At 36.6% G+C, this 144,179-nt stretch overlaps 3 protein-coding genes across 4 annotated transcripts; 1 reads left to right on the top strand and 2 right to left on the bottom strand.

Moving 5' to 3' along the window:
* Positions 1-46,623: 46,623 nt before the first annotated feature.
* Positions 46,624-97,708, top strand: glra1 (glycine receptor, alpha 1). The gene is made up of 10 exons (XM_066716628.1): positions 46,624-47,593; positions 54,069-54,193; positions 62,818-62,856; positions 75,026-75,093; positions 78,229-78,452; positions 79,953-80,035; positions 81,003-81,140; positions 84,359-84,573; positions 86,119-86,265; positions 97,116-97,708. Exons 1-10 carry the CDS (start codon positions 47,538-47,540, stop codon positions 97,401-97,403), a joined length of 1,383 nt encoding a protein of 460 aa, XP_066572725.1. The 5' UTR covers positions 46,624-47,537; the 3' UTR covers positions 97,404-97,708.
* Positions 97,709-107,237: 9,529 nt separating this feature from the next.
* On the bottom strand, positions 107,238-114,323 carry g3bp1 (GTPase activating protein (SH3 domain) binding protein 1). Of its 2 annotated transcripts, none has more exons than XM_066716626.1 (12): positions 114,166-114,323; positions 112,207-112,323; positions 111,905-111,986; positions 111,573-111,746; positions 111,029-111,119; positions 110,593-110,728; positions 110,056-110,251; positions 109,673-109,774; positions 108,967-109,081; positions 108,589-108,714; positions 108,351-108,460; positions 107,238-108,189 (listed from the first exon to the last, which is right to left on the bottom strand). In XM_066716626.1, the coding sequence occupies exons 2-12, from the start codon at positions 112,299-112,301 to the stop codon at positions 107,947-107,949; spliced, it is 1,470 nt and encodes a 489-aa protein (XP_066572723.1). In that variant the 5' UTR covers positions 112,302-112,323; positions 114,166-114,323; the 3' UTR covers positions 107,238-107,946. The 2 variants fall into 2 exon arrangements, with proteins under 2 accessions (XP_066572723.1, XP_066572724.1); XM_066716627.1 differs by having other exon boundaries at positions 110,635-110,728.
* A 6,720-nt stretch (positions 114,324-121,043) lies between these two features.
* On the bottom strand, positions 121,044-137,174 carry sparc (secreted protein, acidic, cysteine-rich (osteonectin)). The gene is made up of 10 exons (XM_066716625.1): positions 137,045-137,174; positions 127,756-127,825; positions 127,284-127,310; positions 126,096-126,183; positions 125,561-125,682; positions 125,038-125,158; positions 123,689-123,822; positions 123,362-123,510; positions 123,074-123,222; positions 121,044-122,594 (listed from the first exon to the last, which is right to left on the bottom strand). The coding sequence occupies exons 2-10, from the start codon at positions 127,810-127,812 to the stop codon at positions 122,566-122,568; spliced, it is 876 nt and encodes a 291-aa protein (XP_066572722.1). The 5' UTR covers positions 127,813-127,825; positions 137,045-137,174; the 3' UTR covers positions 121,044-122,565.
* Positions 137,175-144,179: the final 7,005 nt, after the last annotated feature.

Genomic DNA, 144,179 nt, shown 5'->3' with positions numbered 1-144,179 from the left:
GATTGTATGTGACAAAACAACAGTTACGACACAATGCACTTGCAACACAGTCTCTCCATATATGTGACGTATCCAAAAGATTCCTTTTTGTATATATGCATGACTTGTGTTTATCTAAAAAATGTCCCATTGGATTGCCTAAATGTCTGAATTCTGCCAAAAATCTGAAAAGTCTTATGTCTGGAGACTTTTAGTACATTTTGAACAGATTTTTTTAATATACCCATTGGTAAGAAAAATACTAGATATGGGATACTTTCTTCGTACATGGATAAGTAGGTTAGCCGGCTAAGTTTCAGAATAACTTGGCATAAAGATTTTCCATTCTCTGAAGCGAGCTTAAAGTTCAACCAACTATGTTACCATAGCAACATGTCCAGCATCTTAAACCTGCTCCCTGGCAGGTTAACTTGAAGTGAGCCGGCTAAGAGTCTGAATATATTTAATCATGTCCAATGACATGCAGCAGACACACCCACAACGATGATGGCAGATACAGTAGGGGAGGAGCGATCTTAATAAGGCAAGCTTTTTGGCGAGAATTAATTAATAGAGATTAAAGATTCTTTAAATCATACAAATTATTATTTATTTAAGCTTTACAGGTTTGGTCACCAAGGAATGATTTATCAAGATGATTACTTAGGACTAGTGATGGCTCCATACCACTTTTTCTTTTCCGATCCGATACCGATACCTCAACCTTTACTATCTGCCAATACCGATACAGATCCGATATTTTTGTTTACTACTAAGCTGTTAATATACCATATGTATGGATACAATGTGAAACAAATTCTCTATTTCCTTAATGGAAAAAATACAAAGCCCACAGCAACGTGACTTATGCAATAATGCTGCTTCTTTTTATTTAGTGAAACTCTTTTAAATGAAAAACAAATATTTAAGCAGCATTTAAACATTCAAAATGAATACTGAAATATCACCGAAAGTACAACTGTGCAAAATTCAAATCGCAACATTTAGTTTATATATATATATATAAAATTCTAGTGTGTCATACACTGGATTAAAAGACTGGATTAAAAGATGACAATATAAATAACTCAAACCTCAATATATATATATAAAAATAAAAGCATTTCCAGTAAAATATATATATATATATATTTTCAATGTAGAATGTAACTTAACATTAACGTAAATAACATCTCCAGTGTTAGTCCTAAGTCATACATTTAAGTTTTCACTTAAAGATCTTTAATTTGTTTTAATTTATTTTTAATTCAATAGCCTAATTATTTAGCAATGTGAGCTGCACCGAAAATGCCTTAACATTAGTGTCCTTGTGGCAATGTTTTCTGTCTTTTGTGTTTGTCTTTTAGGTGGGTTAACATACCAGCTGTGGTAGTTTAATTGCACTGCACATTATACACTTAACAGTGTTTCCGTGTCTGTGAGGAAGCCATTGGTCGCGTTCTTGTAGCGCAGATTTCCGCAGATGTGCGCAGATCTGCAGAATTCCACCGATTGTGCGTATATGGAATTTGTGCAACTATTATCATCCTAGAACACTTTGATCCAGGTCATTAAAAAGTCAGTAATTAAGACTATGAAAAGTCATTAAAAGTAATTATTTTTCCACATCCTTAACCTGCAGGAACCTTGCTCTAATGTGACTGTTATGCCCTCTATGCCCTCTATGTCACTGAGGTTTCCTGAGGGCAAAACAAAAAAATAATGTCGCTATTATTTAACATGATTATTTTATTCCAGGCACCACCGAGTGGCTCCAGCGCAGTGCAGGCTTTGTGGAGAATGCACACTGTAGCCACACTGCGGTGCCTGGAATAAAATAATCATCTTAAATAATAGTGACAGTTCTGGGTGGTGAAATACACTTTTTATGACAACAAACCGATGGTTCTTTCAGAAAAATAGGGTGATGGGTCCAATCGAACGTGCCTAAAATGTTATTTTTTAATGATTTTCTTGACTTTTCTGATTTCACCATTGAATCTCAGGAAAGCAGCTCCAGAGTTAGGACCTTGGTGATGTCACATATGGACTTGCCTTATCCCAGCAAAGTCTTGTGTTCCATTGATTATCAAAGAATATTGTATAACAGGCAAAGATTTTATTTCCTGTGCTATTTTTTAGAGTCACTTAAAATCTGAAGCATTTCATTTTGGATCTTGGGACTTGTGAAATCCTGCTTCCTTTCAAGCCATAAGGACAGTGTGGGATCATTTTCTGCCTTGTACTGCAGTAGCTTTTTAAAGTTTCCTGCATTCTCCTCATGGCCATTGACCGCATTTCCTTACATTGACAAATACTGTATAGCACCAACTATCTTTAAAAGGTTTTCATTGGCTTCTTCTTGCTGATTCTTTTGTGCATTAGATAATGTTGTAGTGATTGGTTGAGCTTTGTATATGTGTATATGTGGTCACTGCATGTTTATGGCTTAACAACAAACATTTCCTCACAACACTACATGTTTATAAACAACAAACATTTCCGCCCAATAGTAGTTGAATGCCTAGGTGTGGGGTTAACAGTATAAAATCAAACCAAAGACCAGATACTTTAAATACAAAAGCTGGTACTTTACTGAAGTTAAACAAAAACAATATATGCAATAGTTATTCAAACCAATGAACAATCCTGCACATAACAGAAAGGTAAGTAGGACTCACTTTCCCCTTTTTCAGGCTCTTTCACCTAGGTTAGAAATAGTTTAGTTCAGAAAATCCATCCGGGTTGGAAGGTCTATTATGTTGTTCACGAGCAACTATCTTATTTTAGGTTAATAGGTTGAGCCTATTTTGGTTTTGTTATTTTCTTTTTTTATTAGTTATTAGTTATTGGTTATTAGTTCTCTATTAGCATTCACAGATGCAATCATTACAAGCAAAAGTTCAACGAAATGTGTTGAAACTCACCAAACCCATTGCGGTTTATTTAGATATGGTTGTCATCAATTGCTAACCAGGTAGGTATTATTTTCCAAGTTCTAAATCCATACATAAAAGTATTTTGTTCGCTAATTCCTCTGCTTCTCTCCTCCGCTCTCAGCTCTGTTAGGAGCTTCTGCTATATTACCTAGGGCAACCAATCTCATAAAGGGGAAACGTCATTACAATTTCTTGTATTCTTAACTATTTCCATTAAATTATTGTCAGACCATTTGAACTGACTCTTAATTTATTAAATGTATACATTTTAGTATACATTTAATTAATTAAGAGTCAGTTCAAATGATCTGACAATAATTTAATGAAGGGTTCTTTGTGGACCTTCTCCAGTCTCAGGTCTCACAACATACACTGGAATGATTCCCACCTGTCAGCTAACTTATGTTTGCCCCTTAGGCGAACATTTCTGACCAAGACCCTATCGCCTTCTCTCAGAGTGGAATCAACAACACACTTATCAAATCTCGCTTTATTGTGGTCTGCCATTTTCTTTGCATTTTCTGCAGCAACTCTGTAGCTTGTTTCGAGATGGGATTTCAGGTTCTGAACGTACTGGGAATGTGATCCTGGTTGATGGTGGACTGGTAAGCCAAAGGTTAGGTCGACTGGCAACCTAGGCTGTCGTCCAAATATTAACTCATAAGGGGTAAAACCAGTCGCCTCGTTCTTAGTACAGTTATAGGCGTGTACCAATGGCCTGACATAATCATGCCAGCGACTCTTCTTCTGGTTCTCGAGGGTTCCCAGCATGTTAAGTAGGGTCCTGTTGAAATGCTCAACGGGGTTCCCTCTTGGGTGATAAGGGGTGGTCCTTATTTTCTGTGTACCAATAAGTTCACACAGTTCTTTTATCGTTCGAGACTCAAAGTTATGACCTTGATCACTATGGGATGCCATTGTGGATGAGGAAGTGGTCCTATAAGCACTTAGCTACTGTTCAAGCCTTTTGGTTCGGGGTAGGGACAGCCACTGCATACTTTGTAAAGTGGTCTTTAATGACCAGAATATCTTTGGTGTTACTTGAGTCTGGTTCTACAGTGAGAAAACCCATACAAACAAGCTCAAGTGGTCTTGTAGCTGTGATCTTAACGAGCGGTGCAGCTTTCTCAGGTAAGGATGTACGCCGTATGCAGCGATTACAAGTTTTAATCTTGCTTTGTGCGTCAGCCGACATTTTGGGCCAATAGAACCGTCCTCTGACAAGGTCTAAGGTACGCTCTATGCCCATGTGGCCAATGTCATCATGCAGGCACTTCTAGACCAGGGGTCTCAGCTCTGTTGGTAGTACGAGCTGGTAAGATATCCGCTCACCCTCTTGTCATTTTTGGTATAATATATCATCCAATAGCTCTAGCCGGGTTCCATTCCCTTAACATTAGGCGGAGTTCAGAGTGCTCCTTCCTCACAGATGGTGGAGGTTTTTCTCCGGACTCCATCTGGTTAATCACTTCTCGGATACTGGCATCAGCTCTTTGTCTTTCCATCAGCTCAGCAGCTGTGAAATGGGGGATGACGGATAAGCCACCAAGCTGATCTTCATCTCTGAAGCTTGCTGGTATAACTCTTGGGTGATGAGCAAGTGACATGACTAAGGTGGTGCTAGGCAATGTCCCTGCAGGCTCACCGTCAACAATGTAATGGACCAAGTGTTTCTCACAGATGGCTTTGACTGTGTTCAGGTTCAGACAAGTGCCTTTGTGCAAATTGCCTTATCCTTTCCATCTCTTTTTGTGATGTGAAGTCAGTGTGGTCTGGACAGTCCATCTGCATCCTGGTTTTGCTTTCCTTCTCTGTATTGCAGTTGAAGGTTGAACATTGACAGAACAGCTAGCCATCTGTAGCTTGTAGCATCAAGCCTAGCAGAAGTAAGGATATGGGTTAATGGGTTGCTGTCAGTGACAGCAAGGAATGGACTTCCATACAAAAAGTCCTGGAATTTCTCTGTTACTGCCCATTTAAGGGCAAGGAATTCCAATTTGTGAGCTGGGTACCTGACTTCACACTGTGATAAGCCACGGCTTGCGTAAGCGATGACACGACTCTGTCCTTGCTGTTCCTGGTATAGGGCAGTACCTAACCCCACAGTGTTACAGTGATCTCTCTGTATGTAGACTTGTCGATAACAGTTTCAAATGCCACTTGGCACTTCATTGTCCATCTATTACCGAAGGCATCTTTAGGGTTGTGGTATTTCTCTTTTGGTGTTACTGTGCTTCCGCAGCGGCGGGTACCCAGCAGTGAGTGCATTAAGGGGTTTCACAATCTTTGAGTAGTCTTTTATAAACGCAAAATCCCAAGAAGGTTCTCGGCTCCTTCAGGTTGTTTGGTTTTGGACAGATTTCAAGGGTGTGTGTCTTTTCAGGGTCTGTTTCAATACCTTTCTCAGACACAATGTGGCAGAGATACTTGACAGATGTCTGGAAAAACTTACATTTGTCAGGAGATAATTTCAGGCCGTACTCCCTCGATCTGTTGAGCACATTTAGCAGCCTTTCCTCATGTTCTTCCAGTGTCGGAGAGAAGACTATCAAGTCATCCATGAAAACAAGGGCTTGTTTCAAATTTTGTTCTCCCATACAACTCTCCATAAGCCTTTGGAACATGCTAGGGGCATTGTAAATCCCCTGTGGCATCCTGTTAAATTTGAAGAACCCAAGTGGGCAGACAAATCCAGTTTTGTGTTTGACTCACTCCTCTATCTCAATCTGGTAAAAGACAGACTTGAGATCCAATACAGAAAACCACTTTGATCCGTTCAATGCTGAGAAAGACTCCTCTAAATTTGGTAAGGCATATGAATCCCTTACTGTTTGGAGGTTGAGCTTTCTATAGTCTATGCAGAGTCTGACGTCACCATTCTTTTTTCTAACGACTACGATCAGTGAAGAGAAAGAGGACTCTGACTCACGGATAATTTCAGCGTCAAGGAGTTCTTGGAGGTGCTTACGCACAGCTGCGATGTCCCGTGGATGTATAGGTTTTCCTTTGTGCTTGAATGGTGTTTTGTCACTGAGCTTTATTTGATGTTTTATTTTGTCAGTGCGCCCAAAGTCGAGGTCATGCTGTGCGAACACATCTGGCATGGAGTTCAGTTTCCCAGTTATCCGTTCTTTCCATTCATTGGGTATTGTAGAGTTAACAAAGTCAAAGTTGTTCTTTGGTTTTTGGTCAGGTTTAGTTGGAGTGTCTGAGTTGCTAGTGGTGATGGGCTTAACACTTTGAATAGCATTCACTTCAGCTATCACACTCTTCCGAGAAATGGTTATTTCATGGTCCGATTCATTCTTGAGGATCACTGGTATGCAGCTAGGCAGTTTGGGTGGGAGGCTCACTAGGCCGTTTGTGATCATTAAGCCACCTGGTGGGGAAAAGTGTTTTGGTGGTTCAACCACTACCCACTTTCCAGCATTTGGTGTTCTGCACTTGACTGATCCATCCACTACTTTGGTTTGACCGGGGCCAATGATCTCAGGGTCTTTGCTGAACAGTCTTACAACCTCAAGGCTGGAGTTTACTTCCTGTCTCTGTCTCATTTCAAGAGTTTTAAGGACAACTCTGTATCCATAGGACAATGACTGGAAGTTCTGAGGTGTGGCATTTGAGTACTGCTCATAAAGGACGTCTAGAGTGTTGGTACCTATTAAAACTGATGACAATCAAGGCTAGGGTGGGCACTTCAATATCCAGGCCAAGGGAACCCCTGGGGAATGTGATATTTACTTAAACATACCCCAAGTAGGGGACATCTTGGCCATTAGCGGCTTCCACTTCAAGTAAGTTGTTCAGAGGCTCGATAGGTAAGTGTGACAGGTTCTGCTTGTAGAATGAATTTGGAATTGTTATCACTTGTGAACCTGTGTGTAACAAGCAATTACAGTATTTCTCTGCTATAGTCACTTGTGCAGTGGTTTTAGCTCCAATAAGCCCTTTTGGTAAGGTTACTGCCTGTTGTTTTGAGTGTGAGCATGCTTTGGTTTGGGACACTTTGCCTGTGTTTCAGCCCCCATTTGCCGCTCAATAGTGACTGACGTTAGTTTAACTGCTCAGATGTTGAGGAACCAGTTTTAATTTCCCATTCCAATTGTTTTCCTCTTAACAGTTTCCTTTTTGAGGCTACGAGAGAGGGGGTGTGTTCAGGTCAGCTATTTGTCTTTTCAGGTCTTGTATTTCAGATTTAGACTCGTGTCTTTCTGGTGCACATAGGCACCATGGAAGTGTGAGGACACCTTCTGCTTCGAAGCACCAAAGTACTGCTTCATGTGACATACTTTGGAGTTACGTTTGTCCTCTTCAGTGTGAAGCAGCAACAGGAGTTCTGCGAAGGTAGGTGGGCTGTGTTTCTTTTGTTCTAGCTTTAGTTCGGATATCATGGTGTTATCCCAACAGCCTCTGCAAAATTGTTTTAGAAGCTGGCTGTCCAGATCAGTTGCATTTACACTGCCTCTTCTTAGAGTGGTGTTCAGCAACACTTGCAGTTGTTGAAGATAGGCTGAGGGTTTCTCGCCACAGTTTTGCAGTGTGATAAGAAATTTGGCATAAAGGTAATCTCCATCTTCAACTGTGCCAAAGGCTGAATCTAGAATGTCCAAATACAGCGATGGGGATGAGTAAGTTGTTAAGTGCTTCACTATGTCAACGGCAGGTGACAGAAGGCTCTCAAGTATTCTTCGTGATTTGTATAGATCCGATTGTTGTGCGTCTTTCAGTAAGAAGTCTGCATTAGAATGCCATGTCTCATAATCCACTTCATTGTTTGGACAGGCACTGCATCCAGAGAAGGGTCAGAGCCTCAAAGAAATATGTGCTTGTGTTGTAGAGTCTTCATGCTTAACGATATGCTCGACGACGACTTTCTGCAGTTCAGATGGATAGAGATCAGTAAGGCTCAGAATGGGCTGTGTCTTTTCTTTGGGTGGTCGTTGAGATGGTGCTGGATCAAATTCAGGGATATGAACATGTTGTCGGGGAAGAGCACTGGGCTGAGGGCTCATCTGTGCTACGGCCTCAGAAGCATGTCTTCGAATATCATCCAAGTTCATTTCTGTGTCTTCCTCTTGGTTCCCCGAATCTTCTTGGTCAACAGTCTCACTGATGCGAGAGAGCTCTTCTCTCAGCACATCCGCAAAGTCCTTGCCCCTCTGCTTTGCAATCTCCTTCAACTCTGTGAGATACATTTGTGTGTATATGCTTGCTAAGGCCCCAATATGTAATGTTTGTCTGAGTTTTGCTGACAAGCTTGTATGGCAATAGAGATGAGAGTGACTGTAGGGCTATGCATATGTATACTCTACAATAATCTGTAGGTCTAATTCAGATTGGGGCAATTCTACTGGAATTTTCCTTTGAATAGAGCCATACTCCTTTAGGAAGTCGTACAGTTCATTGTCAGTTTCTGTGTCTGTTAAGCCACTAACTAGGAGTGAGTTAGAAATCTTAACACCTGATGTCTGAATTACCTTCATCAATGGAAACACTGTTATTTGGTCTCTGGTTGCTGGTTCTATATCCGTTTTAGGCTACTCCTGGCTGGCTCGCAAATTTGTAGCACTTGTATCCACCATTACCATACTATTTATGCTACTGGACCAGTTCTAGGTTCAACTGGAGTTGGGTTAACAGTATAAAATCAAACCAAAGACCAGATACTTTAAATACAAAAACTGGTACTTTACTGAAGTTAAACAAAAACAATATATGCAATAGTTATTCAAACCAATGAACAACCCTGCAGGTAACAGAAAGGTAAGTAGGACTCACTTTCCCCTTTGTCAGGCTTTTTCACCTAGGTTAGAAATAGTTTATTTAAGAAAATCCATCTGGGTTGGATGGTCTTGTTATTTTGGTTTTGTTATTTTCTTGGGTTAACCCTTTTTTCATTCCCTTCCATTCACAGGTAAGACAACAAGTTCACACTTTCCAAGTTAAAGTAAAGTGAAACACTGTCATAACTCATATCATTGAGAATCATGAAACAAAGGACAGTATAAAACATATGACACTTCAATTCAGTTCAAGTTCAGTTCCAGTTATGTGTCCCAATTCAGTTGAATTCAAAAATCCCAACACTCCTACCGCTCTGGCAACGAGTTTATCAACAGTCCAACCATATGCAGCGGATCCTCCCACTGGTGCGATTAAGGCGAGTTCTTGTCTTTAAAACGCAGTCCATGGTGTTGGCTCGCTATTCTTGTATGTCGTGTGCGTGTGTCGTCTCCCGGCATACCATGGACGAATTTCCAACAGGAACAAAAAACCTGACCTGTACAACAGGTCATAAAGGAAATAAATCATTCTATCATTATAAATTAATTAAATAAAGTTTTACAATTACTGTGAATCGTGACAATACTGTTATGTTGTTCAACCAGGCTCAAAGGTGACGGAGCAGCACTTTGATCTCACAACTCCGTCTTTTACATGTAATAAAACTTAAATAAAACCTCTTCCCACTAACACAGTGTACATTGACATTTGGTTTCAGTTAAAAATATGAACTGCTAAACAGTTTGTATTTATGGCTTTCTCCACACAATCAGCTATGTTATTACAAGCAATCAGTTATGCAATCATTACAAGCAAAAGTTCAACGAAATGAGTTGAAACTCACCAAACCCATTGCGGTTTATTTAGATATGGTTGTCATGAATTGCTAACCAGGTAGGTATTATTTTCCAAGTTCTAAATCAACTCTTCATAAAAGTATTTTGTTCGCTTATTCCTCTGCTCTGTTCGGAGCTTCCACTATATTACCTAGGGCAACCAATCTCTTAAAGGGGAAACATCATTACAATTTCTTAAAGGCATACTTTTAACTATTCCCATTCAATTATTGTCAGACCGTTTTAACTGACTCTTAATGAATTAAATGTATTCATTTTAACAAATTAAACTTATTTGCGCATTTTAATAAATTATTTACACCTATTCATATAATATTTTATTGTGGGTTACATTATGAGTAAAGTATGACATGGATTCTAAGATATTACTTATTTTTGGATGTGGAATGGATTTTGGAAGCGGACAAAATTCAAAAAAGAGACGAGGATTAACATGAACAGTCACATCGGCCCCATTTGAAATTAAATTGTAAACCTACCAACGTAAACATGCCAATTAAACAGTGGGGGAGACATGTCCCCCTATCCCCCCTGGGAATTGTGCCCCTGAGTGGATACATTTCAGAGTTGCTCTTGGTCTTAAGCTATCCTAAATAGTCCTGCATCTTCAAGTGAATTCTGAAGAGATAATCAATTATAGGTCACAATCTATAAAGGTTGCAAATTTCACTGGTGAATGTGTTGTTCATCACTGTATTTGTTCAACAAACAAATTCAACAAATTGCTTGAGATTTAAACCCTTTGGGAGGTGTATCTTCTAGGTTCATGTTTTATTACTTTTTTCTTATTTGTTTAACTCTAGGTAATTGTATTTTGATGTTTAGACATGCTATACATGTTGCCTTTCCTCAGATTAGGAATTATTGTTGGTTAGAGCTGAGATTAAGTAAAGGCAAAGTTATTTAAGTGGAAATGCATTTACACTGTATTGCTGTACTACAAATTACATTTTCAAAATGCATTTGTGCATTACGTGTTGGTATTCACTTGGCATGTCTTGTTCAAAACAATAAATAAAATACAACAAACACAAATGTATAGCACATAGTGTCTAATACTAGGGTCTCGATTAAATATAAAATGTGAATGCGAACAGTTGTGGGAGAGTCGCAGAAGGGAATATCACAGAACAGCTTCTAGCTGTATCAAATCTAAAACATCAGGACCTGAGAACAGGGAGGAGACTTGTGTTGCTGGTGTGGTTTCTGAAACGGGCAGGCAGCATGAAAGACACCACAAGCCAATCACATATGGAGGGAGACTACTGTCAAAAAGATTTGGATTCATATAAACAGTGTGTACTTGTAATTAGATACAAATAAAACATACAAGTACAAATCACAAACAGTTACGAATACACATAAAAAATATGAGTATGACCATAGACAGGAGGGAGATAACTGTCAAAAAGATTTGTATACATAAACAATAATATGTACATGTAATTGCATATACAAAGAAAAAATACAAATCACAAAAAGTTACAAGTACAAATCAAAAATACAAGTAAAACTTGAAAGAAGTTCCAAGTAAAAGTTACAAAACGTTACCAGTACAAATCAAAATTACAAATTGGAAAGAGGATGAAGTCACTGTCAAAAATATGTCACATAGATCAATGAGGATTTAACAGTGCATGCGTTCAGCTTCGGAACACCGACCTTGTGACATGCTGATGCTAATGCTTTTTTATTTGTATTTTTTCTCTAAATAAGTCAATGCCAATCTCGTCAAAGTTTTTTTTAAGGAATCCCATACAAAATAATAGTTGTTGACGCACACGATACAGATGTGTGATTTATTTATTTAGCAGACACTTATTACTTATTGTAATTGATTAAGCTTATGTGGAGGCTATCCAGGAAACAATACTAACACTGAATTTGTGAAAAACAGTTTGTTATGGATCCCAGCTTGTTGTTGGCATTTTCATAATACTAAATTATAATACATGTTTTAGTTGTCATTAAGTTCCGCCACGTTAGTTACAACCACAAAGCAACTGCGACTGTATACTATATTTCATACTGATATGCTAACACACATGGCAACACAGGACAGATTTAAGCACAAACAAGTGCATTTAATAATGGAACTGCAAGTTAATTCTCATGCAGAGAAATAATAATGGAAAATATCTGGGATACTTTATTGTCAATATTAATCAAGATGATACAAATAACATACACATCTGTTATTTTTGTAGATGTTGCTCAAAAATGAAAGGCAACTAGATGTAATTGCAACAGATTCACACTTTTGTTTAGTGATGTAATTGTTTTACAAATGTAATTTTTCAGAATGTCCCGGTTTCTGCTTTTTAAAATGTGGTCAGCTATCATGTAGAAATCTTCCAGACGTTGTAGAAATTTTAAGATAAAAAAATTAAATTACAAAAAACAAAAATTACAAATTACAAACTAACCTACAAGAACAAATACAGAAAAATTGGATGCATAAAGATTATTACACCGACTCTTAAATATTGATTGTAAAATATAATAAAGGTATTTTGCAGTCAACGTGGTGTAATATATTCATCCAATTTAAAATGATGTTGTTGGTATTTTTTATTCAATTTATTTGACTGTATTCCATGATAATAATTTTAAGTTTCTTCAAAGTTTTTGCAAGTTCTCTACGTGAGAAAATGAAATTTCCTATAAATATTTCAGAAAATGTGGTGAAATGTTCAGTTTGTGTGCCCTGCACATGCGCATTATTATAGCGTTGCTTTACAATTAGCATAAAGCATTGTCATTTTTATGAGATTGGCATTGACTTATTAAGAGAGAAAAAAATCAGCATTTGCATTTGCATGAGCATTCACATGTCACAACACGGTGTTCCATAGCTGAACACATGGGCTGTTAAATCCTCATCGATTGTTCCACAATCTCTGCTTGTGACCTTTGTGGCGTATTTTTTACAGTGATTTCATGCTTTTTCCAATTCGTAATTTTGATCTGCACTTTTTACAAGTCATACTCATAACTTCTTGAGAGTTATACCCTTTCTTATTTGCACTTGTATTTTTGATTCGTACTCGTAATTTTAGGGGATTTGTACTCGTATTTTTGATTTGTATCTACAATTACAATTACAAATTATTTTTTACGCATATAAGTCTTTTTGACAGTAATCTCCCTTCTGTCTATGTCGTACTCATATTTTGAATGTGTATTCATAATTGTTTGTTAGTTGTACTTGTTTTTTTAATTGTATTCATATTTTTGATTTGTACTTGTAATTGTTTGTGATATGTACTTATTTTTTATTTGTATCTGTAATTACAGGTATACACTGTTTTATGGATTCATATCTTTTAGACAGTTATCACCCTCCATAATCACATGATTTGTTGATTGAAGCCGCAATTGCTTACCAAATGCTTATTACCCACCGGGTAATAGCAAATTACAAAACTATGTGTCATAATAGTGGTTAAATGTATGATTAGAAGAAAGTAGCACACTGTGTCCAATTGTGTAATTTTCTTTTGCGTGTTTCGAAGTTTTGATTTAATTCCAGCTGTGGACATGGTATTGTAAACAAATTAATTAAACAAATTAGGCCTAATGAACAAATACGTAAAAACAAAACCGAAACACACACTGACACATTTCTGATCAAAAACAATATAAAATGACATTAAAAACAATGTATTTGCTCAATACACAAACAATAGGCAACATTGCGTTTGTATGGATGTTGGGCGCAAAGTCTAATGTTACTCATGTGTACATCTTATTGCAGTTACTGTAAGCAATAAGTAATAATTTCCACTGAACACACAGAGCCGCAGAGGCATGTGAATAAACCGATGAAGCACCACCTATGCAAACCTATGCTGAATGGGCATTCTTTACATCTTGGCATAACCGCAAGAGGCTTTTAGACCACTTCAAAACTGTCTAAAACCAGATGAGATGCGAGTCCTCTTTTAGGTTGTTTTCTTGAGAGTATTTTCTTGATTTAATACAGTGAAAATGTGACCACTCCCACTGTATTGTTTGGTGGGATTAAATACAACTTTACTCAGCCACTAATAGCAAACTACAAAGCTGTACATCATGGTGGTTACATAAAAAAATTGAAGAAAGTAGCTTCTTACTAAAAAGGAAAAGGAAACACAGTTTTGTAGTTTTCTATTAGCGAGTGGGTCAAAGTTGTATTTCATTCCCTGGCTCAAATCACTTTAGATTTATTAGCACAGAAGCAGTGTGATATTCACTCTTTTCCACCTTCTCCTCCCTCCTTGCCCCCCCTCCCCCTCCTCCTCCCTCATCTCTCACTGCTGATGATTTCGCCTCCTTCTTCTCCTCCAAGATTGCAGACATCCGCAGTCTCTTCAATACTCCACCCTGTCTCCCTACTCCCCTTCCTCTCAAAGACTCTCGAGCGGGCGGTACACCGTCAGCTCTCTGACTTTCTGTCCCAACACTCACTCCTTGATCCTCTGCAATCCGGCTTCCGCACAGCTCACTCCACTGAAACGGCTCTCCTGGCTGTCACTGACTCCCTCAACCATGCTCGGGCAGTCTCCCTCTCCTTCGTCCTCATCCTCCTTGACCTCTCCGCAGCATTTGACACCGTTGATCACTCCATCCTCCTCTCCTGCCTTGTTGACCTTGGGATCTCTGGGACTGCTCTCACCTGGTTCTCCTCCTACCTCAGTGACCGGTCCTACCAAGTGACATGGAGAGGCTCCTCATCCACCCCCCAACCTCTCCTCACAGGCATTCCCCAAGGCTCCGTCCTGGGCCCGCACTTGTTCTCTCTCTACACTCGCTCCCTGGGCCCCCTCATCGCTTCCCATGGTTTCTCCTACCACTTCTACGCTGATGATGCCCCGATCTTCCTGTCTTTTCCCTCTTCTGACCCTCTCATCCCCTCTCGCATCTCATCCTGCTTGTCTGCTATTTCCGCCTGGATGCACTCGCACTACTTCAAGCTCAACCTTTCCAAATCGGATCGCCTCTTTTTTCCCCCACTCTTCCTCACCTTCTGCTGACCTCCCCATCTCGATCCCCTTGGAATTCACCACACTCTCTCCTTCTTCTTCCGCTAAAAATCTAGGAGTCACCCTCGATCCTGCACTCTCCTACACCCAGCACATCACCAAGCTGACAAGCACCTGTAGATTCTTCCTGAGCAACATACGCCGGATCCGTCCCTTCCTCACTGACTACTCGACTCAGCTGCTCGTCCAGTCACTGGTCCTCTCCCGCCTGGACTACTGCAACTCCCTCCTGGCTGGCCTGCCTGCATCTACTACCCGCCGCTCCAGCTCATCCAGAACTCTGCGGTTCGTCTGGTATTCTCTCTGCCACGATTCGCACACGCTACTCCACTTCTCTGCTCCCTCCACTGGCTCCCGATACCGGCACGCATTCAGTTCAAGACATTAACCCTCATCTACCGCTGTCTCGACCACACTGCACCAAGCTACCTTCAGACTCCATACATCCCCTCCAGACCACTGCGCTCCTCCAGTGCCAGAAGACTAACTCTGCCTCCTCTCCACTCTCCTTCCTCCAGAGCTGCTCCTTCTCATCCCTGGCCCCTAAGTGGTGGAACGACCTGCCCACTGAAGTCAAAACAGCAGAGTCCTTGACCTCATTCCGGCGCTTACTCAAGATGCATCTCTTCCGACAGCACTTGTAATATTAGTCCTCTATCCCTGCTAGATAGCACTTCACAGTTTTATTACGCTTCTCGCGTTCTTGATTGTTTTCCTCCTTGCTCCCTTTCCCGTAACCCTTGTCTGTGATCCTACATCTTGACAGCACTTAGCTTTCACCGTCCAGGATGTAGGAAGTCACTTACTGTACTTGTGTAGATTGTAAATTGGAATTTGTAAAATGTATTATTTTGAATTGTTATGTTTTAGCTAAATTGATTGATTGCCTTGTACTTAACTGTATTTTTGCACTTATGTTGTAAGTTGCCCTGGATAAGGGCGTCTGCCAAGAAATAAAAATAATAATAATAATAATTCACAGATATGCCGCTAATGCCTCTGCGAGTGACTCACAGCATGAATATTTTTTATTTAATCGTGCCCTTAATACAGCTAGATACTGCACTGCAATATTCCCTCCCGCAACTCTCATGCAAGCCCATTACATATTTATTCCTGCTAAGTAACTAATACAAACTCCCATCAAGTACTGAGTTAATCATTTTGGATTTGGGGGTTTGTCAAAGTTTGGATTTGGTTAAGGCCGAAGTGAGACATTGTGGCACCAAATCCATTTTTAACGTTAATGTCTATTGATGAATCCTAATTAAATGTGGGCCAAGAGAGAAACACATATTTTAGGCAGCCGTTTAACCTTTGCCAAATGACTCTTGAACATACAGAAAAATATCTAACATTATTGTTTGTGATAATCTACAAGACCTCCACATCACATGCTATAAACTCAGTTTATTATTTCTGTACAAAGTGGATTTAAGGCGCATATTTCCAAAAAGGGCATGTCAAATCCTTTTGTGACCTTCCACCGATATGGATTGTAAAGGGAAGATGGGACCAGAGCAGCCACAGTAATCTCTCCTGCTCACGCACCTGAGTACTTGATTGAAGAACATATATTTCAGAATGCTACTAAGAGCTAAATTGTGTATTAATACTCTTCAACGTAGCCTCCCTGCTAAGGCAAATAAATGATCTACACAGGAGTCAACAATGTATAATGAGAAGGGAATAACTAGTCTGTTTATCATCGTATTACAAAATAATTAGATACTGTAAGTGATAGTCATTTATTTTAGTATGTGGATGCATAAGTTATGTGTGTGTGTGTGTGTATATGTATATATGTGTGTGTGTGTGTATTTCCTAGTCATTCCAAGAATTATATTTCTCTGTTTGAACTGTGTCCAATGCTCATACACTCTCATATCTTACACACTTCACAGTTACTAGGTTCCTAACCAAAGTCCTTGCCTTAGGACCAATTCACTTCTAATATCCTCTCTTTAGCAAACACCTGTAGACAATGTAAGAATCTTCTTCACCATACAAGTGGCACAAATTGTTGAAGTAATAGGACGTTTTAAGTTGAGCATAAGAACAGATTACATTTTACTTTAGCAATGAACTAAAATGGAAATGAGTCTAACTGAGTGACTAATGAGTAACTCTGGGAAAAGCACTAGTAAAATAACATTAAGGCTAATTGTTTATTCAAATATCTTTACTCATCAGTTTTAAACATAAAGAAGAATATGTATGACTTAATTATTACATTATTAGGCAGAGAACTTTTAGCCAGTAAGCAAACTGAATATTGTACCTTAATTATGTTTAACAAATATTTTAATTTTCTTTACTATTTTAATTAAACATGACTCCAATTAAGGCTTAATGATAGTGTCAATTCTCAAAGTCATTAATTGTACATCATTTGTTTGTGCATGCTTAATACTTCCCCACCAATAGATTTGTGGGATAAAATTGGTACTGAGCGCCTTATTGATCTGATTTTAGCCACCAGGCCTGCCTTTCATTTTCTTATTTTCAGTTCCCATAAAAGTGCTAAAGGACTCACAAAGGACAGTGGTAGCTTCTGAAATTGCAGATAGTTAATAACCATGCTTTTGAAAATAACAAGAAGGGAGGTTGGCAATAGAGTTTTCTGCTACTATTGTATCCCTTAACTGGTCTCAAGTGATACCGCCAAACTATTACTTGTCCAAGGGAACATTGTTTGCAGTTGATCCCCCTAGAGCTCGTCAATACATATTAAAAAGGCCACATTTACAAAAGTGTTTTGTTTAACAGAATGAGCGCTGAAATGAAACTGTAGTGCTAATTGCAGCTTCAGCTAATTTTCTGGATGTTATGACAAAAAAAAGCTCCCAAAGACTAGGTAGACCGAATTGGAATGAGAAGAGAGACTTTGGGATCTAACTACACATATTTGTTTTTCCAAGTTCATGCTTAGCATTGCAAAATTAAGTAAAGAGCTGATTCAAAATTCCATTAATTATCTTCTACCTAAAACATTATGGACCAAAAGCATTGTTAAGGAAGGCAATTCCATTTAAGAGAGTAAATGAGTGAAATGTCACGTATTTCCAGCTGTGAAAACAAACAAAAACAAATCAAATTGAAGGAACCAAATACTATTTTGTTCCACAATTTCAGGGTGAATGCTGATAATAAACTGATATATACTACAGTATATAAAATACGTATTAATCATTGAATAGTATGTTATGTTACCTACAAAACAATATAAAATCAATATAAATATGTATCAGTTAGCATTATACACATATTAAATACCTACTGGGGAGAGGTGAATCAGAAAACAATTTATTTTAATATATTTATTTTAAGCATGCAACCCTAAAATCATCACTTCTGAAAACTGCTGTTTGTTTTTGAATTAGAATTTCAAAATGTTCTCAGACCTTGGGAAAAGTGGGAAAACCGAATTACTTTAAAGATCTAATAAATTATTTACAGTATTAAACTCATATTTATTCTTCATCTATTATCTAAAATACCTCCCTTAGGTACTCAGAGTTTACAATTCAGAGTTTATTAAAAACAATATATACATATATATACTACAAGTTTAATAAAGCTGCTAAAGTGCAGCAAGTAATACTTATACATTTGTGATTCCTCAAAAAATTAGAGGAACGCAATGCACCATTATTATTATTATTATTATTATTATTAATTATTATTATTATTATTATTATTATTATTATTAATAATAATAATAATAATAATATGTATTATTTAGTAATAGTAGCAGCAGTTGCTTATGAAACTGTTAATGCAATTCATTAGTTTTTAAAAATAGGGTTAGGTTCTTACACTACAAAATAAATGGTACTGGTAGTGTTGTCATTTCCTGACAACATCAGAATGCTGCTCAGAATCCTCATTGTTTGCCATTTCAGCATGTCCATACAGGCCTCCAAAACACTCTGATTTACAAGGAGATCTGTAGCATCTGTCATTAATAGCTGCTAACTAGTCAGCAAAAAAAAAAAAAAAGGTTCCTGTATCAACCACTCAATTCACTGATTTTAGTGCCTGTGACAGCACTCAATGTGCATGTATTCAGGGGCATAAGCCATTATAATTGAAAATGCGGTGTCGGAGGAAGATAGCTAATGTTACAGTTGGTTTGTTTTGTAAATCGTCAGCAAAACCTTCATGGCAAACCCTTAGTGGCATTACATGAACATAGTACTTATTATGACACTTTCCCCAAAACTCTTTTCACGGTACTGCTTAGAAAATTGTATCATTATAAACATTAGTTTCTAATCATTATTAATTTGTAAATTGATTTTTAAGAAACGTGCTTAGCCACATCTCTATATTTCCACAACAAGGAGAGCAAGCTCACTTTTTTCTACATGTACATACTGTATGTATAACCAGAATTCCAAAGTGTCAATGTTGCCAACACCCTTTGAATATGTACAGGAAAAATCTATGATAGAAATACTTTTATCACACACACATATGTAGTATGTGCATATATATTTATATATAGTACAGAACATATAATATACAGTGCATACATATACTAGTACAGAAGGAAGGCAGGCACCCATAATGCAGTGCTGTATTGTGAAGCATGTAGAACAAAAGCAAACACATAAAGCTGAAAACAAATCTCTGTAAACCTATGTTCAAAGCCAGCAAATTACATATATATATATATATATATATCACGTTTTGTGGTCTTAGCTCAGTCCCTAGTGGCTGTGGGCGAACATCAGAGAGCCATTGCACAATTAGACAAAATTTACCATCATTGCCTTAAAGAGCTGTGAGCCAGAAGCACAAAGACTGAATTAGCCACTCACTCCAGGCGCATTGTCAGAGCCACAACGCGAGGACGTGACCTCCACGTCTCTGGACTCCCGTACTGAAATGAGGATGTGCCTATATAGAATGTAGCAATAATGATTCTGTATTTTAGAAAACACATTGGGGATCTGCATTCTAGGTTTGCTGTTTTAAAATAGCAAATGCAGCTGAGCTGTCCAAATAAATATATCTACATGATGTACCTATTTTAAAACCTTGCAACTTGTATTCTTCTGAAATATATTAATGTGTTTATTATACAAAGTGGTGTAAAAGACAAGCTGATTAAATCACAAATTGTCAGGTATGTATATTTTGGGAAACAACTTGGATATTATTATTATTATTATTATTATTATTATTATTATAAACCTATTAAAACCGTTTTTGCATCTGCTGTTTTCCTGAAGTATGTCACATGAATACATCTGTAATGAAACTGCTTATGAAATATTTGTGAATATATTGTGAATTTAATAATCTCACACCAAGCATCAAAATAAAAACATTATTTTATTGAATTTGCAATGCTCTAATCTTTTTATTTTATCTTATTATTTTAATATGATTTTGGGTGAACACACTTAAAATGTGCACATTCAGTATCATGGATATGCATTCAAAGCTTTGAATACATTTCTGTGATAGAATAAAATGTGTAATTTCAAAGCACTTTATTTATATGAGTATCCAGGGCACGACAGTATTCATTCATGCCTTTATTGAGGCAGGATGGAGAGGAGATAATCTGCATTTGCATTAAAGCTATGCATTGGCAACTTTCTACCTGGGAAATAGGATCACAGCATTAATGCTGATTTTTAGTATTTGGCACTATGTAACAGTTCATTGCTATAAAAATTAAACTGCTTTAAACTACACAGTGCACTCTGTATTAAAAATGACATGTAACGTATAGGGTGCTTACATTCTTCCCTTGAGCAATTTAAATGCCATTCATTTTAATTCATGTAATCTAATCTGAAAATGACAAGTTGTTTTTTTTCTGCCCCTATGGAATCTCTTAACACACACCTAGTAACATTTTCTCATGCATATAGTAAAAAGTACTTCCGGGTTTAATACTTCTAAATATTTGTAAAATTACAATCAGATGAAATATTTATGAATCCAATAATTTACTTTCCAAATCCAAATAATTCTGATTATAAAGAGCAAGGTCATATACAAATCTTATTGAGAATTGTCTGTCATGCAGTCTCTACATTATGTGCCAGTTTTTCATCAATATTTTATTCTAATATAGAATAACAGAGCACAATTTATGATATCTGATTGTTGATCGAAATATTACTCTAGTCACTCTTTTAGTCAAGTCTCCATATATGCATGAACTTTTCTGACATACACCTTGAAGGAGAAAGAAAATAGAAATCCAGTAAGAATTGTTGCCTTACAGCATTCAATGAACAATGTAATAAAACTATTGTGTACTTTATGTCAATTTTTGGTAACAGTGCCCCCAAAAAGACAAAAACTTTCTTCAGCTGGCAGTCTAGGCAGAACATAATAAAAACAAGAGAAGAAAATCCAATGTATGAACTGTCTTATACTTGTCTGAGTCTGAGAGAAATGGCAAAGGCTAGAAATTAAATGCCGGGGACCTGGTGGAGGTTTCGGTGTGCATAAAAAGGGATATGTCAGAAGGAAATATCAGGGGTGAAAATCCTTTTTGCACCACTGATTTACAATGTTTCAGCACTATTATACTATATATAAACATGTGAAGAAGTGTTTCTGTGAATTAACATTTCCATTGATAAGAAATGTGTTATGAATTGAATATAGTCACAGCTCTGATAGGTCTGTTAAATAGTAGCCCTCTGGAATGTACAGAAGCCAAGGTTTCTAGGTTTTTCATGTTAAACACATTTTGTATTTTGCTTGTTCAATCAGTCTCTCTTAAACAAGCCAAAATAAATAAGCATTTCAGTTACTCATGGTACAAAAATATATCCACGAGGCTTTCTTTGTCCTTGAAGACTGAAGAAAAAATAATAATAATAACAAAGCCCTGGAAGGTCATACAACAAATTCATTTTAGATGCTTCTCCAGGACGATGTAATACAGTATCACCACCCCAGGGCTCAGTGTACATCTCTTTTCTCCTTTTCAATCCCCAGCCTGGAAAGCCCACATTTTAATGTGAACAATAATAGCAATTCTTAATGCAACTGCAAAGTCAATTAGCAGTCCTCCACAAATCCTCTGCATTCTCTGTAAATATTGGGCAATTATTTCAATGTTGAATTCTAGCATAGCCATTAATCCATTTGAAAATATAATATGCATTTATGATGGAGTAACATTACTTGAAAGTCCATATTATTTTTAAATATTTTTTTTAATATCACAGCACTACAAAAGATCCGTGCTTATTTATTTATTTGATAGTAATGTATGCTTTGGTAATATTAATGTAAACCATAGTTTAATTCAGAACCTTTTTGTTCAGTTAAATAGCATGATTCAACTAGATTGCTTTTTTCTTCTCTCAGTGGATACAGAAGCAGGTTTTTATTTATGGTGTCTCCCTGGAGTCAGCAGCTATTGATTGTTTTCAATCTTTCCCATGGACAGTTGCTTGTACAATTTTCTACTACACTCAGCTGCAAAAATAATGGGAGTATAGATGCCTGAGATGATCAAGGGGTAATTTAGAGATGTGCAAAGCCCTTGATATTGATAAGAGGGTCTCCGCATAGCTGTTCAGTAAATTGAATTAATCTTGGGTGCAATATATCAGCATGCATCATGACCTGAGAAACAATAACTCTTCATCGTGCAGCCACATTAAGGGCAAGAGAAAGGGCACAACACATTTATTTTATTTTATTTTTGATCATCAGCTTTATACATTGTACAGATTCCTAGAACTACTGTACAGCTTCCAGATAAATTATATACATAGCAAACATATTATTATTAATAATAATACAGATACTAAGCTGTGTAAGTTTCACAGGTTCAGTTAAAATGAAATTGTGTATATCAAGTCAAGATGACAATGGTGCAACTCTCACAAGAGTATAATTCTGGAACAAGACAATTTAGACATCAGGTCCGACAAGGGCTTAGGATATCGAATTTAAATCCTATGAGACATACTGCATGGAAACATTCCAAGAAAAATAAGAGTGCATGTCCTTTTGCAGGTCATGTCAATAATATAATAGTCTGCTGGGTGGCTTTCCAAACAATGGCTCCTGCAAGCTATGCCTGAAACAGACTGGTCTCCAGTATAAAATTCAATGAAGGCTGAAAAAATCTAATAAAATAAACTGCCGCTGAGCCATCTGCCTCCCTGACAGAAAACTGCATTTACATTTAAATAAGTACATAGAGAGAGAACTGGTGTAGTTGCAATGATCCAATTGACAGTGTTACATTGAGTGTATTATGCAAATAAAATATTGTGTATAGTGTTATCTTCCTCCAATCTGAGCTTCTCCACTTTTGTTTTATTATTATTTTAAATAGGTTCACAAGAGCTATAATATTCCTGCATTCATTTTCCTTTTCATATCTCCATAACTTATACGACACTTGCAGCTAATTCAGTGTCCCCACTGTGAGCCAGGTGACATGCAGTCTCAGTTACTGTGTGGCCTTCAGTTCCAGAAACTCTAAAAGCTCTAGAAGCTCTACCATTTGCACAATTCTAGCAGAAAACGGAGAGACCGGGAGAGAGAATATCTTCATGGCACAGGTGCAATAAAGAATATGGTGGCAGGGACAATGTGAATGCCACAGTGATGTCCCAATTTCAAGAGTAGAAATTCTTTTGGACATTTTTTTCTTTTTCTGTTGTTTGTGCTGTGTGGATTTGGGTTCTCGAACTCTTGAATCTTGCTCTGGTGCCATATAATACATAAACACTAATTTTGCCATGGAAATTATTTATGGAACTCCTTTCCTTTTGTTTTATTCTTTATCACAGACTCATTGCAATATTGTAAAATGTTCTTTGACAATTGTAATTCTCACTTTTTTTTTTAAATCTTTAATTCTATGAAAAAATCAAAATAAAAGTGTTCTCTGTCCTTCAGATCTTGTTCTTATGATTCCTAGAGAATGTCTTGACCTTTCTCCAGCACCACTAGCACCACAAGAAGTGTATAATTAATAACCACAAGGTGGTTCGTATGGAAAATGCAGAGGAATCCATCATCCTCACTACTACTATTGATGTGAATGTCAAGACCAGTGAGCCACAATCATCTTCCAGAAGAAAGGGAGGGATGCAGAACAAAGCACTCAGTATAATTAGTAAAGAACCTCTGCCCAGCTGGGAGGGGGCACTGGTGATGCTCTTATGATTTTATTCATTTTCTAAAAATGACCACAACGTCATACAAAATTACATACACACATCCTTTGGTTCTATTCTTAGGTTCGGATGAAGAAAAAGAAGGAACATTTTTGGTCAGCAAACAGTCAATTTTCTGATTTACAGTTCAGTGTCAGACCATTTTGTTAAACATTAGTTGTAATAAATTATTAAGGACTGAAAGAATCCTATAAAGTTTTACAATACAGAAGGAGAAAATAAAAGTCATTATTTTAAAAACAGTTCCTGAAGACAGAATACTATATCACCCTGATAACCCTGCCCCTGGTGTGGGCCAATTTCCACAGGTGAAGCAGTGTAATAAGTTAATCATCCTGAGTGGTATCCCACTCATGATGCAGCATTTGTTCTGTGCTGGGAGGGGTGTCTTCTAAGATCTACCATACATACGATCAGGAAGAGTGAAGAGAAATCATGCTAGAATAAAAGTGTAAAGTCTTCTGCCCCTGTAGGTGCTACATTTTCCCAAGTACCTAGAGGAATCCATTCATGGAATATATATATATATATATATATATATATATATATATATATATATATATATTGAATGTGTAGATCAGTGAGCCATTTAAAAAAAAAAGACTCTGTAGTTTATACAAACATGTTCTCCAATGAGGGTGAAAGTGCTATGGATTCAAGTGAGTTTCATGCAAGTAAAGGCTGGTTTGCCAAATTTACATGACACTTGAACCTGCATAACCTGAAGCTACAAGGTGAATCTGGCCCAGCCGATAGTGAAGCAGCTGTATGATTCAAGCTGTGGTTCCATCATTTCATTTAGAAAAATTGATATGCTCCTTAATAAGTGTTTGATGCTGATGAGACAGAAACCCTTTATTAGAAGATGAGCAAGAGGACCAAGGAGCAGAAGGTAGCACCCAGGTTCAAGGCTATTAAGGATAAGCTCACTTTGCTTTTTTGTGGGACCATGTTGCAAATGCAAGCCCTTTTTAGCTTACCAAACTCACAAACCCACATGCATTAAAAGGCAAATATAACCAACATTTGCCTATGTTTGGTGTTCTTCTAATAAAAAGGCTTGGGCTTGCTATACAATGACATTAAAGAATATCTGGTGAAGAAGACCCTCAACGTGAAGGATCTACCGGTTCTGGATAATGCTCCTGGCCATGACCCTGACGCACTGCAATTCAACCTTCCTAATGTTGAGATATTATTTTGACCTCCCAGTATCACATCTATCCTGCAACCGGTGTACCAAGGAGTAATGTAGAAATTCAAGTCTTATTACACAAGAAGTGTCTACAGAAATGTAACCCAAGGTTACAAAGAGACAACGAACAACGAGCTTGAAGCACTGATAGCCTGCTGTGAAACTGATAGTGATGAAGATGCTGAAGATAAACAACCTGCTAAACCCATCCGCACAGTGATGGCGGTGCCTGAGATCCACTGCCAAGGCCGACAAGCTTGCAGAGATGGCTGTGGACATGGATCCCATAATGGAGAGAAGCAGATAAGTGAAGGTACAATAACCAAACCCTTGCTTTTAGAGGCTGTGTTTCATGAAAGTTATCATAAGACACTGCAGTTAGTAAACAAAATATCAGAGTTAATGCTCAAACCCAACAGATGGCACTGACACTCCTTTAACACATTTTGACAGCCAAACACCCTGACTTCCTATTTTGAGCTGAAGCACATGGAAACCGAAGGTAAGACTTTTAATAATATAGTTAGAGTGTTGGTGATTTTTAATAGGTAAGCTTAGGCTGTTGCGTGTATGAATTATATGTCTGACACCTTGAAAGATATGTGCAAATATATTAATGCATCTCCACAGATATACTGTACAGGTTCATCTTGAAAGTCTAGTGATTCTATTGAGGGAAAAAGTGGCCTGAAGCAATACAACCCTAAAAAATCAAATAAGTGGGACTGCAAGATGTTTGGCCTGGCTGGAGTGAGTGGCATTGCCTACGATTTAGAATTTTACACAGGAAAAAAGAACATCCAGCCCATTTGCCATCTGTTGGCGCCAGTGGAGAAACAATACCACAAAATCAAAACTACCAGCTGTACGTTGATAACTGCTTCTGCAGCCCTGATCTGCAAATTACACTGGCAAAAATGGACATCCAGAGTTTGGGCACAGTTCAGCTGAAGCGTGTCCCAAACAAGAGAATGCCCACAGATTTGGAAATGAAGGGATCATTCATTGAAAAGACTGCAACTGCAGGTCAGTGTGAACTCAAGCTGGTAAAATGGCAGGACAACAGGTCTGTCCACCTGCTCAGCAGCTTTGTAGAGGCAAATCCCAGCACCAATATTAAAAGGTGTAACAAGAAAACAAACCAGCTGATGGAAGTGAAATGTCAGGGTGGACCACATTGTTAGGATTTACAACAAGTGGACTTGCTAGTTTCCATATTTGTCCTTTAACGCACTAAAATACCTTCCAAGAAGAAATATATGCAGATCTTTTTCAACATGATGGACTTGTGCTCTGTGGTGGCATGGCTGATTTTCCCACAGTGCCAGTGATGACTAAGGTGTCAGCCGAAAGCAGAAAGGTTCACCATCAAGACTGACATTACCAAATCCTTGGGAAGAATGGGCAAAATGAAAAAGAGGGGGAGACCAGGTTAGCTTGAAGTACCCAACAAAAGGAGAAGGCAGTCATCTGTAGCCAATGAAGATTGTATGAAGACAAACTCAATCACTGGCCAGTCTTCCATGAGAATGCAAATATGGAGCTTGCCAAAAGCTGATAACAGTGCTTTGCAAAAAAATATAGTGTATTTCTGTGCCTGGTAGCAGAGCAAAACTGATTTTTTGGATTTCACAAATGGTATCATAAAGATAGACTACATTTTAATATGTGTTTACAAATATTTTAGAACCATTGTTACAATCTTTTCTTAAATTGATTGTTTCCATAATTGTGTGGAGATACATCAATACATTTTTTTATAAAAAAATTTTTTTTAAATATGAGTTCAGATTTATGTTCAAAGAACCTAAATGATCAAATACTAACATTATAAAAACATTCTGGTGTTTTTTTTTTATAGTGCGAACCATAGAAGTTAAATTACCTTATAGCACCCTTCAGGGAAATCTTGAAAGATTTGTGGAGGAAAGCCAAACAGATGTAAATAACTGACTTTATGAAGCCTAAATCACCCAATATAACTCCCTCTAATCCCAAACCATCGACTGATACATCTGTTTCATTGGAGGGTGAGACAGAATTTTCCAATGATCCTGAAGGTGATCCATCGGCCTTAAACCAACCCCTCAGCCTCCAAATCTATCATCAGCAGCAGCGCCATCACTATCATCGGAAGACTTAATCTTTACTTTTGTTTATGAACTGTATTGGATTTTTTCTTATATGAAAATTGAAATTCAAAATGTATATATATGAATGTCATGTTCATGATTTTGTATTTTTAGTTCACATGTATTTAGTTCATAAGTATTTATCAGAGACTTCACACGTATCCTTCACACGTATTCACAGATGTATCCTTATTAATCCCAGAAGGTTCTATGATCCTCCAACACAGATTCAGCTAACACGGCAACCCCCGCGTGGGAGGAGGGCCCACTGTATGTATCATCATCATCAACAACATCAGCCTATATCAATCTACTGCTGGATGAAGGCCTTACAAAGATGTTTCCACTTACTTCGATATTGTACACCTGCAAAGTTGATTAATTTCTCTTTCCATCTTTTATGTGGTCCTCATCAAAGTCCTTTTTCAACTCTTGGGATCCATTTGATAGCTTCCTTTGTCCACCTTTGATCTGTTCTTCTTGCAATGTGTCCGGCCCATTGCCATTTTGACATTTTCACTCTTTCGATGATGTCACATATTTTAGTTTGTTCTCATACATACACCAGTTTCAATATGAGGAGAGAAGGCATAATACAACATTGCATACTGTCCACCATAAATCCTTAATTGCAATATATAATGTTTAGCTATACAATTTAAGCTATATCACAACAACCAAGGCACTGATGACTTGGAGTTGCAATAAATGTTTCACATTTATTAGTCACATTTCAAGTTCACACAGGAATCATTGTGAAGTTAGTGCATGTCAGAAGCAGCTCTCCTTTTCCATTTCGGCAAGCACCATAGAGGGTACGTAAAGGACACTGCACTGAAAAATGGTCCCCCAGAGACACCCACTAAACTATTTCTGTGAACAGGTTCATAATAAAGGATTACAAGATTAATGGAAACTAAGATTGCATTGGACTATGTATTAGTCCGGTTTGCTACAAGTTTTAATCAACAGAGAGTAGTAAACAGTGAAAAACTGATATAAAGAATGAAAAAATACATTAATTACTAAAGCAGACGAGTCTCCTCAAAAGACACTGTACATCCCCTTGGAGCTCTGCTTTGTCTTGCAATCCTTTTTAGATTTAACAATACATTCATAAAATAAATAAATTAAAATCGATGCAGCTGTTCTTGACCTTTATGTATCTAATGCACACACAATTGCAGTTGAGGATCATCTTTTGGGTTTTTTTCAGATTGGACTCCAAGGCAATATGACGTTACCAGACAGAAAAACAAGCAGTACATCGTTGTTTGTTGCTATGGAGGGACAAGAGTCCAGCTCTCTGTAATTGTCACGTGATCTTGGCTGTCACACATAGGCAACAAAGTGGCGATGTGTGCAGAAACATTTGAGCGGTGGTGTTTTCTAGTAAACTGGTGAAACACCCTCAAAAACAGCATAACACTGTCAATTTACCTTGTTCTTATTACATCTCTATATAGCTCTGACAGGAATAACAATATATTTAAGGGATTTCCAGGTTGCTTGTTTTTTTTCTGACATTTTTGTTCCTTGGGATGTCTTTATACCCCAGATACTTTTCCCTGAGGTTCTATGAATGTGTTACAGTGCATCAGCATCTCCTATAAAAAATTGAACTTACCTGTTGTGAATCTTTTAATCCCTGTGTGAATTTCTCAGTGTTGTAGCTGGCTTTTGATATGATGTAAAGGTTATTTGCCTGGACGTTAGTTTTGAGGACAGGATGGAAAACAGAGCTAAATAATTGATGCGTTTGTAAGTATGCATGGCTATGCATGTGAAGCAAGAGATGTCAAGTTGGATGACATAAGATACTGGTATCTGTCAGGAAATATTATATTTCTAGTTAATTGTTTACAGAACATAAGCAAAAGCATTTTCCCTCTGGCAATAACTACCTGTTTTTTTGGTCCTTGAGCATTTGTCTGGTGTCTCTGATTTGGATCAATAGGACAAAAATACAAGGTAAGCAGATTATATTAAATTGATCACTGAAATGAACCAATAACTGGCTTGTTAGGACTGGGCAACAAAATGATGTTTACCAAGTTTAACTTCATCATTGTTTACTTGTAGTGCTATTTACCAAAACAGAGTAAATAATTGCAAATAATGGACCCCTACTAAACCAGCCATGAATCAAATGGCTCTTTATGATTAATTCATGTTAAGTATAGGAAATTAAAGAATTTGTCAAGAATTACTTCATGCAGAATTATGCATTTGTTTATCTATAGATGAAAGGGAAATAATATTAGGTGTTACAGAGAACAAAATGTATTTCTCAGAATAGTTTCAGAAAAGATAGCAACCACTAGTATTTAGAATAATTTAGACTGTATTATTGTTATACCCAGCAGTGTCTATTGTAATCAAAGTAAATTTTGCAAATCACAGCTTTAATTCTACATCTACCTCAGTCTCTCCACTTCCTGTTTTATGCATCTGCTCATAATGCACTTTGGGAAAACAGCTGGGTTTTAGCTTACATGGAACAATATAGATAATAAATACAATATGTACATAAACTGTGTTCTTCTCATCTTTGAAAGGTTCTGTGACATTGCAGCTTTCATTTATCATTCTAAATGTATCCTTCGTGGAAACACCTATGGCCCTGATAAACTCAAAATCTTTACCCCCACACCAAATGCAAATTCCAAACTTGTCACTTGAAGGCAGATTTTTTTTTTTTTTTACCACAGGCGTTTAATAAGTTGCAGTGGGTGGAAGGTGGATGGGTCAGTCAGAAGTTTGATTTAATCTGAGTCTATGTCAGGATATAACTTGGCAAAATATGTTGTTGTTGGGGTTTTTTGGTCAAACAGTACAAAAAATAGATTGGGATTGGTAGAAATAGAAATGACATTATTAAAAGCGACGAATACGAGAGTAACACATCTAACTTGCACAGCCTTGGCTGAACATAAAGCCTTGAACCAATTGTGAGGAAAGCATTGGGTTCTTGCCTCATATCTACAAACCTGCTGCAGATTTACAGCAACAAATCATTGCCTGCCCAGCATGATATTTAACACACTGATAACAAATTAAATTAGTTAATTTATTTAATTAAGCATTGCACTTTTTAACCGGAGGGAGAATGTTTTCTCTGAAAAAGCCCGTCTCCTGTGATTGATTTAGCACACATTTCCCACCACGCAAGCTCCTGAGCTTCTTTCAGCAGACACAGTTCTCTGGGGCCCTTCAGATCTGTTTGATAGCGTTTAGAAGGACAAGCAAACGCTGGCTCACGCTGACCTGCGCAATTATCACCCTGACAGAGAGGTAATGACAGGATCCCTATTCACTTAGGCAGCAAAACCCGATAACTACTGTAAGTTCCTTTTATCTGCTACAACAGGACATATCCATCTTTTTCATGCCAATTTAAAAAAATGTAGGGAAAAGAAAAAAAAAACATAAATCACATATGGGTGGCCAATTAATTTTTTCTGTTTATATCTTTTAATCGGTTGAACCTGTTTCAAATTCCAATTATGGATAAAGTGATGGTTCAAATATGTCACTCCCTTTTATTCTATATCATAAAAAATCTGTATTACAGGAAAACATGATTTCCATGCTATTTGAGTGCACGATCCAGCCCGTACATCCAAAAGGTGTACATTTTCAAGAATAACATGCTTATGTTATTTAAGACCCATCTCATTACAAATCTTGAAAGGGATCCAGTGATTTTGTTGGTTTGGGATAGTAAAGGGCAAAACCCATCTACTTTTTTAATAGAATTAGAAGACAGGGGTCACCTTTGATAATATGATTCACTCTTACTTAGTTGATACAAAAAACAGACTTAAAAAAAAAAATCCAAATCCCATTTACTAAATGTTTCCTCCTGGAATCAAAAGATCAATCAACCTCATACCTAACAAATATGAGGAAAACAAAAGTGGAAATTATTCTTCTCTTCTTTTTGTGGTTGTTTTCTTGTTGATTTGGATATAGGAAAAGTCAAGTGTTTTGGGATGTGTGAAAAGTAGAAAGCCTTGAGGCAGAAATGTAGACCCATAGTAAATCAAGAGTTAGCATGATGTGATTAGCTTTACTTTATAATAGCCAAAACAGCACAATGACTGATTTAATCTGGCTCAAAGACAAGAACCCATGTAAGACTGTGGGTCAAGTCACACTTTAATTAAAGCAGTGCAGCCTGAACATTTGTCAGCACTGATCAAACATACGGGCAAAATTAAGGTCAATAAGCTTTAGTTTTTCGTGCACACATTTAACACAGAGCAGGTCTGTATAGGTCATTTATAACTTAAGAGATGCAGTGATAGTCACTAATTTCAGAAACAAAAATGACAAATAACTAAACAATATATACTTAAACAAACATCCTTTAAACAAAAAGCTAAAGCAGTTTGTCCTCATGCCCACCTGGACACCCCTCCTACATTATTTATTCAGACACTAAAACAATAGGTTACAAATGCAACCCCAGTTATCTGAGAGAGAATACTACCCAAAGGGGGGTGGGACATCTCTCATTATCTCTGCCGCTGGCCGCTGTGCACTGTCGCTCAGCAGACCCCTTCTGCCTGTTTGAAGTAATACAGCACACAGCTCCTATGTGCTGCACCACCATACCTAGGCATGCTTACTGCTTATGTCCCTACCTGCTTAATCTGTCTGTTTCTCAATGAAATCATAGAGATCTGATGGAAAATCTGAAAAATGAATAATTTCTTTTCATTAAAAGGACACTCTTCTACACTGTAAACAGGCGATAAAGACCAATGAGTAATTAACAAGCCAGTTAGTGTGCTGTTGCATAAACCTTTATTGAAAATTAAGAAAAAAAATTGCTAGTTGTCTTAATAAATTGCCCATCCATACCATAATTTAAGCCTAGTGTGTCCTAACAAGGGTTATAATTGACTAACAGCTGGTTTCACAGACCAAGATATGCTCTATTGTTGTAAAATAACATTAGGTAGTCTAAGATTAGTGGTAATCACAGACTGTGAAAACAGATGTGAATCTTTCTATGAAGTCACACAAATCTAAATTTGCCAGCACAAAGAACGTTCCTTTATTTATAAATGTATTTATTTAAAACTTGAAACTACTGCACCTGAAGCAGTTTTTTTCCATATGGTGATGATACCCCAACCAATTGCTATCTAAATTAATACAAAAGGGTAAAATAAAGTCCCAGAATGTATTGTAAGAAAATATAAGAAAAAGAACATGGAAAATGCATGACTATATTATTTTTGTTGTTGTTTAAACGTTGTTTACTTTGAACATATGTTATGTAAATTACACTATTCAAAATAGTGTGGACAAAAATATTGCAACAGAATTGTATCAGTGTTATAAGCCTTAGAGGCTATTAATTGAAATTAAAATGTTTGTCTCCTGCAATGTTGCAAAAATTCCAAGACTTTGTTTGCAATCTTGATTCTTGGAGCAAGAAATGTATAAATATTTCAGATAAATAAATAATAACAAACAAAGCTGAGATTCAGTTGCCACAACCAAGAATTATCATACATTTCTGAAATGTTTATTTTATCTTTCCTAAAATAAACATTGGCTTGTTGAACAAACATTGAACTGAAGGCATAAGCTAATTCATTCAGACACTTATTTTCCTCAAGCGAGGAGCCACATAACAGAAGACATTATCCTGGTCCGGAATGCTAAATAAAATGCTTTGTTTTTCAATAATGACTCCCAGATAAGCCAGGACGATTTTATGAAATATATAAACCACAAGCAACTCTCTGTTTTTATGGAACCCTGTGGCTGAGGGATAATCGTATTTAGATCAAAGAAACAGATATGGGACAAGCAATTGAGCAAGGATGTTCACATCATAACAAACATATTTGGTCCAATGTGATGTTTTATTATTTTATGTAGTTTCAACAAATTCAAATATTTGATTACAATGGCATTGTTTTGTCCCCTATTGAGTATCTTTCTATTTATCTATCTATCTGTCTATCGATCGATCAATTTATCTAAGGTGTTTGTAACTAATCTGTACAGTACATATTACTATTGACCAAAAAGTTTCGTAAGCCCATTGAAGAGGTCAGTATTGACTCTCTCTCTCTCTCTCTCTCTCTCCCTCTCTCTCTCTCTCTCTCTCTCTCTCTCTCTCTCTCTCTCTCATATATATACATTATGGATCATTAAAAATCCCTGATAATTTATACATTCCCTACTGTTAAGGAGCAAGTTTAATTGTGCCTTTTTTAAAACCTATAATCCAGCCTGACTCCCCACATGTATAAGTCATCTCTTTTTCATACTGCAGTTCAGATTAGAGGTCATCTGTCTTACTGACAGCTAACAGGTATTAGCGGGGCTGCTGGGAATAAGGAAGCTCTGTTAGTTAGGAGGAAGTACACAAAACTCTCATCACAATTTAAATTGGTGTGTAATATTTCATTGTTTGACATTCATTTATAGCCTTCATTCACCTAAAAGTGATGTGTAGCTACTAAGGTGAAGCACATATGTTTATGTAACAACTAAGAATTATGTATGATGCCACACTTTCTAAACAATCATGGTTATATATCCCTAAAAGCTGCATTTTCTATCAATCTTCACACAGCGGTTTATGTGTAAATAGCTCAGGTGTCACATTTATAAAACATTTTGAAAATAAATAAAGCAGTAGTGCCAATTGGTGCCAACTTATACTGTTACATAGTAGTGTGCCAGGCTTTCCTGCAACCCTTCTTGAAATGGCATAATCTTTTTGTATTATTCTGATTTATTTACTTTAGAATGACAATAACATATTTGAAGTTATGCTTCATATACTGAAATTGGGTCATTTGTGTTTCATATGGGTGAGCTGTTTACCTGACCTATAGTGCTAACCACTCTGAAATGGGCTGAGGTTTTAATCTTACAGGGTTAAAGATTAATATAGGTTATACGACTGTGAAAATGAAACTGAAAGGATTAAATTGTCCCAGTAGAGAGGTAGATTTAGGCGGACTAGAGAAATGACCCTAAGTCACAGTAGCTGTCCTTCTCCTGATGTCTACCTTTTATTCACCAAGTTTTAAGAACTATCTCTTATTTTCAGTAGTGCTACCATTATAAATCTCTACACACTGCAGTAGCTGCTGATGAACGACAATGGAATAACAAGGATTCAAATTAAAACCATAGAGACGTAACATAGTTCTATTCTGTTGTTATAATAAAGACCCTTCAATTATACACACACACAGATATACCTACGGCAGGTCATTTTAATTTAAAGTGTTAAAGAAAAAGGATTTATTTTTCACTCCAAAAGTCATTAGACAGTGTGAATAAGAACCAAATTAGTCATGTAACTATAGGCTTAGATTAATAACCCAACCAGAGGAGATGAATGTTTCTGATTTAACACTGATGTGTGGTAATACGGTGGACAATGCAATTAACAAAGGCAGCCTCCAAAGAAATCTCATGAATACTAAAATATGTTTACCCAGCAGTTAGCAGTTTCGTCCATTTTTTCCTCGCATTTAAATGCTCACTTATCCATTGCTGGTATTCATGGGTGAAACCCCTACCCAGCACCACTCTTGGCAGTCTTATTCACTTACTTCATTGTATAAACTGTATGCATGATAGAGCACTGTAAACAGATTGTTTGCAGTAAGTGATTAATATGACCCAAAGTGCTAGACACTAAAGGGTCATCTCATCTGAACATGTACCATGTTCTGGAAGCCTGTATACTCAACTTAATAATCACCATTTTCCTAATGCTCATTTTATTTGTCTCCCATCAGCTATTTCTTGAAGGCAAAAATAACAAAACGCTTAGGGCTGGTTTCACAGACCTTGATTAGCACTAGTCTAGGACTACTCAACCTAAAATAACATTGAATAGTCCATGATTAGTGCTGATGAGGGTCTGTGAAAGCAGCCCTTTATGTTATATGTTTAGATTGGTTTAGATACATAATTGGACTCTGCATTAAAAATATGCCATTTTCCACATGTTTGTCTGTTTGTTTGTATTCATTCCATGTATCTGTCTGTACTCTAAAAAACAATAGCCCCTACAGTGATACCAAATAACACATCTGAACAAGAAAAGAACATCAGTACTTTCCCATTTGTGTCTCTCATTCATTACATTCAGTTATTTTACTTTGAATTGTACAATTGACAGTTGAGCTACTGACCTCAAATACAACTATCAATGTATCAATATCAAAAACAGACAATGTAACTAAACTGCCCTCTGCCATAGTAGACACCTTGTATAGTCCCAGAGGTTTCTAATCAAGAATTCCCCAGAACTAGGTCACAGACAATGCCTGTGACTTAAATTTGCTTCGATTGACTATTTGAGGAGATTTTAGAATATTCTGTGATTGCGTGCTACAATAAAGTTGCTTAAGCCTATTAAATGAAAAATGTAGAAAGTTCTATTATTGCAGACCACAATAAAGAAGATGAAATAAGCCTATTACACAGCTTCTAGAATATTCAATTATCAAATATTACAATAAAATGCAGAAAATGCAGTAAGCTCCTATATGTTTCTATTGCAAATACATTATTTTTTCATAAAGAAAAGCTCAATGCAGTGGTTACAGTTTGTTTAAGACCATCACAATTTGCTTTGAGATCCATACATCAAGTGACATTGTATCAATATTTGGTACTTTGAACTATTTCAAATTATCTGGATTATCTGTACCCTCGTCACACATCTCCTAAACACAATTTAAGTTAATACATTTGGGAAAGAACAAATCAGTTATTTTCAATTCTTAGATTGTCCTGTGTCTCAGAGGTTTTGTCGTGCCTGTGCGATAGAAGTATACAATCTATCAAATATGGTTTACTGCCTTGTGTGCACGCTCCTAGCAGGTAGAACAGATTCAGACCTTTAGTCCTTTAGTCACAGTGTATTGAATCTTCAGCCAAGATATATTTGATGAGTATATTTGTAACATATTAACATTCCACCAAAAATAGCTGCTAATGCAAGGGTGTAGCCTGGACACAGCTATTTATCAGATTCTGTAAATTAAGTGGATTGCTAAGTGTGGTCTCCTGTCTCAATATCGGGGAATATAGCTTTTAATCTGATTGCCAGTAAGGTAGCTATGCCATCATTCAGGCAGGAGGGTGCGGGGAGAGGGAAGGGGTCATGTAAAAGACAAAAGCATTAATGTGTCAATGCTAAACAAGTTGTGAAGGTCAAGGGGAGGTATACAGTGATGTGAATTGTGCCTTCACTAATAAATAACAGCATAGGGTCCCTCTCCATTAGAAATCCCATCTTCTCAGGGCAAAGGGGTATCTTGAAAACTCCATGGCTTAAGTAATGTTTGCATGTTTAGCCCTCATTTGTATGACATATCATTGCAGGTGTGCTGAGGTGCCTTCTCTGTTGATCTCTGGCGTTGTTCATTATTCAGCCAACTCCTGCTTTATGTAGATGTTGCATTCCAGACACAATGTTTAAGATGTCTGAATAGCTGTTTAAAGGGAGATGTTTGTCAATAGAAAGCAGAAGACAGAATTACAGTCTTTTCTCCTTTGGCCCTATGTGTATGTACTTTCATCATTTAACTACTCCTTAACGGAAACTGCCAAAATAAATACACATTAAGAATGCCCTAAGCCAACATGTATAACTTAAGTCCTTCTCACATGGTTTTCACACAGTTCACTACAGAAAATCCGCTCAATGATAATAATAAAATAAAACTAGTAAATGGAGATGCACAAATGCTGTTTGCGAAAAGCTGACATTGTTCAGATGCATTTGTTTGCTGAATATGAGCTAAAAAAATCAAAAACAAGTTCGCCCTCCATTTTCACCTTGACACAAGAGGTCATTTTGTAGAGGACAGTTGTGTTATCTTATCTTCGAGTGTTTAACTCCATGTACCATGGCACATTAAAATCAGCTCTCAATCAAGGTTTTATTCTGGATCTTATTTGGCAGATCTTTCATTCTTGCTCTTTTCCTAGGATGTAAGAACTGAAAGCAATGGAGTCATTCAAACTTCCCTTAGAACACATTTAAAATCTAGTAATTAGTAGTAAAGCCACATTGTGTTTCACTGACATCAATTGTCTCTGATCCTTCAGTACTTATATCATTTCCATGTTAAATCTTTACTCAAACATTCCTTCATTAATTTAAAACCTTTAAATCATAGATAGCAATACACACCACATAATACTTAATAAATACAAAGTTGGTCTAGATAGTCCCCTACTGAAAAGGCCATTGAGTATTTATTCACCCTCTAACTGCTCAGAATAAATTGTCTAATTTTATCATCGAGCCTCTTTAAAAGTAATGTGACATTTGTATGACAGGATTAGTCTTCACATTTACAGATGATTAGTAAATGTAAATGACAGATGAATACTGATACGTACACATCTACACATAAAGAACCTGTTTAATACCAAAAAAATATATAATTTCCATTATGTGTCATATTCAGTAATACTACCTTGTAAAAGTGTTCCCTTTCAAATTACCCACGACACTTTTCCCCTGTGACAAATTCTACATAAGAAATAACATCCCCACTGTCTGCAATCGAACCTACAATGCCTGACTTGCATCACTGTTTCTTAACCACTATACCAGCAGAGACACAAGCTCTAATTTGAAACTTGTTTTAACTGTCCTAAGTAGTTGTATATTAGTTGACTGAATTCTTAGACTTAGTCTCAAATAAATGTATAAATTAAGCAAAACAAAATAAAAAAATAATAATAAAGATGTGTATATACATATATATTTTTATATACGTAAAGCCTGGCAAGAACGTACGTATCAGTAAAGTGCATCAGGTCCCACCCTCCTGGCCTGCGAGAGCCGAAGTTGCCGTCTCACAGCCACCATAGCCATCAGACACCATAGCCGCACATTATATATAGCAAGCAGGGGAGGGCTGCTTGAGTGACAGTGTACAATGGCCTATTGGCAGCTTTGTTAGACAACTTCCATTCTCAGATCCCATGGTAACAACATAGGCCCCTCAACCCTTTAGGTAGTATCAGCTCGACAGATAACACTCAGTGTTAGTGTTCAGCAGTATTCATGTGCTTTTAGACTGTCTAACTGCACCCTCGTTTCCCCTTCTCCTTCACCTCAGCCTGCCATCCTGAAAGGCATTAAGAGTTTTCAAGGTGTTTTAAATAAATATCCCACATGTGCGTTTATTTATTGATGGTGAGTTTTTTTTCATGCATATACTCAACATTTACTGATAGATTTATAAGCTCTCTGTAAGAGTAAGGATGAGATCAAGTTTTGTTAGCATAGTCTTAAAAGTAAAAGTCCCTGGTTTGTATTTTGCCATATAACTTAAGATGCCTAGAAGAATAAGTGCATGCATATGAAGTCAACCATCCAAAGTTACCAATTTCAAGGTGGTTCCGAAGTTAATGGCCTGGTAAAGATCTTAGCCATTGCTAATGCTGTGCAGATAACTTGTCAGATTACAGCAACGCATAGAGAAGAGAACTGTTATGACTTTCAACATTTGTGTTAGGTATTTCTTGGCTTGTTTAATGAGAGGTCACATAGAGAAAATCAAGTCACATAAACTATTCAACAACTCTGAAACACTATGAAATATATTAATGCATTTGCTGCTGGATTACATTTTGTGTTTTTGCTTTCTTCTTTCATATTTAAGTGATTCAAGTTTAAGATGTTCTCATTGGGTTCCATTAACGGCAACCTTTGCAGAACAACACGTCCGCAGAAGTGTTACTCTCCCCATTAATCTCTTTTTATAGACAAAGTTGTTCATTCAAATTCTCTTCTTATCCCAGTAATAAAAAACTGAGCCCCCTGAGCATCATCTAAAGTCAGTCAGTTGCTCTCTCTCCACCTTTATCTTCAAAGTTTGTGGGGTGATTATTCTTTAGTAGTCTTGCTGCTATATATATTTTTTTGTTATTATCATTACTTCAAGAATGTGTAAACATTTTTTAATTAATATAAGCTTTGGTAAGGAAGCTGTGTACTGTACAGTAAACACTTTAAAACACGAAAGCCGATAAAAGCATATTAAACACAGAGATTAAGAACAAAATAAAGTATGCAGTTGATACCTAATATAGAAAGCCATGCAATGAATGCAGGCGAATAATAATCTCTAACCAATTATGGCTACTTATCTAAAACGGGTAATCCAAACATAATATAAACAAGAGCATTTCTGAAAATATCTGAGGCCAGCAAACAATTCATAATTCATACCAATAAAAAACACCTATACCAGTCATCATTTCCTTTGATTTCAATAATTATGCATATTATTTAACCTCTTCAGCTGACATTAAAAAATGGGAGTTTCCTTTTTCCTTTTTTTGTATCGCAGTTATGCCAAAACCACGCCCCGTTTCTGCTTGGGGTGTGTTCTATCCTAATAGATCCATGTCATTGGTGAACAGCTTGAGGACGCTACTGGTGCACAAAGACACTGTACGGCGCATTCCTCATGTGCAGAGATGCTATTGGCTAACCAATGAATCTTCATATTACACTGCTCAAAAAAATTAAGGGAACACTTAAATCACACATCGGATCTCGATGAACTAAATATATTAAAGATCAAAATCTTTACTGTACATTGTGTAATTCGTTGAGAACCAAATGATGTAACAATGGTCAAATGAAACCAAAATCACCAACCAATTGAGGGCCGGATTCTTGTGTGAATTTCATCACGGCAACTCATAATGTGACTCAGTAGTGTGTATGGCCCCCACGTGCCTGTATGCACAAGTCTGGGCATGCTCCTGATGAGACGGCGGATGGTGTCCTGGGGAATCTCCTCCCAGACCTGGATCAGGGCATCAGTAAGCTCCTAGACAGTCTGTGGCGCTATTTGGCGGCGTCGGATGCACATACATAACGTCCCAAAGGCTCTCAATTGGATTCAGGTCTGGGGAACATGAGGGCCAGTCAGTGGCATCAATGCCTTCGTCATCCAGGAACTGCCTACACACTCTGGCCATATGAGGCTGGGCATTGTCCTGCACCAGGAGGAACCCAGAGTCCACTGCACCAGCGTAAGGTCTGATGATGGGTCTGAGGATGTCATCCCGGTACCTAACAGCAGTCAGGGTACCATTGGCTAGCACGTGGAGGTCTGTGCGGCCCTCCAAGGATATGCCTCCCCAGACCATCACTGACCCACTGCCAAACCGGTCATGCTGGATGATGTTGCTGGCAGCATAACGTTCACCATGGCGTCTCCAGACTCTTTCACATCTGTCACATGTCAGTGTTATCCTGCTCTCATCTGTGAAGAGAACAGGGCGCCAATGGTGGACCTGCCAATTCTGGTGTTCTCTGGTGAATGCCAATCGAGCTGCATGGTGCTGGGCTGTGAGCACAGGTCCCACTAGTGGACATTGGGCCCTCATGCCACCCTCATGGAGTCTGTTTCTGACAGTTTGGTCAGAAACATGCACACCAGTAGCCCACTGGAGGTCATTTTGAAGGGCTCTGGCAGTGCTCCTCCTGTTCCTTCTCACACAAAGGAGCAGATACCAGTCCTGCTGCTGGGTTGAAGTAGAGAGCAATTGTCTGTGGCCACCACCTGCAAAACCATTCCCTTTTTGGGGGTTGTCTTGCTGTTGCCTCTCCAGTGCACCTGTTGTCACTTTCATTTGCACCAAAACAGGTGACATTGATTCACAATCGCTTAGGCTTCCTAACTGGACAGATTGATATTCCTGAAGTTTAATTGACTTATTATACTGCTATACTGTGATGATTACGTGTTCCCTTTTGAGCAGTGTATATATTGGCTACAAACTGGTGTCAATCTCACGAACACCACAGCCAGTTTGTTTGTGTCACATGATGCCATGTCAGACGCTTACAGTTCCCTCAAATTCGATTGGATTTCTTTGCAAATTAGCTTGTTTTGTTTAGAACACCCTAATGATTAATCAATATATATATCAAACACAGAGAAGTTCAGATCCAATTATATAAAATAGTTTTGTATTAGACCACTGTAAAGAGAGTATTTACTTCCTGACATTTTGAGCTCTGTCCTGGCATGTGTTGCTTCTACCAAAACGTGGATGGTCTTGTTTTCATCAGTAGACTGTCTGGTTCCAGAATTTGTCAAAGTTGTCAATATTTTCTGAGGTTTTTATTACTACTCAGACCAAGTTTCCCCCAACACATTAGATAATGATTGATACCATTAGAAAGCTGAGAGTCTCAGCTTTCATGGGATACAAAACACGACAGTGAAGAGTACACTTCATATTAAACAGAAACGTTTTAGAGGTTAAGGTACTCACATTAGTTATTTATCATAGACATTTTTAAACAACTAATCCCCTGCATGAATACTGAGTTGAACAATTGATAAATAAATAAACAGACAAAAAACAAATAATAACAATCATTATTATTATTAATTGTGTAAATGGTGTTGCTATGATTAAAAAGCATAGTCTGGTTGCTAAATATTATTTTTTTAATTAATGAAATCATGCTTCTCAGATGGAGCTGAATGTAGACTTGACTGTAAACCAAACTGAGAGGAGTGCATAGAGATTGCAGTGAGACCAGCAGAGTCTCCCAATGAGAACTCTCAGTGGGTTAGTCTCAAATTACTTTGCTCTTACTAATTACAGCTGAACATTGTATTGAACCACAGTGTGGGTGTGATGCTGATGAGCTGAAAAACACACAGTTCCTAAACAGTCAGAGGAGTCAAAATTATGCAGAAGGGGGTGCAAAGGACAGACATGGTTTATTAAATGCACCTTCATGCATTGAGTCCAGTTTGACCTAATGTTGAATTAAAGCAAGTTGAATTTACTATTATAGTAAAATAAATCAAGACATTAAGAGTGACTTCATTATTTAGCTAGAGAAAATGTTTGATTTTCACCAGCCAAGGTGAATTTGACTGACTTGACCAATATTGTTCAGAACAGTCTTTTGCGCAGTGATAAAACACCTCCATGGATATATACAAGATATATTATTGTAACCTTCATTGTACAGTACAGCTAACAGAGGACAATGTTCATTCACCCCATGCATTATATTATTTATCAAACAAAAAATCAAACAAAACAATGGAGAGAGACTGAACAATTCTGGATTTAGTCATGTTGTGACATTGTCACATTTCATAAGAATTCAATAAGTAATGACTTGTTATTAATTTGTATTTGCATGTCACAGTAGTTTTTAAAAGTGACTAGACAGAATCATGAATGTTACATTGTTTATATCGCCTATATTTACGGCAGTGTTTGCTTTAGTGGGCAAAGTTTAAAGACTCCTTTCCCTGTTGTCTGTAGCGAAAGTCAAACATAAGCTGTTAAATCTCTTAAATCTTATGATGAATTATTGATTATCGCTGGGACAGAAAACAATGTTGAGCCTGCATCCTAGTAAGCATGGTACTAGCTCCTGACATTTCTCTGGAGGTACAAGAGCAAGCAGAGCTTACGAAGGTTACTGATGCTTGAAACAGCCAAAGGGAGAGAGAGAGAGAGAGGGGGGGGAGAGAGAAAGAGAGAGAGAGAGAGAGAGAGAGAGAGAGAGAGAGAGGAAACAGAGGGGGTGGTAGAGAATGCCTGTTAAAGTATTAGGAAAACAACAGGCACTATGATATTCTTCACTGAACTGATATTATCCCGTGGAGATAGAGGTACGGCAGACAGTTTAAGAATTCCTCAAATAAAAAGGGTTTCTGTGGGCTTGCAATGCCAGGAGAGCTTTGTACAGTACTGCTATTAGTAGACTTTTTCATTTTCTTGCAATAATGTAATGAGTAAGGAGAAAAAAAAATCATATGTAATTCATTGAAATCATCAGAGCTGAACTGGACCAAAAATGTAGGCCCTGGGGTATTTTATTAATTTATTTATGTTATTGTTGTTTGTTTTTTTGAAGTGTTAGATTTATTATGATATTTAATTACTGAGACTAAGCATTTTCTGTTCAACATAGTCATCAAAACATGCAACATTGAAAAGGCCCACAAGACTGTAGTTTTCATAAACAAATTATATGTATCCTTGTCCACAAGATAACATCCTATATGATTATCATTTCTTCTACAATTGAATTCATGAACCTGGGCCATGAAGAGGGAATAGTAGCAAAACTGAATGACAGAGAATCATGTTGGCATTGGGATTTTTTTTTTACAATATACAATACAAACGTTTGCTTTCTACCATGCATTCAACCTTTTGATATACCAGCGCTTACATTATTTATTTGTAGGCAAACATTTTGTGGAAAGTACTAGAGTAATGTGTTTGTTATAAACACCACAGTTTTCTGAAATCCCCATATATTCTAGTGAACAGCATCGTTACTTGTTTGTATGTCCGTATAATGTGCAGTATCTCTGAGGAAGGGATTATGGTTATACCATATGTGGTAAAAAGTGATCGCTTTAGTAGAAGAGTCATGGATGTCAGTTCTTTCTGTTAAGAAATGCTGTGGATAAAAATGACAGCTCATGGGTCGGTTATCGTCATTACCTTCTGTTCAGCGTTAATATGTGTGGCTTGCTGAACTTGGTGCCTCAAGTGTTTTCTGTATTCTGGATGAATATAGTACTCATCACAGGTGTCTCCATTCAGCCTGAATGATCACCTTTAGCTTCCATCCAGCCCTAAACCCATGACAGAGGAACTTCTTTAGAGTTGCCAGGATCATATAGTCTTGGGGATTACAGTTAAGGCAGGCTGATGGTAAGTTATAAGCAGGAGTAAATCTGCAAATTTCTCTTTGAATGCTTAGCCATGTCTATGCACAGGGGGGCTAAATTCCCCGAAAAATCCTTGTAATCCCTTCTCCTCAGCTAAAAACACTAATACATTTAATGCATATGGACCAGATAAGTGCATGGCCCAGTGCATTTGCAGCATATATTTAGGTAAGTAATATGTAATGTTTCCAATACAGTGAGAAGCTACTATTTCAATCAATACTCAATAGCATTCATAAATTGATATAGACTCAAGAGCCATTATATTATTTTCAAAGAAATCGCTGTAAACTAAATCTCCATCCCAAAAATCTGTCATTATATTTATTTTGCAGCATGTAATTGCATTTAGCACAGAGAAAACATCAGTTTATATTATATTCCTAGACATTTCCTTTATTGAGGTGGATTTAAGTAATTTCTGTGTGACCTAAAGGGAGAGGCAGCTCCCAGTAAAATGTTGACCCATCTTTATTTTATTTTCACAGAAAGTTAGTCATGACAGATACTCTTTTGCATATTTTAAAATGGAGAAAGCAGAGATGTCTGCTGGGTGAAAAACATACGAATGGCTCTCAGGGTACAGAGTTATAAACCTAGCGCATCAAGCTGACACTGTGAAACAACTGTGTGAAAATTAATACAGCAATGTGTGAATTAAGGACAACAGAACTGGAGTTTAAGGACACGCTACCTTGCAGCAAATGTTACATTCCTTTCCTTATAATAAATTAGTGTTTTGGTCTTACAGGTTTGGGATTAATTTTACTTTCAAGAGGTAGACATAGATGTAATCTTATTTTTGTGAACAAATGGGTGCTTGGATTAAGAAACCTGTAAAATGTATAGTTATTTGGAACTCTTGGCAAATAAATTAGCATGTGAATCTTATTAATGTAATTATTATTATTATTATTATTATTATTATTATTATTATTATTATTATTATTATTATTATTATTGTTGATGATGATGATGTTACATCATCCTCTTCTTCTCCTCTGATTGAACAATGTTAAACAATACTACAGATGAAGGAAACATTTACCCCCAATGATATTTCCTGTCACGTGTATTTTCAGTATGAAGGCAGGTTAATTGTATATAGAAATATTGTGATGCATTTAACACCACATTGAATATTCAGAAAGGTCCAAGTGACCCTCAGGTAAAAGTGCACATTCATTAGTGTGTGACCTTTTGTAAGACACACAGCTTCCTCTGTATGACATCTGCCATTTCAAATAAACAATATTAACCATTTAAAATGCAGTGCAATTGTTTTCAAAAATGCAATGTGCTGAGGCATTTTAATGAATGGTAGCACATGTATGCTCTCATCCAAGTGGTTAGTAGACTGTAAAGTCTAATGTGTCCTTTTTAATCTATATTCCAGTAAGTAAGCATTAATCACAATATGGACTTTTGACTATTGGATATGCAATATGTAAGGTGTTAAATGTCTTAAATAGTTAATGTGAGATATGTAGTAAAACTCCTGTACAGAGCACAATATTGATTCATTTTTTTGCAATCCTGTATCTAAAGTATTGCATAGAAATTGATCCCAGTACATTTTCTAAGGGGTGTGTTTTGGTGGTGGGAGCCTGGGGAATAATTGTGTATAGTGATTGTCTTCATACATATATACCTACCATCCAGATTACCTTTACATATCACTGTAATCAAACAGAATTATTGTTATAATAGTTGTATTTTCATCATATTTTTAAAGCATAACCATGATACTATATTTCAATCACTTTAGATTCCAGGTGCATAATATTTTATTGCAAATGCTTAACATGGAAAATAATACTAGGAATACATATAGGCCTATTATTTTGTAGGTTACTGTATCTGTAAATGCTGAACTGAAGTTAAGCATTTCTTAAATAAGATAATACTTCATTACTCGACAGTATGGTTCAATTATATAATTTATTTAATTATTTCCCAATTCCTTCATTAATATTAAAGCATATCTGCCGACCCACTACTAATAATATGTCCGGAAAACAACATATTATGAGGTATTGCTTGCCACTTAAGCACAAAGATCTTTTTTTAAAAAAAAGGATAATAAATAGATAGACACCGCACGTTCAAGTGGGCAATTTGGAAAGCAGCACTAATGAAACTGCAGTGCAGTGAGAGTTGCCTTACAAGATCACACCGCCTGTAAAGCAAATAAATAATTTATCTCAGAGTTAGCAATGAATCTCTGGTTGAAGTGAGACATATGCTCTCTAACCCTCTTGTTCATTGCGTTTGTCCAGTGTGCTAAGCTGAAGGAAATGACCATTGTGGGTCGTGCACAGGCGGACCCATCACACACAAAGGTGCAAACTTCTTTCAAAACGGAATGTTACAGTGATTTGAAAGATACTACTACTACTACTACTACTACTACTACTACTAATAATAATAATAATAATAATAATAATAGTAATAATGATTATAATAATAACAACAAAAACAACAACGTATTTACATATACATTGGATTCCTTAAGGACTGTCTATAACTGCGTAGTTAGGTTACACATTTTAACACCTGTTTAAATACTTCAAAAATCGATTAAAATACTGCATCTTCAACACCTTCATACACAGCAAAAAGGGGGGGGAAGGGATTCAGTGACTGACAAGAGCTTTCTCCAATGGAAATGCCTAAAAGCTGTCTGTGTGCCATGCAGGCCAATGGCAGCGGGACGGGGGCGTGTGTTGAGAGGAGAAGTGCTTTTTGAGTTTAGTAAATGACTGCAGTAGGAAATACAGGGGGACTGATTCCTTTACACCAGGGTTGTATTCGCTATGGAAGAAGCTCGCTGCAACGAGAGCCTGACGAAAAAAAGTGGCTTCATCATGAGGATCCGAAAGCCATGAAATCCGAGCCGAGCTGCGTCTCCCAAACTCTCCCAGACCATGGGACTCTCTCCTTGCAGCAATAACCATCCACTCTGGGGAAATAACAACCTAGACATCAAGCCTACCTGCAATACAACATCAGCCAACTACAGCTTGGTACCTATAACTATGTGTGGCTTGACGGCAATATCGCTCCTCTTTGGGATTTAAATGAATGCAAACATTTGACAAACATATGTGTATGTGTGTATGCATTTATACAAGCAAGTTATGACATCAAGGATTTGATTAATGTAGGCATAGCGTCCAGCGGGGAGACGTGTTTTAAAATTGACATTGCAACGCCGCGTAGTTGCGAGTAAGACAAAAATAATTAAAACAAAAAAAAAAAAATCAATGAAGCAGCATTTACAGCAACCCTTTGCAAGTAAGCCCGAAGATTCAGAACTGCGGATTGCACAGAAAAAAATCTGGAAAATAAGGGTTTTTAACGAGTGCTGTGCCGAAAGTCTTGAAGCCAATAGCCTAACAAGGGTGCATTAAAACCCAGTGCTGTGCCGCTGTCCACGGTCCTGAAACGATCCTTCTAAACAAGGTTTACAAATCCATGTCCAGTGTCCCGAGCAGAGCGTCCCCGGGACTGTGCAGCACTCGCCTTTGTGGTCCAGATAAGCTGGTGGTTTTAATACGGTATAACATTTGGGAATCTGAAAGGAGAAAAGGAAGATTTGCTCACCTTGGGAAGTGCGGAATCCACACAGGGATCCTTTAGTCACACAGTAACTCACTTGATTCCTCCAACACCGGCAACAATGTACCGACTAAACGCACTGGGGATCTATCTGTGGGAAACGATAGTATTTTTCAGGTAAGTGTTTATGTTGTGATAAAGTGCGAGAGATGCGGTGTGTAAAAAGAAATATAAATGCATTAAAGAATATATAGATATAGATATATACATACACAATAAATAACCTTTCACATGTTCTTTAAATCCTCGGATTATATATTATGTCTATATATATATATATATATATATATATATATATATATATATATATATATATATATATATATATATATATATATATATATATACACACACAAATCAGTTATATTTAATTTAGTTATATATAAAAATATATTTTTAAATCAGTTTAAAAAACAAAACACGTCAGTATGAACCAACAATTGCACAAATGGTTTATCTGAATCTGTGTTTTAACATTTCATAATTGTCATTACGATTTGCTGCACAAGGAATGCAATTAGTTGCATTAAATCACTGACTGCATTGCTGAAATCAGCAGCCTGCCTGAGATTGAGCAAACAGCGACAACTAGTGGTCACTGCAGGGCAAGATTGCTTTAGCACTTTAGGACTGCACTGGGATCAACAGGCCTGCTTTAAATAATAATAATAATAATAATAATAATAATAATAATAATTAGTATTATTAGTTTATTATTATTATTATTATTATTATTAGTAGTAGTAGTAGTAGTAGTAGTAGTAGTATTGTTATTCATGTTTTTATATTCTAAAATAAGTGATGTAATATACGTGTATAATTATTCAAAAGTTGAGTACATAGTTTCACATAGTACCAGTCATTCTGTGTAGTTTGAATAATAATAATAATAATAATAATAATAATAATAATAATAATAATAAATGAATCGTACAGTAGTTGGTAAATATATATTGCCACGTCCATTAAATGAAACATTTATGTGATATGTATACGTTTTCTGAAATCTAATCATCCTTAACATGTCATATTTATATATTACTTAATATTTTTTCCTGTGGTGATTCTTGGATGTTGTTTATTTTATATATATTTGTTGATGACAAATTAATCAAATACATGGTTCTACGTGAATTGCATACACGTGGAATTCTGGGAAATACAATTACGTTTTGTATTCTTTGGATAAGAAAAAACTTTAATTAGTTTCAGATTACAGGTAAGAGCTAATTAATCAAGGTTTATTTTTTGTTGTTTCGTGGTATCTTTGTTTTATAGACAAGATTTAATTTATTTGAATGGTTCCTCTACCTCTCTCTATAAAAAAAAAATGAAAAAGGTTTTAAAAGGTGGGATTCTACTTATTTATTTATTACTTTGTATACATTCAATTATATTTCTAATAAGCAGATATGTTTACTAGCAGATTACAGAAACCTGCGTCATGTTTTTAAGCAGTAGAAAATGTACTGAATAAAAAAGGAAAGGTACTGAGTCTTTTAATCAATGGTTGTTATTTTCTTTCAATTTGAGTTGGCGGTAATTATTTTGTATTCTGGGCACACCGTTCAGTTAATGAACTTGGATCAGGATATTGCACCGTGTTAGTTCTCGGTGCTGAACTCTGCACAATTCTCCTTAATTGATATCTCTTCTCCAATCTCATCCTAGACCCGGACCTCATTTTACATGCAAATGTATAACCAGACATTGATCACTTTGTCAATGTGAATGCAGCTGATGAATACAGATTGTATACAAACCTCCACTGTATCTGAAATATGCTATTTATTAATTATATACACACATATATACATATGTCATTGTATTAAGGAGGCACCACAGTGTGTCTGTGTATTGACCTGAGGGAGACAGACATTCCAGCACATAAATCGATGGCTGCTTAGATAGATATATAGATAGATAGATATCATACATACATACAGAGAGAGATAAATACTATATATATATATATATATCTGTCTGAGTGTATACTTTAAAAAAACGGGTATATTTAAGTATTGATAATTTGAATTTATGAGTACTTACAGTTCCATTTAAATTACAGTGGGATCTGCATGTTTGTATATATATGTTCTTATTTTATTTGACTTTGTTTAATTGTGTTTTATTGTTTTGTATCTTATATTAATTTGCTTGGTTCAGTTTTGACAGCCATGGGCAAATCAGCTTGGCACTCTTTTCAAAATGTTAAGACAAATTTAAAACATTCAGTGGTCTATTATGTTGTGCTGCATTATTCGTTATTTTGTGTGTGTTATATGCTGATAATCGTAATGTTTAAAGATTATAATCTGCAGTGCAAAGAAGGCTATACGAAGCCTATTTATATTCTTCTTCTTGCCCATTGCCTTCTTTGTCATAATCAATGTAAAACATGTTCATTTTCAGGACAGGAAATGTAGCTCAAGAAGGCCGTACATTTGTCAAGATGCTTCAGAGATTTGGTATTTCCCGGGTTGAATCACTGACCTTCTTATTTTTCATGAGAAAATTGGAGAAAGAGTATAGCAGCACTCCCTTTGCTTAGTCAATGTAGTTATCAAAACAAAAATAAAATGTTCACAATGTCAGAAGTATGTAAGTAAGTAAAGTATGCATTTTTATTTTTCCATTTAATTTATTAGTTAAACAAAAAAAACGCAATTTCTACATACTTTAAATTATTATTATTATTATTATTATTATTATTATTATTATTATATAAACCACACATATTAATTTCCGTTTTATTTCATCTGCCAGAGATTTACAGGCACTGCCAATACAATGCAATCATTCCCAGGACTCTTATGCTTTAGTATTGAAAGAGACTTTGTGGTGGATGTGCTATGCCAGTCAACGTGTATGAACAGGTTCTAAAGTTTGGCAACATAATGAGACAAATCCAAATATTTTGGCAAGCTGAAATCAGTCTATAGTTGTCGTCCTTGTTGACCATCAAGTTTTGACCACGCTGTGACTGTGACTGTGTCTTCAAACTCATACCTTGAGAATCTAGTGGCCTAGTGGTGACAGAGCTGATAAAGTTAGTTGGCCAATTGGAACGACAGTATTGTGAAAACTCTGTACCCTGCAGCAGTGCAATTTGGCACACATACAAACGTGGAACATATTCCCACAGACAACAGCAGAACACACCAGAGGGCGGCTAAATGTGACCACCATTTGTGTCCAGGAAGCCTTGCATGCATTGGGAGGACATGGTACACAGCTGCTTGAGAATATTCAGTGTTCAGGAGGTGAGGATAATCTCGGATGGCATGCTCCCAATGGTTCCCAATGGCACCATTTGTATGTATACCAAGTTTGAATGGGCCAATTAACCTTATAAGCTATAAGCGCCCTGTACAATGTAGCATTCTGTAGGTATATATATATATATATATATATATATATATATATATATATAAACAACTATTTGTCTCACCACTCTAAGTTTCATGACAAGCATAATACAAAACAATTTTAAATAATATTAAACCAAGGCTTTATACAAATTACAAAAAAAAGTTAAGCTGTTAAGCCAGTCCACAGACTCTCCTCAGTCTACCTTGATATGTTTAGATATTTAATCAAAGCAAAACATTATTAGAAGATTATTATTTTATTCCAGCTAAACATATGCAAGACAATCGGACAAGCAAAAAAACTGAAAAAGAGAAGAAAAAGATAAATGAACAAGGCACCAGTTATAGGAAAAGTATTTTATCTCTCCACTGCTGAAATCAGTTGTAGGCAGGTTCATTTACAGCAGCTGATGAATGATAATACATTATTGATCAGGGCAGTGCAAGATGGATTGCTGTACAAATAAATCAGGTTATTCCTAATGATCTTTTCTGATTCTCTGCAGTGTTGCGACGTGTGTGAATATGGTGGATTTTTTTATCTAGTTGAAGCTGCTAATTGTTTTTAGCCCGAATGTGGATGTTTTCAACAATTTGAGTGTTATGGCAAAACAGAACATCATGCAAGTTTGAAACAGCCTAATAGATTAAAGTACAACTAAAACAATGCTTATATATGTAATATGCCACATGTACTCAATGGTTTCATGTGTCATTAGCAGTGGTATTCATATCTGCAAGTCTTTTGGTTGTGGATTGACAATTATTTAATTATAAATGAATGCAACATTAATGCTAGAATAAATAGAGATAGATAGAAGCATATATAGTAAACATAGGACATATACTTGTATAACTAATTAATAAAACCAAGGAAAGAAATGCCCAGCCTTTGCAAGGATTACAGTTAATCAATTAAATTGTATTTGCTTATTTATTTGTTTGTTTATTTTATTCATTTTGTTTCTTAGTTTTCCCCCCCTTGTGTCTTAAAATACATTCTGAGTTTATCAGTGGTGTAAAAGCTAAAAGTTGTTAAATTGATCTAGAGTTACCAGCATAATCTACAAATTAGGTCTCAGGTTGCATCCTGAAATGTGTTTTAATGCTTTTGATCTATTTTGCTTGAAAGAGGTGCAGGACCACGGAAACATGCATCTTTTGGTTTGTAAAGGAAAAGTCTGAAGTAAATGTGTAAACTTGAAGATATCCTATTAAATTAAGAGATATTTTAAAAGGTCTTCTTGATGTCTTCATTAGTATTAATGGTAGTGATATTAATATATTACATCAATATATGAATACAATATTTAGCATGTTATTACCTAAGGAATACTGCATAGACTTGTTTCAGTTGAATGAAATTCCATCAAATCAATCAGACTTTATTTTTTTACAATGGCTTTCCCTGTAGGCACTACTAAGAACTTCACAAAGTCGGGTTACAAATGGGTAAAGTTAGTATGCTGTATGAGTCAATCCCTCCCGAAGTATAAATCTGACATTTTCTGAAGCTGTGACAAATATAAAAGAACAAAACATTAGTCATAGTCTTAGAAGGTGTTACAATATTTTGCGACATTTTGGCCTTTGCAGCATCCAGGAGGATTTAACTCATAGATTAAAAAAATCAACTGAATCACTCCTAAGTACAACCCTGTTTGCTCAAGGTATTGCATGGTTTAAGAGATGTATTTTCCTTGAGGAGCACTTGTGCATTTATTGGGTTACAAGTCAGGTAATTTAATTGAAAAATCAATTTCAGAGGCATTTTGACAGACCTTAAATGTATGTTATTATATAACCCTTACAAAACATACCAGTAAAGTATCAAATACATAATTTGTACTTAACCTTGTTATCATTTTCCTTTGATCTTTGCATTGCTAGCACTTGTATTATTTAAGGTGACCAAGAGAAATCACAATTAAAAAACAAATCAAACCACCCCCCCAGAAAATAAAATCTTCAACGCTCCTGAATGTTTTAATGCCCTGTGTGATGTCATAACGTACTGATAGTGATGTAGGATAATAATTTGGGTTTTGAGGGAACCCACCCAAAACCAGACACAAGCCTAGGGTGAATACACATCACTATTCATAAACAAAATAGCAAACACACATAGTGCATGCATAACAATAATGTGCAAATAACAACACTACCACTCCCACCCACCAGTTTGATCACTTTGCAGTAGAACATTTCCATTAGCCTTTGAGACCTCGTTTACATGTAAAATAAATTGGCAGTCCATATTAGTGTCTGTGAGACATTAGTATATGTAGGCAAGAAAAAAAATGGTGGAGGACCCACTTTAACATAAAGCAAGTTTTGTGTCAGAATGTCCATGATATTAAATGAGTTTAATACTTAAGTCATTATTTATGCCATGCATACATATATTTTCCTATTAAATTGGTTTGTCCTTCAATTATAGATGCACCGTATACCTTAATTGTACCACCTACTGTGACTTTGCAGGATGTTTTGTCTACATTTAAGGGATGCAGAATCATAGACCCTTGCCAACCTTCCCTGGTCCTATTTCCCAGACTGTTATTTTCAACATAATGAGGTGGTGAAACAGCATCACCAATAAATTGGCATCACCAGTCTTAGAGGTAACATTAGGCTCTACGAAAGCATATCATTATAAGACCCTCTTGCGGTAATACAAGTCTAGGTTTTCTGTTGACATTATTACATTTACTAGCTTGTGAACAGAAGGCTATCTGGAGCACACTGTAGTAAGAGGCACTTACTACAGATTTGTACAGTACAATGTAATGTTATGGCTCACAATCACGATTTCTGAGCCTCTTTACTGGAATAGACAGATAGACAATTGTTTCTGTATACTAATCAATAAAGAACATGTTCAATAACATGCATGAAATAACTCCTTCATGGCTTCAGAACTGCAAACCTGCCTGCGTATACATTACACTGGGTGAAGGCCAATACTTAATTTAAAGCTTTGTTAATGTTGTTGAAAGGGACTAAACTGTCACTCTTTGAACCCAAACAACAAAGTCTGCTTGACTTAAGCTGCTTAAACCCTTCATGCTAGGATCGCCACACACCACTGCACACTCAGAGGCCAGATGCTGTAATTAGAAGCACAACTAATCTGGCAATCATTTACTGCAAACAGATTCTGTTTGCTCTTAAAGTTTCGCATTTATGCTTATGTGTTTTTGTCTCCCTTTTCTCTCAAGTTTGGCAGCCTCAAAGGAAGCCGCAGCTCGAAAAGTTACCACCCCAATGCCCCCTTCGGAATTCTTGGATAAACTCATGGGCAAAGTGTCTGGGTATGATGCCAGAATCAGACCCAATTTTAAAGGTAAGACTAACCACAAAGACACCATTGGATACCAAAGCAGAAATGTAGCCAATCTTGCCCTGCAGTTCATTAGCCTATATGCATTCCTTGAGACTTGAATATGATTTAGGACAGTTAAGTCAAATTACTTTCTTTCATTCTATCTTTTAAGCGCAAAGCATGAAGTGGATCTATAATAAAATTCAAATTAAAAAAGTCACGGCCACGTGCCTGAAATGAGGAACAACATGAACAATATTCTGTAGAATGAGGTTTATATTAATAAAGGTTTCAGCATGGCAAGGGCATAGGTATAAACCTCAATGGATGATGATACTGAATACTGGGAATGACCACTGCTGTATTTCTGCAGCCCCTGGTAATCCTCCTGAATTGCATCGAAGATTTCCCTGTGGTTATTCTGGAATGATCATAACAAACAAGTCTTTTATGTAACCAACGAGATTCACCCTGGTTCAGTAAAACATTGCAATAAATTCCAGTTGACTTTTATGCAAAACTATACGCACATATATACAATTCATAAACATGTTTATTATACATGGACTTGTACCTTAAATTGTAGCTTCATCATACACGCATCCATGAATGCATTCATTATTTATTTTGAATTTTTTTATAGAGCATAAGTCTCATTCATAATGGTACAGATTGGCTACATTACTGTCAGAACCTTAACTCAATATCCAAAATGTTTGTCTTGTGGATAACAAGGTTTACATAAAAAAAAAAAAAAAAAAAACACTGTCAATCCAAACAACACAGTTTATCAGGAAAAAAAAATAATGTCAATTATTTTTTTCCTTTTGAAATGTGTCAGAGGTTTAAATGGGACTGAGTTTGATTTTTTTGTTCCGCTTGAAAAAAGTCAAAATGATTTTTTTTTTTTCTAGAGTGGCAACCCTCCAAGATAGATAGAGAATGTAATTCAAGTACAAATTCGATGGAAAGACTTGTTGAAGGAATGAACAAAATATAAGAATGCTGGTAAATTAGACAAAAAAGACAAATTGAAGGTTGTTGAGCAAACATCTTTTTGACTGATGGGTGAACCAGTGATTGAGCCTCACAAATCCAAACATGCAAAACCCAACTGAATTAAACTATGAGAGGTAGCTGCTGTTGCTTTTGAATTTAAAGTGGTTGTTTGTTTTCTGTTCAGGTTTTTTAATGGAAATTTAAAAGACATACACAAAACAACAAGCAAACAAACCAAAAATTGAATCAAATGATGTGAGATCCAAAGAAGTGGCATTTCACATTTTATTGTTCTCTTGCTTGAAGTTGTTAACAGCACCTAAAATTATAATTTCTGGTTTTGAATTTGATACATCTTATATTTTCTGTACAATGTCACAAAGCTGGTGGTTTATAACACCCAGACAGAAAAGTCTAAAATATGAAGGTTATTAATTCTTGTCAGGTCAGCCGTGGTGCCGCAGTTCGATACATAGATTCTTTCAGCCGTGATGCGCAGCAAAAGAAAACAAGCATCATATTAATACAATCTACATTCAGACAAGGTTTTTGCTACTTGTAGGAAGATGCAGGAAACTGAACCGTAGATGACTCCAGCAAGCTTGTAATGGCCTCAGTGTGATCTATGAAATAATGGAGGGTTGCTGATAATGAACACCATTTAAATTGACGTACGGTTTCTTACAGCTCCGACCGTGGCGGAGCACACCTCGTCAAATTAGCACCAGTGTTGCTAATTTGGTGATGCAGCAACAGGGAAAGAAAGAACGAAAGAAAATGCCTGAAGCTAAGAATGTGCCAGCATGGGAAGAAATTACACTGATCATCACTAAATGTGGGGACCCTTCATAACTCACTATGCAGTATTTCATTTACAATAAATAAACAGAGTGGCATTACGTGGACACCCCATGGAGTGATTAATTACTATAGAACTAATCCAGATTTCAAAATCTTTTCAGTAGTGTATATATGTATATTGATAGATAACTCAATAACTGTTTACAGAGTAAGATCACTTTTTTTTTTTTGGAAGGTTAAAATACAACCACCGTGTACATGTGTGTGCGATAGGAATAGCTTTAACAAAGCTCCTGGACACATTGTGCAATTAGTACAACTGATGTATTATTCTTGTTTTGACAGTCCATTTGAGGTAACAGAAAGGCATACAATTGTGTCTTCTGGGCTCACAATTTGAACAGAGGGTTGCTCTTCACAAGTTGGACAGCTAGGTACCGTTTAGATGGGGCCTGAAGTCATTCATGGTGTGGAGTGCAGCTGTGACTTCAGTCTCCCCTTCTTTAACCTTGTCAGGGAACATCAGTGTGACACTGAAAAGTACTAAAACTGACAGCCATGAGGTGTTGACAATTTCTTCATCTCGTGCTCAAAAATATTGCTAACATGGGTTGCTTCCTTTGATGCCTGTTTTCACAATTCAGTGCTGTTTTAAGGCTGCCACAGTGCATTACAGTGATGATCAGTGTAAAGCTTTAGACAAGAATGATTTTGTCACCTTGGCTATGAATGGTTTTAAGACAAGTTCATTTGTAAATATACAGTGTGCTGCAGTATATTTACCATTTGCTTTCTGGATGTTATGTATTTGTCTGTTTATTCCTTTGCTTTTCTTCTTCATTCATATGTTAACCTATATAAATGAAAAATGATACGCTGATGGGATTTGATGTTTATTTGCAGTTATCACCAAGTGATTAATGTGCAATGCACAGAATGCTGTGTTTATACAAATGACAATGGACAAACTCCACAGTAAGATGTCTGTAGTTTGCTTACCTTAAAACTTGGTGTTACATTAGAGACATTTGTTATTTTTTTACAGTTTTGTGAATGTAGGAATCCTAGCTGTAATAATCAGAACATCAAAGCTTCTTACTGGGAGAAAATGGGTATTGTAATAACACTTTGGAGATTCAAAAACACACTTCTCTCACAAAGATATAAGACATTGTCATTTACTGTATTTTAGCCCTTTTAGGCTGTTGCATCCAAAATATGGACATATTTTTCCTCATATTGTTTTTATCATTGGAAATATATAATCCCTAGAGTCTAGTCATGCAGTTCTTTTGAAAAGTGGAGCTGAAAATACTTTGGAAGGCCAATCGTGTTTCTCTGTTGTGAAAGTAAGTAAATAAATAAATCTGTGAAACAAGCTATAAGGAGAGAAAGACATTTGGTTTTATGAGCTGATAATAATATTTATTTGTAATTCATTATTAGAAAATCATAGTCAACTATGCATTTTTTCATATAAATAAGTATTCTACTCCAGTCTACTGAAAATCACTATCTTTTTTTTCTTCTTCTTTTTCAAAATACCCCAAAAAATACCTGTCCTGAAACAATAGAGCCACTGAACGTGGGAAGAGGCGCATTAGTATATTGTTTTTGACATGTTTATGGTCAGGAGTCATGGTAAGGAGAATAAGCTTCAATATGGAAATTTGGGATCCACCTAGGACCCATACAACCACCGCTACTGTTTGCTGGAAGAGGGCTGAGCTGTAGAGTGATGTGGCTGTAGAAGGACTCGGTTTGACATTCTTCTAACGTGTACACTTGTGACGGCCTTCCCGTAATCCAGTTAGTGCTGTGTGTTAGAGCGAGTGTTTAAAAATGACTCCTCCCAGGAAGCTTGTCAAAAAAAGACCTTCATAATATGAGAATAAAGCAACAAGTTGTCACATGACCAGAAGTAATCCTTTAAGACAATGTCAGAAATGTTTAGCTTTATGTGGTCCTTTCACTCTTCTAATACTGATACCTTGAGGTTTACAATGGCTCTGAAGGCAGGACTGATTGGAGAACAGAAACACTGTTCTCATTCCACTCTTATTGAAAGAAAGATAACATCATTAGACATGAGAAAGCTGAGGACTTATTGATTAGTGTCACACTAGATGGCTTTCCACTGGGAGCACTGGCTGTTTCTTCCTTTAGCGCAATGGAAAATGGCATTTCACCATATACAGGGTTTGCTTTTTCTCCTGTTATTATATATTATCATCAGTGCTTTTGGGTACACAAACCTGCAATCATACACCTATGAACCAAAACACAGTTGTTTAAATGGGGGGCCACACTAGCACAGAAGTTTGTGCAGTAAATCGCTCCACAGATGACTTCAGCTTTAACTCGAATTAAAACAATGCCGTAAAAGAAAGCTGATCATCTTTAATGCTCAAAATATTGTGCTAGTTGTAATTTGGAGCTCAATAAGGAAAGCTCAGGGTGTCCACTGTACCAGCTGACATTGACACAAGCCGACATCTCCCCATCATGCGCTGTTGTCAGTGTTTGGACACATGTCTGCACTTGTCATCCCGTATGCTTTGACTATAGAAGTGAATAAATTAAGCACAAGCAGTTTTGTCATTTAAGCTGCCTGGTCCAGAACCTTACTTGGAATGAAAGAAGTAAGTCAGCATATTAACTGAAGCTGTGTGCTCAATAACAGATTTGTATCCATTTTGGAGTTTTGCATATGTATTCATTAAACATTATTGACATTAAGTTTGTATCCTGAAGTACTGATGCATTTTTCGATCTTTAGCTTAATCAAGTTTGGTTTACAATGCATCTTTATGCCAATTTTTTAAAATGTTTTAATTTCCTTTAACCATCCATCTCCTCTGTGCTTTTAATTCGGTGTGGAGGTCTTTGGAGAGTCTAAATCCTATACAGTCACATTCCTGCAACCCAATGTTCTCGATTACCGGAAGCCAAGACCAAGCCACCCTGCGTAAAAATGCATTTATTGGTTGGTTTTAGATTGATTTCCTTGGATAATGTTTGATACATTGCCTTAACTTGTAAAGAAAGCTCAGATGTGTGCTTTAGCTCACTTTATTATCTGCATGATTCGGCACTAATAAAATAGTATTTCGTTTTATAAATGTAGACTATATGTATAGTGAACTGCTGAAAGTGAAGCACAGGAAGATTTTAAGGCAAAGGAATGCTGGTGCTATGATTTGTCCTTTTACATTATAGAGTCTGTAAACTTTGTTCCCTGGAGTGCAGGATGAGTCTAATAGTCCTAGAGATTGCAGGTTCTATCTTGGGCTGTTTTATTCCCCTAGCCGTAGCTGGGAATTCCCAATGGCAGTGCAAATTTGTCCAAGCACTGCCAGGATTAAGTAGGAATTTGTCAGAAAGATGCACCTAGCCTCTACAGGATAGTGTCCTAGCATGTGCAGGGGCCTCTGGGAGAGGACAGTATGACACTGTAAGCTATATCTACTTCCCACTTGACATGTAAGCTCTGCTGTGTCAATTTGGGAAGTGAAGTGCGAAAAGCAGAGCAGTTTGCTTGACAACACATCTTAGGTGATGCACACATGTGATATGAGTTCTCTGAGGGCTGTGCTGGGAGGCAACTGGCCAGTTTAATGGAATAATAATTGGCAATTCCATAACTAAAGGAGGGGAAGATAAGTGAGTGAGTCGGCCATATGCCCTTCACCTCGTGACGGCAACAGCTTCCCATACGCAGAAGACAGAGGAGATTGCCTCAAATGCTTTTGTAAATATTCAGTTTCAGAGAATGTAATTCTTCATAGGTAGTGGTGTTTATGGATCACATTCTAGGTTGTTCAGCACCTAGAAATTGTTCCATGTGTAACATTGTTGGAAGTGTTGCGGTAGACTGCATAGCTTTCCTTGATATATAAAATCAGCTGACTAAGGCTTGAATTGTATTGCACTTTGTATTTCACTGTTTGGAAGCCGGGCAGGGTATGCTGTGAATAAAACTTTAATTTACCTATCGTGGATGTAAAGTGGATTGATTTTAAGGATTTGTCCTAATTGGCTATCAATAAGATAATGGCCGAGGAAGAACAGAGCTTAAATTGTGAGATAAAATCTAGTGTCAATTGAAATCATATCTGTCGATTCATTTCACAAAGAATGAGATGTGTTGTAAAGTTTCTAGCTCATGTCACAAAATCCCAGAAAATAAGAATGGAGGATAATTTCTTGTAGATCTGACTGATTGATTGACATATTTCAGACTTGATCAGTTTAGCCAAAGAAGTGTTGAACTCTTGAGTATTTGTTGTGCAAGCTTATGCATATTATGATCATAAGTAAATACCAAAGTGTAAAATATTGTAATGGATCTTGCTCAGTATACAGTTTACTACAGTTTATGTGTTGATATACAATACATGTGTTTCAAACCAGAACCAAAACATGTTTATGTGATATATCATGCATTTTGGATGTTGATGTTGCATTGAATGTGTAAGCGTTTCTGATGCTCAATAGATTTGATTCTATCAGGAGAAAAAAGTGCATAAGCAATCAAATGTATCCTTTTTATTTGTAGCATCCTTTCTTGTTTGTTATTTTTTGAACTTTTAATTAAGATAGATACGAGTTTCTCCACAGTTCCTCACAGGAGACCATTTAAGAAATGTTCTGTAGCTGACCAGAACCCTAAATCAAATTAGGTTCACCCTAATATAATTATTCTTAACTACCCTACTCATCCTTGTATCTAATCTGTTTTGTGTCAAATACATTATTAACACTCTTTCTTTTGTATTTGATTATAAAAGCACAGGTATTTATACAACATTAATAGGAAAGTCTATGAAATATCTGAATTGAAATATGGTCCATAAAAAACATTACTGAAGACCATTAAAGGATAGAAGACACAAATTGAAAAACCCAATATAAGAGTTTCTGCCATTTTACCATGCAGTCACTCAAAATAAGATATGGCTTTGTATATAATTCTCTGAATGTAACCTCTGACAACCTCCAAGAATACTATTGCACATCCCTAATCAGAACCATGGTATTTACAAAGTCAGGCCATTTGTCAAAACTGACAGTGTGTTACTATGATCTTCTGTGGATTTATCAATTTGCTTATTTGAATTAAAGGTTAAAAATCATCAAACAAATACTTTAACTCCAAAAGCTTGTTTCACTTTACATACCGTTTTAGTCATGATAAAAACATTTCCGAAATATGAGGACAAAAATAATTTAGGTATTTTCTGTTTAGAATTGTGAAATCCATTGCAGCTGTTGTCAATTTAATGCAATTTAAGTCAATTTAACAGAATCGTATGTTGCTATACAGAATTAAGTATAAACCATTTATATTACTTACACTTAATATTTGCTTTTGCTTTTTGTGCTAACATGATACTCACTTTGTTGCTAAAGTAATGATTTTAGAAATAGTGTAATTAATGATTCCTACAAAAAATAAAAATAAGATGCAATATATTAAGCCTTAAATGTAAACTATGAAATTGTTACATAAGAATACATAGCACACCTAAATAAAATGTACACTTTGTAAATGTGACCTGCTTTTAGTATTTTAGTCTCATAGATCTTTGATGCTTTATATATTTAACCCATATTAGAGTTTTTAAAGCAAGAATTCATGAATGTTATGTACTGTACTACCTGACAAAAAACAAACAAAACCTTTTCCTTAAAAACAAATCAGAAACTACAATAAAACTACAACCGATTTAAATGTAATTACTGTCTTTGTATGTAAATAGAGAATATGTATTTTAAATTGAAAAAGGTAAAAAAAAGTAAGATGTTTCATATTATTTTGTCAGCATATTTGTAAAATAGACATCAAGTGGTTAGATCATCATAGTGTTCACAGAATTTTGTTTCAAATTATAGGAAGACAACATTCCCCTCTCATGATCTAGTAATAAGTAATTGGATTTTACATTTACACTAACTTGTTAAACAATCAGATGCTTATTAGTTTAGAGTCATATATAGATGAAGAAAAAAAGTCAATTTCAGCAATTCAATTCTGCATCATTCTCCAAGCAATTTCCTTTTATCATATTTGTAGTCACCAAGTTTTATCTTTTCAATTATATCACTTCATGCTCTGCGATTTTGGGAGCTCACCGTTCCCATGTCCTTTGTATGCACAGTGACCAAAACAGTTTCTCTATCTCTGCAACCCAATTGGCAAACATTTAACTTGAATTTATTGAAGAAAAGAAGTGTATCATTTTCTGGGATTTCTTTTGAATATTTAATACATTTGTTGTTTTTTCCTGAGCAATTGAAAATTTGAGGGGCATGTCACACACCTGCCAGTTGTCAAAACTTGAGAGAAAAAGTCACGCTTCCGGGCTCTTTCCACGCATCTTGCATTTTTGAAATGATGTCACGCATATTTAAGTGCAGCCAGATTGATATGTAGTCTTTGCATATATGATGTATTGCATTATGCTCACCTACCTTCTGCCCATTTTCTGCAACCCCATGAACAAATCTGCATCGCAATGCCTCCCCCACCCCCCTCTTAAACTTTCATTTACCAGTGTGCATTGCCTCCCTTTCCTGCCCGCTGTAGCATTTCTGAAAAGAATAACAACGTGCATCCTTCCCTTGACCCCCCGCCCGCTATTGCCTACCGTATGTTATAGCCCTTGATCCGCCCTGCCACACAGTTTTGCCAGGTATAATGTTAAAGAATTTAGCCATGCTTTAAAATACAAAAAAACAAAAACAAAAACAAGATGATGTGTTTCCGCTTCAAGAATGTATTCACCAGATAAATACTTGCTATTAGAATATGATGTGTTTAATCCTAATCTTTTCTTTATTAGACCCACAGAGCTCCAAATCAGAAGCTTCTCACAAGAAAGGTACTTTCTTTTTCATTTATAATGGAATGTGCTAGTAAATTGGTGCAGCGGGGAGCCCAGTCTGATTAAGGGAAAAAAGAAAAAGGCTGGAAGAAATTAACACTTTGGCTGATAGCCTTAGAGTTTATTAGCTCATAGGAGGGATTCAATTATACCTTTCTCACTCAAGGAATAAGCAGGGAATGGTGCAGGTTACTATGTGTCTGTGTGTTTAGCATTTAATTTAATCTACAGCATTAATGTCTACAGAAATATGAATGGTTTTCAGGCCTAAGTGTATGCATTAAATCCAATGTACCAGGTGTTTGCTTTAAGCAGGAAAGATTAATTAAGGTAGAAGAAAGGAAAGAAGAATGCATTCTGGCTTGGTGAAGATATGCGTCTTTACACTGTCAGCATTTTTGTTCGCCTGAGACTTACACACACACACACACACGCACACACGCACACACATTTATTTATAAGCCACTGGATACATTTTTATATTTATTCATTTCAAAGCATTATTTGCATTTTAGTCACTAATACTTCTCACTTGAGTCTGCTGAATGAGATTTTAAATGTATTTGCCAAGAAAAGGAAAGTTCCAACGGAACAAACTGTACCTTCAAAACTCAGTCATAAAGCCTGTCAAAAATTAAAACCAATTCAGTAGTGAATGTCTCAACACCTGCTAGCAGAGTTTCTTTTGATGGCTGAGAGCTCTCAGTGTTGCCTGAGCTAATAGCCACATTGCAGATCCACTCAAGTGAGGAATTATAATAAGAAAAGTGAATTTAATTGTTTTTTATCTGCAAATGTGTTACTTGACAAATATTAACAAAACAAATAAACAAACCAAAAAAAAAGAGTTCCTACCATTATACAAAAACACAAATAATATAAATATTATTACTATTATTATTATTAATAATAATAGTAATAATAATAATAATGATGATAGGATTATGATTTTAACATTTCTGTTTGTAACCAGACACTTTATTAGGTACATCTTTCCTTTCAATGACATCACATGTTCAGACTATGCTATTTAAAGCAGGTAGGCAGGTAGCTAGGGATTCTGTGTGTGTGCAATTCAGAGGGAAAATCTGCAAGACAAAAGATTTAAGTGACTTTGAATTGGGCATGGTAGTTAGCACCAACACACCGCTATGAGTATGTCAGCAACCACAACCCAGTTGGGGTTTTCACGAACAACAGTGTCAAGGGTGTATCGAGAATGATCCACCACCCAAAAAACATCCAGCCCACAGCGGTCCTGTGGTTGGAAACAGCTTGTTGATGAAAGAGGCCGACAGAGGCTGACACGCCTTGTACAGAGTAACGGACGGGCTCCAGTCAGTCAAAAAAACAGCTGAGCACAACAGGGGTGCCGAAAGAGGCGTATCAGAGCGCACAACTTGTCGTACCTTGTCACGGATGGGGTATGACAGATGATAACCTAACCAAGTCCTACCCGTTGTGGCACCCATTGGGTCCCTTGATAAGACTGGAGCAACATTAGCATGCCACAGGATATCTGAACATCATTGCCGATCAGGTGCATTCTTCCATGGTAGCAGTGTATCCTTCTTTGAATGGGTTCTTTAAGCAGGATAATGTTCCAGGAATTGTCCAGGAATGGTTCATGATTGTGACAGTGAATTCCGCTCACTACAGTGGCCTGCCCTGTCACCAGATTAAACAAGCTATTTGGAGTAGAGATCCACCAGAAAACAACTTGAAACAGCTGTGGGAAACAATGAAGTTGACATGGGCCAGCATTCCTGCGGAGTGCTTTCGACACCGACACGTTCATACCGCAAATAATTCAGGCTGTTCTGAGGGTAAAACTGGGAAAAACTCACTACTAGGTTTGTGTACCTAATAGAGTGGCTACTCTTGTCTTGGACAATAATGGGTTTCATTCTATTAAAATGTCGACCAAGGATGTTGATGATTAATACCATCTTGAGTGTCTTTCAAGTAGTATGATCTTAAACCCGTGAGTGATAAGGACTCAAAGCAATAACCCCCAACAGCAGCGTATAATATATATAAGTGCACGGTTTCTTGTCAATAGAATGTGTTTTCCAGTAAGTTTTATTACATTGAATATCTGTGTTTATACTGTATACATCCCTTGCTACTAAAAAGAGCTGCCCTCTATTAAAACAATTGTATCTGCTGGTCAGAATACGTAATAAAAGACGTAAATCAAAAGATAGATAAATCAAACATATTTTTCCATTAACAAGCATCCCTGTTTAATGTTCAGAATGACATAGCAAATAAAAATGAAATCAGTTTAACAAAGCATAGGATCAATACATATATTTTAATAATAATGAACTGTAAGTAAAAAAAATTAAAGACGTTGCAGATATCCGTTAATGTATTATCTTTCTGTTATGCTTCCTTATACATGGTTTTCAGAGGGACATCTTATATGGCAAAAGTCTAAATTAATTTTCAGATCTTCACATTTAATATAAATTGTATATAAATTCCATGCAATTTTCGACTGATTTTACTGATTTCTTTACAACTGTTGTATTAACTATAGAAATGTTAGCGTACTGTCCGGTTAATATGGCAGCTGTTATGTATTCATAGATTCCACAGACAGATTAGCTAGTTGCCAAGCAGTTGTTTCTAAAGTTTGACAAAGTTCTCTTTGTCCAATCACAGAAATCATACCATGGATGGAAAGCCTCATTCTCATTGTGTCTCTCACCTGAGAGGGACTTTGAGCCACTGAGTGGAACAGATGATTCATGCTTTACCTTCAAGGCATTTCTTTCCCTTGAACTCTTGCAATACCGGCAGATGGCAAGAGATGATTTTTGTCTTTTTGTAGCTCTTGGTAAAATACATTTTTCCTTTTGATTTTGTTTGGCTAACCACAACCTATAGCCCAGAGTAATACAGAAATTGTAAAATCTTTCAGAAAAAGTGTCCTTCAGAATATTTTGCAGGAGGTGCTTTAATATCACACCATTTTTTCGATCTTCCAAAAACAAAGTATGCAAGTGTCGGTTCAGTAGTGGGATGGCGAACCTCTAAGTAAAATTAGGTTGCTACTGAAAGTGCTGTGGTGGACAAGTAAGTAACACCCTTATCTCTGGATAAGACATAAATAAATCAGTGACCCAGTATTGTGACAAGGGACTCTGTGTTGTAGGAGTTCCTAGTATATAGTAAAAGGTCCTGACTATTTTTGATCATTTAAGTCCCCAAAGCACTATTTACAAGAGTAGACTCTTGCAAGAGAAAACCTAAAATCCCAGTCTGATTTACTTAAATCATTTTCTGATTGCCTTATTGGTTATATAGTGGCCTGCTGATGCAGAATGCCAGAACCAAGTACATGAAGGGATCCCCCCACAAACACTTGTATATCATTTTGAATTAAAATATCTATTATTATTATTATTATTATTATTATTATTATTATTATTATTATTATTATTATATAGCAGCTAGCCAAATGTGAATAAGCATCACTTTCTATAAAGACAGAGGTGTTCAATTTCAGAAACTCAAAATCTAATATGATAATTATGCTTTTTTAAATGGTAATTTGTCTTTTTCTCTGCTTATACAGAATTTTAATTGAAAAGGAAAACGAGGAAAAAGAAACTCAATTTCCTTTTCGATCTTCAGTGATTTTGAGCTTCACACTGTTCTGTGAAACTCAAGCAGCGATTTCTCTCCAGCGAGACACCACCCCCCCCCCCAGTTCCAGATGAAAGATCTATCTGTGCTGTCGGATTATACACTTAATCACTGCAGTCAAGTCTGCCGTTTGGCCAGTAGCAAGCTGAATGGTCAGTTTCCAAAAGCACTCCTTCAGCAAAACACACAGGTCAAACAACATGATTTAGGTAGTCTTGGTGCTTGTTTCAGCACTTGTTGTAAATTTTGATTAGAGCAGTATTATTTGGATTCATTAAGCAACATACGCTAGATGCCTTGCACAACGGGAGTATAGATTTGATGAATGTGGAGCCAGGAGAAATTGTCAGTCAGAGCCTTTAGTGCTTTCAGATGAGGATTCGTGGGATCGTGCTGATGAGTTTTTCTTGATGCGTCCCCGGCAGGCTTCTCAACCTTTACACAGCAATGAACTTTAAAAAAATAATCGCCCTTGGCATGTTCACTGAGAAAATTACATACAAAAGAAGCCTTACTGCTCTGCTTTAGGTTACATGACTGTATCTAACATTAAAACCAAACAGCAAGCTTTCCAGTAAAAGACTTAAGGAAACAAGTTACTGTTTCATTACAAAGTTAGGGATTCATTGTTTTACATATAAGCATCATCTAAGCATTGCTAATGAGAGAAGCTTACAAATTGAATCATGTCCGTAAATAATTTTCTTGTCTTGTCAGTGACTCAGAACCAATGCGCTCATTTATAGTCTTAATGTTGACTAACTGTTCTTTGTCTGCTGTTGACAAGTCATCACATTTGGTTCCTGCAACAGTGTTGATTTCACAGTACTTTTAGTGGTATTTCTCCAGACTTCTGCTGTAGCCAGAACTTTCACAAGAATAATGCAAATATAGACATCAGCTTCTGGTAAATAGAAATGCATCAAAAAATAAATAAGATACAAATCGACATTAGGCAAGTCAGTATGCACATATGTCCTAAATGATGAGGATCATGACAATAAAAAAAGAAAGGAAGGTTCCACTAAAACTATCTCTGAACAATCAAAACAAAATGTGTTTGATTATATGAAAATAGACATACACATTAGGAAGTGTCTGATGATGTTCATGGACAGCTGACAGAAAATAAAATAAGAGCAGTCTGTGGCAAAGACCATATGAAAGGAATCCCAGTCCCAGCTGGAGCCATCTGACAACATAAAGGAAGGTGGGGGGGCGGGAAACGCTCAAGCTTGCGAATCAAAACCCAGCATAAGACAGACTAAAAAGCAAAATCAAGCAATTTGGTTGTTTTATCAAGCACATTTTCACAGTGAAAACCATTCTACGGAAAGCCAAATTAACGCCAAGAGAAATATGGGAAAATGGTGATAATCATGAGAAGAAGATTGTGAAATTTTAATAATAACGTGACTTTCATGATGGGGGTTGATGTTATTTTAAATATATATATATATATATATATATATATATATATATATATATAATTTTTATCTCAGTAGAAAGACCAAGAGGTTGATGAGAAATAATTGTGTGGTCTGAGAATTTATATCATGGTATTTCACAAATGTGGTTGATTTAAAAAAAAAAAATGTTTTGGAATCACCATTTATTATTGTGTATTTAACCCCCCCTCCCCCCAGCTTCCAAATGCCCAAAAAGTTAATGCATAAGCTTGTTGCCATGACTCCCAGCACCTTCAACAGTGGAGGGTAAGGAGGTACAACCAGGTTCCTCCAATCCTGGCCATCCTCGAAGCCCTGCCAATTTAACACACCCCATCTCCGCAAATCGGCTAATCGGGCAATCGGCTAATGACATGAGCTGGGATCGAACCTCAGCTCATAGGGCTCAGTCTGCACTTTTACCGACTGAACCATGAGCACGTTTTGGATCCAATCAACAGTGCGGTATTAAATGGTCAACAGAAACAGGATGCTCTTTGAGCTTTTTGAAATGTACAAGCATTCCGAATTGTGTCTCCTCGACCCATTTTTTATTAAGATGCCAGGGCTCTTAAAGCAAATTTACACCAATTTGTCTGTAATGATCATCAAAGCGTAAATGACTGGCATTAGTTTAAAATCTTGAAAATATAAAGTGCAATGTTCATACCGGGGCATGAATTCCACGGCTGCAGTTTAATGTCTTCTCACTGCTAATGAAACTACTGCCTCCAGGATTTGCACATGCCCATGGAAAAAATAAATAAAGAAAGAAGGACAGAGAGAAAGGAACAGAATGCACTATTAATAGGCTGTTATGTTTGCTGGATGGCTAAATGGAGAGATACACTTGGGTCAACTCATTATTAAACATTCAGATATAAGGAAATTTTTGTCAGCCACATACCATTAGATATATGAAACTACTATGGGGCATATTTGTTTTTCATTCTGATTCCAAAATGTGCAGAGCTTATTTCTCCTAACGGTACTGGGGTTATTTTTCATTCTTTTTAATTGGAGTTTGGGAGAGTGACTTGCTGGGCTTTTTACAGACGTGGAACAGCAGCATACACAAATACATGGTGCTGTGGTTTCAAGTAAATAAGCGTTTATGAACCAGTTTTCATTAATGGAATTCACCCTGCTTCATTTCACAATGTCACAATGCTACATGGAGAGAAACAACATATGTGTGTCATCCATATATACAAAAACCATTTCGTAGGCACTCATTAGGCACTTTATTATGTGAAAGCATGTCTTTAAATTCCCTGGAACCAAACTGCAGTCACTGTTACCTTTTCCCCCAAGTTATTTGCTCTGGACCTTGTATTGATCAATGTCTTTCTCGAGTCACAGTCCTCCAATGCTGTCATGTTCTCCTATCAGTCACCAATAGCCTGAGGGGCAGGAAGAGAGCTTGGTAATTTAAGGGGCTGCCATTACGTATAGACGTATGACACTGGCATCTCGGTGGCTCAGACTGCGGCTGTCAGTGGATGCGGCTGTTGTGTCTATTCACGCAACCAGTATCATACCCTGGTTGAATTTTAATAGAGTTCACCTTACAGTTAAAGTTGTAAGTTATTGCATGTTATTGTGATTTCAAATTCAGATATTATCACAGTTGACATGTGACCTAAAACCAAATGGCAGAGGAAGTGCTTCATAAATTATTATTATTTTTGTAAAGGTTTTGCTGAGGTGCTCCACGCTATTTGTTTTTGTTGGAATGAAGCTCAACCTAGAATTTTGCTCCACTGGTAAAGGCACGTTGATCTGTTTTGAATAGATTAAATTAAATTTTGTTTTATAATCTATTAATCTCTGTTTTTGATCCGACTAATTTCTTTGTCAAACGGGTATATGAATAACTGGGTCCATTTTTCTTCTCCATTTGCTTGTCAGCTCTGGTTACTGTTCCAGATGTACACGCGTGACAGAAATAGACTTGTCCACCTCTTGTCAGTACACCGCAAATGAGTGTATTTTGTAGGTCTCTGTATTGCTAAGGCCCACGTTCGTTCATGACTGAGAGCTCAGAGCAATGACCGTATTCCCCAGCAGCAGCAGCCCCGTTTTGGTTATGAACTGGAAGGTTAGTATTCGTTACATCTTATATGCACCTACAGAATGTGCAGTCATTGTATGCTGACATGAGCATTACATCAGCACAGTGAGTGGCTGTAAAGGCTTAATGTTCTGCTCTTCCACTTACAGTGATTGCAGTCCCTAAAGGAATGATCAAAGCTATTGACCCTTGCAGACCATTTGCCTTTTTTTTTCATTTTTTAGTTTTCACTCAAATACATTCATTTTGTGAAGCCTGTGTTGCTGGATGTTTAGCTGTCTGCACACTGCAGTTAATTCTAGTGGAATCTTTTCAATAAGACATAATATTTAATAATAATAACATTGCTACAATTATTATTTATAATATTTATTATGTATGTATCTATATTATTTTTGGCAGATGGAGGGCTATTGATGAATATAATATGGTAACATTTTACAATAAAGTACCGTAATTCCTCATGAATTAATATATGAATACCATAAGATTTAAACATCAATACATCATGACCATCAGCTGAGTTCTGAACCCAAACCCTGACCCTGTTATATATGTGATTAACATAAGAACTCAGATGAAGTGCATATTCATGTGTTTATCCCGTGGTATTCACATATTCATTAATGAGGAATTACGTTACCTTATTGTAAAGTGTGACCTATAATGTTGACGGTTCTACAATTCATTACATTTTGATTTGTATCGTAGAAATTCAGAATGAACACCTGCTGTTACTCAACTCAACTGTTACTTACACTTAAATGCACAGATTCATCTGGAGGCTGCTGTATATGTACAACATATTTGCACAACTTTTGCATTCTCGGCAAAGGGATGAGTGTTGAACGAAATGCCTTTGTTGTAAAATGATAATTTATACAGGATAATCTTAGTCACTTTTGTCCTTGAAGGTCACCATGAAATCCTTGCAGTATACATTTCAGCCTCAATTCTTTGTTAACGGCTTGACACAGAGAATTGTAGTTCATTTGTACAGAGAGGTTTCGTCAAATCAAATGAAACGCAAAATGAGATGAAAGATCTTTGAACCTTGCGAATGTGATTTGTGTGCTCGGATTGCTTTCCTGGTCGTTTGCAATCATGTCCACGTTTAGGCAAATTAGTGCTGCAGTGCGCAGGAGAACTGGCGTCACTGCTGTGCCCAATAAATAGAGGACTTGGGGATCTAATGTTGGCCATCCATCATCATTCACTAGTTTGTAATTCATCAAAAAAAGAAAAGAAAGGAAATAGGTTTTGCTGATGAAGCATGATAGCTATTCCAGACTACGGATTAAAAAATAAAAACCTGCAGTTTAGGAATCCGAAGGGTTAACGGTTGCCATACCCCTTCACCCCTGCTTGTAGGTGTAAAATTAATTTTACTTCTCTGTGCATGTGTGGAATATATATCAGTGCAATAAAAGGAGAAACGACTTTGGCATCGCCTTATAGATACCGACAGAATGGCATAAATATTTAATGCCTGAGAGTCATTGTAGTTGTGCTGAAGGCAGCTGCATTGTAAATGTATTCAATATAATTTAATTTCTGATTTATTTCATGGAATTCTGCCCCCCGCCCCCTCCCCACCCCCACCCCCTCCCCACCCCCACCCCCTCCCCTTCTCCAGGCTACATCTCGGGCCCTCTGTTTCACAATAAATCAATTTCCACTTCACATTAAAACAGAGAGTCATTAGAATGCACCAGTTGGAGGAGTTGGATATTGAATCGTAAACAGAAACAGAATGCAAATAATAAAGTGCAGGGCACTGGGGGAATGGGGGCTGTGATACCTGGGCTATTGCTCAGTGTTGATCTTGCACCAGAGGTATAGAACGCTAAACTGTGTGTAAAACTGCAGTGCAGTGTTTATTTTATTTAAAATTTATATTGCGAATTCTCTGACACAGAGATAATGCATTTTAAGCAATTGCAGTTTTTACAGCACCACAATAAAGCCCTTAAAACACAGACACACACACACATATATATATATATATATATATATATATATATATATATATATATATATATACATGTGTGTGTGTTATTAATTTATCCATTATCAATTAACTTGTGGATTAGGTTCTGAAATATTAAGCCTATCAATCATATTCATTTCAGTACTTAAATGTGTGTATGCTGACCACATGAACTCATGAAATAAGCATACATCCTAATGCAAATGAATGTGTTATATATTGTAGACAACTTAATAAGGTACCATATGCAATTAATAAAATAAGGTATTAATAGTACATTTACACATAGGCGAAAAAATACTGTTTTTGCATACCAGTGATTTTAACATCTGGAGACCCGAAATTCAGCTTTAACAAAAATGAAAGTATGAAAAATCTGTCAACAGATGTATCAAGTTGAATATTGGTGGTATGTCTGTATGTCTAGTGTTACTTGTTTCTATGTTTACTGCACTGTAAAACGTGAAAAGTGTGTATTTTGATTAAATTGACTGATTCTATTGTCTATTAGAAAACTAATATTTTTGTGTAGACGTTTAAAACATATATATATATATATATATATATACAGATATAATGTAGACCTCACCATAGGGAAATAAAATTCCCTGCAGAGTCTATAAATAAAATGAGATTGGTATCACCGCACTGGTGCTTCTGAAAACCCAATTACTACCTTCTGGATGGCTTAAGCAGTAACAAGTCAAACCCGAACATATTAGATCAATGTATTCTCCGGCAATAGACATAGCTGAACAATTAAGATATTATTTGAGAAGACAGACTGATGTATTTATAACGGAGAAATGTCCCCTTTGAAACCCTCCACATCCTTTACGATGGTTTTGTTGTCTGGCGCTGGGCTGTGTGGCGTAAACACAAAAGTGAACTGATTTTCATGTGATGAGTCACCCTGCGACGGCAGCTAATGAGCTCTGTCGTTTTCCTTTTTTTTCTGTTTTATTATAGCAAAAATGCGAAGTGAGCCGCAGTGGGCGAGAGGACATTCGATTTCCCTTGTTTTGCGTCACACACTGCAAGGAATGTCAGTAAAAGACAAATTATGATATTAATTTAGCCTCTGAAGGAAGCAGCCTTAAAATAATAGAAACAAAGCAATGCTGGGAGTCCCATTCGTGTATTGAAAAGATTTGGATAGCTGCTATCTCTATATTTTCTTTCCCTTCTATTCTTTACATTCTTTACAGATGTGAAATAGCCTGAGCAATTTGTCTCCGTAATCATAATTGTCTGGTCAATATGTTATTACATTAAAAATAAACATTTTTAAATGTATTTAAATCCCTGCCAGACCATTTTATTTGGAATTTTGCAGCGAAACAAAAATCTATGAAAAGAACAGCTGCAGGGACAGGGGGTCCTTTTTAATGTTTTCTCTTCTTGTCTTACTTCACTGAAACTCAAGTGTCTTCTTAATATAGAGAAATTGTCTGAGTATGTGTACAGTATATATGAACCATTACTTTTTCAAATAAATGTCACATTCGTTGTGTCTTTCAGGTATTGAAATATGTATTTTATACAGGCATTGAAATTACATTTTTCATGGCCTGCTAACTCTCTGAACAGCGCAGTTTTTGCTATTATTGTAAAATAGCTCCGTTTGGTTTATGTTGCTGAATTTTGTTTCTCGGTGCCGTCTAATAGAATCTTGCATGACTGATTTTGCTTCTCTGTGACTGTCACCAGAAGCTTTCTGTTCTGTACTATTGTGAGCAAGTGGCCAAGTTCTACTTATTCAGCACCTTTACGTGATCTCATCCTGCAGTAACAATGGAGAGGTATGCACTGCACTTAATCAAGAATACCCAGTAGGATTGAGCTATTTTCAATACGTATACAAGGTGCAGCCCCAGAATCCGAACTTCTCTGCGTAGAAAACCTTCCATCTCAAGCTCAAGCACAGAGCATCGATATTCCTGTAAAGAAACGAGTCATGACTTGTGGGATTCAGAAATTGGTTTCTTTTTCGTGCTCAACATGTTATTTTAATTAAGAACGAGGTGATTTTGAGATTAAATACGCATGTCCACTGTAACTACTTTTTCAAACTCCAGCTCATTTCCCCTATTATGGAATGTTTTTTTTCAGATGTTTAACTGTAATTAAGCAACACAGAATTCCATGGGTTCTTCTCATACGGTAAAAAACAAAAACAAACACACACACAAAGAAACAATAAATAATGACTGTCTCCATTACTAATGCACAGCTACAATAAAACTATATCGAATATTGTTGTCATTAAATCTGTTCTCATTCTTTTGCAGAATCAAGTTGTAATAAGAATTCAGTGTTTTAGTTCTTATCGATGTCATCGGGGCGGCTTTTGATCTTGATCAGCGGTTTGGTTTCAAACTAGTCATATGGTATTTTTGCTACTATTGGTACAATATTTTGTGACAAGGACCGCCGGGTAAATGGAATGACCCCATGCTTCTCAGATTTCATTCAAAGTCGTTTTGCTGTTGTTGTTGTTTTTGCATTGACATTTTGCAGTTGCACCAACAGCATTATAATATATGGAAGTTATACAAATGGACAGATATCTTACCCTCCATCCTTGCTTTTAACCTTGAGAGTCATTCATCTAACAGTTGGCTAGAAAGTGCCTGTGAAGATTGTAATGATACCGCTGTTCAATGAAGCTTTTCCACTGTTTTGAAGACATTTCCCAGTTTCTCGCTATGCTGTGAACAAATACTAAGACCAGTCGTTTTCAAGCAATATGGATGGACTGTGCAAATCTGATGAGACTAATGAAAAAGGATTGTGTCATATGTAAATGCAATAGAACTGAAACAACTGTTTTGCATTTGATCACCTGAACTGCAAGATCTGGAGATTTATTTGTATGTTTTCCAACAACTTAAAAAAACTTTTTTCTAGGGCAACATAGACTTATAGTGTTGCACAAGCCTCCAAATGAGGTTCAACAGTTTTATACATTTTTGTTCATTTTGTGTGTTTTCGCAGGTCCCCCTGTCAATGTCACGTGCAACATCTTTATCAACAGTTTTGGATCCATTGCAGAAACCACGATGGTGAGTCCATTCTAATAATCGATTCGGAGTGTGTGGTGGATGTGCAGAGGTTAAAGACTTGAACCCTGAAAAAGCCTTGATTTAAATCCCTATTACAGTTAGAGCTCCTTATTATCACTTTTGGTCAATAGGTAACACGCTCAAGGTCTTCTCTAGATGATTGAACGGGAGGTTGAGTAACTTGAAAAAAATTATGAAAAAAGTATTTTTATATTTCCATTGGTGCAGATACAGTGTAGATCAGTTGATTGTTTTATTCTCCATGTCTTTACTGTCTTAGGCACACTGGTGGCAAAGGCTAAAAGAAGGGGAGTAGGCGGTTTTCTAATTGTTGCATGTGTTTCTAGCAGAACAAACAAACTGAAATGCAATGGAATGGAATGAACCAGTGCAATTAAGACAGGCTTGTCAAAATAAGCTCCTCGCTTTAAAAGCAATTGAGTTTCATAGTTTTATGCAGAGTTGTGACTTATAAATTAATTTAAATTCTTACTTGTTTCCCTGCAGATTCCATTTCCCACAATTCACATGAGATTATATGCATTTGTCCTTAGTTAATGAACTGTATCTCACATTATTTAACAGTATCAAAAGACTTTTAAGACATTTAAGACCTAGGGTGGTATAGGACCAGTGATATTACTCTTCATTTAGTATGTGTGTATTTGTACTTCCCATACAGTGTCTTCTTAGGAAAATGTAAAAGATAATCCTTAATTTTCGATGACTAAAAGGTTCAAAGCAATTTAAAGAAATGGAGAGATTCAGTTCTAATTATTTATTTGAGTCTTTTGTTAATAGACACACGTTTGCCTACTTTCTGTGAAAACTAGCAGAATTTGTAAGAAGTGATGAAAGTAAAAACAAAAACAGAACAGCTAGGACTTGTCCAAGTGAAAAGGCAGCCATATGATATCCCTAATGACACCGACTCAAGAGCAAGTTTAATACTACAACACAAACGAAGATGAAAGGAGGGCCCCAGACATGCCAAGCCTTCATGCTACGGATCAACAGAGCTGTCTGAAAACTGCTGCATCCTACAGAATTACTTCATGCAGCACAAATGCCACATTTTCCACTCTTTTTCCCCGCTACAACTAGTGGAATTGATCCGAGTTGGTAGTGTTCTCATTCACTCTGGAACAAGAGAAGGGGGAAAAAGGAAATCGATAAATCCTTCGTTTTTATAGGGCTGTTGAGGAGCACGGCTAGGGACAATGTTTCGGCGAACAAAGATTTAACAGTCTCACTACACTGTTGGGACTGAGCAATCCCCCTGGCCTTCTGCTGTCCTAATTGTTTACCTTGTTTTAAAGGTATGAGGCCCAGGAGAGTAGAAAGCAGCTATTTAATTAGCTTGCTGGTCCTTCATTTCCCTGAGGACGGGCGAGAGCTAAAGCATAAATCCTAGACTCAGAGGGAGAAAATTAGCAGCCTTGTCATTTGTCACCAGAGTTAGTCTCTCCCGTCACAAGAGCTGCAAACTTTTCAAATCCATCGCAGTCAGGAGCAGTTTTGGCCTTTGGCATGAATCACATTATGAGCCGTTGTTATCAATCCATCTCTTTGTCGTGGAAATTGGAGCAAAGAATGTGAATGTATGTGTCGCCAGGTTTTGATAAATATTTCACATTGACTCATCCATAATTTGTAAGAAAGCCTAGAAAACTATTTATAATGGCTTGTTAGGTACATGTTTTACCTGCAACCTGCAAGAGAAACAAAAGTTTAAGCAATGAATGTGTATGTTTCTGAAAATGGGACGTTCCCAAATATCCTTTTGCTCTAGTACTCATTCATAGGCCCCTGACTGTACCTGGAACCATATCTCAAATGCAGCGTGGTTAGACAAAATGGGATACCTTTACAATTAAAAATTGAAAACTCTTAAGGAAATTAATAAAAACAATGAATTGTGACTTGCTACACAGCTATATATAGCCACAGTGTTGACTCTGATTTCTGCACGTACATTAGGAAATCTAAAACCATTCTATTGGGACCTAACTTAGCTACTAATGGTCTTGAACTCCAAAAACACTCAGTGGAATTTGAGTTCCTAAAGTACATTTCATGGTTTCAATTTTGAGTTTAGCAGGCTAATAATATCTCAACATGAAATGCGATGATAAGACTTGGGTATCGACCATCTACCATTTTTCATGTATGGTTTGAAAACGTGTGTAACCAAGTAATTGCAAAGCGGTGTCGCTGTGTGTTTCTTCAGTCACCATGTGGTAATAAAATCCATGGGTCATTATCAGTAATAGTCCTAAAGTTACAAATAGATGCCTGCCTTGAATCGGAAATGACTTGAATGCTTTGTCCAAAGTATATTTCTCTTGTGAACCTTAGGAATACTATCTGAATATTTTGAGATTAATGAGATCAACAAAGTACAGCTTGTCTCCTGGTAATTGTCAGAGGCATGATTAGATGATAATGTGGTTGATAGCCATCATTAAGGTCACCTCGTCCATTTTCAGCCGTTCAATTAATTCTGCTGTTCAGTTAAAAAAGGAGATCTTTTAAATAGTGTTCAACATTGTCCATACAGTGATGTGATCTTTATCAGAAGATGAAATTATCTTATATACATATTCCTCAGAATAGTTTTAATAATTTACATGGCAGGGATTCATATATCAACGCAGTTAGCCAGTCACAACGTGCTTGTCACTTTTTGGTTCAGCTGTCTGGAGAACATGTCTGGCTCTTTTCTAAACTGTGTTGTAATGCACAACATATATAATTAAGAAGTGATGACTCAAATATAGCAAAAGTAACTAACTGAATTGAGTAACCCTTATTGGACTAACATATTATTTTAGTCTATGTCAGATGATTTATGATTAGATATTTTTCATATATGTAAATTAGCATTTTTTTGTTTATTTAAATATAATATAATTTAGCCTGTAATCCATATAGTAATTGATATGTTCAAAATTCACGGTGAGGTTAATTTCCATAAATGTGTGGACTACAGATTAAAACATTTGAAATATATTCCCTATATTTAACATTTTTGAATTTTGGTAGATGAAAAATATACGGATCATACATTGTGTACCATTAGGGAACCCTTTCCAAACTAACTGTCTTGTCCCATTGTTTTGTTCATCATTTCAGGATTACAGGGTCAATATTTTCCTGAGACAGCAGTGGAATGACCCCCGATTGGCCTATAGTGAATACCCAGATGACTCTCTTGACCTGGACCCCTCTATGTTGGACTCCATTTGGAAACCAGACTTGTTTTTTGCCAATGAGAAAGGAGCCAATTTCCATGAGGTGACTACAGACAACAAGCTGCTACGGATTTCTAAAAATGGAAATGTTCTTTACAGTATTAGGTAAGTTCCCGTTATTAGATAGACCCTGAAATAAACAGAGAAGTGTTCAGAGACCATTTCTACTCTAATGGGTAAAAAACTGAAAATATGCTTTTTTGTTTATCAAAATTAAATACATAAAGAACACAAATATAAAATGACCAATTGAAAAATACTATCAGTCTCATATAATCTTCAGAATGTTCCTCAGCTGAGGTTTCTCATTAGTAGAGTGTACATTTGTTGAATAAATATTAGTTTGGTGGCTTTTCAATTTCTTTCCAGCAGTGTTTCAATCACAAAATATATACAATGATAAAAGTAGTCAAAGCAATTTAAAGAATCTGCTCACTTGGCTATGTTTACTTTACATTTCCACTGGCTATGAATCCTAAACCTACCCAGATATATAAATAAATCCAAACCAGTTGTGATCTCTTTAAAATTCTTTCTGCGCCGCCTAGTGAAGTTTTAAGAAGAAAATAAAAAAATAAGTGCTTCATTCTCTGCGCTTGATAGTATCGCATAAACCCCATAGATCAGTTTTCTCTTTTCCATGAACTGCCATTAAAATCGAGCCCGGCACACTCCGCGGTGTGATCGAAAATTGCTTATAAATCACAACGTTATCTGACCAAAGCAGATTGATGCTATCACTGCCCTGCATGTAAGTGAAATTGAACCAGTCCGGCTGAGCATCCCCTTTGTTTCAGAATCGTGATAGTCTGTCTGCTATTTTTTTTTTTTTAAGAAAAGCAGAAAAATAAATAATTAATCTGTCGTCTAATAACAGCAATTATAAACTGATAGTAAGAGATGGCATTATTGAGCTTTTAATCTATTTAATCTTTTTTTCAGTATTATACCTACATGCAATGAAGAGTGTAATTATGTAAATACTAGATTGCGGTCATCATGAGAAAACTTTTTAAATGTGGGGAATTAGTACCATCTATAAAAAGCAGCAGCGGCAAATATGAAAGCCACGACCTTTAGCAAGCATAATCCAAATCTAAATCAGAGTGTTGTAGTCTTGCTGTATGAGTATACAGTAGGCCTAATATAGTGGAGGGGAGCAGTTGTTGGTAAAAGATTAAATTGCTGATAAATGTGTCCTTCTCGATGGGAATAAACAAAGGGCTATTATTTGAATCTCAGGAGACTGTGAGAGTGTATAAGCATCTGTCAGCTGCACAATATCTCTCACATACCCCTTCCTTGCTGGTACCTTGTTGGCCACAACTGGAGTTCAGACGAATTATTATTGTTCTGTTGTGTTGTTTGTTTTACCCGATCAAATATATAAATGTATTTTATTGATGCTCTCAGTTAATTACTTAAGGCCAGAGTAGGAAGTCTCAACTCAACAGTTTTGACAGTTTTATTTAAATCTCCAGCATTAAAGGGCCATATATATGTTATGCAAGTAAAAGAGTATTAAGTGCATTTTTGTATTTATAGTATATATACTTTTTTTAATTGGATAAGCTCTTAACTGCCTGATGAACCTGTCGTTATCAGAATAACACTGATCCTCGCCTGCCCGATGGATCTGAAGAATTTCCCCATGGATGTGCAGACCTGTATCATGCAGCTGGAGAGCTGTGAGTATCCCATTATCCTTAAAGCAGGGCCAGGTGATTTATTTCATTGTGCGAGATGGATGTGCGGTTCATCTGAAAGACAGGATGATGTAGAAGGCAATGATACTAGAGCAGCTTGGAGCAGATACACTGTTCAACTGGGATTTGCTTTCGTCTACCGTGGCTTTTTTTTTTTTGTTTGTTTGTTCGTTTGTTTCCTTCCCCTTCTTCTCAAATGACACGACCAATGCTTGTGTTTTTCTTGTTTTCCTTTGCTAAAATGAATGTCTGGGGCCAACTCTCCTGTGATAAAATAAATGAAACAGTGATTTAATGTACAGATGTATGGGAACATATATTATGCTTATGAATGAGCTTTTCTTTTTTATATGGAATTAAGACACATGTCTCTACTTCAGGGTCTTTAAAAATATGATTTTATTTTAGACATTTTAGGGTGTCAACTTTGTGACTGACATAAACAAAACAACATTATAATACTATTTTAAATATTCAAAAGGTTGCTAACATTAATTATTACTGAGTAATAGCTTGCTTTTTTATGTAGTTGAATTTTATAATCATAAACAAGAAGTTCACTTTTCAAATATGTAAATGAACATAATATCGTATTTAATAAAATTAACATACAAAATGAATAAATAGCAACTGACTAGAGTTCTAATACATATAATAAATCATTACACTGCCTTTAAATATGCTATGGAAATTTCAGGGACTGAACACACCTCAATGTTCAAATTATTTATAGATTTCTTACCCTTTCATTCACCAATAGTTTCAAGGTTTTATTTTTCAAACATCAACCATGCACTATTCATGTTTCGTACCAACTTGTGTAAGCAGATGGTGTTTTAATAAAGAACGGCTGTTGGTAAAATTAAAATAAATAAAGTATACATATATGGAACAATAAAAATGTCTACTTTGGCTCTACATTGCACCTTTCTGTGTCTCCCTGTGCTAGTTGGATACACCATGAATGACCTCATCTTTGAATGGGATGAGAAGGGAGCTGTGCAGGTGGCAGATGGACTGACCTTACCTCAGTTTATTTTAAAAGAAGAAAAGGATTTGCGATACTGCACCAAGCACTACAACACAGGTTCGCCTCTTCACTTTCTCCTTTTATTTACATAAGTGTACGTGTCTGTCTGTCTGTATGTGTGTGTCGCGTTGCGGGGATTATCTACAGTCAGGTCAGTTGTTTATTCATGGAGCAGTTCGCTTATAATGAGAATATGCAGGCCATTTTCTGTTCTGTTTGTAATGTTTAGGATATTCAGGAATGCAGGAGAAAGGGATGCTAAAGCCATATTCTCTTCATCTTCCACGGTCTCATCAACTCAACTGAAAACCATCTGTCCAGCCGAGTTCGCCAGTCTGGATTTGTTACACTCCAGATAAAATTTAAAAGGGCTGAAGGCCAGTTTATTTTACATCTAAAATAGATGTGGGGGAAGAAAAGAGAAAAAAAGAAAAGGACAGGAACAGATTTATTTTGTTTTTCTTAATTTTTTCACAATTAACTATTGCTGAGGCTTCAGGAAAGGCCCTGATGCAAATTCAAGCAAACAAAAAACACTCTGATAAGTAGATGTATCTAAATTATTACTAAAGTAATGTGTACACATATAAATATGTAAGCAGTCACAATAGCAAATTCAATTTCCTGTAACGGATCTTATTCTTCATTAAGCATGCCTTTATTTTCCAGTCAGAAAAGCAAATTATAAAATTATCAGCTAATATTTTAATATTCATATATTAAATATGTTTTCTAAACATTTTCACACATGATACTGCTGAAAAATAAATGTGCTGATACTATTTTGTATTCTAAAGCAAATTAAAAATGTACAGTGGTCTTTTTAGATAAATCTTTCCTCAATTGTCTGATTACTGGGTTATTTATTTTCCTTTAAAGAAAATATATATTTTATATTTAGTGTATATACAAATTAGACTTAGATTAAATTAGATCTTTCTCTTATGAATTAAGTGCCCTAAAATGCTAAGAATGTAAATTAATGGTGTGATTACATGAATTTCATGTTCACAGAGCACAATAATTTTCCATGAAAGTGTTTCCCTTGTGGACGCAAAATGCAGTGTAAGAGGTTGCACAGGCCTCCTCATTCCTATCACTAGCAGTAAACATGTCCCTGACTTTGCAATCCAAGGTCATTCAAGACAAGGACCCCGATAAACACAAGGAGAAGATTAAACATTTCGCTTCTCCATGTTTTTATGGCTTTAACTTGTAATTGCACTTCAATTCCTGTCATATTGTGATACTCCAAACCTTGTTTTGGATGCTGCATACTGTACGAGGCCCAGGATCTTTCTCAAAGAGTTAAGCTGCCTGTACCATAGGTGCAGGTGACAAGTTGGCATGTTCAGAATCACGCTATAACTAGGCATGTTGCATCTGTTTTCTGAAGGACAAGTGCTGAGCGTTGCAATCTGCCGCTCCCGCCTGTCATGGGGTTGGTTTGTGCTGGTACACACCAGTGGGGACCCTCAGGTTTCGCATTCATCTCTCCTCTTCGAGCTGAAGTCTTCAAGGGCAGTCGTGTTTTGAAGCCACTGCCATTCGGTGTGATCTGCCACTGTGCATGTGCTCTGCTGACTTCCAACTCAGCCTCAACAAAGCATTAACCAGCCATCTTCCTCAATGTTATTCAGTTATGAATTGAAAACGTCCTGGCCTGGTGCCTACTGCACTTGTGTTTACAATATTTTTTAATACTTTTTATATTTTGTGCTTTTAGTCTTTTTGGAGTAATTGGTGTAACACTAATATTAGATTGCTAGTGTTTTCCACAGATAAATGTGGTAATCAGAACATCTACTTTCTTTCTACTGATTACTGCTGCTACTAGTAGTGTTATTATTAGTAGTAATACTCATTAGTATATTTTTAGTAATAAGAAAAATAACAAGTGCTCTTCCAACATGTTAAAGGCCCTGGAGTGTATCACAGTGATAAACCAATAGCGATTAAACAGCTTGTACTCTTCCAAAGCAATGCTTTATGGCTGAATCTGATTTAATCTAAAGTCACAGTGAAGACATCTGTCTTAAAGAGATGGAGGCTAATTAAATGAAATCAAAGCCTGTGGCCCAGTGAGAAATGTCATTTATTTAATGAAGAGGTGTCTTTTTATAACCTTTATTTTTCGAGAAAAAAAAACAAAAAACTAAGGTTATCTGGATAAAAAGGCATTAAATAGGACATGAAAATAAGTACAGGTAGCCAACATTATTTACATTTGAAAAAGTCCTGAAATTGCTTCTAGAGCAAGGAAGGACATATCCGAAAGATTGATTAAACAGCCAAATTTTTTAAGTGTTATCACTGAATGGTAAATATTTCATTGTTAATTATTCGGCTCCTGTCAGGATTTTAAGATTAAAATTCCAGTGTAGCCACTTTCAATATGTTAGCTTACATTCTTGGCGGGGGCGTGTTCATGCAGCTGTTGTCTGTCTGCTGCTGCTAGTGAAATGCAAGACAGTTTGAAGAAATCTATTTCTCTGAGAGCTGAAAGTGACAGCAGACGGATTGCCCAGCTAAAGACATCTCCCCTTTATGAATGTAAACTAAGATTTTGAAAGTGATTGCATTACACTTATATTTGCACTTTTAAAACTCTTCAGGGTTGGAATAATACAAAAACATATGGGGTGAAGGTAACAATCTGGCACATTCATGAACAGCTTAAACAGAATAAAAACATGACTACATGCAGGCTAGTGAAACAGATAAAGTGACATGACTATGATTGATGCTATATCTTTCAGAACCCCAGGAATGCAACTTTAAGTGAGGGTTATATGATTGTGCATAATTGGTTTAATTATTATTTATCATAATTATCATCATCATAATGGTGGCTTAAAAAATGGTGAAATGTATATCACCAATTTTAGCTGCAAGCTGATTTTTAACAGCACTTTCAAACATATTTCAGAGGAAGACCCTTTCTAACCTGCTAAAACACTTGTCTAGGCATTTGAAGACTTGGCTTCTCTTTCAAAGGGGTCAGACTCAGAGTGAGAGATTTGCTTTTTCCACCAGAAGCAGGAAAATTATGGGACATTGTGCAACACTGAGCATCCAAATGAAATGAAATAAAATAAGTAAAATTCTCATGAAAATAGAATCTGTTTTGTGAAATATGTTTCTTTTTGTCTTTGGGCTGGTGTGGGTGTCGTGCTCCTGATGAGAAACAACACACCCTAATAAATAAATTCCCCAAAAATACTGTATCATGTTCACAAAACTGTTTTGTGTTTGTGTTTTGGTTGTGTCTCCAGGGAAGTTTACCTGTATTGAGGCTCGTTTCCATCTGGAGAGACAAATGGGCTACTACCTGATCCAGATGTACATTCCCAGTCTCCTTATCGTCATCTTGTCCTGGGTCTCCTTCTGGATCAATATGGATGCCGCTCCTGCTCGAGTGGGCCTGGGAATCACCACTGTGCTCACCATGACCACTCAGAGCTCTGGTTCCCGGGCCTCCCTTCCAAAGGTGTGTTGATAACACTTCTAGCTAGTGCTACAAAGACCATTATTTATAATGATCCTGTTGTGGGGGTGTCAACCTCCTGCTTTCTCCAGAGGGTAAACATTTCCTGTTTCACTGGGTGGCCATTTTGGCATTGCTTGTGTGTCACCTGTGTTGCGATGTGGTGCCCAGATAGGCTGGAGAACACAGGAGCCAACTACACATATACACCACCTTGGCAGCTGAGCTAGACTTGACCCTGTTAATGCCCGTGTTATGTTGGTAGATGATCCAAAAGTTGCTGTATAGTGAGTGGGAATACCTCCCACAAACACAAAGTGGCCACATCATGGGGATATAGGCTTTTTTCCTTTATTAGACAATACACATATGGGAATCTCGTTTCCTGTTCAGCGTTATTTTGTATATAAATCCGCATAATATGAAGAAGCTCTCTACTGGTAAACCAACTTACTCAACTTGAATTGGCAGCTCATAAAAGTGTCATAATTGATTATGCCCCTGAATTAGTTTGAAGCAGAAATATTTCTCCACACGTAGGAACAACATCAGTGATCATTTAAAAGCAATTTGAAAGCAGAAGTGACACTAACCACATGTGAAGTCAAAGCACCTTCAAGAGTAATTGGGTGCTAGTGAGTAAAAACTGGTGTGTGCTGCATATATAATCAATTAATGTGAAATTTACCAAAAAAGTTTCCCTCTGTTTTGTTTGTTGACATTGGGTGATTCATGTGCTCTGAAAATCGAGCAACTGAACCGTGGTGCATGTGCAAGTTGAGCTGTCACAATAATGATTACGCAGTACAGCTGAGCCAAGGTGCCGGCACTGCTTTTGGTAGCAAAATCACTATGCAGTGGGGTCTGAGAGAGAGCTGAATGTAAAAATTTAATATTTATAATGTCATGGCTGCAATGGACACATCCCTTTGCACATCCTTATTTGCCACAATACGAACTCCAGGGAGTGTTGCATTTTTAATTAAGCACTTTATTAGGGATTATGAAATGAAATATGAATATAATATAGTTATAATAGTAGTTATATGTATTATTATATGTATATAGTTTCACACCATAGGATATATCATAGTGCAATCCTGTTCAGTTGTATATGTATGTATTTCAATTTCCAAAATGCCATTTCTGCTCTTCGTCCATAAGCAGCAGTTTAGAACGAGGGCTGAGATTAAAATACTGGGAATTATCCAAAAGCTATTCAGTCCAGTGCCTTTTCATCAATTGAGCAATGTTTCTTGAACCATGCGTTGTGTAATGCCATCTAAACTGTGTATTGAAGAGGTTGCAGCACTGGCAACTGTGGTCACTGACTTGTCAATAAAAAAAGACAACAGGATCGTATCCAAGCAGACAAAAGGCCTAGTTCAACCCGACTTCAGATACACAAAATGGGGAAGACTGAATGGTCATCATCCCCTGGAGTGCAACTGTCACATTAGCTGTAATGGATGCCGTGTCACAGGAGGCTCATACGGAGCACATGTTTTCTGCTCTTTAATGGTGCTGTTTTTTTTTCTTTGGGTGTAGGTATCTTATGTGAAAGCCATTGACATCTGGATGGCAGTGTGCCTGCTTTTTGTGTTCTCGGCCCTGCTGGAGTATGCTGCTGTCAACTTCATCGCCCGACAACACAAGGAGCTGCTGCGCTTCCGAAGAAGGAGGCGACACCACAAGGTAAATCACCCTCTTTCCACTCTCTCCGTTTCAAAGACAGGACAGGAATAGTTTGCCCCATCTTGCCTGCCCATTGTTACGTTGTCAGTTGCACATCCAGGTGTGTGCCCTTGTTCTCCAAACATCCATTAAAAAAGCTTGCCGAAAGTATGTTTCCCCGAGAGTATTGATTCAAAGGGCTCATTAATGTGTTATGAATCCATTATTATGTAATCATTTACTGATCTGGCTCTATCCGAGGATAATCATATTCAACAAAAGAGTTACAGGGAACTGTGAAAATGTCCAGAAAGTTGATTTAGTGATATAACTAAAACAAAAATATGATCCACGAATAAAACAAGTTCGATAAGTTGATGGTTGAGTGTGGATGAATTGCTTCCCTTATTTATTTAAAATGCAGTCCATATATCCCGAGCTTCCAAGACACTCTGTACCAAACCCAGTGATCATCCTTGGTCGAAACCAAGTCAGCTAAATGCCCATCGGAGCGAAAAGCAACTAGTAACCTTCCAAAATATAAGACGGGAGAGCTTTGCGACTTGGCACGGCTTGGTAACTCTTTCAAAACAATAAAGAAACTCAGATAGTAATATTTCAGTGGACAGATGGAGAACACACATGCCCTTACCGATTCACTGTTGCTGTTTCTCATTCCATTGTTATTTGCCATTGTAACCATCTAGACCTAGAAAAGATTCACTTCTGAGGATCCCTCAGGTTGCAATATGAGGAAATGAGGTACAGCAGACAGGGGATTCTTGTGATTTCAGGGTAACCTGAGGCAATCTTATCTTCATCTCATACAATATCTCTGCTTATCCTGTTGTCTTGAGTATCCCCAAACTTCAAAATGTTGTGTGGGCTTTTTGTAAGTAGTTTTTTGAAGAAATTGTTTCAGAAGCTATTTTCATTTGGAAATGGGAGTTATTCTGCTAGATCACAACGTAAGACAAATCAACAGCAGTGGCACAAGACAGACCACACAAGACCAAACAGAATTTATGGACAAATTTGACCCATCTTCCAAATGCCCATTCGAAACCTAAGATTGAGTTTTTCACTGGTTATTTCTCAGAGGCATGTGGTAAACAAAAAGCCATCGCATCATGCTTCTCGTGCTGAGCATTGTAGGATAAACATATAAAGTCTCTCATCCATTGAAAAGGAGATCGTATTACTTTCATGGAAATACACTTGAAAATGCACCAGGAATACATCACTGAAGCATTTCACTTTGTACAGGCCAATGCACAGTAATCCAACAATAATTTTACCCAAGGATGTTCTGCCAGGTCAATTTCATAAGAAACAAATTTGCTCACTTTAAATAGCTGCTCATAGTTCTTTTACCTCACAGTGAACGCTCTCTGAAGAAGACCTAAAAAATTCAATAAAAAATGATGGCTGGAAGTATATTTACATTTTCCATGTTCATTCTAAAAGAATCAGACACAGAGGATTGTGTGTAATTCACCAAGCACTGTCTTAATGAGGTTGAAGTAAATCTTAAAATGTCTTGACTGCCACTACAGATTTATTAGTTCCATTGTTTCCACTGACTTGGTACACCTAAACATACGCTGAGAGTAACTTGAAGATAATCTTGTATATAGGAGCAAGACAATATATATATATATATATATATATATATATATATATATATATATATATATATATATTAACAAAATAAACTAAAATAGCGGCACATTAAATGTATTTTGAAATAAATTATGTACTAATTATAGCATAAGACAAAGAAGGAACATATCTTATTTTGAAATATTACAACCTACTTATTTTGATTTTCTTCAAAGTTCAAAAATTAATGAAGTTACAAAACATAAAACAAACCCTTATAATTGAGGATCTTGCCCTTTCAGTCTGTGGTATATATATTCTCATTTCTTGCAGAGGTCAGGCCTGAACAAGCAACTTCTCATTGCATGAGTCAGAAAAAGAATGTCACAGCCACTGTTTAGCACTTCAAAACTGCAGAATTAATTTAAAAAAACGAGAGCTAATCATTTCTCCATGTCCCCTGTACTGTAATTACCAACGGGGTAATAAATCAGCACACTCGGCAAACCTCATGCACAATGAACCTGCATCTATTTCATTGTCAGGGGAGGAGAAAAAAAACATAACGTTTAAAAAAATTTCAACAAATAGCATCTTGGAACAGAGTAACAAATCAGTCTAAGAGCTCAGACAACACCCACGCAAAGCACAGACGTGCCCAGAATCCAGTGTGTTTTGCTCCGGGTTTTATAGCGTTCAAGAACATTTTGATGCCACCAAAATCACCCCCAGAACTCTAATTTAGAGTACAAATAACAATGAGTACATCACTCCTTACAAACTTAAGCTAAACCAAATGTTAGTTTGATGGGGTAATGAAAAATAAATAAGTAAATACAATTTGGACCACTGGGACTTTGATGTTGAAAGGAACAGCAGATCACTGGAGAGAAAGGCCACAGTCGATGTTGCTTAATACCAGATCATATAAATTCTACTGACATAGATGATTTATAGCATTAATCAGTCTCCTGCACTCACAGGACACTAAACTAATTTTTTATTAATCAGTTCTGTTCTTCTGCATAGAATCACGACTTCAGTACAAAATGAAATAAATATACATATGATGGACAATATCTATACATAGTGGGTATCTGATTTAAAATAATATTACTACTAAATATTTAATGCTTCAGTCTGGCATACTTCTATAACACAATTCTCCTCATAAAAAAATAAAGATAAACTATATTTCTAAATAAAATTGATTAGACAATGCTCCTTGTGAGGCATATCTTAAATGTCATAAATATTAATATGCATTTTTTACATGACTAGGCATCTTACTGATTTTAGATAGATTTTACTATTGCACTTTGAAAAAATAAATGTTATTTCAAAAATATTATTTTTACATTATTATCTCTCCATCAGCTAATTACCATTTATTTTTGTTTTATGTATGTATGTACGTATGTATGTATTTACGTACATCTGTATGTATAAATATATCTATTTGTGTTTTATATGTAGTTATTTATTATTAATTGATTATGTAATTATTATTGATTGATTGATCGTTTGCCTTCAATTAAAGTAACTATTTTAATGTTGCTGTATTGAAGAAATCAGATTTTCTTTTAAAACCAACTTTTTGTCAACATAAAGAATATTTTGTGTCATTCTCTATCATGAACATGAAATATATATATTGCAAATGTTTTCTTTAGACAGATAATCAAAAACAAAAAACAAAAAAACTCTACAAACTAAATATCCTACCAGGGGTCATTTTCATCTGGCATGCAGATTAATAGGAATCTAGGAAATTCAAATGTATTCTTGGTATTAGATTATGACATGCTGGTAGCATGAGGATTCTTAGAAATGTATTTTTGTCCTCTTCTGATTCACCACAACATTTATACAAAAATGAAGGTGAACTGTAGCACTGAGTAAATCACAGCCTTCCATTTTTGGCTGTAGTATGAGCATCAAAATTTCGGTGGTGCTCATTAAAGTATAATGAATGTGTTGTGACCACTCTGCATAATAAAATTGAAACTCCTTAACTGGGTATCTTAAGAAATCAATATTGATTATCCAGGCAGTAGCATTTTTCTTTCCCTTGGCTCTGTCAACTTGAATAATTGCATATAAATATAAACTTGTCATGCTAACAAGCATAAACAAAACATATGTATGTATGACTTTATTTCAAAATATTATATCTGATCCTGCCACACCAAAATCTAATGCAAAAGCTGATAGCAATCTAGGTTTAACCTAAAACTGTAGAACATGACTTCTTGTCTTACCAAGAGAGCTGACGTTGCATTGCTCCAAGGTTATGCAAATGTAAAAGATCCTAAGAAGTCACATTCTGATTTTCGATGGTGTGACAGGGGATGGCCTTAGTGGTTGTTTTTGGAAGGATTGTCACAATGTGTTAGTGGTTTTAAACAGCTATATACAAAGGTCAAACCCAAGATCAGACTTGCTATTGCTTTACGAAGTTCTATCTCTTGACTCTTATGACCCTGAATATTATCTGGCGTCTGTATATTGCTGATTATAGCTTGTTGCAAATGGCTAATTCCTTTACTTTATTGTAGGTTCAGAGGTCACAAACAGGCTGAAAATGTAAACGAATGTTTTGGTTTCCATGCACTGCTCAGTCTGTTGTATCTTTGAATGAGACAGCAACCTCAAAGCTTGAGAACCCATCATGTAAAGTAAGATGTTCTGCTGCTGGCGAAGAGGAAAAGCCAACTGTGCAGAGTCATACTTCTAGGTGAAAGGGATTTGAATTCCTGAAAAAAATAGGAAGAGAAAATGCTAGAAATATTTGAGTGCATCACTTCCATGAACTAAGTAGCAGTAGTCTGGCTTTCTGAAAATACCATTATAGTGATGTAAATAGTACAAAGATCAAAATAAATCCCAAATCCCATTTCAGAAATCCCAAATCCCTCAGCGCTGCATGTTCCAGGTGAACATGGATTAGTTTTCCATTTCTAGGAGACTCGGGACAATCTGATCCACACTTATTTAATCTGAAAACCGTGGTCTGTCTGCAGGAGCATCTCTCTTCAATAAGCATAAATAATTGATGGGAAATGAGTATCCTTATTAGTGTTCAAGAGAGATGAGGTTTTAATTTGTTTTCTTTTATCATGGCCAATTATAACACAGCACATTATATTAAACAAATATTTAAAATCAGCAGAGGAATATAGTAATATAATAATTCTATAATTATTCTTATCCATTTTAATGACTACATCACTCTTCTTATTTAGTTTTTTTTTTTTAAGAAATAAGATTAATTGTTTTATTTATTAGTGATACAGATATGGATATAGACACTTTCAGACCCTTGATGAAGTTGTCCACCGTATTGTTTAATAAATGAAAAAGTAAAGAATGTTATGACTGTCAGTACTATATACATCAATAGTACATGATAAATACATGAATAAATACATCTAATATATTTAGTGGAGGCCAGCCAAGAACATTGTTTTTGTACTGCTTTAACCATTTGGTCATAGACTTGTGTTCTTCAGAAGGTAATTGTGCTGGAAGTCCTCTTGTGGGCAAGCTTAAGCTTCTCGACTTGATTTAATGATCTAAATGTCTTTTGTGTGTGTGTCAAATGTACCGTTGATCTGCGTGTACAAAATCAGGAGTCTTGAAAACACCCAGTATAAATATATGTAATTATTTTTGACAGATATGATATCGCTCTATACGACTGTAACCGTCTTGAAATCAGTCAAGATCAAATTTTAGTTGATTGCATAAAGGGTCTGAAGAAATGTGCTGGTCACTTTATATGTGTGTGTGATAGATCTATATATAGGTTGATCTAGATTGGTGACGGGATTATGAACACCCTGAATGTATAAGGAACCAGCAAGACAGGGGCATCACCTTAGATCTATAGTGCAGTCAGGATGCTTGTGTTGGCCAGCGGAATCCATTAAGCTGTTTGAACAAATCTAATCAAGTGTCTCAGAGGAGAAGTTTTACATTACACTTACATCCACTATTGGATTCGCCAGCGATTCCAATGAATTCTTAATTAATCTGGCGGTACAATAAAAGCCCTTAAACTACAGCTTTGACCATGGAAGGGAGAAAAATGTATCCCACAGTCACCTTTGGTACAGCAGAAGCACTGGGCGTTTTCAAATTAATCTCCTTGACCACTGTTGATAGTCTGACATTCACTGGGGAGGAGCCCCTGATAACTGCCTTTAGAAGCCATCAGTCAATCAACAACTGCAGCTGCTGTCAGATATTTGCTTTAACAATACAACCATAAAACTGTTTTTTCTTATGCAGATAATGCTCTTTTGTTGTCTGACCTTATTCAAAGGGAAATGGGCTTTGAGCTGCAAATAAATGCTGCTACCCCCCTCTACTGGGATACCATAGAATTGCACCTGTTCACAAGTTATTGAAGTTAAGAGAGACTTTTCAAATAAATCAAAACAATATGCTAATGCAGTATTCTAGATAGGCGACCCATGCATGTTTTTAGTATTAAATGTTAAGATGGCGGTTTGTGCAAAATTAAAAACATTTAATTTAAATACAATAATAATAATCTGTATTTTATATGTCTTTCATGTCTGGATATCCCAAAGCTCTTCACTATAAAAACAATAGTCAGCTACACATGAGTATTATAAAAATGCATACAATTCCAGACATTAAAAGCCATTAAAACAATAAAAACAGCACAGCAATATTAAAAGGTAGTTGCAAATTTGCCCAACAAATAAAATATTACATATCAAGATTTTTCTTAAAGACTGTACATGTTGGCAGATTTCTATGATTTGCGATTCATATTGATTTCAAAACCTCTATCAGATTAAGTGCAATTAAATCAGTTTGTCTTCACGGAAAAAATGCTTATTTTATTTAGAAAGAGATTTGCATTTTCATTCCAAAGGAAAAATCAACGTACTTTTCAACCAAAACATTGGCTTTGCAAAATATAGAAACACGTGGAAATACAACAATACCGATATAGCTACAACATATATAGCTACATTTAAATGCAATGTTCAAGTATTTGCATTGTATTTAGTTGTACGGGAATGTGCATTTTTAGAATATTTATTGTTTTTTACACGTACCACGTTTTTTACCATTTTCATCCATCTTACCTAATTAACATACCTTTAAATGATGTGGGTGATAATTACCATACTAGATCATTTACAGTGTATACACATTTTAAGACTGCTATTTTCTTAAAACTTTTATCAACTTTAAATGAATTATGTATGGTAATAGAATTTTGTTTTTATGATGCATTAATTCCCAATTATACTTCCAATCAGTTTTCTCAAACTAATTTGTAGTAAATTTGATTATTGAAAGGAATTTGATCTTATTGTATTTGATTAAATGTATTGTATTCCACCCAGAGTTTAGACAATTTAGATTTCTATCAATCAAAAGAATATGTTTACACAAGGGAAATTGAACATTGGCCTTACAAAACTTTTGATTGTAAATGTTACTTTTAGTTTTTTCAATACAAACCTGTCGCTTTATTATGGCAGCCCCGGGATATTTTAATAACATAACCTTTTGGCTTCATTCTCCCTTACACTGCTATGCAATGACAAGAGCTCATTAGGGAAAAGCTCTTGATTGATCTAGGATAATCAGCTCATTAGAGATGAATGTTACTTCAGGGGCAAAGGGATTTTTTTCCCTTGAAGTAGTGATCTAAACTGTCTTGTGCTGGAAGCTAAGCAGACAAGAATAAAAATAATTGTATGCAAGTAATTGTACAGTATTTACTTTATCAGTGCCAAATATATTTTTCACTTAGGCACACACATACACAGGAAGATAACCACACATACACACACATTCGTGAGGACAGCGGGAAACAAGAAGTCTCAATGAACACATCAACTATCCAACTCCACCAAGTCACTGAGGACATCACGATCTGCAAAGGAGTACGTCAAGGAGGAACAGTCTCTCCAAACCTCCTCATGACATCTCTTGAATAAGTGTTAAAGATTGTTGAAGGAAGAAAAAGGGCTCAAGATAAGCAGAGCTTACTTGTACAACTTAAAATGTACAGATGAAATAATTTTGTAAAAACACCAGAAGACCTTCAGTTTCAAATTCAAGAACTCTCAAGTGAACTTGAGCTTGAAATAAACATGAGTAAAACCAAAGTCACGTCCAACAGCATTATTAACACTAAGAACATTTAAGTAGATCAAAGGAAACTAGAAGAAGTCAAAAGTTATGTCTACCTTGGACAACAAATCAACTAGTATATATATACAATGTGTCAGCAGAACAGTGTGACTATAAAAAATAAATTGAAAAAATATTTATGAACAGCAAGGCCTTCCAGAGACAATATTTGGACCCTGTTAAATGTCTATAAAAAGGCAACACGTTTTAAGGAGGCAATAACTATTCTGTCAGGGTATCAAATGGTTCCAAGGAATAAATGCCATTCAAAAGTATCTCAGACATAGGGTGAACAACAGTGTTGTTATTGGAAATTACCTGCTGTTGATCATCTCTATGTAAAATGTCTAGTCCATTGATGTTGGGCAGTAATATTATTATTATAGTCCATTTCAAATTGGTGGCATTTTAATAGAACCTCCAGGGGATGTTCTGATATCATGGTGCAACACTGCAGCCCTTACACGACTGTTTTGCAGAATTCACCAGACTTTTCCAGCTCTTGATGTTGGTTTATCTCAAGGTGTTTTATTATGAATTTTAATTTTAATATGAAATCTAATTTCTTCAAAATGACATCTTCTTACACCCAGTGCTTCACAGTGTGATGTGTCATTAAGCAAATTAAGTGCATTAGCCACAGATGATATCTTTCAATTTTGCTGAGATGTACTATTATTGCATCCAATACGAATATCATTGAAATTTTTTATCCTATACAGAGCTTTTTTTTTTCTCTTTGACCTAGATATTTAACAATATGTTTGCCAACATCTGTATCCCTAAATGTTTCTAGTGACTGTGAAAAGTTTAATCAGATAGCATCCTTAAAAGTTCCCAGAATTGATAACACTCACATAGAAATTCACATAGAAGTCAGAATAAAATAGATCATTATTGGGAAAAAAAAATACTGGTTTAAATAAACAAAAAAAGAGATTTCCAAACTTTTATGGTTGAGCTTTCCTTTCTCATTTCCCTCCCAAGCCTTTTATTCAAGCTGCTATGAAAGACATTTAAATACAGTCCAATAATTACATGGCTCATATCCATAATATGATAATAAAATCAGTCCTGCAGGGAAACAGATCTTCAGTAAAATTAGTCAAGGCAGTTTCATTAAAGAATAAGGATTACAGAGTGGATTTTTCACACGTCCTGAGGACAAATTGTTTCCAGAAATCCCTAAACTCTGAAATCGGAGGGTATTAATAATTACTTCAATACAACACATAGTTGACTGAGCAATACTAAGCACTGTGTTTGTGTCTTATACTTTCTTTTATATTCTAAGGCCCCACTGAGTTACTAAATATTCAACTTAGTGTATTACCTTTAAATGCAAAGTCATGTATAAAGTCTGGTGTGTTTGTGACTACTTCAGTATTTATTTGATTATTTGCTTATTTAGTTATAAATGTAAGATGCTGTAGACCACCTTCTGGGACTCCCCATATGAAACTTCCTTGTATCTCTTAACAGACAGCTGCCTTTCTGAAAATGTAATAACATTCACCGCATGTGGAATCATAATCATAAGGGAACAATTTGGTGTGACACTTTCAAAACCACATTAAATCCCTCTATGGTGCATATAATTGCTTAAAGGGCAACATGCTTCAGTAGCTTAAGAGCAAAAACAAACTAGTTCTCATTAAAGCCCCTTTAAATCTTTGCCATTAATCAAAACAGCACAGTCAGAGATATCAACGCATTAGTCATGAGCTAAAAACTTGATGGATGAAGGAGCCAAGAGGTCCACCGTGTTGCACAAGCTGCTCACTCCTTCTATCTCTCTCCCTCTCTCTCCCTCTCTCTCCCTCTCTCTCTCTCTCTCTCGCAAAGGGGAAAGGGAGCTGCACTGCGATGTCGGGATATGAATTACTTCCCACTGCAGTGTGAAGGGCAATGTTTTATTTTTGCACGCTGGAACCGCTGGAATCTGAATTACACACCACATTAATGCAGGAATTTAATTAGGAGAAAGCCATGAATCAGGTTTAGACGATGAAAGGGACAACGTAGGGTGAACATAATGACGGAGGCTTCACTCCTCTTTATAACTTCTCATCAGGCTGCGAGTCGGGCACATTAATCATATGACCAGAGGAAAAGCAGCGCGTCGGTAATAGGTATAAAGAGTTGAAGGGAGGGAAGGACACAGAAAGGGCAGGGAGTCCCAACATTCAACTTCCGCACATAAACATGAGCGCTGTTCAAATGCAGCTGTCTTTAGTTGTGTGTGTACGCGCATCCATCCTTGCACTTTAACAGTTAAAAGTGGAAAGGCATAAAAAGCAAGGACAGAAAGAGGACGAGGTTTCTAAAAATGGATCTGAGTCACAGAAGGAGAGCATTCCTAATTTAGTCAGAGAACACATTTTTTACACATGATTTGAATTTTAAACAGGCGAAAGCACACTTAGGAATCCCGTACTTTCTTATAAGCTCGGACAAAACCGCAATCAATAGGCCTTAACCTTTATTTGTTTTCTTCTTTAAATCATCAAGTAAAACAATACAAATGTATAATGTAATGCAGATTAAAAATATAAGCAATGCAGTACTTTTTACTCAAATGTTGTCTTTTAAATGCAATTGATACAAATGACAATAAATGTTGATATTTTTATAATATACTGTCTTCTCATTTCAAAAACAAGCTCACAATGTTCCATTAACCTAGCCTAAGTATATTCTCATTTCATATTCTGCATATATTTAGCAGCAGATGTTGCCAAACCATCTAGCCTGGGTGGTATAAGGTGAACCACATTTCAACATGGTGGTCTCATTGTTTTGTTTTTGGCATAACTATGCAAATCTAGATTGACTGTTCTCGATAAATTATTATTGATTTCTACAAATGCTTTAAAAACGACATTAATCAATTAATTCAGCTATATAAATACAAATAATTAATACATCAATTAATTGCATTCATTTTTTATACATATCTTTTTTGTTTTGTTACCTGACTGTATTGACACGCAAAAGTATATACCGAGACAACACAATAAAAGTATAAAAACAGATAATTAATTTTTGATTCCTAACAGATTGAGTATTCGGCTGTGTTTCAGGAGGATGAAGCTGGGGAAGGCCGATTCAGCTTCGCCGCCTATGGCATGGGTCCCGCGTGCCTACAAGCGAAGGATGGCATCTCTATCAAAGGCAACAACAACAACGCCCCCACCTCCACCAACCCACCCGAGAAAACCATCGAGGAGATGCGGAAACTCTTCATCAGTCGTGCCAAGCGAATTGACACAGTGTCCCGAGTGGCCTTCCCTCTGGTGTTCCTCATTTTTAACATTTTCTACTGGATCATCTACAAGATTATTCGCAGCGAGGACGTTCACAAGCAGTAAAATCTCAAAGTAAAAGAAACGAAAGAAACAAATGCTGTCCCACGATGACTGGAGAGGATGTTGTTTTGGGGGGCATTGCTGGATAAGGTGTTCAAATTATTTATTGATTTGTTTATTTATTTAACTTTTTTTTTTCTCTCTCTCTTTCTCTCTCTCTTTCTCTCTTACTGGATAAATCCGGACCTGTGCAATAGCAATGCAGTAAAATGCATGAAATATGAATGTGGCAATATATTTACACAAAATATTTTAAAAAAATGAAAATGAAAAAAGAAAAAAAAGAAAAGAGAATTGCAAATATTTGACTTCTACAGACAAATCAGAGGACTAATAAGAGGAGGTTCTTCCAAATACCAACCACAACAACAACAACAACCCTGCAACAAGAATAAAAGGGCAAAAACTACAGCACTGTAATATATTATATGTATTCAAAATAAATGCAAACTAATATTTCTTCAAGGTTAGGCTATTGGATTTAGGAGATTTTTTAAAGAATCCGAGGCAGTTTGGTGCTTCCAACAATGAAGAGATGCAAAATATATAAGACTGATTGTCCCATATATTGGAAAAATGCTATATTATTTCAAATTATTAGCACTTGTCAATGCTTCCCCAACCCCTGGCCAAAAACTGGGAAGAATGCTGAGGGTTATTTCAAAGATCGAGGACATAAGTGGAGGCTTGACGAATGTGGATCAAAGATATAATGTATTTACAAGCTATTGTCTATGTGTGTTTATTTATGCATTATTTCTTGCTGTTGTTTTGCTCTTCAATTGCTGTGCCAACAAGTTTACAACTCTTTGCTGTAGTGTCATGTGTTTTATTTTGAAAATGTGTGAATATCTTGAAGGATAAATTACACGTTTCTGAATTCCATCCAAGCTAAATTATTTGTTTATTTTTTGTTTTGTTTAATATATATATATATATATATATATATATATATATATATATAGTGAAAGACAGAAAAGGGAAAAAAATGGATTTCCATATCCATGCCATTACCTGTCCCCATGATTTTGAGTCATTCTGATATTTAGCATCATGTTGTTGTGTCAGTGTACATTTGGAAATAATGTTCAATATTTTATTTTCACAAATATGTCACTTTACACATTGAAATTTAAATCATAGCAATATGCAAATTATTTTTGTAAAGATTTTGAAATCTGCCATATATTCTGGACTTTTCATTTTAAACCTTGTAGGTATAGTGGCTAATGAACACCGGACCGCAACATCAAATGAGATAGTATTGTGAAAGATAAATGAACACAGTGTAGTATGATTACCCCAATGAATGGCTGCTCATTGGTATTGACAGAATGCTAATGAATCTTATCGCTTCTAACTCATTTCTAGCAGGGGTGATCTCGCCACCATGAAATAGAATATATATATATATATATATATATATATATATATATATATATATATATATATATATATATATATATATATATATATATATATGTGTACATAAAACACAAGGGGCATCTGATTTTCTTTACCCTTCTATTTTTTAACAATACATCCACTTTTAATTTTTTGAATTACCACCAGAATTTAAAAAACGCTTCTAAAAACATATATGCATTTGACTATGCTAGACACACAATATGTGGATAACTCTTTATTTTCACTCTTCAGCTATCCAGTCACCTTTAAAAACACTTTGATGTTTAACTATGCATGGCATTTTATGCAATGTTTACAATTTATTTATTTATACATTATTTCATTGATATATTCAATCATTCATTCTCAAGGGCAAGTAATCCACATTTTCTTGGATGCCTCTTTCATGCTCCAGACTTGAATTAAATTAAAATCACCCCCATAACAGTAAATTCGAAACCCAGTATGCGTTCTGCTCTTTGGCATGAGCAAAGAAGCATCAAATACTCAAGTCATCAATTACTAGGTGTGTAACACAACAATTGGCAGGTGGGACGAAGTTTTGATGGAATCGTTAATTGACTCCTATTCCTCACATAGGAATACAATTATGAATATATATATTGTATTACCATTTTATTGATAAGAATCTATTACAGGACCACAGTGTGTTAAATGTCCTACTTTATAGCACTTAAATTTGAGGTTAAACTCTAATCCAATTCTGATTGCCAAATTATATGTTTTATTTGCTTGATTATTATTTGTTTCTTTTCTTTGTTCTGTTTTCCATGAAGTTTATTTTTGAAACCAAAGAATTATTTTCTTTATCTATCCTCTGTCTTCCTTTTTATGAAAATGTAGATACAAAAGTGACGTTCTACACATAAATACGTCTTATTTTGTTTTTGGTTATGATTTGTTTTGGGATGGTTATTATCATTTTATTTTTTACTATTTCTTTATCATAGTTTCCTAATATTTTTTTAAGCCTACAGCCTACTGATTATTTTATAAATATATTTACATGGACATTCCTTTCAGCTTTTTCTTCATATCTGCCAAAATATGTCTTAAGGAACAGTTTTTTGTTTGTTGGGTTGGTTCTTTATTTATATTTATTTTATTCACAGGAGAAAAGGAGTGCGTATATTTTGGTTTCTGCAACCATTTATAAACTGTCACTCTGTATTGAATTATTGACTCATATGATATGTTTAATTAAAACCACTGGAAAGTAAATGAAGGTGAAGTTATTAGAAATGCTATTGTTCAATTTGGTAAAGTGGGTCTGTAATATGTTTGTTCAATGATCGCTTGATACATTGGAAGCTAAAGTTTAAGGGAAAGGTCTGGCAACTTTTTCCCCCTCCCCATCCAGGAAAACTAAACTGCAATGAGAAATTATGCAATATGGTGTAAATTAATGTGTCTAACAAAACATGCATTATTCATACTTGGCTTGTCTCACTACCAGGGAAGTCTCATCCAGTGCCTCACAATTTGTTGAGTATGCAGTGATTCAGAAATTCTACCATGCATGTCATTCATTCATTGCAATGGAAAGTTTCATTGTTTTCAATGTACTGAATATGCTTTGAATGAATATCCCAGAGGGCTTTGATTGCTGTTGTTAAAGTAATGATAATAATATCTTTACATAAAAAACTGCAGGTTCTTGCTGCAGGAAAAACAAACTAGTCTGCAAACGCTATGCACTGATGTCAGAATGAAATATATACCTGTATAAAATTGTGTGGAGGTTAAGACTAAAGTGGTATGTCACACACACACACACACACATATATGTAAGTGTGTGAGATATGTATGGTTATATTATGTCTATGGTGAGGATATATTAAGCAGATTTAATTAACCCTAAGGCAATACATTGGATTTAAGTTGGGGATGGGCTGCAATGAAATGTGAAATGTTTTTGATTTGCTTTGTATTGATACGATCGGGTGAGCCTTTTGGTTTCAATGCAATTTGAGAAGGACTTTGACAAGATGTGCAATACATAAGATTTAGTATTTTCAGTTAAAAGCAGAAGGAAAATAGTAGTTGTATTAATACAAATTTTTAAATGGTGTTAAGTTCTTCAGGCAGAATTGTCAAATTGAACAAAGAAGCATGTTTTTTTTTTTTTTTTTACTTTGGTGTTTTTGTTTAAATGGCATATTTTCTTTGAAAAAACTGTTACCATTATCCGCAATTTCAACATCTGTGTTGACGACAGATGGGAACCATAGAACAAAGTGGGCCTGAAGAAAAAATAATTCATTTTAAAAATAATTTTATTTATAAATATATATAAAAAAGAAAATGTTATTTTTGCACAAATTGGTATGGCCTTAAGTTTGTATTTTAATTTATTTTTTCTTTGCTTATGTAGTGTGTTGGCACAAAGTGCAGACCTTAACATGCTTATTTCCATAGTCCAAGACCATACATGGCCTTGGATGCTGGCAGAGTAAAGCAAATCATTTTTATTTTTATTTTGTAATTATAAATCTGGAAAACATTGAATATTTTGCATGGATATAATATATAAAATAATGGCAGATATTTTGGGCTTGTACAAAATGTGAGCAATTTGAAGAAAAAAAAAGGAATGTAAAATTTCTGCTGTAACTGTATATAACTAAATATTTATTGAAATATGTCATAATGCTAATTCTAATTAAAATTAAAGGTTTTCTGAAAAAAATCTCTTACCCTGTATTTGAACATCCTGGACATTTCTGAAGCTGAAACACTTTTCTCCAGAGTCAAGGACATGCACGATATTAAATATCTGCAACATTTTCAAATATACATGTATGTACATATATATGAAAAGCCCATGGGCAGAATGTTGTTATTGTAATCGGTGCATTACAATGAAGTAGATACAGACATGACTGAACAATGCACCCAATCTTTCATGACAACCAAAACATACATAATATATCATTTATTTTATCATTTTTAAATTTCAGCAGCAAGATGGATTTTAAACCTGTTTAAAAACAAACTGCACTTCATGCATCTCCAACTTGAGTGTTCAAATATATACAAGCAGGTTTTGTTTTGTTTTGTTTTGTTTTTTAGTCATTTTTTAGTACCCAAAATATTTATTGCACATAATAAATATTTAATATTAATAAATATCTCTCTTACATCACCTGTGCTGGAAAAGTAGGGTCTGTCTATGTATAAGAAGGTAATGTTTGCAAAGTAATCATTAAACTCTTTCAAGGTATGATTTATTTTCTCTGACGATATTGATTCAGATTATTATTTTTTATTATTATTATGATTATTATTATTATGATCATTACTATTATTATTATTATTAGTAGTAGTAGTAGCAGTAGTAGTAGTTGTAGTATAAGGCAATTACATTTGAATTCTGGAGAGTACCTTTTAATTATGTTTTGTTTTAGTTTTTTTCATTATATTATCATCCAAACAAAAAATAGTAAATTGAAAATAGTATTTTGTACTGAACTCTCCTCTCAAACCTGGTATTGTCTTTTCAGAAGCATTATTTTCAAGCAGTGGAACACGCACCCATTCTGAGGAAACAGCTTAAGGCTTATTCTTGTGATTCACCTCTTCTTTTTCTCTCGTGACCTCCGTCTCCGTCTCTCCGACCTCCGTGTTTTTGGTGTATCTTCTGCACTGATGTCTGTGTGCTAAGGGGCCTAAAGTGTGCCAAGAAAACATCCCCCACACCATTACACCACCACCACCAGCCTGCACAGTGGTAACAAGGCATGATGGATCCATGTTCTCATTCCGTTTACGCCAAATTCTGACTCTACCATCTGAATGTCTCAACAGAAATCGAGACTCATCAGACCAGGCAACATTTTTCCAGTCTTCAACTGTCCAATTTTAGTGAGCTTGTGCAAATTGTAGCCTCTTTTTCCTATTTGTAGTGGGGATGAGTGGTACCCGGTGGGGTCTTCTGCTGTTGTAGCCCATCCGCCTCAAGGTTGTACGTGTTGTGGCTTCACAAATGCTTTGCTGCATACCTCGGTTGTAACGAGTGGTTATTTCAGTCAAAGTTGCTCTTCTATCAGCTTGAATCAGTCGGCCCATTCTCCTCTGACCTCTAGCATCAACAAGGCATTTTCGCCCACAGGACTGCCGCATACTGGATGTTTTTCCCTTTTCACACCATTCTTTGTAAACCCTAGAAATGGTTGTGCGTGAAAATCCCAGTAACTGAGCAGATTGTGAAATACTCAGACCGGCCCGTCTGGCACCAACAACCATGCCACGCTCAAAATTGCTTAAATCACCTTTCTTTCCCATTCAGACATTCAGTTTGGAGTTCAGGAGATTGTCTTGACCAGGACCACACCCCTAAATGCATTGAAGCAACTGCCATGTGATTGGTTGGTTAGATAATTGCATTAATGAGAAATTGAACAGGTGTTCCTAATAATCCTTTAGGTGAGTGTATAGTCCACAGCTTGTACAGAAGCCCAGAAATGGAGATGGACTGAAAAGTTTAGGGGAGTAAATACTTGCATTTAGATAGACAATGATACAGGACTGGTAAGGGAATATATCCCTTGTGAACTGTGGTGTTATGAGATAAGACACAAAGCTGATTTATTTATCCAAGGCAAATAACATTCTAGAATACATGGAATTTGAGATGTATTCTTAACTGTTTTTATTTCTGTAAATAAATACGTTATTTCTATAAATAAGTATATATGTATGTACAGCTTCATTGAATTATTTTTCTAACATAATGTTGCAGGCTGTGTACAAATTTGTCAAGGACTCATGCCCGCATTTTACAGTTCACGTGACCATTGTATGATTTTTTGTATCATTTTATTACTAGGAACATAAGAACATAAGAAAATTTACAAACGAGAGGAGGCCATTCGACCCATGGTACTCGTTTGGTGTCCATTAATAACTAAGTGATCCAAGGATCCTATCCAGTCTATTTTTAAATGTTCCCAAATTTTCAGCTTCAGCCACATCGCTGGGGAGTTTGTTCCAGATTGTGACAACTCTCTGTGTGAAGAAGTGTCTCCTGTTTTCTGTCTTGATTGCCTTGAAGCCCAATTTCCATTTGTGTCCCTGGGTGCGTGTGTCCCTGCTGATCTGGAAAAGCTCCTCTGGTTTGATGTGGTCGATGCCTTTCATGATTTTGAAGACTTGAATCAAGTCCCCACGTAGTCTCATCTGTTCCAGTGTGAAAAGGTTCAGTTCCTCAGTCTCTCAGTAGGACATTCCCTTCAGACCTGGAATAAGTCTGGTTGCTCTCCTCTGAACTGCCTCTAGAGCAGCGATATCTTTCTTGAAGTGTGGAGCCCAGAACTGTACACAGTATCCAGATGAGCTCTAACTATTGCAGTACAGTCTGAACATTACTGCCCTTGTTCTCAATTCTACACTTTTGACAATATACCCTAACAACCTGTTTGCCTTTTTTATTGCTTCCCCACATTGTTTGGATAGAGAAAGTGAGGAGTCCACATAAACTCCTAGGTCTTTCTCATGCGTTACTTCATCTAGTTCTACTCCTCCCATAGTGTAATTATAGTGGACATTTTTGTTACCTGCATGTATTACCTTGCACTTGTCTACCAGGTTCTAATATAGATAAGAAAAAGCAAAGGCCCTAGTACTGATCCCTGTGGAACTCCACTAAAAACCTCACTCCAGTTAGAAGCGACTCCTCTAATCGACACTCTCTGTTTCCTATACATCAACCAGTTCATAATCCATCTACTTACATTACCCTGAATGCCTACAGCTTCCAATTTGAGGATCAGTCTTTGGTGTGGAATCTTATCAAAAGCTTTCTGAAAATCTGAAAATCATATGTTTTCACATGATCTACAGCTGCAGTTGCATGTTCAAAGAACTCTAATAGATTAGTAAGACATGATCTGCCTCGTCTAAACCCATGTTGACTATCTCCAAGACTATGGTTTTCATTAAGATGCTCCTCTATTTTCTGTCTAATCTTTTTTTCCAACATTTTACAGGTGCTGCAGGTGAGGCTGATTGGTCTGTAATTTCCTGGCTGTTTTGTCCCCTTTCTTGTGGATTGGTATGACATTTGCTGTCTTCCAGTCAGTTGGCACATCCCCTGTTCTAAGTGTCATTTGGAATATTTGATTTAGCGGCTTATAAATAATTTCCCTCATTTCTTTAAGTACTGTAGGAAATATCCCATCTGGCCCAGGTGATTTGTTTGTTTTTAATTCTGTTATTCCCTTTAGTACCTCCTCCTCATTTATCCTGATCTCTCTTAGGATTTGACTGGACTGTAAATGAAGAATATGGTTCTTTGCAGTAAATTGTGATGGTGTGCCTCAATGTGTACTTCAACGAGGCAGAGACTTTTAACATCAAGATACTATGAGAAATCCATCTCTCATATCCTGTTTAAGCCTTGCATGATTTTGCATAAACTACAACATCATTAAAAACCATAATAAAAACAAAACACAAACTCTGAAATCCATTTGACCACACTGCTCTTATTATACAGAATATCCATCTGATTAAAGTGCAGACACCCAATATCATTTTGACAGTTTCATTTTAGTAATTACATCACCACAGTATCACTGATGGTGATGTTTGCAACAATTCCAATGGGATCTCTCCTATCCTCTGCTAGATTAAACAGAATGGCTAGCATTCCATGTGCCATTTTATTGTAAAACACTCAGACCTTGGCCTGAAGGCAGTGGTCTCTTCCTTGTCTGATTTGCCATTCATGCAGTGTGCACTACTCGGTGGCATGCCAATTATGTGTGTGGATTATGAACCACAATGGACTGGCTCTACCAAATTCATTTTTTCCATGACCCAAGTCCCTAACATACGAGGCTCCCCCGCTGTGAAAGATGCAGCTTTGGACCACCCAGTCCCCCTGAATCCCCTGCAGTTCACTACATTGGGAGTGGAATTACATTACAGCTGACATCTAAAACCACCTCGGGGGGGAAGCCAGTGGAACATGAAGGCTTTGACAGAAACTCATTTCTCATCGCCTGAAATATGAATATTTCTCTCCCTGGCTGTACCTCAGCTAGCAACGTATTTGTGTGATGGGACAACAAAAAGCAGAAATGTACAAAACAAAAAAAGTGAAAGCAATGCAGATTCTCAATCGGCCAGCAAGAAGAAGGAAAAAAAAAGTGAATGTAAATAAATCAAAATGATGAGCTTGTCTAACAGGATCCCAGCAGCACAATGACGTCCTGCGTGACAAATAGCGTTGATTGTGCTGCAGACTAGAGTAGAGAGCCACAGGCTTTCTCTCGGTTCTCCAGCTGGGGGGCCGTATGCTCAGAGGGATTTTGCCAGCTGTATTTGGCAATCTCAAACCCATGTGGGCCAGAGGGTGTGGGAAAATAATAATCATCTTCACCACTTAATTTTTAAACATGTAATAACTGCATCAAAACAGTGCACTACATTTATAACCCATCTGTAGGCAGTTCTCGTGTTTAATTAACTTGGATAGTGCTGTTCCTAGGTAGGCTGTCACTGTACAAGAGAAGAATCTGCACTCTTGTGCTCTAGGGATTTGGTGAACTTCATTAAATCTGCCAGGTGGCAAGCACACTACGGTCCACTCCGTGTGCACAGGCATGTGTGAGAAACCCTTATCTTGAAATGCTGTAGACCAGAGGGCAGGAGCAAAAATGCCATACCTGGTATTTGTCTGCACAGGACTGGAATTTAGTGTACAAAATTAATGTGCATAGCCCCATAAAAACCTCATTAAATATCATGCATTATTTCCGATGTTTCCATTTAAGGGACATTCCAAAAGTATCTTACTAGCTACAACAAAAGTAGCTCCCACTTTTACATGTTATTTGATACTGTGAATTTAATGAAGACGTACATTAAACAGTTAGTTTAAAATCTACAGGTAGGGTTATTTTTAAGCCAGAATACTGGCTTCTTCCCATATATTCCTTTCCAGTATAATGTCCATTATAAATCTGTCCCTTTATCCTACAGAACATCTCCATCTAGTGGCTATACTCCATTATGGGTGTAGGGCAATTACATCAATACCTTCAATTACTCAGACCACTTAAATCATACAGTCCATCATAACTGTAAGCTGTATTTCTCCTTCACCCTATTGCTAGTATAAGTAGACCCTGTGGTATTAAAACTTCTCATACAACACCAATGCAACTAAATGGCTAATTAATTTCTAACAGCTTGTTTACTGAAAGATGAAATTATAAATAAGGTATTGGCACATCCTTTCCTTGGAGTTTGTAGATACATTTATGGAGTATATCAATTTCATTTCAGTGGTACTTCTGCTGTAATGAAGGGTGAGAAAATTTGTCTGCCAAGTCCATAAAAAAGCACTCAAGACTTGAGCTAAAAACAACAAAGTTTAGAGACGAAAGAGCAAGTATATACTGATAAAGCAAATCTACACTTTATTTGTACAACTTTGCCAAGATTGGAATGAGATAAATAGAAGGCACAACAATTTGTTTTTACAATACAAAATTAAAACAAGTAAGAACATCTCCCCAGAAGACAGCATAATCTTGAAGGAAGAATGTACTTTAATCCAGACTTAAAAAAAAAAAAAAAAAAGTGGTTTAAAAATAGAATTACTTTAAAAGTGCTGTTAACATAAGTTAACAGCCCAACACTTTTCTGGTGAAGTGCAGAAAGATTTACCCAAAAGGTCTTGATTTGCAATGGACATCACAATTCATGATTCAACCTGATATTAAAAATAAACAGCGCTAGGATTTAAATAGTAGCTCCTGAGGAGGGGGGCTAAAAATTAAAAGAAAATCTCAAGAATGTCTTTAGCAATACACAGGATTGCCTAAGAAGTAAAAACACGTTCCTTTAAGAAACAGGGAGAGAACGCTAAAACCAGTCTCTGGATTTGTCAATTCAAGTAGCACTTTTTTTGTGTAACGGTTACAAATACAGGTTCCAAACAAAAAGAAAATAAGACCAGACAATGAACAAAAAAAAAAAAAAGTCCAGATCAAGCTGGGATCACATTCCAAAACCCCAAAGCTGAAAATAACAGTTAAAATAGATGAACTGGAAGCCAGCCGTGTTGTTAGTTTAAACAGGCCTCAGTAGTGGTTACGATCGGGGAAATTCATTGGCGTTGTCCCGCGTAGCGCCCTTCGCTGGGTCCAGTGCCCCGGCCAGTACCAAAGCTGGGTTTCTGGGCGATGCCTCCTCGGGTGGGGGGTCCTCTCAGTCCTCCTCCTCCTGCTGCTATCCTGTCACGCGGCCCTCCTGGCCCCCTGGGACGGATGTCCCTCCGGTCACCTTCACGGGCGGCCCGGGTTTTCTTCTCCTCCACATTCAGCCGCACGTCTCCTCGGAACTTGATTGGCTACAGACAATACAACAATTCCAATGGGGTTAGAAGTGGCATGAGTTGGACAAACTTTGGACTTAGTTTATTTTAATGATGTGCTACAAGATATGCGTTCTGGGATATTTAGAAAACAATATGCTGAAGGTGCCTTGTCAATAGTAAGAAAAGAGACTTACCCTGTTGTTCAGTATCTTCTGAACAGGTTCAGAGTCATCAAAGACGACGAATCCGAAGTTCGGCAGCTTGCCCCCACTGTTGATTCGCAATTCTACCACAACGCCAAACTCTGGAAAACAAAAGCAAATTGGTACAATTAAGCACGTGAACCAAAAGATCAATTCTCTTCTAGATTTTAAAGGGATAAGTTGCAACACTCATTCTTACACTGGTACAGCAGTTCAATATTTTACTTACGTTCAAAAAACTCCTTCAGCTCAGCCTTGTCGACATCATGGGGAAGGTTCCCCACAAAGAGCTGGTGGCTGTCGGGATACCTCACTGTACGCCGCACTTCACTGTCAGTCTGCTCACCTTCCCGAGCTAATATGATCAAAAAGGAATATATACATGAGCAAGAATCATGGGAGATCCGTTCCACAAAGTTCATCCACACCCCCATATCAATCTAACAATTCTAAAATAAACTCTGCTCCAATTTTAATGGGGGGCTTTTCACCCCCTTATCCAAAAGCTAAATTAAGGAATTAACAGAGCTAGAACTAAATACACAATAGGGTCAAGAGGGTCCGGTTTGGGCAGCCCCCTTTGAGGCCGCTCATTGTTAGTGCCCACCTCCTGGTCTTGGCCCCCTGTGTGCTGGGGGTCCCGGCCTCTGTTCTCTCAGTCTCTGGTCTCTCTGAGGTCTTTGTGCTGTAGTTTGAGTTTCCGGCTTTACTTCCACTCGGGGCTGAAGAGAAAAACATTTACAAATGTGTTACACAACACGGACACCGACATTTACTAGTAGCCTAAAGCTCACATTTGCAGAGATCGCTTTAATCGGCAGTAAAGCTTTCAGCATGTCATGAAGTCCCTAAACACCCTTTAAATGTGCGGAAAGGAACAATCCCTTCCGGGCAAGTCTCAAATGCTAAAAAAAAAAAAAAACGTGCATATAACATTAACATAACCATCTACATTTGCAGAGGCAGCTCAATAATTTTGCTTGGCAGATTCTTTAAAACTAAAGACAAGTGCCAGAGAAGCAGCCAAAGTCTATTCTTATTGAAATATAACACTAGTCTGTCACGCATCAGTTGGATAGGGTTAAATTTATCATGCCAGGAATTCAAGCAGCAGGACAGAAGTGGACTCGTAGAAAAGGAACTGGGGGCAGAGAGAGTGCTCGAACAGATACAAAAATATTTAATTAGGCATATTAAGCCCCTTCTAAAAGGACTGAGTTATCCAAATGGGGATCAAGGGTTTCATTGGTAGTATATGAAGATTACTAAGCTAAACTCACAATATGAACTTGTTTCGGAGTGTTTTACCATACCTGTACAGTGGGAGCTTTAACAACGTGTGGGGGAATTCCTGATACTGGGACAACCCCACCAGGAGGGAGGTTTTTACTGGTAACAGAAGCCCAGGAAAATGGCTGTAGAGACAGAAAATCAGTAAATCAGACCGTTATTGCGATAGCCCCTGTGCCGCCCTCTCTTTAGCTCATACCCAAGACCTCACCACGTCACGTCTGCACTCATTACCGCTTGAACTATGAAGCATGCTTTGCATTTTCACTTCTCTACATTTAACTTCTGCACTTTTGGAATTGTTCAATTGTACTGGTATTATGCAGAGTTTTAATTCATTGTATTACTGCACTTCTGTATTTCTCATGTAACCTGAATAGATAAGTAAAAGGAGGCAGTTTAGTACCCGGTTTTCCTCGGGTATAACTGGCGCAGGGTCAGCCGGTGTTGGAGATGGACACTTATCCACTTGCTCCTCTGTGTGAGGCTCCTGCTCCGTCACCACTTCTCGTTTCAGTTCTTCCACAGCGGGTTCGGGCTCTGGCTCCGGCTCAGGTTCTGGGGTTACAGCCTGTTCTTCCAACTGCTCTTCCAACTCCGAGCTGAAAATATCAGATCGGATTTCTAAACCCAGGCATCACTAGATGGGTTTGCCCAAGCTCACCCCGAGATTTTGCAGCTCTGATTTTGTTACTCAAGACTTACAGGGCCGTAGAATTTGATCTCACATTCAAATACAAATAATTAAAAATAGGTTGGAGGACATGCTCGTGAAGTCATAGCTTATCCCAAATGTCAAACCTTTACAGCATGAACTAATGAATAACCGCTAACCGTGTTAACTATTCAAGACTAGCTCAGTACTTCATATGCCACATTTAACATCCAAAACTAGAATAGCGAGCAAGATTTAATAATGACAACATTTGACTGGTGGTATTACCCAGAGTTCATATGCACAGCAATTGCAACCGAATTGCCATACCTTGCAGGCTGTTCATAGTACACAGAGGAGTCCTCCTGGACTGCCTCAGGAGAGTGTGCTCTGTCCTCCGTCTCCTCTACCTCCTCTTCAGACTCTGAAACAAAAGCAATGTGTAACAACTTGTTTTAGATGACAGCGGGTGTTGAAAGGATTTTCAAAACCTCCAGGATCACAAGAGTAATAACCAAGCAGCACAAGAATAGTTTCATTCAAATGTTGTGCGAGATATTAAACCATTTGTGAGCTTCACACCTTACATGCAAACCCCTTTCTTGTTGACTTCCATCCATGCGTGACAGGGTTTAGCCGTTACCACAGCAACAGACTAAAGTCGACAAGCCAGGTTTTGCAGCATTCCAGCCCCCAGAAACAATCTGCACAAACTGGTCCTTACCCTCAGGGGGCTCAGTGTCTGAATCCCCAAATACTTCATCCTGATAGCGAAATATGTCATTATGTACGTAAAACTTGTTTGCAACAGTTCCCTAAAAAAAGAAAAAGGAAAAAAAAAAAAAAAAAAGTCTTAGAAAAGATGGTTTCAAAATGGCATTGTACACCTTGCACCGATAGTTGCTTCACATTTCCATTCCTACTTTGCAATTTGCCCCAATCTTATCGATGATGCTCCAAGCGAATCAGAGAGTACAGCCCAGGAACCAAAACACTAAAGCTTGGAATCCACTTAACTGATAAAGGCATCTTGTTTTCAATTACAACGCAACTTTAAAGGTTTAAAAGGTGCAGTATTAACCATTGTAGTTGAATAATTAAATTATAGTTACATTAAAAGGTAATAGCCAGTAAACATGATTGAATCTTAAGTCTAATTAACTGAAAGTGTAACCTTGACATTATACAAAGATATTCTAATAATGGCACTGCCTTTAAACAAACAGACATGTTATGAGCAATGCCCACATCAACTTGACGGGTCTCACCTCGGGTGCAAGAACAAATGTCTGCATGAACCTCCTCATAGGCTGCATGTTGTTAGAAAGTTCCCCCATCACTTGAACCACAACCCCATCGTTCAGTGTGGCATGGGCGTCCACGTGCCGAATTTTTGTGTGGCATTCGCGGAAGCTCAACGACATCACTTTTTTATGAATTTCCTTGAAATAAAAGAGGAAATACTATTAATACTGAATGTCAATTAGACAGTTACCCAACATCTACAAAACAAAAGCGTAGATGAGCCGAGAAAACATAGTACACTGACATGCTTAAAATACCTGAATAACATGTACAAGACCTCAATTTAAATACTTACAGACTGCCCATAGACTGCCTCAACAGGCTTTCCACTGCTGTCCAAACCACCATGAACATAGGAAGAGTTCTTTCCATAGAACCTGCAAACAAATGGAGAAAGTTCAGAAATACCCTTTTCCTGTTCTAAAGCGTGCCCAAACCATTACCATATGGCATCGCCCTTGCAAAGTATGCAAACACTTTGCATTAACTTGAATCGGTGAACACTATTCGATCTCACTACCCCGATTTCTCATCCCCACCAAAAGCCGGAATTAGGTTTTGCAATTGAGAAAATGAACGATTAGTCACAATCTTTACCTGTGCAGGTAGTCGGGCGCCTGGTTCAGAAGAGTGTAGTACTGTCGGACAAACTCTCGCCCGACCAGCAGGGCACTGGGCTTCTCCATCACCATTTCTTTGGTCAGCTGATTAGGACTGAAAAGACGAGAGAAACTTCAAAAAGCGGAAATGGAAATGTACGCATATACACATGGGGAAAAGTCATGTCATTTAAGTTTGGTAAATGGCTTGTTATAGTCCATCATATTCCATTGTTATATTCTGCAAATTGCTAACCAACATTGCATGCACACAAGTTAAACGAGACCATATTCAATAGAGGAAACATCTAGTGAGGACTGGCCAAAACCTCCCTTCTTAGTGCAAATTAATTCACAAATTACACTTCTAGGAATTAAACTAGCTTGGTGGGAGCATTCTCATGTTTTCCAGAGACACATACCAGCTCAGTTTGTTTGCGCACACAAAAAACTACCAGCTCCTGAGGTCTTTGCAGGCACTGACTATGGCTGCAGCCTGGAACAAGAGCCTGGGAGACTGGATCAGACTGGCTGCAGCTCCCACCTGCTAGGGTCAACCCTCACCATCTGCTTCAGCATTAATAAACCGATCCCTCTGCTAATTTAATGAGACAAACGAGGTGGTGGCGACACCTCTGGCTTTTAACCAAGGGCTCCTTCTTGAAGTCAAGCACACCTAATCTAACCTTGAGACACAAAATCTGGATGTATTACACAGATCCCATTAAAGAGATCATCCCGCTGCCAGAGCAAGACTCCAAAGCTCCTCATCTGGGAGACCCAGAGGGGGGCAGCGCAAGTAAACAGGGCCATTTCAACCCCCTGTTAGTATGAATAGCTTTGTCAATGCAGCACATTGACAGAGGGCGTTGAAACCCCCGTTCAGTCGATGTATACTAGGTATCGTATGGGGAGCGTCTGGGGCGCAGACTCAGAACGACTTCACATTATGCAATAGTCCAATAAATGCAATCTAAAGAAAGGAGAACCTGACAATGCTGGACACCAACCAGTGAGAGACATCTCGCACACAGTTGTCGTTGCTTATCAAGCCCCCCATTTACCCAGCAAGCCCGCTGATTTACATTTCCGCATTTCAGAGAGCATTGTCTCCAGGAACACATGCAGATGCGGCTCCGCGGGCACATGGCGCTCACAAAAGCGTCTCGTCTGGGAGAAATCGGCCGATTTGCTGTCCGCGACTTAAAGCGATCTACGGATTCAACCGTATTTAACACACTGGTGTCTGATGTATACGACAGAATCTCAGTCATTTTCAACGCCCAACCCCCCCTTCACTCATTTACTGTGAAGCCGGACTGCTGGGCTGGATCTGACTGGCGCAATAGTGATACAGTGATACAGCAAACGCCCGCTTGTATCGATTAACCATCATACCGCATCTAATTGCATGGATTTTTGATTTTTTTTTTTTTAATAATACAACCACATACCCTTGTCAAGCACTGCTAAACATGGACATTGATAGATTTACAGAGTTAAAACCTGAAACAGGAGTCAAGTGTAAAAGTCTATTACAGTTCACTAGCTAGCTGGCCAGGCCGCATTAGACTGCGTCAGAGCAGCCCGAATAAGGCGTTTTGATCGGGTCAGATCAGTAGTAATTTTCCGGGAAACTGTCCCTGTAATTCAGCTATACGTTCATTTCAAACCAACCAACACATTTCAAATGTTCAATGCGTTGTACAGCCGGAGAAACGAGATCGATTACCTGAATCCATTCGCCCTTACACTACTGCGTTACATGCAAATGAAACTCGGTTTATATCATTATTTTCCCCGCCACCGGTCCATTAGCTCTCAACTGTATTCTTTAGAAAATCTGCATGTCGGTGCAGTGCGTCGGCTATTATTAAATGTTATTAGTTAATGTACAATAAACGACCCATTATAATCTTAAACACGGTTAAAAGCCACCTGGCTTTATTCGACTTACCTGAAGGGTAAAGTTTTATATCAAAGGCTCAATTCAGATCGTACGATTAGCGATTTAGTGTAATCGCGTCCCCTACCCCAGTGCTGGGAATATTCTGGCGGCCTCAAAGCGTGCTCAACCGGCTTCTGCCTATACCTCGGAGACAACCGAACCTGGTTTCCGACGTCATTGCAAAGAACCAATCAGCAGTCAGTGGTAAGAGCCCCAGCACCAATCAGAAATAAGCTTCCTGACCGAAAACACCCTCTCGTTCTGTGGTCACCTCCCATTGGCCTACTTCGGGAAAAGAAGGTAAGCGCTTGCCTTAGATAGAAGAGGAGTTGACCTATCACCGTCGGCCAAAACGCTTACGTGCGGAGCGTCACTGCGAGCCTGGCGTTAGAGGAGCTATTCTGATACTTGCGCGCGGTAGGGGCGGGGTTCCGACTTTGATAAACAGGTTTCGTAACCAATCACGTCCTTTCCTCCCGCTTTTGCCATTCAAGGATTAGCGCTTTCGGGTAAAGAGGCGGGACTCTTGAAGAGGCCCCCGCGACACTCCTTGGGAAACCCCGTTCACTGGGGGCGGGGATTTCTTTGTTAGGCGGCCACTAGTATAACAATACTAAATCTGATTGACAAGCATTTGAAGGCCCAATTTTAAAGGTGTAGGAGTTCCATTATTTTCCCCATGTAAGATACTTCCATAAGTATAATTTGTTTAATTATGTGTATGTGTATATATATATATATATATATATTCACACCATCAGCCTATATTGATCCACTGATGGATGAAGGTCTCCCCAAGATGTTTCCACTTGCTTCAAACCTTAGCTTCTCTTTTCCGTGTCATGCCTGCAAAGTGTATGATTTAATCTTCTCATCTTCTAGGTCTTTTTTTAATCTTTTTGATCCATTCAACACCTTATTTTGTCCATCTTTGATCTGTTCTTCTTGCAATGTTTCCAGCCCAGAGCCATTTTAACATTATCATTATTTCAATGATGTCACATATTCAAGTTTGTTCTTGGATCTATTAATCTCTTCTGGTTATTCCTTTCCATGCTTCTTTGTGTCACCCACAGTTTCTGTATCATGTTGACCAGGTTTTGACCTGGAGGGTTCTGGCTACAGCAAAATTCAAACCCCTGGTATCCCGCGTCCATAATTACAACACGTCCTCATGCTGCTCCTCTATCTCCTCACTCAAGGTGCACTCTTATTTTGATGTCTTCCATAATTTCTCAATCTGCACTGATTTGTTGTCCAAATTAGACATAACTTTTGACTTCTTCAAGTATCCGTTGATCTGCTTATTGTTTTTTAGATTTAACAAAGCTGTTAAACTTGACTTTGGTTTCACACATTTTTATATGTATAAAATATATGATTTTAAAAGTCCAAGTTAGTGTATGGTCATGTAAATGTGCAGTAGTTTTAACTGAATTAAGTTTAAAACAAAAAACATCTATATGCAAACATGCCCAGAATTGTCATCTGGCCCTATGATACCCCAAAACTTTGAGACAGAAAAGCGAATTTTTATACTTAAATAAATTAAGGTGTATACCTGCCACACCCTTATTAGCTAAGATCAATACTGTAGCTGAATTATCAAATGCAGCTAATAAATAATGCTGATCAGCTGTGCATCATACTACCTCTGAACAGAGCTGATGAAAAACTCAGCAATACTATAAATTAGATTGGAGAGTAATGCATGTTACGTCACTTTATTATGATTGAATATTATAAATAAAACACTAAAATAGAAATGTACATTTAAGTATTTTTAAGCAATACTATAATAATCATACACACCTAATTTTTTCCAGTTTTTATTTAAATTTACACATTTTAATATCTCAATATATTCTTTCTACATTGGAAATTAAATATTGTTCAGGAAGTTCTTCCCAACACTGTTGTAGAAGTTCCCACAAATGTGTTGAACTTTTATGTTGCTTTTTCTTTCTCCCGTCTGTCCAGTTCATCCCATGTTTTGGGTCATTATCTTGCTGTAGGATGAACCCCTGACCAACTAGGCATATACCAGAGGGTATTGCATGGCGCTGCAAAATGCTGTGGTAGCCGTTTTGGTTCAGGGTGCCACTCACTCTGTGCAATTCACTGACTCTGGATCCAGCAAAAGAGCCCCAGACCATCACCTCCTCCATGTTTGACAGTTGGTGTCACACACTGAGGAACCATCCTTTCGCCTACTCGATGGCGTACAAAAACCAGGCGTTAATCAAATTGTGATTAATCGGTCCATAAGACCTTCTTCCAGTCTTCAGTAGTCCACTGGCGGTGCTTCATGGCCCAGGCAAGCCTCTTTTTCTTATTTTGCCATCTTTGCAATGGTTTTCTTACTGCCACCCGACCTGTCAAACCTGCAGCTCGAAGTCTTGTCTTCACAGTTGAAACTGAGACTTGCTTACTGCGTCCAGTGTTAAGCTGTGCTTGAAGCTGTTGTCCTGTGAGCCGCTTATCACTCAAGCTGTTGACTCTCAGAAACTTGTCTTCTGATTCTGTTGTGGCTTTGAGTCTGCAGACCTATTCCTGTCAGAGTTTCCTCCAGTTTCCAACTGCCTTTTGATGGTGTAGGAAACTGTACCTAAAAACTGTGCTTGAATTTCAATAAAAACTGGAAAAATGTGGGTGTTCTAAAACTTTTGACCAGTAGTGTACCTCTATAATTAAGAACCAATATTAATCTTCGGAAAGATTTTATAGTTAATGTATGCATTAATTCCTTTTAGTTTAATGGTAGGATCATTTTAAATGTCCTGGGAATTATGGAGACAGGTGATAAACATACACATACGTATCATTGACTTGTGACCATACAGTAGCTACCCCTTTGAAGAGCTGCATCTGATTTCATAGATGATAAATACATACAAAATATGATGTCTAATTAAATTACTCGAATACAAGATGTCAGCTGACAGAGGAGTACTTTTGAGGATGCAGCGTGGCTGATATGACTTGCGGGTGTGTTATTCAGGACCCTGTTATTTCTGGTTTACTCACTAGCACCAGAGTTATTTTTTATTTTGGAAAGAGTTGAATAAGAAGTGTCAGTACATTAGTATGTATTGTGACTTGTTTCTTTATATATTGTGTAAAGCAAGAAGCCCCACAGTTGAGTACAGGAGTACAGAAATTTAGCAAAAAAAAAAAAGAAAGCTATTTCCGATACCATACAGTAGAGGGCAGCGTACTCCCCCCAGCTGGTCATGAGTTTTCCTCATTGAAAATAACTTTGCAAGAGAGTTAACTGATTTCAGATGACTTCCTCAGGATGTCTGGGATTTAAATGTTGTTTTCCAACTTGTTGTTTTTACTTGGAATAATTCATATTTTTGAGCACAAAAGCCACGACTTAAGACAGTCTAGGACTGAAAATGAGAGGATAAAAATAAACACGATAGGTTACTGTTGATTTGTATGTGTGTGTCTCCTTTAAAACTTGTTTTCCCTTTGTAAAATGCCATTGTTTTAATTCTGAAATCCCTAGCAATCTCCAGCAACTGATAAACCTTACAGACTGAACTCTGCAAATAATGTATTAGTCATCTGTAGGAGTGGTAAAAGCTTCCAAATTCAGACTTCTTGAAAGACTACACTATAATTTTGACTCAATACCAAAAAAAAAAAATGTTAATTGGATTACATGTATGCTTTAGAAGAGTAGACATTACAATAGATGTTTATTAAATAAATAAAGCAAGAACTTGGACTTGTAACATTTCCAATCGAATTTACAGTTACTCAGTTAGAGTTCAGTATTATGATTTCCAACTGTCAGGTCTCGTTGTCAGATGACTAAAATAATGGCAAAGCTTATTGTGTATGGAAAACCCTCCCATCCCTCTGGCCAACAAGACAGCTGTTCATATATAATCTTGCTGGAATTCTCCTTTCCATTGTTATTGTTCAGGACTATTTGACTAAATGCATGTAAAGAACCAGGAGGCAATGAAAGACAATGTCCACCTCATACCATGTTGGGCGGGATTTGTGAAAAACAAGAAACAAATACACATCAAAACCCTTGAAAAACAGTTTAACACAATCACAGCTTATTATAAATACAGTCTATTATATGTATAATATATAATGTATAAGGGATTTGTTATTATTATTATGAAAAGTATTATATACAGGTGTTTAAATATTGTTTCATGTTGTCCTGGAATCCTGGGGAAAAAATGACATGTATCTAAAATGTTATTCTAAATCTATATTGTTTAGGTTTTCTGACACATTATTTTAGTTATTGGAAAAACTGATAATAATAATAAAGGAAAATCATTTAAAACAAAGTAGAACAAAAACAACCACAATAATAATAATAGCCTTTCGTTTTCTGATGCTTTTGTGTAATGCATTTTATTACTCATGTGCTGTGGCTGGCATAGTTCAGATTTGCTTCGCTGTTCAGTTTTGCGAGCAGCTGTTGTTTCAGGGTGGGGCTGCTGCTTGTTCCTCTCGCTCCGGCTCTTTGTCTCTGGCTGTGAAGGTGCAGCTGGTAACAGGGTGTCCTAGAAACAGCAGGACCCAAGAGGCTCTCAGAAAGCCTTTCACAGCAAATCTAATGTGATGTTCAACTGTTTTTGAGCAGAGAGAAACAGCCACTTTTGCTGCAGGCCTGATAAAATGGCAAATGAATTAAAGAACGAAACAAAGCTTCACAATGTCTGGTTTAGTTCTTAGGTTCTTTTACAATAACAGTCTATTCTCCAACAGCATAATGCAATATTGTAAGTATTTCTTTTGTATACAGTGTTTCCCATTAGGCAAACAATAAATGATTAAATAAATAAATATAGAAAGAAGGGATTTAAGAATTTATTTTTGGACTCCTTTATCATTTTCTTTCATTCCTGTTTTATAAAATTAACTTGAGAAGTTATGTCAGGATCTTAGATAGCAAACTAGGCATTTAAAAGCATTTATTAAGAATAGGAAATATTTTTTATTATGCATAATAATAATAATAATAATAATAATAATAATAATAATAATAATAATAATAATAATAATGTTTTCATGCAAAGAAAATTTGTATTTTAGGTGAAACCATTTTCATACATTTATATTTTAGTATCATAATCTAAAATTCATCATCATTGGGTTTTATTTCTTACAATGTGAAAATAGTTTGAATTTACTTACATTTTTAAGAGAAAAGGTAGAAAAGACTCAATGCGTTTAGTTTTATTTCAATATCAAGACTGTTCAAGTTACTCTGAACACGTTTTGTCTGTTTCCTCCGTAGACAACAAAGTGACTTTTAAAGGAATGTTTTTTTGGCAAAATACAATGCAGGAAGCATTGCTATGGAGACGTCATTGAAACAAACCGGCCCTTTATGCTTCACTTCAATACTATCTTTCAGTGGTGTCCTTGTTTGTCACAGAGCATCGTGTGTCATAATAGGCTAGCACATGTCAAAGAGGATCTATGTGGGGATTTAACTCATTGCAGCCCCAGTCAAAGGTCATGGTTTTATGGTTCACCACTCTTATTTGGTCAGCAGTGGAATCTCACAGGTATGTACAACTCCCTGAGCTGATATATTGGCAACACATGCTGATGATGTAGACATTTTTGATACAATTAAGACAATTCTTTGTTTGTGATTTCCGTTGCTTCCTTTTCTGAATATGATTGTAAACACATGAACTGAACAATCCAAAAACAGACAAGAAAAAAAACATTTGAAGATTTGTATTAGGTTAATCTGTTAATTTATGGCTGAGATTAAATTGGAGTTGGAGGTGAATGTATTAATATGTTTACTCTGTTCTACAAAAACATATTATGTATAGCTGCAAATAAATACTTTTACCTGAAGGGAGACTGGAGCAGAAAATGCTTATTTAAAAAAGTATAAATCATCTTGTTCTGTGTTTCTCTAATTTAAGAACAGAAAGATAAGTGATGTTTCTATGGAAGCAGAATGAGAATTTCAATTAAAGCGATAAAAGAAACAGTGGGAGTGTAACATCTTCCCACGAAATAAAAGAAAACAAGGTAACCATGGCAGATAACAGCATACTTCTGACGCATAAACAATGGGTTGGAGCAGTGAATTCGATGATGATGATGATGAAGTCTTTCAAGAAAGGTTTTCACTGAAACAGAAACTATATGACATGGAAAGGTGGGACATTATTGATTCAGTTCTTTATCCACTCTTCCAGCAAAACCAATATAACTTAGTTGGACTAAGAGAACACAAAGTTTCGGTCATGTAATTTTAGCTGATTAATATTGGTTAATTTTCAATGAAGTGATTATTAAGGATGGACACAGTCCACGCTACTGGTTTTACACGCAAAGGAAGATATTCTGGGAAAACCTCATTCCATGATTTAATTGCAGAGCTTTGCAGAAGAATTGGAAATTATAGAGGGATTATCTATCTGATTTTATTTTTGTATCATTCTTTTTTGGATGAGATTTTCTGATCTGTTGTCATCCCCAAAATAATGATCCACTGCATGGTAGCAGAATATAAATCCCCAGCTACCTGGAATGATTCATACATACAGTCACACGAGGCGACCTCTCTTTTATTTTAGCTCCATCTGCGTGCAGCATTAATACTCCTGCAAAATACATTGAAGTCTTGAAATAGGTTTTAGATTACAGCAATTCAGAAAACCTCCAATTACAGGGTGTGTAAAACCATATAAAGAGATGTGGTGTTTGTGAAGGACGCTATCCAAGCTTCACGTCCTCTGTGAAATGTATACCATATGTTTCCTATTTCTTTTTTCTCTCCCTCGCTTCTTAACCCCCTCTGTCCATTCGCCCTAGCTGCCTTTTCTCATGTTTATATCACGTGAGGAGAGAAAAAAATCCAGAGGTTTTAACCAGCCTCAAACTGTAAATATGTTTTTATTTGTGTAAATGTCCCTTATTACAAGCAAAGCTTTCTGTATGGCTATGTTGACAGGTTCAGTTTTAGACCTTTCAGTGTAGACCAAAATTAAAAACTTGTACATCTTAATTGTTATAGAAGGCCAAATTGCAGTTCTTCCAGGGCATTTGAAAAAACTAAAAACACAAACAAACAAAAAAAAAAACCAAAACAAACCACAACAACAATAAAAAAACTAAATCTGAAAAGGTATATTATTTCTACTCATACTGTATAACTTTATGAGGGTTTTGATTCAGGTTAAAACAAAAGTCAGGTTATTATTTGTAAGTTTGTAAAGGATGGGTTTGAAAAGCAGGCCTGTACAATTACCAGGAGTTTGATATTAAGATACAGAGAGTCAATATGTGTTTTTTTTTAAGATAGTATAAATATACTTCACTATTTATCTATTAATCTAAATATAAAATAAAAAATACACATCATTTTAACAACAATCTGATATTTGTGCTTATGCTTCTATTTTAAGTGTTTATTTATTTAATGCATGACTTGTTCACCTCATTGTTTACTAATACCACAGAAGTAGCATACTCAAATTTTTAAATAGGCAGAATTGTATTAATGGTGTTGTAATGTTGTTAATATTTACTATGGCAGGAAAAAGGAAAATGTAAAGATTTAAAATGCATGCAAAGGCTGTTGGTAATTTTTAAATATTTTTTTATTGCTGTATAGATTTTTTTTAGATTGCTCACACTTGTGTCAAAGGAGAGTGAACACTTAAGAGGTAGAAAAATTCTCATCCTGCGAGATTCCATCCTCATTTTGTTCATAGGAAATTAACTTTTTTTTATTTTTAAAAACACTCAACACATGCCCTTCTGGGTAACAGGAAACATAAAATGGTGAATTGACACACAGAGCAGGGCTCGAATTTAAGAGCTAAATAAAAATAAATAAATAAAAACCCATTCTTAATGTCTGTTACCACCACCGAAAAGTGCATAAAACAAAAACAATAAAAAAGTTCTAAAAGCAAGAGAAAAGAAAATTTATTTAGAAACTTTATTTTAGTTTTACAGTTGTTTCCTTATTAATGCCAAATTAAAATTAAATTCAAGCCCTGATTAAGTGAAAAAAATATCAAATTTTGAAAAAAAAACATCCACAACATAACCTTCTCAACATACATGGTCCGACAGTCCAACTTAATCCAATCCACCATCCGGCTAAACAACTACCTCTGACTTTTATTACAGGGTTAATTGGCAATAGGTTACATCTGAGAAATGAGCTACTGCTTCAAACAAACAAGTAAAAAAGAACACATCTGGAAAATCATTTACTCAGGTTTTATGAATGATGTTTTGAAGTGTGCATGTTTTTTTTTGTGATTTTTTTTTTAGTGGTATAGGTAGGTTGATAAACAATGAGATTAGCACCGACATTGCGTTTAATTTCTATGGGTTAGCACCTCGTCCCAATGAAGGTAATGAAGAGTCAGTCATGAGCTGAATTTAGATGACAAGGTCCTTGTCAACGTCCTCTGAAAAACACAAACAGCAGTGTTAGTAAAAGTCTTGCACTTGTTTTTTTGTATTTCTGAATGGTTCAGTGTCTTGAATCAAACCCTTCACCCCTTGATATTTGTTTTCTCTCAATTTATTTGATTGTTAACTGTAGAAAAAGCTCAATTTTCTCATACTATATCCAGAGATATACGTTTCACAGATTTTTATAGAATTATGGTTCTGCATTTCCAAACATCTCCTTTAACATTGGACTATCACTCTAGAGACTCAGTGAAGATTTATTTTTAAGCAACACCGGCTGCCTGACCCTTGGGAATGTTTGCTGCACTGAAGAATCTCTCAAATGCATTAAAAACCTTTCAGCACTGGATGTGTGATACTGTAGCTACTTGCTAGATGCCACGAAGTTAGATTCTCTGGAATGCTAAAGTTCTCTCATAAAATCTAACGAGGATGATATCCCATCAAAGATGTCCTGCTAATGGATACTCACGCTCCTTGATGCCAAAGCAAGCAGCCCATTCCTCCAGGGCAATGTATTTGTCATTGTCAGCATCACACTGGGTGAAGAAGCGGGTTGTGCAGTGCTCCATGGGGATGAGAGGAGCACGCAGGGGGGCCAGCTCAGTGTGGGATAGATACCTGGAAAAAATAAACACAAATTAAGGTAATTGTGCTTTTTCGGACAAACTGTTGCGTAATGCTCTGACCACGTGAAAGCAGTGATGGCAAGCTCGGATATTGGACTGCTCATTCTCTAGAGAAGGTGAATGCTGCATACCCATCAATGGGGTGCTGGTCCAGCTGGCCGAACTGCCAGTGCACGGGGAAGATGTACATGTTGTAGTTCTTCTCAAAGTCATGGGCCAGCAGGTCCAGGGAGTGTTCACCAGCGTGGAGTCTCTTCTCATTTTCATAGATTTTCTTCACCTGTTCAGTATCACACGAGGGAAGGCAAGGAGTCACATGTGAGTGCATACATTGTGTCAGCAGTGCATTATGGGCGATGACCTTTAAAGGGTAAAGCATATTTGGGAAAATTGAACTACTACTGCTACAGCTGCTACTATTATTAGTATGTAGCGAAAGGGGTAGGGCCCAAACTCACTCTGAGCTTCTGCTTCTCGGTGAGGAGGTTGTTCTCCTCATCGCGCTCGTACAGGGTGACCAGAACGTTCTTCAGCCAGTCCCTCATACGCAGAGGAAACTCGCTCAGCTCATTGTCCAGACAGGGAGCGATAACTGGAAAATTTCAAGGAGCAGACAGTTAGAACTGCCAAGCGCCAAAGCATTAAATTATCCAAATACAGCCAGGGCACTGCTTATGATTCAAACCCCAGGAGAACACACTGCGATGCCAAGGGTGAAAAGATGCTAAGTATAATAAACAAAATCCACCATTTGGCTTTCATTAATAACCTGCTTAAATATATGATTTTTCCTTGGGTTAAACAGTGTTTTGGACATTCATAGAGGTGTCTTCACAATTTGAACAGAAGATGTGATAAACTGTAAAAATAAAACTGTTAGGGCATAACTGCTTAATTAAATTATATGGATACAAAACAATATATATATATATATATATATATATATATATATATATATATATATATATATATATATATATATATATATATAAGGCAATTACAAGCAACACTTCACTGTTATAGAAGTAAATTAAGGTAAACTCCCTGTCAAATTGTGTTATAGTCCACTATAAAATGAAAAACTGTAGTAGTTCATATCTTAGTTCTCATTCTTTGGTATATGTTATGCAAATGTGTGCTGTACATAGTACTCCTCTGAAATGTGTTTCTTATCAAACAATTAATTTGCCTGCACATTACATTAAATAAAAAAGAAAACAAATTACATTCAACACTCCAGCATAAAGGAGACTATTAAAATATTATATTTTCCTACAGCAAAACATGACCCAGCTCTGCCAAAGCAAAGAAAGACTGCAGATTAAATATACCCACCCGCCTAACCATGTTAATCATAATTCACCACTCCTAAATGCCTTGCTTTTAGTTTGCACACGTTAGATTTCGGCTTGTCAAGCTCCATCCATTCCTTTTGGCCCTAAACTCCTTCCCTCTCCGACACTGAATGACACTGTTCGAGAAGAGATTAGCTGGATGATGTGTAATTTATGAAGGTGATTAATGGGGGACGAGTTCTAGCCTGTTCTGTTCTCTAAGCGCTCTGTGTTCAGACATGTGAATGAGGCCTTTTCGGTTTGGAGCATCAATCACCGCGAGCTGCTGCCTGTTGGCTTTGGTAAATAGCTGAGAGTGGGAAAACCATTGTGACCAGGCTTTGCTCTGAAAAGCAACTGTCTCCTCAGAGCTTCAGCGGAGGTGGAATTCCTGGTCTTTATCTAAGCTCTTTGCTTTTGTTCTTCTGTTCCATATATGGCTCCACAGCTAACTCCAGGCAGTCTGTGCTTACATTTGCAGGGTCCGATGTAATCCAGGTGCAGCTTGTGTCCCTTCTTGGTGCCCTCCAAGGCGCACTTGGTGGCAAAGAAGTGGCAGGAGGAGTCATAGGTCTTGTTGTCGGTACCACAGACCTGCAGATGGACCACAATCAGAAAGAACATTAATTAAAAGGCATTTTCTCCCCTCTCTCTACGGTTTCCTGTCAGACAAATGTCAACGTTATAGTACATTCGATGACAGGTGGTCAGCCCTTGACAGCTAAGGAAATCTATTATTTAAACCCAACTTAAAAATACATATAAATCAGACATTACATCAGCAGGCCAATCTGAAGCCCTCTCTTATAGCTCAGGGGCTGTTGCCAACATAAATAGATAAATATAAATATTAAGCTTGGCCAAAATGTGCTGGAATATGTGCCGCTGGCTCTACTGCCGTACTGTAGGCTCAGAAAACAGGCACAGAAATCAGAGAAATCACTGCAAAAAAAGCTATTCTTTGCTCATTCACAGTTTTATCCAGCTGGTACTCACATGCTCAAACTCTCCCACGGAAGCGGGGCAGGTTGAGGGATCCTGGCAGACGCACATTGGGGTGTTGCTCTCATCGACCTCACACACCTTGCCCTTCTTGCAGTGGTGGTTGAGGCAAGGGTCTGCAAAGAGAAAACACATCATTGATAGATACAAAAATCTGTTTGCAATAGATTTTGAAAATATCATGAAATATAATTTTGAATATTGGAACGTATATGTATAAATATTTGTATGCATTAATTATTTTTTTTCTTATATCTATAACTACATATCAGCTTGTGAGCCCCCCCTAAAACTACAAATATATTCTCTAACAGAAGATCACAGAATAAATGACAATTCACCAAATTCAGTGATACTAAATACTTGTTTAATTTAATTTAGTTGAATTGTCCAGATGATTGTGAGTTAATCTTTTTATTTTTATTTTTCTTTTAAGACCAGAAGAAAGTTGGATTTTAGCCTCAGAGGAATATATTTTTGCAGACATGCAGTCGATGACTCTAATTGTTCAGCTTTGTACAGAACTCACTCTCAGCAGCCACATCCTCAGTAATATCGATGGCCTCGTCGAATTCTCCGGTCTCCACCTGGACTGGGTTGGCGCCCACTTCCATCACCTTAGAAAAATAAAAAAACAAGTTAGCACCATGCCAAACAATGAGAAACCACTGGAAAAAATCTAATGGTACTAAGATATAATTTTAGTGTCTGCACTGTAATGTTATTGGCTTTAAGATTATATTGTATTTTCCAACATACATATTCAATACAGTGAAGGACAGGGCACCTGAAAAGCTGGTTTACTGGAAAGAATAAAACCAAAAAATTGTGAATGTCTTGATAGATTATATTTGTTTTCATGTTTTGTGTTAAGCATATGTATGTATTTATTTATTTTCAATGTTGTGTGTGGAACCACAAATTCATGCTTCCACAATGTTTGTTATAACATTTTAGACTGCATTTTGCTGGTCCTTAAAAAAAAAAAAAGGAAAGAAAAACAACTGTGAAAAATCCCTTTGGACTACTGAACAAACCAGAACAAATGCACACTTGCTAATATGAACACAGCTGGAAAAAAAAAAAAATCTTTGTGGGAAAGGAGCAAAAGTGCATGTGAATGAAGGGAGCAGTTTTACAGACTTAACCCATGAGGACAACGGAGAGTTTTAAATTACAAAAACTGTTCAAATATTATTACCAAGCAAGTTTTCACAAAGGGATTATAAAATTATCTTATCCACCCACGTGCTGCTATTCAACTGTCTTGAGTGAATGTGCCGGTAAGTACATTTTCCTAGTCTCAGAAAGTAATTATCTTTCTTGGAATTAGGGCAGCATCTTTGATTTCATGGATTTCAACTTTGTTATGGCTCTGTCTTGCTCTATCCATTACAAAATCTACGCTTTGAAATAACTACGAAGAAGTGTTACACTGTGACATTTCTACCAACAAATATATCTGCTATCATTCACCACTTAGTGAGTGACAATTGGATATTATATGGCAAAGAGAGCCATGATTCTTTTAACATAGACATTCACTTTATTCCAAGATAAACCAATGAGTTATATTGCTCATTTGGTGAGTCATACCCATTAAATATGGGATTGCTGGATGCCGCATATGTTGACCTACATCTCATATTGTATTCTGTTCAAATATAAGATATATTAAAATCTATTGTAATACTATTTTTAAGCCTTCTTCACTCACCTCATCAATGATTGGCTCCTCTTCAGTCTGAAAGATAAAACAGCCAACTTTTAAGTGATTCTGTTTCCTAAGCTATTTCAAAGACAATACAAGTAGATTAATTGTGATGTGTCTGGTCAAACACCAAAGTCTTCACTTCTTCTACTTTTCACAAACTCTTACATCCTCAGACACATTCTACACCCTGAAGATGGGGGAAGGAACTGTGCCAGAATGAAAGCAGCCTGTTTTGTGGGATAGTAGTGTTTTAAGGGTGACTACTGTTTAACAGAGGGAATCACATGTTAAGGGTCTTGAAGGTAGTAAAAATGCCACTGAAGATTTGTAGGGAAGGCTGTAGTTCCATACATCTAGATTTGGGATTCATGGCAGCATGGTACAGATTATGGGATTTTAAAAATGCAGTTGTTTACTGTGTGAGTTTGTAATTCATGTTCTAGTTGGGACTACGCCAAAGCAGATGAGAACTTACTGGAGCAGCCATGGCCTTGCTGGCCAGGCAGAGGAGGAAGACAATCCACACCCGCATTTTCTGACTCAACCTGGAAAAGACAACAAAAGTCAGAATCCAACATTCGGTAGTCCACAACCAGTGCATTAATTTCATGCAAAAAACATGATTCTGTCACACAAAATAAAGTGCATCCACAGTTTCAGAGAATCCTCAACATACAATTGAGGTTATAGCTGCATAAACGTGACATTCATTAAAAGGGTTCAAAATGCCTTTCAAATCTTTAAGATATCATGTTTAAGGTTGCAGTGGCATCTGACCCGGCCCTCCGCAACATCCTCCTTTCTCCTGTTACTCCCAATGAAAAAACTACAAACCTGTTCATTGACTGAAATGTGCAGAATCATGCCCCTCAGTCAAAGTAATCTGTGCTACAGCAGGCAGGTTAGATACAGTGAAATAACTCCCAAATATTTACACAAACCCGGTCAAACAGAGATCATCCAGATGTAGACTCTGACTACTCTCCAAGAATGAAACTGGCCTGCAGACAGAACTCCCCATCAATCAAACGTTCCAACACAGCACCCTTGAAGCTAAACTCACATGGTGCTTTACAAGGAATAACTCATAATTTCACAGAAGAGGCTTTTCTACAACAAATCAATACAGAATATAGGCATGGATATATAAAGCATTGATGATATAAAATGTCTGTTGAAATAGTTTTACTCAAAATATCCACTTTTCCCAAGCAACAGGAATACCTATGGGTGTACAGGAATACCTTAACTTTAAGCAAAATATTTCTAACTTTAAGCTGAAATGCTGTGAATCAATATAGCTAGAGTTTCATACTCAACTTGAAAAGTCTCCACCCCAGTGGTTTGCAGAAAATGAATCTTTTAATGTGAGTTTTGTTTGCGTTAAAGTCCAGCTTCCCCAGAGATATTTCTTGCTCTACTCCACCTCAGCTTACATTGCATGCAACTTTTCCCCCGGCTCTGTCATACTACATTTTATTTGTATTATTTGTAAAAAAAAATAATAATAAAATAAGAAGTCCTTGTCTATATGAGTTCACAGATTCGAAACATAATATTTCTTTGCCTGAGGTCTGTGTGTTATGTGCGTCTGACCTCTCTCTTTTCATTAGACTCCTGCTATAAACCCTTCCCCTGGTTGAATGCACATTCCAATATGAGAGATTTCATCTTAGTCATTTTTTTTCAAAAGACTAGACCTCATGGATACACCAACTGATTCAGAGATAAGCACCTTTCAGTTTCAACTGGAGGACCTTAAGCCATCCACCTCAATAACTAAGCCTTGCGGAAAAGTATTCAGTTTCAAATGTTAGCTTATTGTCAGTGTTTTCTTCTTGCCATCAATAATGCTTCTTTGTTTTAAATGAGATGGCTGAAGGGATTGACGGGTCACTTATTGTTCCATAACCATATTTCCATTCAGTTCTGCTTGCTTACATTGTTACATGTGCATAAATACTTGAGCATGAAATGGTGTGAGAAAGAAAAGAACCCCCAAAATATCAAAACATATAAATCAGGAAGAAGAAAGCTTTGTTACTGAAATAGAGATATTATCTGCTTCTCCTGCAGACATCTATCCTGAGAAAATGTCTCAAAGCAAATCCTTGATTGTCGTGATCAGCACGTACTTCCTTAGATTTGAAAGTATAGACCTTGGCAGGGGGCAAAGGAAATGCTACTGAATAAAAATAACACTGTCACTAAGCTGGAGGGTTGAGAATAGCTTCAAATTTGTAACTGTCTCATTAGTTTATGGACCTAATACTAATACAATATATGTAAAAACTTGCTTTTACAAATACAAAGTCATTGCTTGTTGAAAACATGCAACTCACTCATAAACTCACAACAAATAACATCTATGGAAAATGGCATACTAAACCCTTACATTAAGAAACATATTTTGTGGTAAAATGCTCTAAAGTTGTGAGTGACATGGTTTGTCCTCTGTTGAAGTACTGAGAAGGTTATTGTGGACTTTTTGCCTGGGAAGATTTACCTTGAAGAAAAAAATATGGGTTGTGTATCAGTTTCAAAGCTTGAAACCAGTTAAAAGCCATTGTACCGGATGCCACTATATTTGCTTATCCCGAGAGCACACATTACACTAAATTAAAAATTAAGTGAAATAAAATAAGGTTATACATAAACTAAGAAGAGTTCTTAAGACAAAATGGGATTTGAAAGGATCTGATTTTAGTATTGAGATCATCAGTGCTCAATATACATACACTGAGGTCTACTGACGACATATGATATACAGTTAGGTCCATAAATATTTGGACAGTGACACAATTGTCATCCTTTTGGCTCTGTATGCCACCACAATGGATTTGAAAGGAAACAATCAAGATGTGCTTTAAGTGTAGACTTTCATCTTTAATTTGAGATAGTATCATCCAAATTGGATGAACGGTGCAGGAATTACACCTATTTTTATATGCGGTCCCCCCAATTTTAGGGGCTCAAAAGTATTTGGACAAACTAACATTATCGTGAATTAAATTGTGAGTTTCAATACTTGGTTGCAAATCCTTTGCACTCAATGACTGTCTGAAGTCTGGAACCCATAGACATCACCAGATGCTGGGTTTCTTCCCTGGTGATGCTCTGCCAGGTCTGTACTGCAGCTGTCTTTAGTTCCTGCTTGTTCTTGGGGCGTTGTGCTTTCAGTTTTCCCTTCAGCAAGTGAAATGCTGCTCAATTGAATTCAGGTCAGGTGATTGACTTGGCCATTTCAGAACATTCCACTTCTTCACCTTAAAAAAGTATTGGATGCTTTCGCAGTATGCTTCGGGTCATTGACCATCTGCACTGTGAAGAGTTTTGAAGCATTTGGCTGAATCTGAGCAGATAATACAGCCCTAAACACTTCAGAATTCATCCTGCTGCTTTTGTCAGCAGTCACATCATCAATAAATACAAGGAACCAGTTCCCTTGGCAGCCATACATGCCCATGCCATAACATGCTTCACAGATGAGGTGGTATGCTTCAGATCATGAGCAGTTCCTTCCCTTCTCCATACTCTTCTCTTCCCATCATGATGAACAATTTGATCTTTGTCTCATCTGTCCATAGGATGTTCCAGAACTATACAGGGTTCTTTAGAGTTTTTTTTGGTAAACTCTAATCTGGTCTTCCTGTTTCCTGTTTACATCTTGTGGTAAACCCTCTGTATTTACTCAAGTCTTCTCTTGATTGTTGACTTTGCCACAGATACGCCTACCTCCTGGAAGGTGTTCTTGATCTGGCCAACTGTTGTGAAGTGGTTTTCCGTGGTCTTCTGGGCATTTTGGTGTTCCTGAGCTCACCAGTGCGTTCTTTTTAAGAATATACCCAATAGTTGATTTGGCTACACCTAATGTTTTTGCTATCTCTCTGATTGGTTTGTTTTGATTTCTAAGGCAGAATTGAAGGCAAAATGCCCCAAGAACAAGCATGATCTAAAGACAGCTGCAGCGCAGGTCTGGCAGAGCATCACCAGGGAAGAAACCCAGCATCTGGTGATGTCTATGGGTTCCAGACTGCAAAGAACTTGCAACCAAGTATTGAAGTTTTTAAAGAAAACTCCTTTGGAATTTTGGTTTTAAGAAATAATTTGTGAAGAGATAAGTCTCCTTAAACATGCAAGTTCAAGTCTGTATTACCCTAAAATGAACTGATGGGTGGCTATTACTACCTCCAGTGTCATTTATGCATGGATGAATACAGTAGAAAATGAACATTAGTGATTGTTTTCCAAGTCTTTGAGTTCCACTAGCAATTTAGGGATTACAAAGGCTGGAATATTAGAAATGAAAAGAACAGTGTGTATCTATGTAGGATGTATTCTAAACAGGATTTATGAACACTCCTTTAATCCTGACCAGATTTTAGTTCAGTGGACTAGATATTCTGTATATTTAACAGAAATAAAAAGGCATCACATTTGTATCCATCTTTGGTGTGTGTAATTCCTGTAGTGTCAGTTTATTTTAAGTTTAAGTTATCTGACATTTTCAGCTGACATTTTGGTGTCTTGTTTTAATCAAATCTGATTGAAATGCAAGATAGATAGCAAGATGGGTGTAGACGTGGCATAAATTGACACCTTGTCCTGTCACATTCAGAGCAGCTGGATGGAAGAGTTCAGGATTAGACCACATTTAACTTGTCTGTGGTTTTTGGCAGAAGTATGATGCCAAGCACCGACAGCTCTCTTCCTTTTTCCTTATTTTCCTTGGAAAGTGAAGAAAAAGCCAGGCTCCTGAGGTGAGGTCAGCTAGGCTTCTGTCTTTGATATAATTCAACTCGGAAAAGTACAGTCAGTCCCTGGCAGACATTCCCAAACATGCCATCTCAGACGTTACATACAAGGAATCCTCTCTTTTGAAAAGCATATTAAAAAAATTAAAGAGGTGTTATTTTATTTGGAACTTGGAAAACAACTTCTGCTTCAGTAGGTGATGTGTACCGCAGTGTGCCAACACTAATTGGCAGCATCTCGAACGGTGTCTGTATTTAGCTTGGATGTTAATTTAGTTCCTTTTGTCAGCCCCAGAAAAAAAATGTAACAACACTCCCTTAAGGGGTTGACTTACATAACTGTTAAACTAAATTATTTTATTTGGAGAGTAACTGAAAACAAACAAGGCTGAGGTAAGGGAAACTTTAAAAGCTAAAAGAACTCCTTTTCCCTCGATATTTAGTTTGGAGTTTCCTTCTACAAACAAACCGGGGATATAAACACAGTTGCATGAGTAGTACAGTGCCGTATTTCTTTTAAGCTACTTTTATTGTGTACAACTTTCTAGAAGGAATTAGGGTCTCCTTTCTTCATTTCTACATATCAATAACACTGCAGATAGTCACAGTTACTTTTTCCTCTCTAAATGTCCCAGTTAGAGGCGGAATAAACTTAAATATTTGAAGACAAACTTTTCACCTTCTGACCTTTTGTTTTAACATCAAAGCTTCATGGAATTGACCCTTCCTGCCTAATTATTATGATCATCATCTTAGTACTAATAAACAACAACCCGAAGAGAGACGTATTTTGTATCCGAGAGCTATTACCAGAACAGCAATTCTCCCTTCTTGTTATAAAATGTAAGAACATTATAACCTTAGGAAATGCTGAAAATATCACCAGGGAAATGTTTTATTGTTAACTGCATCTGCAATTAGAGCAATTAAAGCATCTGTGAGAGCTGCACAAAGATCATTTCAATTAAAACGACCTCTCGCATGAGCAATTTCATTGGGAAATTAGAAAAGAAAAGCAAGGGGTCTCCTTTGACTTCATTATTAAACTGTGCATATTCTTTTTAATTTAATAATTATATTAAATTGAATTATATAATCTAAAATAACCAGACCAAGCTGGGCCACATATTAAGCCCCATCAGGATTAATGCACAAATGATGAAAGCATATAGCAAGCAAAACAAAACAAGGACCTGCTGGCATATTGTGAAATTCTCAGACGTCGGTTAATTGAAATTGTGATGTTTACTGCGTGACGCACATGCTTAGAAAGATTTAGGAAGTGTGGTTTCTTGAAGCTTATTAAATCCTAGTAAATATGCAACTTTGTTTACCACAAGCATATTTGCCTTCAAATGTTATCCTACCTCTAAAATAACTGTCCGAAGTTAAATTTAAGACTTGAAAGTTACACCTGTTTCTTGAGTAACTAATTTGATTTTATATTTCCACCACCAGAAGTATCACCTGCCAAAGCCATTTTCATCTTAAAACAAAACAACAAAAAAAAGATCTTACAAATATGATGTTTTTTGGCAGAGAAGCATGACTCTATTTTAGCTAAGGAATAACTAATTTATAAATTTATAACCCCTTAATTTTTATTTTTTTATTCCTTCTCACTCAGTTGTTTACAGGGTTGGTGTACATAATTGGTTTCTACTATTTATTTACTTAAACATTCTTGAAAGGAGTATTTTAGGTGTCATGTAAAAACACATAATTAATTATGAAACCTCTCAACTTGCCTTACAAAGGCTACACATTCTGTTTTTTTTTTCCTTTCAGAAAATATAAGAAGAAATTCAGCCTAAAGCTAGTTATTGAAACCATTCGTAAAGAGGTGAGCTTTGTATTTTTCACAAGAATGAATCAAAAGAAATTGAATTTTGCTGTCTGTTACCTAGTAACCGAAGTGCTGAGCCACTCGACCTTTTTGAAGTCATTTTACCTTCTTCTGTTCTTGGGTTACTACGTACCGAGACATATTGGACAGCCCTGGCTACTCTCTGTTTTTTGTTCCCCCTCTCTCTGCTGCAGTTTACATGGCTTGTTGTGAGAAACAACTTTAACTCTAATTTATTCTGTTTAGACACAAAGAGTGAAATCCAACTGACAAAAAAAAAGTTTTTCTGCCAAATAAGATTCTTTTTTTTCCTCTTTCTCTCTCTCTCCCGGATTTATCTTTTCAAAAGCTAAGTTCTGTCAAGACGGGATTGTTTCTTTTGAGATTTGGAGCAAGTTCTTTGCCAGTCTTCCAAGTTCCTTGTACCCAGGGAGACTGGTGAGGGACAGTTTCTTTGAACTGTGCTGGGGGGAATTAAAAGTCCCAAGCAACTTTCAATTTAACTAATGGCAAGGAATGGTGAAGCTCTGACTCAAGTGTTTCTTAAGGAGAATAATCTATTCCCTCATTAAATCTTTCAAATTCCCATCCTTTCCCCTACCCTTTGTTAGTTTCAGTGCTAATTTCACTGACCCTCTGTCATGTGGGATTAACATTTTATTCTCAATTGCATTTCATTCAGTTTAAGGAGTACCTTCATTTGAAAATGCCCCCTTTTTTAATTAGTAGAGTATTCACAAGCATTTCATGTCATTGATGCCCTCGATTTTACACGGTGGCAAAAGTACTTTCCACATCAGAGAAAAAAAAAACACCCCAAAATCCACACTGTATATGGGCTTCCTTTAGGTATCAGAAAGGCTATCCGATATTTCAAAACAAAAAGGAGATCACGATTTTTAGAGAGCCCAGAATATTATTCTTATAATAATTCGATTTCCTTTAGTTATATAACATATGTAAAGAAAAAAGTGACTACATATAACTATAGAGAGATACAGAAACACATACTAGATACATTTCTTACTTATTGTATTTGAAAGTTGAATTCTTCTAGGTTTGTTTATTTACATGCTGGCAAAAAAAAAAAAAAAAAAGTTTCTTCCACTGCTTGTGCCACCGGAAAGAGGTTATTATATGACAGACACTTGGCATGCCTCTACACAGACATTAAATATGCTGAGGCTTAAAATAAACACAAGCAGACAATATTTTCCTCTGATATATATACATATATAATATTTGTTATATATATATATATTTCCACCACCAGAAGTATCACCTGCCAAAGCCATTTTCATCTTAAAACAAAACAACAAAAAAAAGATCTTACAAATATGATGTTTTTTGGCAGAGAAGCATGACTCTATTTTAGCTAAGGAATAACTAATTTATAAATTTATAACCCCTTAATTTTTATTTTTTTATTCCTTCTCACTCAGTTGTTTACAGGGTTGGTGTACATAATTGGTTTCTACTATTTATTTACTTAAACATTCTTGAAAGGAGTATTTTAGGTGTCATGTAAAAACACATAATTAATTATGAAACCTCTCAACTTGCCTTACAAAGGCTACACATTCTGTTTTTTTTTTCCTTTCAGAAAATATAAGAAGAAATTCAGCCTAAAGCTAGTTATTGAAACCATTCGTAAAGAGGTGAGCTTTGTATTTTTCACAAGAATGAATCAAAAGAAATTGAATTTTGCTGTCTGTTACCTAGTAACCGAAGTGCTGAGCCACTCGACCTTTTTGAAGTCATTTTACCTTCTTCTGTTCTTGGGTTACTACGTACCGAGACATATTGGACAGCCCTGGCTACTCTCTGTTTTTTGTTCCCCCTCTCTCTGCTGCAGTTTACATGGCTTGTTGTGAGAAACAACTTTAACTCTAATTTATTCTGTTTAGACACAAAGAGTGAAATCCAACTGACAAAAAAAAAGTTTTTCTGCCAAATAAGATTCTTTTTTTTCCTCTTTCTCTCTCTCTCCCGGATTTAAAAAAGAGGCTTAAAATAAACACAAGCAGACAATATTTTCCTCTGATATATATACATATATAATATTTGTTATATATATATATATATATATATATATATATATATATATATATATATATATATATATATATATTCTTAATTAACTTGAGGCAGTAGAAATGGGCATAAACAAATTCTCCTTTGCTCCAGACTGAAAATCGAACTCTCTCTGACAGTTTCAGTTGGCAGGGCTCATCTCACAGTAGCACTTGGGATTCCTAAACATCTGCGAAGTCTCATACACCCCAGTGATAGCCATGATTGACTACTATGGCAACAAGCATTCCTTTTGGTGTGAGTAATGAGGAGGGGTTTGTTCAAGTAGGAAGGGCTTTCTTTGAAACTTTGAGAAGTTTTATCCTCAACCCCCAATCCCCACCCCCTCTGCCTATGTGGCACACAATGGCAATACAATACATTGTGCTACTAACATTTCACTCAGTGATTGTGCACCCCTTTATCCATTTACTGTCAAAGCAAACAGAAGGTTTAAAAAGATGCAATGCACTCCTCACTGTACATTTCTGTCAGTAATGTATAAGTTAAATACTTTTAACATGAAAAATAAATTCAAAGAAATAAATAATGCTACAAAACAACAACAAGGTTCTCTGATATTTAAAAAGTGTAAAACTATGTAATACAAACAGAAAACAATATGCATTGGTTAAAAGTAGTATATATTATAATATATTGTTAAAACACTTCACTATGCTCAGACAATGAAAACATGAACAAGAACGATGGAGTTTGAAGGAGATTACTGCACATGGAGTATGCAAACTTTAAAAAAGCATAGGTACAGCAAAGCATCACATTAGGAAAGGGTTAATAATGAATCACTGCAAAACACTTTCAGCTACACACTTTGGCTTATATTATAATAAAAGACAAAATTTGATGATAAATGATTTAAGAAATATAATATGTATCTATTTATCTTGGTTCAAAATCAGATAAATAAATCAAAAACAGTCAGAAAAAATATAACAAATCAAAAATTGGAGCAGAGATTAATTATAAAGCTTTAGCTAAGGACTGCTCAGAAGTACAACATTTATAAGTATAAATGAAACAAAACAAACAAAAAATACATACTTTAGGAGATGCTCTTAAATTCCTCTTACCTGATTTGTGTCGAGCAGCAAAGCCAATAGAGCAGTGGGTTGTGTGAGGGCCTGGGAGAATCTAACAGATTCAGAAGTTCACAGAGAAGAAGTTTGCAGTGGGCAGGTCTATGTGGAAGCCCCCCTTTTTGCTAGACTGTGGTGGGCTGTCCTAAACTTAACCCTGTGTTCTCAAATGTTATCTTGAAACTCACAAAAAAGTTAAAAAAAGTAAAAATAGAGGTATTATTTATTTATTTTTAAGTCATATATACCATTTTTAAAACAAACTGCATATTATTTGTGTTTTTATTTTGACTCAACCTTAATTCTTCATGCTAACCTGTTCAACAAACACATTTTCTTGCTGATTTCTATCTTTATATGATAGGGTGTATATATATATATATATATATATATATATATATATATATACACCCTATCATTAAAAACACTTAGCTATTTCTGTATATGTTTATAATGTTATTCCCTTTCCTTATTAAAAGGCTAAACATGCTTGTTTGTTAGAATAAACATCCAGCAGTCAGAACCAAGTGGATTAAGATTTGTTTTAGTGTGTGAATTCAATTTAACACCTGGATCTTGCTTTTACTGTTATGCATACAAACATAAACTGCTTGAATTTACTGCATACAACTTAAAATACATCTTAATAAAGCTCTATCCTTGTGTCTTCAAAAACCTTGCCGTTGCTTTAGACATTGATTAATAAGTTGATAAATTTACTGTTAATAATGATGCACATCCCCCAAAATATACTACCATGTAAATAACATTTATTTTTTCAGACTGGAGAGTGCTGTTTTGTATTGTCTTGAGTTCTGGTCAGTCAGGGACAATTGTTGTGAACTGCATTGGATCCTCACATTGTGAAAAAAGGTTCTGCTGTGTCAATGTGTGTACATTTATCTCCACTACCATGCAGCTTACAGAGACCCATAAAGGCAAACAATAGGGTCGTTCCAAGGTTTTGCCTCTTTTAGCAACACTGTAATAGTATGAGTTTGCAGCAGCACACAGCTACTGGGAATACTATTGAGGCCACAATACCAGGTCTGTTTGATTCCATGTTCAATTAAGCAGTTAGTGAATCTGATAGTGCAGTGAATTATTATATGATGAAATTGAATTTTGTTTGGCATTGTTTGGACCAGTTGGAATTCTGTGAACCAAAAAGGCTTGGCTCAGGAGTTAGTCAAGGGGAATAAATGAAAGACTTTTGAAGCATCAAATGTTATTTGTATAATTTGAGACTGCAGTTTGCATAAGTAGACAGTTGTTTCAATACAAATACAGCCTATAATTTCACAAAAATCCATTATTGGGTATAAGTGCCTTGGAGGGGATGGCTGGGGGGGGGGTTATATCATAAGACACACACTGTCATAAATATTGTTCTTCTTCTTCTTTTTTTCTTCTTCTAACAAAGTTCCACATCATTGCTCAAATTCCAAACTCCGAGTCATGGCTCTGTGGTGGATTACTAATGCCTTTTCACTGTTCACATGGAATATTAAGAAGAAAAACATCTGGAGAAGAATATATGAATAAAAAAAGAAAAGGAGTCTGCGACGTGGCACTGGCTCTTCCCATTCTGGCTTCAGCACATAAATTAAGCAGAACCAAATGCAGAAAAGAAGGAGGTGTAATTATAGCAGCTCCCTGATTCTGTATACGTGGCGGCGTCAGTATTTGAAGCAACAAGTCTTGACAAAGTGCATCAGTTTTAGGAATTGTTACATAATTGGAGTCATACAAGTTCCTAGTCGACTTCATTTTTGCACAGCTTGAAGCAAATAGACTCAAACTTAATAGACCATGCCAACACTACCCCCCCACCCCCCCTCCACTCCACTACCACCCCATCAAAAATTCCCTGAGGGACAAAAACACACATGCTCTAACCATTCAAAACATGTAAATGTCATTCAAATCATATTTAAATATATATGGTTAAAGTTATTTAGTGCCTTACAATAACTACTGATTTCATTCAACTGTTTGCAATAAATATGTGGGACACTGATAACTTTTAATGGTCCACAACTTCAATTCAGTGAATCATTTTCCTTTCTATGACCTTATACAGTAAAGGGGGAACACTCTGTCCAATTAGTTGTTCTGCACAGAGGAACGGCAGTGGAAAATGTTTATGATGTGGAGGAATAAATGCATTTCAATTGCGTAACTCATAAAATGTCAAGTATTTTAGCAACATTTCCAGAACAAGGCGTACCAACTCCCTTCTGGTTTCTCTCCCCAGGAACTTGAGAGGCACTTTTCAAAGCACCCAGAAGCCATTATAGCTCTTCAGCTTCTCCCTATCTAAAAACTCAACAAGTCAATTAAATTAAATTAAATTGTATTTAAATTAACAACACCCTTTAATCCTACTTTAATGTATCCTTTAAGAAAAATGAAAATGAAACATCAGTAGTTCCCAAGGCTTTGAACACATTTTTGTGTGATAGTGTATATTATTAGTTTAATTAATGTCTGACTGACTTAATAGACCCCTTTTTGATCCCTGAAAAGCAGATCAAAATTGAATGTTCTATAATATAAACTAATAAAATAAGGTTTTCAATGTCCCACTGCACAGCTGTAGTCTTTTATTTAGACTGGAGATTTAGAAATGCAAATTGTACTGCTGTTTGTTTGATTTTATGAGGTTTAAACTCTTTATGAACTGTCTTAATTGAGATATTTTACATATGCATAGATCATATGTATGCCAATCCTGTACCAAAATGAAACAAATAAGGAAGTTAGAATAAGCACAAGCAAGTAGACATCACACATATTTCGAATCTCACACAAGAAACAGCCAAAATCGAAAATACAAGTACACAAAAAAGGAAGGAAAACGCTGATGACATCACCTTAACAAACAATGACAATGACACAGGTTTTTTGGGTACTACTCCTGGCATTCCACAGTATCCCCTGACTTTCCTAAAGCACAATATTGTTTCTCTGCGATACATGATGACATTTGGAAATTAAGCAGGAACAATGAATGAATGAATGGATACTGAGGATATTGAAATTAAATGGTTGCGTAAATACTTCAGCCTTTCTCACTGGGGCTTCTCTTTATTCTTTCCTTTTTTAAGGTACCTGTCATAGATGTTTACAAAGTGGGAGCAGATGCTGTCTGTTACCCTTGTTTGCGCCTTCTCTATCCTTTTCAAGTGAGCCGTGAATCGAGCCATTGCCTCGCAGGTGTAACCATGGGAACCCTAAGTTAGTCGCAGTTGGTCTCTATAATTACTTCCCCTAATAGTAGGCATACCAGGTGGGCCTATTCCTTTACAGTCTAGCCTGTAAAAGTCTCTCTTAGATGTTCATAACAAACCTTAAGTCCTTGGCATCGGTGTTAAACCCCAACATCGGGAACTTCCAGAGAGCTGAAATACGGCCAACACCTGCTCTTATAAGAGAATGTAATTTGCCAGAAAACGACCAAATTAAATCTACACCCTAAAAAATAGATCCAATATATTCAAGATCCAAGCATTAAGATCTAATGTATTTATTTTATGTTTGAGTCCTTGCCTGTTTAATCAACTATATACATGAAAAAATACTGTATTTAATAAACTTCAACCCATTCTCCCTCTTTGAGAGCAGAAGTAATTGCATTTTTATCCCAGTTTTTCTGAGACAAGATTCTTATCTTTTGGAATTCAAATGTTTATGGCACAAGCTACACAACACTCAGCAATGTCCACTCACTGTGGGATCCAAGGACATGGGAATCTTATTCTCATACAGTATTATGTTGCTATAAAAAATGACTACATCTATTGGAGACTATATTTCATGTTTTATATTGTTTTATTTATTCACTGTTTTTCACACGGAAGCAATTCAAGGCTTAATATCCGCTATAAGTGCTTACAATGCCCATATTTTGATTGATTTACAGTAGTGTTCTCCTCAATCATGAAATCATCCTCCCGTCACAACCTTAAATACCTTTTCATCACTGGAGTGTCATTCAGAGCCAAGTGCTTGAATTGAATTGAAATGCTCCAGCTTTCTGTATTTTAAAAAAGCAGTGTTCAATTTCCGTATATATTGCAGAAAGGTGATAAATGACAGTATTTCAAGATACAGCTCCATAAGTATTTTCAACAGAGCAGCATGATTATGATTATATAACTGAATTGTTTTGGGCAGTTTTAGACATTTTTAGAAGATCATTATTGCAGCACAGGCAGACAGTAGAAATGTCTTCACCATATGTCCATTGCTGAGATGGATAGAATCCAAACCACAGAATAAAAGGGACACACACTCTCTGAACTAAGACGATAGAAGTCCACTTGCTTTGAATTCAGAGGTGTATCAGTTGTATAAAACAAAAGCACTGCTTCTGTTGAGATGCAATTGTTACACAATCAAGTGACTTACTTTGTAGGGGTACTAAAGCCAATATACACTCACCTAAAGGATTATTAGGAACACCATACTAATACTGTGTTTGACCCCCTTTCGCCTTCAGAACTGCCTTAATTCTACGTGGCATTGATTCAACAAGGTGCTGAAAGCATTCTTTAGAAATGTTGGCCCATATTGATAGGATAGCATCTTGCAGTTGATGGAGATTTGTGGGATGCACATCCAGGGCACGAAGCTCCCGTTCCACCACATCCCAAAGATGCTCTATTGGGTTGAGATCTGGTGACTGTGGGGGCCAGTTTAGTACAGTGAACTCATTGTCATGTTCAAGAAACCAATTTGAAATGATTCGACCTTTGTGACATGGTGCATTATCGTGCAGGAAGTAGCCATCAGAGGATGGGTACATGGTGGTCATAAAGGGATGGACATGGTCAGAAACAATGCTCAGGTAGGCCGTGGCATTTAAACAATGCCCAATTGGCACTAAGGGGCCTAAAGTGTGCCAAGAAAACATCCCCCACACCATTACACCACCACCACCAGCCTGCACAGTGGTAACAAGGCATGATGGATCCATGTTCTCATTCTGTTTACGCCAAATTCTGACTCTACCATCTGAATGTCTCTACAGAAATCGAGACTCATCAGACCAGGCAACATTTTTCCAGTCTTCAACTGTCCAATTTTGGTGAGCTTGTGCAAATTGTAACCTCTTTTTCCTATTTGTAGTGGAGATGAGTGGTACCCGGTGGGGTCTTCTGCTGTTGTAGCCCATCCGCCTCAAGGTTGTACGTGTTGTGGCTTCACAAATGCTTTGCTGCATACCTCGGTTGTAACAAGTGGTTATTTCAGTCAAAGTTGCTCTTCTATCAGCTTGAATCAGTCGGCCAATTCTCCTCTGACCTCTAGCATCAACAAGGCATTTTCGCCCACAGGACTGCCGCATACTGGATGTTTTTCCCTTTTCACACCATTCTTTGTAAACCCTAGAAATGGTTGTGCGTGAAAATCCCAGTAACTGAGCAGATTGTGCAATACTCAGACCGGCCCGTCTGGCACCAACAACCACGCCACGCTCAAAATTGCTTAAATCACCTTTCTTTCCCATTCAGACATTCAGTTTGGAGTTCAGGAGATTGTCTTGACCAGGACCACACCCCTAAATGCATTGAAGCAACTGCCATGTGATTGGTTGGTTAGATAATTGCATTAATGAGAAATTGAACAGGTGTTCCTAATAATCCTTTAGGTGAGTGTATAATAAACAAACAAAAAAGTCCTTGCATGAAGCATTGAACTCAACACACTATTTCTTTTGAACGAATCAACATATGAATCATACGGGTGGGCACAAAATTGTGAAGCACCAAAATTCAAACCATGACACCTTTAACGAGTTAAAACTACAAAGTAATGACACCCAGATAAGTTAGGACCTAATCAGTTCATGATCTATGCTATTTTGCTTGTGTCATTTACTGTAGCATCAAATTAAATCAGCCAGTGTAGTCAAATAATAGTCATAGACTGATTTCAAGCTTTAATAAATGTCTTATAATGTTGGTGACGTGTACACATCAGGATTGAATTACCATAGATGTTCCTGTGAGAAAGATAGTGTCATGTCAGAGATGCAACACAGCACACTCTGTCTGTCATCCAGCTTGGGTTTACATTTCATTCCATGTTGTCCGTAAATTGAATGACTGTAAGAGGCAGCCTAAATTGCTTACATATTTCAGCTAGTGTTTTTAGAAATATGCTAAACACTCCCATCCTGTTCGTGGTACCCTCATATCACTAAAAAACACTTCAGTAACGAAATCTTAAATATTGTTTTCCTATAGGATTTTTACTTTTCTCATCCAAAGGTTTAAAGTGTAAACTGAAATATTTGATGGCCTATCTAAACCACATTACTTGTATTTTTACTGTTAAATGGTTAGTAGCCAGAGAGAAACAGCAATTAGAAGAACATGTGGAGCAGAACAACTATGCATGACATTTGTATCAAGATAGGCACGTCTTTCGCAACATGATAAATAACGAGCATTAATAGCATTCAAAACAACCTTCGGAAGATTTTTAGTAAAACCATTTGAATGATAATGCATTAAACAAAACTCTGTGAAATTATTATTTCGTAGACAGTCTTATATGTAAAGGAATCAGAAAAACACACCTAAAAGATACATGATTAATTTAGTGCTGTAAGGCTACTAAGCACTATCTATGGGGAAAATGATTGTAGTTTATTGGCCTAAAAACTTTCTCCTTCTTTTATTATGATTCAGAATTTACACTGCAATTTCAATCAGTGAGCTCATTTTAGTCCTTGAGATTTACCTTTCAGATTATGTATTATGTAAGTTAGGCATATCTCTCGGGTCTTCTCACAGTATTCATACAAAGTGCATTTTGAAAGTCCATATGCTATCTTCAAAAGTATCCGCTGTTCTTAAAAGCTACAATAAAAACATTTCTCATTGCTATTTTGTATTTAAACCATCGTGTATAGGTAGTCAATCTTGGCAGATCTTGTACTTGCCCCAACCTGTACCAGGTGTCACAGTAAACATTGATTTCGTGCTAGTAAATAAAGGGTTCCAATCTGGTGAAAAGCAAATATTATTGTACTTTATTAATGTGAATGCATTGTTTATAGTTATTTGATGTGATTAACTGGGCCCAAGAACTCATGACTGGAAAGAGGACAGTCCTGGCA

The sequence above is a fragment of the Amia ocellicauda genome, chromosome 11 (assembly GCF_036373705.1).
Source record: "Amia ocellicauda isolate fAmiCal2 chromosome 11, fAmiCal2.hap1, whole genome shotgun sequence".
In the NCBI taxonomy this organism is placed as follows: domain Eukaryota; kingdom Metazoa; phylum Chordata; class Actinopteri; order Amiiformes; family Amiidae; genus Amia; species Amia ocellicauda.
Note: the sequence above shows the minus strand (reverse complement) of the source record. Positions and strands in the feature narration are given on the sequence as shown.

Excerpts from the sequence above, each read along its gene's own strand:
- g3bp1 (XM_066716626.1), bottom strand. The coding sequence starts at position 112,301 with ATGGTGATGGAGAAGCCCAGTGCCCTGCTGGTCGGGCGAGAGTTTGTC. Across the intron at positions 111,120-111,572 it reads CATTTGTTCTTGCACCCGAG|GGAACTGTTGCAAACAAGTT; the intron begins GTGAGACCCGTC and ends TTCTTTTTTTAG. Across the intron at positions 110,252-110,592 it reads GCTGTGCATATGAACTCTGG|CTCGGAGTTGGAAGAGCAGT; the intron begins GTAATACCACCA and ends TGATATTTTCAG.
- sparc (XM_066716625.1), bottom strand. The coding sequence starts at position 127,812 with ATGCGGGTGTGGATTGTCTTCCTCCTCTGCCTGGCCAGCAAGGCCATG. Across the intron at positions 123,823-125,037 it reads TTACATCGGACCCTGCAAAT|TTATCGCTCCCTGTCTGGAC; the intron begins GTAAGCACAGAC and ends GAAATTTTCCAG. Across the intron at positions 123,511-123,688 it reads CCGAGAAGCAGAAGCTCAGA|GTGAAGAAAATCTATGAAAA; the intron begins GTGAGTTTGGGC and ends GATACTGAACAG.
- glra1 (XM_066716628.1), top strand. The coding sequence starts at position 47,538 with ATGTACCGACTAAACGCACTGGGGATCTATCTGTGGGAAACGATAGTA. Across the intron at positions 78,453-79,952 it reads AATGTTCTTTACAGTATTAG|AATAACACTGATCCTCGCCT; the intron begins GTAAGTTCCCGT and ends TGTCGTTATCAG. Across the intron at positions 81,141-84,358 it reads CACCAAGCACTACAACACAG|GGAAGTTTACCTGTATTGAG; the intron begins GTTCGCCTCTTC and ends TTGTGTCTCCAG.